This window comes from Lynx canadensis, chromosome E2 (assembly GCF_007474595.2).
Source record: "Lynx canadensis isolate LIC74 chromosome E2, mLynCan4.pri.v2, whole genome shotgun sequence".
NCBI lineage: Eukaryota > Metazoa > Chordata > Mammalia > Carnivora > Felidae > Lynx > Lynx canadensis.
Window position 1 is genome coordinate 42,319,619 of NC_044317.1, and position 111,948 is coordinate 42,431,566.

Genomic DNA, 111,948 nt, shown 5'->3' on the forward strand with positions numbered 1-111,948 from the left:
CCACCTCTGCGGAAGTGGGGGCCGGGGCCAGGGGAGGCTGGGAGATTTGGGGCCAGGGTCTTGTCTCTTCACCCTGCGGTGGGAGGATGGATGTTCGGATTCACCCACTTCACCCTGGGAGCCCTGGTCCCTGGCTGGAAGCTTCCTGGACTGAGGTGAGAGGTTATCACTCTTGGCCTGGGAAACCAGGAGCCCTGCCAGGTGCACTGTCACCTGGGTGCAGTCCGCCTCTCCCCCCAGCCCCAATTAACCATCTGCAGGAGCTGCTATCAGCATGGGGGAGGGCTACGGTCCCCACTTCTCCATGCAGACTGCTCAGCTAATGAGGGGGTTTGTGAAATTTTTAATTATGGCTTCCATGCCTGACTTAATTATTTGCATATGGCTTTTACAAGTGAGAAGAGGGCGCCTGCGTGCCGTGCTTCTCCTCAGCCCCACGTTTGACTTTAATTAAAGGCAGAACCTGAGGTCTTTCCATCACTAATGATCGTGGAAAATTAGCTTCCAATTCCCAGGGGTCGCCAGAGTGATGCACCCTGAGGCGGAGAGGGGACGGAGGGGGAAGTGGAGCGGGAGGTACAGATGGCAGATGGCCCTGCTGGGCTGCCACTTCTGAGCCCCTCTCGGCCCACCCTACCCCTGCCCTCGCCTGCCCTCCAGACCCCTATGGAAAGGGGGGCCTTGTTCTCCTCTGCCAGGAAGGAGGGCTCACCCCAGGCAGCAGCGGGGGGCGGGGGGAGCACTTCTGAGCTTCTCATGGTCATTGTCCTGGTGGCTACAAGGCAGAAGGATGAGAGCTTCTGAAATGCCCACATGCGTGCTTACACACACAAACACATGTCCCCTCACACACATGCTCACCCAGACACGCAGACCTGAGCCCTCACCCTCTCCATTCACAGGATGGCGTCACAAAGACACACGTGCATGCTCATCCACGCATGTGCACACACACACATTCACAGATGGGTTCACATGTGAGCCCAGGGCCCTCTCAAGGTCCTTCTTTGCTCTCACGGTCCCTCAAGGTCTCACTGAGGCCGGGGACCACTTGGGAGCCTGCGGGCCAGTGCTGCAGACAGGAGGTAGCTGTGTGGGGAGGGCAGGCCAACAGAGCCGGCTCAGAGAGGGCTTCTGAGAAGGATGGAGTGGCCCTCACCTCCTCCCTGCTGACAGACCAGGTCTGTGCTGACGTGGATCCAGAGTGTGCCTTCCTGGGTCACACGGGGCAGGGTTAGTCCTGGGACACAACACGGGGAACGGCAGACAGCACTTCCTTTGGACTTAGACCTGAATTCAAATGTGCCTCCACTGCTTCCTCATAGTGTGGCCTTGAGCAAGTCACTCAGCCTCTCTGAGCCCATTTCCTCATCTGTAAAATGGGGTTAGTTATTCATGCAGCTTTTGTACAGAGCAAAGGGAAGAATGCATAGGGGACTCAGTAGCCAATTCTATGTCACCCCTTCCCCTTGTCTCCTAGTCTTTGAGTTTGGGGGTGCTGACCTCTCAAGACCAGCTCCAAGAAGGGCAGCTTCATGCCACTGGTCCCAGGCCTGCACCTGCCAGCATGGGGCATTCCCAGCCCCTGGCATTGGGTCAGGGAGGTGCCGTCGGCTCAGGGTCCAGGAGTCTTATCTCATGGTGAGGGACGGGGCTCCCCCTCTCCTGCAGGATGTAGCAAGGATGCCTGTAGGCTGGACTGTGGCTGTAGCCATCAAGCAACCATGTAGAGGCCATCTGAGGATAAAACCTGCCCAAGGACAGAGGAGTGGAGCCTCAGGAAGGACCCGGGTCCCGATGACACTGTGGAGCTACAGGATTCCCACAGCACATCCTGCTTGTCACAAGTCCTGTGTCAAACGCTGGCCTGACATTGTCTACACACAGTTGATGACAAGCACTGAAGCAGGCAAAAGCTTGTCTCCTGGCAGCTTGCCAGGCATGCTCATCCCTCCCCCTGCCCCCCAGACACTGCTGCGTTGTGCATGCCAGGGCTGAGCCTTCTCTACAAGGGCTGTGTTACTTTGCTTGGGCTGCTGTAACAGAATACTACAGACGAGGGGGCTTCGGGAGCCGAAATGTGCTGCCTCTCAGTCCTGGAGGCTGGGAGTCTGACTTCAAGGTGTCAGCAGATTTGCCTCCTTCTGAGGGTGGTCACGGAGATGTGTTCCAGGCCTCTTTCCTGGATTCTGGGCATTTTCGGGTAATCTTTGGCATTCCTTGGCTTATAAATCTCTGTCTTTATCCTCACATGGCATTCTCTCTGTGTGCATGTCTGTCCAGATTTCCCCTTTTTATAAGAACAGTAGTCTTTTAGGCTAGGGGCTCATCCTAGTGCAGTGTGACCTTGTCTTAGCTAATTATCTCTGCAATGACCCTTTTTTCAAATTAGATCATATTCTGAGGTACTGGGGGTTAGGACTCCAACATGTGAATTTGGCAGGGGCAACACCATTCAACCCAAAACTGGTGCACATGAGTGTGTGTGTGTGTGTGTGTGTGTGTGTGTGTGCGCGTGCGCGCGTGCGCCATTGCTGGTGGATCCTGTGCCACTGCAGTGACTGTCCACCAGGCAGAGGCCAATGCCCTGTGCTGGAAGCCTGTGTTTCTGCATGAGTGCCATCCACTTACAGAGCGGTAGGACACAGCTTCTGACCAGCCAGGCTGCTGTAGCCTCTCTCCTCACCAGCTGACTCATAGGCTTTTTCTCCTCTCCGCTGATTTTGCACAAAACTCCTTGAATCATTTTTATCCAGAGGTCAGGTGCCTTTCCCCAATATGGACTATGTTTTTCATGGCCACGGTGGCAATGGGTGGACCCTAGGTCAAATACAGCTTGGACATGAGTGTTGATTGGCTCAAGTCAGTTTAAAAAATGTGTCTTGCTTGCCAATTTGAGAATCAAGAAATTTCTGATTAAAAATCTAGGTTTCCAAACTAGAAGATCTGAAGGCCTGGATCTGCTACCAAGGGTCATTGGCCATGTCATTCTAAAAATAACTTTCATTTTTATAAAGTGTCATATAGTTAGTATTAGAAATGGGCTTCTTCAAACAAGTGTTCACTGAAGAACAGTGATTGACCACTCTGGTTCTCATTATGAAAGTGTATATTTCCACTTGTATCTTTCTCCTTGCAAATGCAAGAAGTTAGGGCTTAAGTGCCCCTTCATTTGACACGCTGACACAAGGGCATGTGTGGGATCTCTGTGGGTGCCATCCTGCTATGGGATGCTCCCAGTCAGCTGACTGCTGCCTACATCCTTGCCCTAGCACTCCAGCCTGGCAAACATACCAAGGAATACCATGTCTAGGGATCATTAAAGACTTAGCACATTTTCTGCCTGTGTCCTTGAGGCCAAGAGATGAGAATGCATGGACATGCGACAGCAGAAAAGAGGCTGAAGGCTCAGGGAGAGAAAAACCAGACTCCCTTGTGTGTTGTTTTAAGGTAAGCAAACAAGTCCGCAAAGCCATTTGGAGACAAGGGCAAGACCACTGGGAGGAGCATGTGCCCTGCAGGGAGAGGACTACCCAGTGGCCTACCCCACCTGTCCTGAGCCTCTTCCCTCTACCCAAGGACAGTAGTATTCGTCACAAATAGCCCTGTGGTATCAGTCCACCAAACCAACTCACTGTTGGGGAAAACTGAAGCTCAGAAATGTAAGATGATACCCAAAGTCTTCTAGTGAGAGAATGTAGTGCTGAGTGGCAAACACTTGGAGCCCAGGTCTCTTTCCTCTACACTAGTCTCTCACTGTTACCTGTGTTAGAAGAAAGCCCAGGGGCTCCAAGAATCCATGGGCGAGTGTCACAGCTGACCTGGGGACCAACAGGGGATCGTGAGAAATGAGACTGAAGGCAGGAGAGCAGCAGACAGTGGATACTCAGTGGGCCTTGTGGGATATGCTAAGACATTCAAACTTGGACCACTGGGCAATGAGGGGACCTTAGACCCTTTTGAACAAGAGAGTGGCAGCTGCTGTCCTATGGCCACTCTTGTGGAGGTAGGGAGCTGTCCAGGCCCTCGGTGCTGAATCAGCCTCACTGAGGGCCTGAAAAAAAAAAAAAAGATGGACAGGACACATGTAGGAGGAGTGGGGAGAGTGGGAAGTGAGGGTTAGTGTGGACCCACATTTCTGACTTCCCAACACCCTGTGGTGAAAGAGGGAGAAACCATTGAGGATCAGTGGGGTAGAGGAGACCCGAAGCACAGGATGTCCCCTGGAGAGAGATATGAGGCAGAGACGCATGGAGGAGGCAGGCTCCCGTCTTATGCATAGCCACTCATTAGAAGCTCCAGGTTACTCACAGCCCTGGCCCCCTCCCAGTAGCCTGAGGGAGACCCAGTTCTCCACAGAACAACCAGGACAGGGCCAACAGACTTGATTGCTCTGCCGTATTCTTAGTCTTTGAGCCCCCAGGTTGGAAGACACCAGCTGTTCTGAGGAGAGCTCCAGGGTAAATCATGCTGGACTAGTGGGGATCAAGAATGTGATGATTAGCCATGGAGCCAGCTTAGAGAGGCCAGCCTCTCCCAAAGGGGATGGCTGTGCATGTGAACTGTGCAGACCCACAGGGTACACCTGCTGGACTCCACATGACCTCAGCCCAAAGGACCCAGCTGGTCCTAGTGTGCAAGGATTCCTCCCCCTTCTCCCTCCTCTTACTATCTCTCTCTTTGCTCACTGCACGTTGCCCAAGCACCTACTCTGTGCCAGGCATTATTAACAGCTGGGAATACAAAAGCAAGTCCTCTGGGGCCTCCCTGTGCCAGCCACAAGGAGAGGGATTCCCTGGAAGGAAGCCAAACCTCCTTGCCATTATCTCTTCTTCTGGAGTCTATGGATTGCCGTTTGCAGCTTGGAGGCAGCTGCACCCTGCCAGGGGCCAGGGCATTCTAGGTTTACTCATACACTCTTTTCTGTCCATATTATACCCCAACTTTCAATTTTGAGAAGTAAATATGCAATTTTTTCCCTCCCTATAATTTTCCCTGCTGTGGCTGTGGATGTCAGAGCAGCTGGAAAATGTGAATAGCTCAGTGCTTTCTAAAAGTAAAAGAAGGCCGTGCAACATCATACATTGTCTGCTGCTCTTGGCAAAATCCAGTGGCTCTGTTGTGGTGGTGGGGGGATGCTCTCCAGGCTGTACTGTCAGGGGAACTTTTAACCCAAATAATCCATGCCCCCACCTTCCATTAGCAATTAGATAATCACCAAGAACTAAGCATGTGTGTGCACACACACGTGCATGTTGCAGGGATGTTAGTAGAGGTGAGGTGAGGGTATCTGCTTACGCAGTCAGACTTTCTGCGTGTTCCCCTGGAGACTTTCAGACCTTCATGTCTCAGTAGCTGAAGGTCAGGACAGTCTGATCTATGCTTTTGTCTGGGAGAAGCGGTGAATGGGGAGTGGGAAAGCAAGATTTGAGTCAGGCAGATCTGGGATGGCTTATGGAGAGTGTAACCTTGGCCATGTTTAGTCTCTCTGGGTCTTAATTTCATCATCCGTAAATTGGTGGCAAAGTTGGGAGATGTGCTGTCCAGACCCCCTTCCAGAACACGCTGACCACCCATGAGATTTGTGGTCAGCAACCATCCCCCAGCTGTCAGCTCCTTTAGGATCTTCTTTGGCTGCAGCAGCAACTGTCTGATCTGGGGTCATGCCTTTCTCTGGGCATGCCACATCCAGGTACTGAGTAAGGTAAGGCATAAAGGTGCAGCCATTTCTGCCTGCTACAGGACACTCCCATGGGCTACACCTACTTCAGAGCTCCCTGCCCAGCCTGGGTTGGACCAACATCCCTGTCTGCCTTCTCCTGCTCACCTTGGCTTCCTCCCTTTTCCCTTCACAGGTGTGGATCCTTAATTAACATCTTGCACCCCAGACTCCATCTCTGCATCTCCTCACAGAGAACCAAACCTGTGTCAAGTAGGGAGAATGATTTTCACTTCAAGAGGTTATTGTTCAAGGGGCTCCTGGGTGGCTCCGTCAGCTAAGCATCCGACTCTTGATCTCAGCTCAGATCTTGATCTCAGGATCGTGAGTTCAAGCCCCACATTGGGTTCCATGCTGGGCATGAAGCCTACTTAAAAAAAAAAAAGTGGTTACTGTTCAAAAGTGAAATGGGATGTTTATATAGTATTCAGCATGGTACCTGGAAGGTTAACAAAGCATAATACACGTCTATTCCTTCTCCCTTTCTTTCCCTAAAAACTATGACACTAAATCCCATTCCAGACCTTGAGCAGTTGTTCATAGCCTGTGCTTTGTAATATTGGCTTGGAGAAAGTGGCCCTGAAAGTCTGTGCTGCCTGCTAAGTTTGAGGGCCTGGCGGAGGGCTCTGAAGCCAGTCTTGTCCCTGTGAAGTTCATTATCCATGGATCACATCAGCCCTCTTCAAGGTTCCTCACTGAAAAGAAATTGAGCATGCAAATGCTCTTTTATCATAATCACCACGTATCCACAGGGTAATTCATAAAAGAGCTGGAAATATATTGAAATTCAATATTGTTTGAGTCCAAATCAATATTAATAATTGTTTGCATTTTTAAAGTGCAATTTGCAATTGAAAAATGCACAAAGATCAACCAGTAGTTGCTAACACATCAAATTTTCCTATTAAAGGCATAGTCCCTTAACTTTAAAATGTTTCTTTACAACAAAAGGTGGCACTGATCCATGAAAATGGTTATCTATTATTTACATGCACAACATTAGAATTTGTTTCCATTATGCATGAGTTGAAAGGCCAGTTACTTTTACTTTTAAGTTCTTGTTTTTTAAGAAATTAGACGTTTCATTTTGAAATAATTTTAGATTCACATAACAGTTGTAGGAAATAACACAGAGAAATCTCATGTACCGTTTTTCCTGTTTCCCCCAGTCCATCTTATAAAATTATAGTACAATATCACAATGAGGATATTGACATTGATACAATCAAGATACAGGACATTTCCATCACCACAAGGGTCCCTCATGTTGCCCTTTTAAATTCTTTAAAAATTAAAGATTTTTAAATGACAAAGGTGATGATGGATACAGTGGGATCCCCATCATTAGCCTTGTGTCGATTTCTGCCTTGAAATGTATTCTATCACTAAGTGAGGCACTGTCTCAGCTGGGCTCAGTGTAGATGTTGAAACATGGAGAGCAGTGGTCATCTAGGGAGGGAGTGGCCTCAGCTGGGAATCACTTCAGCCAGGCAGACCTCAGGGGAGCAAGACTTTGTGGCTTAGAAAGAACCTGAGAACACAATTTCCAGATTAACACTTGCATCCGAGCCCTTTGCTCCCTCCAAAAGGTCAAAGTGGTCTTAAAGGGAAACAGCTTGGCAGCTTTGGTCCATCGGAGCCCAGCAGCTATCCAGATTTGTGGCAAGAGACGGGTGGCAAGTGTGGATAAGGGATGTCCTAGCCAAAGGATCTCCTGCTCTGCCTGAAAGAGGCCTCGTGTGAATGAAATTCACAGAAACGCCTTTCTGTTTTGACATTTGTCTCATACCAGAGCTGCAAGGAACTTGAGAACTCATCTACAATGGATATTTTGGATGCAGACTGACTCTGAGATTAGTGAATTAAGTCATGAGGGTCCCACAGCTGATTGGGGGGGAAGGGCAGCCAGACCTAGAACCTGGCTTGGGCTCCCCACTCTGAACCTGCTGTCCATCTCATGATATCTAGCTGCTTTGTTCAGGCTGCCCGAGCCACAACCCCAGCTCCCCCATGTCCTGGTCATGTTTCACATGACCATGAACTTGACCATTCTCTGGTCCTCAGCTCCTGGGCCCACATGCAGTCATCTGTGGCATGAGTGAAACTTAACAGGAAGAGGGTGATTTTGGCTCAGTATCAAGTTTTAGTTTGCTTTTGTTGATTTTTTTTATTGTGGTAAGGTACACATGATATAAAATTTACTATTTTAATCATTTTTAAGTCCAGAAGCATCAAATACATTCAAATTGTTGTACAGCCATCACCACCACCCATCTCCAGAATCTCTTTCAACTTCCCCAACTGAAACTGCCTATTAATTAACAACTCCCCATTCCTCTCTCCCTCACAGTCCCTGGTAAGCACTATTCTACTTTCTGCTTCTGAATTTGACTGCATGGAATCATACAGTGTTTGTCCTACTGCAAATGGCTAGTTTCACATAACATAATGTCCTCAACGTTCATCCATGTTGTAGCATGTTGTGTTCATTGACTTGTCATGTGTTTGTTTTGTCTTTAGATTCCATATATAAATGAGATCATATGGTATTTGTCTTTCTCAGTCTGAATTATTTCACTTAACATAACATCCTCTTGTTCCATCCCTGTTGTTGCAAATGGCAAGATCTTATTCTTTTTTATAGATGAATAACGTTCCATCATGTGCTTGTCTGTATGTGTGTATACACACACACACACACACACACACACACACACACACACATATATATATATATATATATATGTATGCACAACATCTGTTATCCATTCACCTATAGATGGACACTTGGGTTACTTCTATGTCTTGGCTATTACAAAAATGCTGTAGTGAATGTATATTACCTTTTCAAATTACTGTTTTTGTTTTCTTCAGGCAAATGCCCAGAAATGGAATTGCTGGATCATATATGGTAGTTTTATTTTTAATTTTTTGAGGCACCTCCGTACTGGTTTCCACAGTGGCTGCACCATCTGCATTCCTACCAACAGTGCAAGAGGGATCCGTTTGTCCATATCCTCCCCATATCCTCTCCTTGTTATATCTTTGTCTTCTTGATGCTAGCCTTTCTGGCTTATGTGAGGTGATATCTCATTGTGGTTTTGATATTCATTTCCCTGCTGATTAGTGATGATGAGCACCTTTTCCTGTGTTTTTTAGCCATCTGTATGTCTTTCTTTGGAAAAATGTCTATGCAGGTCCTTTGCCAATTTTTTAATTGGATTATTTGTGGGTTTTTGTATTGAGTTGTATGAGAGCTTTATATATTTTGGATATTAACCCCTTATCAGATACATCATTTACAAATATCCTCTGCCATTCAGTAGGTTGCCTTTTCATTTTGTTGATGGTTTCCTTCACTGTGCAAAAGCTTTTTTGTTTGATGTAGTCCCAGCTGTTTGTTTTTGCTTTTAATTTGCCTGGGGAAGCATATCCAGGAAAATAATGCTAAAGCCAATGTCCAAGAATTTACTGCCTACGTTTTCTTTTAGGAGTTTTAGGGTTTCAGGTCTTATGTTTTTTTTTGTTTTGTTTTTTTTTTTAATTTATTTTTTTAAAAAAAAATTTTTTTTTTCAACGTTTATTTATTTTTGGGACAGAGAGAGACAGAGCATGAACGGGGGAGGGGCAGAGAGAGAGGGAGACACAGAACCGGAAACAGGCTCCAGGCTCTGAGCCATCAGCCCAGAGCCCAACGCGGGGCTCGAACTCACGGACCGCGAGATCGTGACCTGGCTGAAGTCGGACGCTTAACCGACTGCGCCACCCAGGCGCCCCTCAGGTCTTATGTTTAAGTCTTTAAGCCATTTTGAGTTTATGGTTGTGTACAGTGAAAGAAAGTGGTCCAGTTTCATTCTTCTGCATGTAGCTGTCCAGTTTCCCTAGCACCATTTATTGAAAAGACTATTCCCTGTTGTTTATTTTTGCCTCTTTTGTTGAAGATTAATTTATTATATAATTGCGGGTTTATTTTTGGGCTCTTTATTTTGTTCTGTTTATCTATGTATCTATTTATGTGCCAGTCCCATACTGTTTTGATTACTATAGCTTTGTAGTTTAGTTTGAAATCTGGGCTTGTGATACCTCCAGCTTTGTTCTTTCTCAAGATGGCTTTGTCTCTTTGTGGTCTTTTGTGGTTCCATATAAATTTTAGGATTATTTGTTCTGGTTATATATAAAAAATAATATTGGTATTTTGATAGGGATTACATTGTATCTGTAGATTGCTTTGAGTAGTATGGACATTTTAACAATATTAATTCTTCCAATCCATAAGCATGGCATATCTTCCTATTTATTTGTGCCACCTTCAGTTTCTTTCATCAATGGCTTATAGTTTTCAGAATATAGGGTTTTCACCTTCTTAGTTAAATCTATTCCTAGGTATTCTATTCTTTTTGATGCAATTATAGATGGGATTGTTTTCTTGATTTTTCTTTCTGTTAGTTTGTTATTGATGTATAGAAACACAACAGATTTCTGTATATTGATTCCATATCCTACAACTGTACTGAATTACTTTATTAGATCTAAGTTTTTTGGTGCAGTCTATATATAGTATCATCTGCATGTCATCTGCAAAAGTGGCATGCTTCTTCCTCACCAATTTGAATGCTTTTTATTCCTTTTTCTTGTCTGATTGCTGTGGCTTGAACTTCCAATACTATGTTGAATAAAAGTGGTGAGAGTAGGCATCCTTGTCTTGTCCCTGGTCTTAGAAGAAAAGCTTTTAGCTTTTCATCGAGTATGATGTTAGCTATGGGTTTGTCATACATGACCTTTATTATGTTGAAGTGTGTTCTCTCTATACCCATTTTGTTGAGAGTTTATCATGAATGGATGTTGAATTTTGTCAAATTTTTCTGCATCTATTGAGATGATCATATAACTTTATCCTTCATTTTGTTAATGTTTTGTATCATGTTGATTGATTTGTGAGTGTTGAACTATACTTGCTTCCATGGAATAAATCCCACTTGATCGTGTTGAATTATTCTTTTAATGTATTTTTGAATTCAGTTTGCTGATAATTCATTGAAGATTTTTGAATCTGTGTTCATTAGGGATATTGGTCTATAATTTTTGTTTGTTGTAGTATCTTTATCTGGCCTGGGTATCAGGATAATGCTGACCTAATACAATTAATTTGGAAGCATTTTTTCCTCTTCTATTTCTGGGAATAGTTTCTGAAGGATAGATGTTAACTCTTCCTTAATTATTTGGTGTTGCCAAATTCACCTGTGAAGCCATCTGGTTCTGGACTTTTGCTTGTTGGGAGTTTTTTTGGTTACTCATTTAATTTCATTACTAGTAATTAGTCTGTTCAAATTTGCTATTTCTCCCCGATTCAGTTGTAGAAGATTATATGTGTCTAGCAATTTACGCATCTCTTCTAGGTTGGACAATCTCTTCTAGAATTGTTGTCCTTTTTTTAGTAGTCTCTTATAATCCTCTGTATTCCTATGCTACCAGTTGTAACTTCTCTTGTTTCCGATTTTATTTATGTTGGTACTCTCTTTTTCTTGATGAGTCTGGCTAAAGGTTTATCAATTTTGTTTATCTTTTCAAAGAAACAGCTAATAGTTTCATTGATCTTTTCTAATTTTTTTTCTAGTCTCTATTTCATTTATTACTGCTCTGATTGATCTTTATTATTTCCTTCCTTCTGCTGACTTTGGGCTTTGTTTGTTTGTTCTTTTTCTAGTTCCTTTAGGTGTAAGGTTAGATTATTTGAGATTCCTCTTGCTTCTTGAAGTAGGCATGTATCACTATAAACTTTCCTCTTAGAACTGTTTTGCTGTGTCCCAATGATTTTTAACCATTGTGTTTTCATTTTCATTTGTCTCCATGCATTTTTTTTTTTGCCTTCTCTTTGATTTCTTTGACCTCCTCTTTGATCCATTGGTTGTTTGGTAGCACATTGTTTAGCCTCCACATGTTTGTGTTTTTCCCAATTTTTTTTTGTAATTGATTTCTGGTTTTACACCATTGTGGTTGGAAAAGATGCTTGATATGATTTCAATCTTAAACTTGTTGAGAATTATTTTGTAACCTAACATATGATCTATCCTGGAAAAATGTTTTATGTGCACTTGAAAGGAATGTGTATTCTGCTGTTTTTAGATGCAATATTCTGTATATATCTGTTAAGCCCATCTGGTCTAATGTGTCATTCAAAACTGCTGTTTCCTTATTGATTTTCTGTCTAGATGATCTAGCCATTGATGTAAGTGGGATGTTAAAGTCCCCTACTATTATTGTATTACTGTCAATTTCTCTCTTTATGTCTGTTAGTGTTTGCTTTGTGTATTTAGGTGCTCCTGTGTTAGGTACATAGATATTTTCAATTGTTTTATCCTCTTGTTGGATTGATTCTCTTACCATTATATAATGCCCTTCTTTGTCTCTTGCTACAGTCTTTGTTTTAAAGTCTATTTTGTGTAAGTATTGCTAACCTAGCTTTTTTTCCTCTCCTTCCTTCCTTCCTTCCTTCCTTCCTTCCTTCCTTCCTTCTCCTTCCTTCCTCCCGTCCTTCTTGTTTCTTTCTTTCTTTCTTTCTTTCTTTTTCCTTCCTTCCTTCCTTCCTTCCTTCCTTCCTTCCTTCCTTCCTTCCTTCCATTTTCATGGAATATCTGTTTCAATCCCCTCAGTTTTCATCCCCTATGTGTCTTAGGTCTGAAATGAGTCTCTGGTAGGCAACATATAGATGAGTTTGCTTTTCTGTACATTCAATCACCCTGTGACTTTTGATTGCAGCATTTAATCCAGTTACATTTAAAGTAATTATTAATAGTACGTGCTTGTTGTCATTTGTTAATTATTTTTGTGATTGTTTTTGTAGTTCTCCGTTCCTTTCTTGTTCTCTTGCTGTCTTCCCTTGTGTTTGATGACTTGTAGTGTTATACTTGAATCCCTTTCTCTATTATAGGTTTTTGATTTGTGGTTACTATGAGGTTCATCTATAACATCCTATGTATATAGCAGTTTATATTAAATTGATGGTCATTTAAGTTTAAACACATTATAAAAGCACTATTTTTTTTACTCTCCCCTCCACATTTTATGTATATGATGTCATATTTTGCATCTTTTATGTATCCCTTGACTAATTTTTGTAGATATATAATTGATTTTACTACTTTTGTGTTTTAACCTTTATATTAGCTTTATAAGTGATTGATCCTTTGCTATATGTTTGTTTTTACCAGTGAATTTTTTTCTTTCATAATTTTCTTGCTTCTAGTTATGGTCTTTTCTTTCTTCTTTCTGAAGAATTCTCTTTAGCATTTCTTATAGGCCAGGTGAACAAACTTTTGTTTGCTGGGAAACACATGATCTCTCTTTCCATTCTGAATGATAACATTGCTGGGTAGAATATCCTTGGTATAGGTCTCTTCCTTCCAACACTTGGAATGTATCATGCCATTCGCTTCTGGCCTACAAAGTTTCTGCTGAAAATTCAGCTGATAGCCTTATGGGTCTTCTTTTGTGGGTATCTTGTTTTCGTTTGCTGCTTTTAAGATTCTCTCTTTATCTTTAATTTTTGCCATTTTAATTATTATGTATCTTGATGTGGACTTCCTTGGGTTCATCTTGTTTGGGGATTTCTGTGATTCCTGGACCTGGATGTGTGTTTCCTTCCCCAGCTTAAGGAAGTTTTCAGTTATTATTCCTTTGAATAAGTTTTGTGCCTCTTTTTCTTTCTCTTCTCCATCTGGGACCCCTGTCATGTGAATGTTATTATGCTTGATGTTGTCACAAAAGTACCTTACCCTATTTTAATTTTTTAAAAATCCTTTTTTCTTTGTACTGTTCAGTTTAGTTGTTTTTTTACTACCCTGAATTGTAGGTCACTGATCTGCTCTTCTGCATCCTCTGTTCTGCTGTTGAATCTTCTAGTTAATTTTTCATTTCACTTGTTGTATTCTTCAGCTCCGACGGGTTCTTTTTTATATTTTCTATCTCTTTGTTAAAGTTCTTACTGAGTTCTTCCACTCCTCTCTTAAGTCTGGGGAGTACCTATGGCCATTAATTTGAATTCTTTATCAGATAGATTCCTTATCTCTGTTCTGTTTAGCTTGCTTTCTAGGGTTTTGTCTTGTTCTTGTGTTTGGATCATATACCTCTGTCTCCTCACTTTGTCTGACTCTCTGTTTGTTACATATGGATATATGTGGTGCTCCCCTAAGTGGGCTGCGAGCACCCTCCTGTTGTGACTGGGCTGACTGCTGAGGGTGCAATGGTGGGTGGAGCTAGTTTTCAGTCTGTCTGCAGGCACATTGGTGGGCTGGGCTTGCTTCACATGCAGTGGGCTGAAAGAGCCAACTGAGCTACTGTGCACACTGGTTGGTAAGGCTCATTTCCCACTCCCTGGGTCAGGATTTGCTCTGGAGATGTGCCAGTTCTGACCAGAGCTGCCTGCTGGGTGTGGCAGGTGATAGTCACTCTGGAAGGGCACAGATCCTGGCTGGGGCTGCCCAGTGTGAGAGCCGCTTTGGAGGGGCACCTGCTGGTGGGTTGGGTTGAGTGGGGCTAGTCTGCAGGGAAATTTCGGGGCAGGGCAAGATGCTAGCAAGGTAGAGGGAGAATGTCAGAACTGGCTCCCACCAGAGCCTGCCAAAGCAGAAGGAGGACAAGAGAAAGAGTACCTGCCAGCACTTCCATTCCTGGAGAAAACTCCTACATATCCTGAACCCTCCAATATACATCCTAAAATTAGTCAATAAGTCCCCTTCATGAATACCCCAGGCACTTTTTAAACTGCTACTTCTGTACTGGGTCTTGGGCCCAATGATATAGTGCATTGGCCCTTTAAGACTAGAGACTCGGTTTGCCTATAACTCCCCAGCTCTTCTGAAGGCAGGCCCTGCTGATTTTCAAAGCCAGACATCATGGGGGCTCATCTTCCCTGTGCAGGTCCTCAGGGCCAGGGGTGCCTGGTGTGGGGCTGGGTCCTCTCACTCTGTGCCTGTGTTGTCCCTCCTGTTTATGGGTTGCCACACAGAGGGCTGGGTTCCCAACTTCATCTCTTTGGCCTTCTCTTTATGTCTTTAGCTCGGGAAGATCTGTTTGGCCAGTCTTCAGGTTTTCAGAGTGAGCTGTCACACACGTAGGTGTTGCCTTGGTGTGTCCACAGGTGGAGGTGAACTCAGGATCCTCCTTCTCCACTATCTTCCCCCACTCTCTTCATTGACTTTTGATCAACACATTCAAACTTTAATTTTGTGTAGGGAGTTTCCTAGTGTAATCCATTTTATGGCATCTAAATGACTTGTGTATTTGTTTGTACATATATAATGTGCATTAATACATGGGCATGTATAGTGATAGAGTCCACATTTACCTCCACGAGTGTATTAGTCTTCAAGCCCTGTGATTTGAAATCTGCCCTACCAAACTGAGGATACAAAAGTGGCATCCTGGTGTTGAGTGTGTGCTGGGTATGTGGGAGCTTCCAGGCTCCATCAGGCTCTCTAACGGAGCTCACTTCCTTGCCTCCTCTTTTCTCACAGGATTGGGCTACTCTTTGGACGTAATTCTAACCCAGACCTGATCAAAACAAACCCACAGCTCCCTAAAACATGCATGACATTTTAGAAATTCCAGGTTCGTGGAGTGCCTCTCTTCAGATGGCCCAGACACTTCCATCTGTTAATCCATGCTCATGTCACACGAGGCACATGTTATGTTGGTCCCATTCCCTGTGCCAGGCACTGTGCAGGGAATACAAAGATGAGAGACCTCGATGCTGCTCTCAGGGCTCTGAGGGTCTGAGATAGGTGTGTGAACACTCTCCACGTGGTAGGAGAAGGGCTGTAATTGAGGTACACATGCTCACAGGATTGGGGGTGCTGAATCCCCATCCCAGATTCTGCCAGGGTAGGACTCAGTTTCTCTACCTACTGAATTACTATCCCCTACCCTGCTTCATAAAACTCCCCGAAGTCCTGGGCAAGAGACTGCATCCATGGTGTGGTCCTACCCCTGAAAGTAGTCAAGGGCATTGTAGCTTATGGCACCTTGGCTGGGCTCTCAGGACCCCCTCGCTGCAGCTGCGTGTTTGCAGGCTTCCCTTCAGGCTCTTTGTGTAAGCAATGGTGGGAAGCCATGCCGTAGCATTCCTAGTGGGTCTGTGGGGACAAGGCTTCGGGGCTGTTTGAGCCCGACTTATGCCTTGGCCTCCACCTTAGGCCTCCCTTTCCTCTCCCCCTACCCCCAGAAGAAATCATGGGGGATTGGAGAGAATCCCTGCCTTGTAGTGGGGAGGATTCTGGCGGGTGAATTACCTCCCCCAGGAGTGGGGTACAGCCCTGTGCGCTGGGGTGTGCTGAGGCTGGTCCTAGGGCATTTCAGGACCTAGGTCAGCGCTCTCCCGTGTCCAGCAGGGCTGGAGTCGGCAGCCCCGCCCCAGAGTCTGAGCACTTGCAGCCATTCGTCACCCTCACAGAGCATTGCAACTTTATGCCTACGCATAAAAACTGGAGGGACTCATCCCAGAGTTTGCTGCCGCCGCTGCCGCCGCTGCTGTTAGAACAGTTTTAATTAGCTGCAGGATTTTAATGAGCTGAAATCAAGAAGAACCCCATCTCAGAAGCAAGCAGGAGCCGCACACACGGAAGAACTCGTCTGACAAAACAGATGGAGGTGGTGTTCTCAGGGGACTGGGCTGTGTGCTCCGTTTCGGTGAGGAGCAAATGAGTTACTGAGGCCAGGAGGCTGCGGAGGAGAGGCGGGAGGTCAGCCCCAGCGCAGGAGCCTCGGCAGGGGCAGAGCGGAGGCACAGCCCCCTCTGCCGCTCCGGTGGAATGCTTGGTGCCGGATTCAAGGTGACGGCAGTGCCTGGCTCCATTCTCCTCAAGTTGCCATAGCAGCCTCTCTCCCGATGAGCAGCTCCTCCTGGAGCCCTCAGCCGGGAGGGACGTCATTGTTCGCTCCTGCCCGTGCAAGGAGGAGACTGACTGGACAGAGAACTTTCTGGGGCCCGGGGTCCACACACCAAGTGGGTGCTCCCATGGGCACATGGCCGGATGCCTCCGGCCGTCTCCAGTGGGGCACGGGAGCGGGTCCTCACAGCCAGAGGGGGTCCTCTGGGTGAGTGGGGGAAGCATCCAGGCCTTGGAGCAGCCGCAGCCAAGCGTGTCCTTGGAGCCATCCGTCCATCCGCCTGCCGGCCTGTCGCCACTGGAGGTGCGTGTGTTTTGGCTGAATTCCCAAGTCCTTGCTTGTGCCCTAAAGTGAATTTTCCCAACAGACAAATTTTTAAATCAGATAAATAAGGAAATGGGAGGAATCCTTGGCCTTGACCTGTGTCCCAGGAGGTGTTTACAAGATTAATTGGATTTTTTTTTTCTTACAGTAAAAAATTGGCAATGCCATTCAGGCCTCAGGGAGAGAAAGCCACTGGGAAAACGAGGGATTGTGAGCACAGGACCTTCTGGAAACTGAGTGGGCTGTTTATTTTTCTTGCCTCACTCCTCCCTACTCCACCCCCAGTTATTTGAATTGTCTTATTGTCTGTTGGTCTTGGCAGAGAGGCAGGGAGGAAGGGGAGGGTCTTCCACTTGTCATTGGAGCCGAGTGCGATGCAGTGTGTCCCAGATGGGAGCAGAGGCCTGTGAATGTGTTTACGGGGCCCCGGGCAGCCTGGCCCCAGCCTGTGACGGATGGTAGGGTCCACTTCCGAGGCAGCAGCTGGACTCCCAGGAGAGGGAGATGAGCAGCCTTTGGACCAGCATCTTCCCATTGCCTTGAAAATAACGTGTGACTTTGAAGACAAGGACCCTCACAGGAACAGTAGGGGATCAGATGTGCACACTCTCTGAAGTGTCTGGTGATCTCCTAGCTCCCCTCCACCTGTAAAGGAAGGAGGTTCCTACAGATTCTGTGATGTTGGCCCCCTCCTGGGGCATTGAAGACCCAGCCAGACTGCAAACCAGCGACCCAGGAGGGGAGGCATGCTAACCTTTTGATTCCCATTTGCACAGAGCAAGGAGTTAGCTGGGTAGGTGGTCTCCAGTGAGAACAAACACCGAGAGGAAGGTCTCAAAGGGGAAGGCTGAGGTCTCATGCTTAGGGCTGGCCGGGGAAAGCGATGCGTGGCTCTAATACCAGCTTCCCTCCCTTCACAGAGAGGGTGCTGTGTTCTCGTGGAGGGGGGCGGGTGGAGAGGGGTCAACAAAAGGGAGGGTCTCTGAAATCAGACACTTGAGTCCCTGATGCTCTGTCCATGGTGAAGGTGCAGGTCCTGGGGCTGGTTTTCTTCCCCTCTCCCCAGATTTGGGGGCAGAGATGTGGTCCTCATCCTGGTTCCACGCACATGGGCTGCTGGGGCCTGGTTCCACGTGGTGGGTTTGGTTTGGGTAGGTTCAGGAACAAATGAGGACAGGTCGTTGCTGCGGGACAGGGGTAGTCAGTACTGGCTTGTATGGTGACAGTGTGACAATTAGGGAGAAGAGGGGGCTGGCCAGTTCTTTTGTAGTCACTTGTGCAGTGCTATTGACCATAAATAATGCAATGATGATCGCATGTGCTTCTGAGTCCCCCTCCCCTTTTTTTTCCATCAAATAGAGCCTTTGGGTTGAGATTGGGTGGCATTTTATTAACAGTTTTGCCAGGTAGCCCTGTGCCCTAGCCGTAAACTTGCCGTTCTTTTTCCCCTCCTTCCTCTCTTTCCCTCGCCCTAGGTCAGATTGGTCTCCTGACCACATCTGTCTGACTCAGGAGGCTGGTGTGGCTGCAGGCAGTGTGTCACCACCACGGCCAGGATAATCAGGGTTTTGCAGCAGTTTCTTTACAGCCGGGGCCTTGCTGGGGCCTGTTGATGGAGTGTGTGTGCCGTGGCGTGTGTGTGTGTGTGTGTGTGTGTGTGTGTGTGTGTGTTAGTGCGTGTGCCTCTGCTCCAGAAAGGTCTTGAGCTGCGCCCCTTGCTCCCTATCTGAGGGTCTTGTCCTTGATGAACCAGTGTGTGTGACATTGTTCCCATTCTTCTGACTCCTTCCTGTGACTGCATGGGCCCCCCCAGGGGTTAAGCCAACTTCTCTGGGGCAGGAGGGCTCAGAGTGAGGGCCAGAGAGAGCAGCTCCGTCTCCCCCCATCCTCTCCCACACCTTGGGGCTGGCCAGGGTGGTCCCGGCACACAGTGCCTATCATTATGAAGGGAAGAGCTTGGGAGATCTCAGGACACAGGGCATCCTATGGGCAGTGTTGAGAGTGACCTTGCCCTTCAGTGGGGCCTGGGCCTGCATGGCTGCACCTGTGTCTCTGCAGGACAATGAGCCAGGTCCCCAGGACCCATCCCGGGCAGCCGTAGAGGGAGAAACCACAGGCCCCCACGAGGGACTCCAGGGTCTGAACATTTGGGGACAGGTGGCTGCCTGTTTTTACCCTGTGTAAGCCCCGTGGGTGTCCCTGGCAATGGCAGCAAGCAGCAGTCTTTCTTGGGGTGGGGCGAGGGGGAGGCCATTGGAAGGGAAGTCAGGGCCAACTTCAAACCTGGAGCCAGCTCCAGAGACAAAACTGAGCCCTGCTCAGCGCTGCCTCCCAAACATCAAAGCTGGGAGGTCGTGGGAACCACCTGCTCAGCACAGCCCAGAGAGCCCGGCGTTCAGGCGCGTTCCCCATGCATTGAGGCCTGGGGCAGGTTAATTAAAGTTAACTGAGTGAAAACATAATTACAGTGACTGCAGAGGGGAGAAACCCAAACCTGCAATTTAACACTCTTCAGCACCAGAGCTTTGCTGAGGACAGTCTAGTCCTTGGGAATCTTTGTCTGGGCCTGGGAGGGAAGGGCTCCTCTTACCATTTCCTGCCTCCTGTCCCCCAGGAACATGAGGACACAGAGGGACCATAGCTGGGGCTTCCTCCCCCAACGCCTGGGTGCCTGGTCAGGAATGGGCTCCCTGACCAAATTACTGTGCCTGAGAAGACCCCCGGCAGGGAAATGACCCTGTGCCAAGGAGCACGTCTGGCCTGGGGTCCCCGCCACCCAACTATGATCTCAGAGGCTGCTGGAAGCTGTCCCCCGGCCTCTACCTCCCTGAGCACTGCCCTGTGCCAGGGCTGGGGAAGCTTCCTATAAGCCTGTTTTGGTAGAAAGAGGGTGGTATCTCTAAGCCCGAACTTAGGAAGGGGCAAAGACAAGGGCACAGAGCAACCTTCCACCACCAACAGGGGAAGTTCTGGAATGCCATGTAGCATGGCCTCCTGTGCAGATCCCTCTCTGGCCCCTATCCTGCTCCACCCATGCCTCCCCCTGCTGCAGGAACTTACATCCTTCCTATGAGCAGATGGCCTTGGGGTGCCCCCCCTCTTGACCCACAAGCTTGGCCCATTTGGAGTCACTGGTTGGTATTTCTGTGCCCTTCAGGAGGAACCAGGGGGAGGGGCAAGTCACCTGGGCATGCTCTGGGTCTGCAGTGGCCAGAGCAACAGGTGTCACAGGGATGTTGTCACCGGTCTCTGAGCCTGGGATCTGTCAAATGCAAGTGAGGCTGCCTCAGCTCCAGGCCAGAGGGCCTCATAGTGGGAGTAACCGTGATCGGGCCAAAGCTTCAGTTCCCACTGATGCGACAGACTATCCAGTGGGGTCTCCATCCTACCAGCCCATCCGTGGGTCGGGGCGGCACAGCTCTGGCTGATGAGGGGGGCAACCAGGAGGGGGAGTCTCTGTCCCTGGTAGCCTCTGGGCCTGGGAGGCTCCTTCTCAATGTATCTCGCTCTGTGGAGACACTTGTCCCCAGCATCCTGCAGGGAGGAGCCAGGGCAGAGAGATCCAAGAGCTCCTCTGTCCACCAGGACAGTTATAAGGGACAAAGGCCCAGATTGCTGCCTCTTCTAGGGGCGTAGACCCTTTCTAGGGAGCACACCTGCTCTGTTGGAAGCTCAGAGAGCCTGGACAGTGTAGGGCCCGTTACAGGCTCTGGGTCTCAGGGCTCCAGCCTGGGCTTCCCCAGGCAGAGGCCGGGGAGTGTCTCTCTCCATGATTTTTCTTGGGGTGCAGATACAGGGGACCCTGCTGGGAAGCTGGTGTCCCGGCAACAGGTAGTGACTGGACTTCCCTCAACCTCTTTGGGCTTGAAGGATGCAAGGGACATACCTGAATACATTCTAAGGGATGGAGGGATCCAGGGATTATGCTTGGTCATAGGCAGTGACTGGGGCCTCAGCCCACGTAGGATGCCCTGTGCCTCAGTGATGGACCATCTTTCTCCCCATCTGCCCTGTAGACTGTGGCCTGATGGACGCTTGGTGTGGATGATGAGGGAAGAACGCACCTCCCACACCCGAGAGGTGAGCCCGGAGCAAGCCCCGGATGACCCCACGAGCCGGAACGATGCGGCTGGCCTGCATGTTCTCATCCATCCTGCTGTTTGGAGCCGCAGGCCTCCTCCTCTTCATCAGCCTGCAGGACCCCACGGAGCTCTCCCCTCGGCAGGTGCCAGGTGAGCCCTTGCGCTCGGCCCCGCCGCCCACTTGCCCCAGCTTTCCTGTCCACAGTGCAGGCCTCCACGGCTGCCCTGGTGCCCAGTCTGTGCGGAAGGTCCCGGGCAGGCAAAGGAGGGGTCCTGGCCTTCTACTGGCAGGCATCAGCCTCTGGCCTCTGGCCTCTAGCCTGTGGTCGCTCCTCTTGAAGTGAGGGCCAGGCTGCCTGTCTCTCAGCCAGTTGTTGCTTTCGGTGAAGCTGAGGCTTAAAGAGGATTCTGCCATCTCTTGGGGCCTCTCCCACACTGTCTGGGACATCAGGGGGTGAATGGCTTCTTCTTGAGCCTGTGGCCCCCGTGGGACTCTGTTTCTCTGCCAGCCCTGGAACCCCTCGAATCCAGCCCCTTGGCCTGGGCCCCTCCTGCCTTTGTGAAGCTGAGATTACCCCACCTCCCACCTGCATCCCACACGTCCCTCGTGAGCCACTGAGGGGAGCACCCTTCATGACTTACAGAGGTCTGCTGAGGACAGGTGGGGTGCAGCGAGGAGACAAGGGGAAGGATGGTTCTGGAGCCTCAGGCAGGCAGAATGTGGAGAGGGGAGCTTAGGAGGGTGCCTGCTGCTCAGACACAGCCCTTACTCGTCTCTCAGCTGTGGGCCTGGGGGCCTTTAGCAGGGAGGTCTGTGAAGACACCCATGTGCTCCAGGACGAGGACAATATGGAAGAGTAGAGGCCGTGGATTTAGGCAGAGAGATTCCGGCACCACTCTTGCCTGCAGGGCTCACCCTATAAGAGAGCAGTGCCCAGCCCTTCCCCAGCCCCACGCTCAGCTCTGGCTGCCTCACCCCTCCTAAGCACAGATTGAAGGCCCATAGGCATCAGGTAGAAAATCAGAAAGGGCACAAGGAGACTAGAGCAGGGGCCCTGGGCCTGGCAGCTGTTACCAGAGGCCCCGGTTGGGGAGGCCAGTGAGTTCATTCTTTCATCAACTAGAGGCAGCCAGGGCACTGGGACCCCAGGAGACAGCAGGCAAGTCACAGGTACTGACTCACACCTGGGCTGGGGCCTCACAGAGGGTGGGGGAGTGGCTGTCAGAAGTGGTTCTGGCTCCTCCCCGGCTTCTGAAGCAGCAAGGACATGTGACCAGGCTGGCTCCTCTGTGGGGACCTCACAGCCTCACGTGAGCCTTAGAGTGGCTGATGGCCCTATGTCGGCAGAACCCAGCCCCATGGGTCAGGCAGGCTGAGATTGGCATCCCCAGTTGTATGTTATCTGTGCAGAAATGAGGTCCTGAACAGGGGTCCTCAAGTATGGCTTGGGGTAAATGGTGTATCCTTGGGGGTGACCCATGGATCTTTGGTGCCTGTCTTGGTGCGTGTGTGGTTGGGGCACACACATGGGCAGAGGGTCTTTGTGTTCGGGGTCTGTGCTCTGTGGGACAAGCCCGGGAGGGAAGGCGTGAGCGTGCCTTTGGGGCAGAGCCATGCCCCCGTCCATGGTACACTGCTGGGACAAATGCTATATTCCTGGGTAGAGTTGGGATCTGGTGGCCGGGATGTGTGTCCTGCCATGTTGCAGCCGGCCGTCAGACCAGAGTGCTTGATCTTTGTGTGTCCTGTGGGTGGCAGATTCTTGCCCCTCACACCAGCTGGCCTTGCCCTGCACAGCTGTCCCTGAGCATGTGGATCTTTTCCATCACCAGTGGGGCCAGGGCCCACAGGACGGCTAGGATCCAGGGTGGAGTGACGAGCCAGGAGAGAAACCGAGAGCCTCGGGCTGGCAGGGTGTGTGGGATGACACAAAGCTCAGAGGAGTGTCCCTCTACAGTGGGGATAGCGTGGGCCTGGCAGACCGTGCACAGAGCACACTTGGGGCTCGAGCCGTGTTCTTCTGGCTGTAAATGGAGCTGGACCACTTTCGCCACGTGGCGGGTGAGAGGCAACCTTGACGTTCTACGTAAATCACATCAAACGCAGTCATAAAACTTTAAGTAATGCTTATGTTACTTTCCCTGAGCAAAGTGTTCCTGACACAGGCTGTTTGTGTTGATTTGTTACTATTCATTTATTCTTTCCCTGTACTTCTCACAGCAGCCTAATTGTGATTCGGTACCAAGAAAGCAATATCAAAGTAATTTTCCACAACATTAGTTACAATTTTCTTCTGATCTTTCAAGTGAAACAATCCCATCCTGTTGGCTTCTCTGAGCATATAAACCTTGATTACATTTATCTGTTGGAAACCAGTGCTTACAAAGTGTATGTATCCAGTTGCATGGGTGGGTGGCCCCCAGAGCCTGGACAAGCCTTCTCCCTGTGGATTTCTGCCTATGGGAGGTACAAAGTCAGGAGGCTGCCCTGCCATCCGGATTGGGTAAGGCCATTGGGAATGCCATCTACAGAAGAAATTCCACACAGGCTATACTGGCTGTCATAGTGGCAGAAACTTCCCTGGGAATGCAGTGTCCGGGAGCCACTGTTGGTGGCGTTGACCAAGGCAGAGGACAGAGGGGTTGGGGCGGCAGGTGAAGATCCAGAAATACGCTTGAGAGTGGGAGAAGGAGCCTTTAGTTGCTTGTGGCCCCTCGGAGTCGGGCGTTGTTCAGATTTCTCCTGCAGAGTTATTAGGTATTAATAGCATCTGAAGCTCTCAGGGACCAGACAGCAAACCTCGCCTGACTCGTGCATTCGATGGAATCATATGGGCTTGCCAACTATTGTAAATCAAGCCATTTTTCCAAAATGTTTGCTATATTTTAAATCAATCAAACGTCTTGAAACGTGAATCGCTGCTGGTTAACCTGTTGGGTAAGATTAGATTTTGGTGTGCATCAGAGAATTCACCTATCCAAATGATTTTCCAGTCTCCAACATTGCCAGGCCACAAGGCCTCAGGAAACTCACTTCTTGACTCAAGAGACTAGACTTGCCCCTTCTGTAGGCGGAAGACTCAGAGAATAGGCCAGAACCTGGAATAACACATCCCAGCCTGCTGGCCCTGGAGAGGCAGAAGACAGGCTCCACATGTGTGGCTGGGCAGACTGAAGTTTTATGAGGGGCCCCTCTTTATGAGTTTTTTCTTACGGAGGGTTTAGAACCACCCAGAGTCGATGAGAATAGTACGATGGCTCCACGCACCCAGGACCAGCATGCTCCAAATGCAGTCAGGCTGCCTCACCTACGGCCACATCCTCATCTGTCCTGATTTTTTTTTAATTTTTTTTACACTTTATTTTTGAGAGAGAGAGAGAGAGAGACAGAGCACAAGTGGGGGAGGGACAGAAAGAATGAGAGAGAGAGAGAGGGAGAGAAAGAGGGAGGGAGGGAGACACAGAATCCAAAGCAGGCTCCAGGTTCTGAGCTGTCAGCACAGAGCCCGACGCGACATGGGGGGCTCGAACTCACAAACTGCGAGATCATGACCTGAGCCAAAGTCAGAGGCTTAACTGACTGATTTTTGAAGCCTGTGCCGGTACCATATCAATTCAGCCAGAAATGTTATGATATATTTCTCACTTTAAGAGATAAGAACTCTGTTTTAAAACTTTCAATAATTCTTTACTATCCCGCGTTCAAATTCCTAAGTTGAATCCCAACTCTTATAAATACTTTTATTTCCACTTTGTTCTATCCAGTATCCGGATACAGCCCGCACACTGCAGCTCAGAGGATGAGTCTTTCAAGTCTGTTTCAATCTGTAATATTCTGTCCTCATCTTGATTTTTCTCTTGCTATTTATTGGAGGAAACTGGGTCACAGGTCCTACAGAGTTTCCCACCGTTGGGATTTTTTTTTTTAATTTTTTTTAATGTTTATTTATTTTTGAGACAGAGAGAGACAGAGCATGAACGGGGGAGGGTCAGAGAGAGGGAGACACAGAATCCGAAACAGGCTCCAGGCTCCAAGCTGTCAGCACAGAGCCCGACGCGGGGCTCGAACTCACAGACCATGAGATATGACCTGAGCCGAAGTCGGCCGCTCCACCGACTGAGCAACCCAGGCGCCCCCCACCGTTGGGATTTTTGTTGGTTTTACTCATTTGGTGTCGTTGTCTTCTGTTCTTTGCATTTCCTGTAAATTAAGTAAACCTAGCAGCTTGAACAGATAGAGGTTTCTTTTCTTTTCTTTTCTATTCTTTCTTTTCTTTTCGGCAAGAATGTCCACGTGGTCATATGTGCTTTCATCAGGAGGCGCATATCTCCCTGGCTCTCTTTTGCAATGTCAACTAGCCACTGATGATGCACCTAGATGTATCCATTCTTCCAGGGCTACACGATGCACTGCTCTGATTTCATCATTCCTTCTTCATTCTTTTAAGTGGGATGGATTTTGTTTTCATGGGACGAGGGGAGTCGTTGGTAGTGACCCAGGAAGCCAGGGTGACGGTGGATTGATTGGTTTATTCATTGGTAAATTAAAAAAATTTTAAACTTGACCTTCTGATACAGATTCTGTGGTTAACACACTACGAGTTCTTTCATTTTTTTGATGTTTGGTTTCTAGAGTGAGTTTTCTTAAGGCAGGGCCACCCCATGTTTCAGGGAAGTAGCTCTTTGCTTTCCTGAAGCCGTGGAGGTGTGGGTGGTGGAGCTGGGGACTGGGCTGATGCTGGGGTGTCAAAGGGAGGCAGCTACAGTGACAGCAGGGGTCCCTTCCTGCTCAGGGGCCCCGAGTGCAGACAAAGGGACTGGACAGCCCCTGGTGACTTCCTGGTCTACAATAACCTGCTCCTGGGGCATTCCTTCCACAGCACAAGGGCATCCAAGGATGGTAATAATAACAAACATTGACCAGGCTTTTACCATGTGCCAGATCTTGTGTCAAGCACTTTACAGGTATTAATATGTATAATTCTCATAGCTGATTATTCCCATTGACAGGTGCAGTGCCGAGCGGTCGCTTGCGTGGACATACAACGGCACTGCTGCCACTCTCAGGCACCTTACGTGTGTTTAGTACTCACTGAATACTTTCAAAACCCCAGGAGTTAAGTACTATTACACCATCTGACAGATGAGACTACGGAGATAAGAGAGGTTGAGAGCCATGCCTGAGGCCACACAGCCTTGGGATTCAGAGCCAGGATTTGTCCTTAGACAGCAGGCTGTCGCCACTGCACCTGCTGCCGTCCTAACAGCTGTGATGCTCTATATTGTCTGCTCTGGGCCCAGAGCAGAGCCTGGGCGGAGAGAGAACCTGGATGAAGATTCGGAGGCATGAGGATTTGGCATGGGAGGAACTCCTGGTGGATTAGGGGCAGGAGTGTGACCCGGGGATCTAGACTAGTACTGCAGACATGGCCAGTCCCGGGGCCCATAAGCCCTTTTTTGGAGCATCTCAGAGGAGCGAGCCTTTGCTGCAGGCTGCGGGGAGCCCCGGGGATCCTGAAGTGGGGGCGGCTGTTAGAAGGCTCACTTTAATGGCTGCGTGTTTGGAGCTGTGGGCAGGAGCAGAGGAGGGGAAGAGAGTGCGAGGAACCACAGAGTGGTGTGGGAGAGAGGGCAGGGACTGGAGAGGGTAGATTCGGGGTGTTGGGGCAAGTACACAGGGGGGATGGTGATGAGGGTGAGGGGGGCTGTTGTCTCAGTTCAGGATGCCTCTGGCTCTGGCAGATCGAGACAGGGGTACCACTTACCGAGGCAGGACACGCCAGATGGGGAGCAGCTTGGCGGAGGGGGCCGGAGACCACGCGTTTTGTCTTGGGCAGGGGCATCTGAGTTGCTGGGCGGAGTTGCTCTGGATTCCAGACACACAGGCCACAGGGGACAAGAACCAGCAATCCATCCCCCCGCCAACCCCATCCCTCCTCCACCTGCATCTCTGCTCTCAGAACGCACACTTCGCTCCTTTGGTCTCAGACACCTGAGGGCAGTAGTGGCTGGAAGAGCCAGGAGGGCTGCCTGGAGGAGGGGAGCTGTGGTTGTTAAGAGGTGACCACGTGCTGACCTACGGCGGAAGCAGAGAGTAGTGAGACTGTCCTGGAGCCCGGGTCTCTCTGCAGAGCACACGGTGCTGAGCATCTTGCCTAGTCTCTTACCGCTAGAAATCAGCAGCGCCAGAATTCCCACGCCCATGGGCCCGACCGACTCCAGGGCTCCTGTTTTTGTTCCCTGGAGGCAGGGCTGTGTTGGCTGGAGAGAGTGTGGCCCTCACTCTTGGTCCCATGGTTACCAGGGACGTACAGCCCTGCCTGTGCCAGATACTTGTCTTGTTTGTCTTGTTTCTACAGCAACTCTTTGTCCAGGTATGTCCCCTCGGAGCCCTGAGAACACCCCGGGTGGGTCAAGGCCACAGGAGTAACTGCTGAGGGGCTCTCAGAAACTCCCCACTGTGAGGCTGATGGACCAAGCAGAGGTATGGTGGCTGCCCCTCCTCTGCCCTGGCACCTGGGCCAGGCTGGTCTCGGGGGAGGGGCAGCCTGCTGGAGCCAGGGTGTCTGAGCTATGCTCCTTCCGGGCCATGGGAGCCAGCAGCCCCTCCAGCTTCCTGGAACCATCTGCTTTCCCCGGGCAGGTGGGTTTTATTGGAATCCTCTCGAGTCTGTTTCCTGAAACCATTTTCTAACGGCATTGCGGAACATCATATATATTTTCCACAAACCTTGCGAGGCTGACACATCCTTGTTGTGACTGTGAATATCAGAAGTGACATGTAATTGCAGTGATCCATCCTGTTAAGTAGCTGGCAATATATCATTGCAAAATCAGCAGGGCTGGGACTCTCAGAACCCGGTGTTTCTGAACAATGCACCTGCAGCATGTTCAAACTCTCTTACCAAACACCGCCGAAGGCTCATGAGGGCCGCCTCGCCCTCCCTCACCTTGCTTTTCTGTGGCCACAGCAAAGAAAATTTTACTGTAGGTAAAACCACCCTCTGAGTTTCCCATTCTTCGGAGTGCCCTCTCCTCGGCACAGAACGCATTGGGGTCAAAGTCAAGGCTGGGGGTCAGGATCCTGGTAACAGTGCTCCTTACAAGCATCACCCTTGGACTTTTTGCCCCCCCCCTTTTCCTTGTAGCTCCAGGGCAGCTCTGTGGGGTTCCTTCTGGTGCCATGGGGTGGGCACTGAGCCGGGCAGCCCAGTCATCGCTGTGTCGGCAGGGGAAGGAAACCCATGGACTCAACAATTTCAGGATTGGAGACCCAAGTGGCCAGAAGCCCAAGGACGTGATGGCTGAGCCCACCTTGATGGGGCGGGTGCACTGAGGCAGAGTCTGCATATTTCGGGGGTACTACTCACACTTTGTTCTGTGCTAATTCTGGGGTAGTGCTGACTTAGACTCTGGGGTGAAGGGTGCCTTGTGGATGTGCAGAGGGCAATACTGATGGAGGGACAGACACAGGTCCTGCTGGAAAAGGGGGTATGGTATTAGGACACGCAGCCCTCAAGTGTGGCCACCTGGAGCCCACTGATTTGGTGGGCCCCGGGGTGCTGGCTTTGGAGCTGAGTCCGGAATCTGCTTTTGGAGGTGGGGCTTCATGACAGACCCTCCCTCCTGCCCTCCCTGGGAGGCCATGTAGGCCCAGTCTCTACAGGGAGACCTTCTCTGTCCCCACCCTCTCACACTGAGGCTGGGGCATCCCTAGTGGCACCCCCCGGCCCACAGCTCCCCAGCATCTGCTTCTCTGACTGGGCCTCAAACATCTCCTCCCCTCCCTGCAGAAGACACCCTGAGGGTCTCCAGCCAGAACCTAACTTTCCTTTGGTGCGTTAAAGTATGCTAAATGAAAAATAATGAGCCTGTAGGAACTAATAACAGGAATCACCTAATTAAATTAGGAAACAGACATCCTATCGCTGTAATCTGAAAATTGATATTAATAGAAAGTGGTCCCAGAATTGTTATGCTAAAGGTTCCTAGGGGTGGGGAAATTAAAAAGGAGAGCAGAACGGAAAATTGGGACAATCGTATCCAATAAGAGCAAGACTTAGGTTTTATAGGAACTAAAGGAAAACGCTAAAAATAGAAGACAGGATCATTGTGTGGATCTAATGAAGTAATGGACAAACATGGCTTTGAAAGCTACAGAGCTCCACGTGCGTGTATGATGATAATTTTTTAAATGAGACAATGTAATTAAGCTTCAGTGTGCATGAAACGTGGTGATAGTTACTGTTTATTGGCGCCTGGCACTGTCCCCAGTGCCTTTGCTTGTTCCTCCGCCTGTGAGGCAGGCATGATTGTCCTCAGCTCAGACTCAACAGAGGGTAAGGTGGTTGCCCAGAGTCCTGTGGCCAGAGTGGCCCAAGCCAGGATTCAAACCCAGATTTAGCTGGTTGCAAAGCCCCTCCCCAGCTCACTCTGCCTTCCTTGCCGGTTGCTACTAGTTGGTGTCATGGTCTGCATTTCTTGTCTCTTCTGATGTTTTTCTGCTGTTTCTTCAAAGTGCGTTTCTTGCTGACACCCAGCGGCAGCCCCAGCCCCAGGGCTCCTCTGGTGGCTTGGGTAACAAAGCCCACACAAAGCCACCTTCTGAAATTACAGTCCAGCTGGAAAACTGGGTCTCCTATTGTGTCTGGGCCTGGGCGGGAGCCGCGCGGGGCCGCCAGTTCCGATGCTCAAGCCGGCTCCCGGAAGCCCCGGTTTCAGGTTGCGTGTCCACAGCACCAGATTGTTCCCCTAGGCCCCCTACTTGGAGGGGTGAATCAGGCTCTGTTCACCTGCGATGTGAGTCATGGCTTGGCGGGCCCAGAGCGGGGCTCAGGTGTGGGGTGACCCTTTTCCCACTCTGCCCGGCCCAGAATGAATTGGAGGGACCCAGCGGGGAGGGGAGGAGGGGGTCAAGATCTGTATGTGATATGCCCCAGCATCACATTTGGTCTGGGATGCTGTGACTGCACCTGGGCCAACGTTGAGCCCCAGGAGGATTAAGCCAGGGTGTCAGCAGCGGGGGGGGGGGGGGGGGGGGGTTACTCCCAGGACTGAACTTCCTCTCCCTCCTTGTGTGCCCCACCCCCCCCCCACCCCTGACCCCATTCACCAACCAGGCATCTTCAGTGGGGGCCGCCTGACATCAGAGCGAAACCCCCCACTCAACTCAGGGGTTCTGCCAGGAGAGCAGAACTCCAATCCCGAGGGGTGGCGCCCTCTGCCTGGCTTGCCTCCCTCTCAGCCACATTTGGCCTGGGGGCTTGGGGCTGTGGCGGGAGAGGGGGTGCTCAGGACCCCGTCAGATTCAGATTCAGTGAATCTGAACGTTGCACTCCCTGCCAATGTGGGGAAGGGTCCAGTGGGGTCCTAATGTGTGCTTATGGAGTCCCTCTCACCTTTCTGAAGTCCTGCCTTGCTAGTGTGGGCAGCAGAGAAGTGATTCTGTGCCAGAGAAGGGTGCAAGGACAGGGCTGTTGCTATGGTTGCTGTCCTTCTCCATGGCCACTGGGTGGTTCTTGGCTTTTTAAACCCTGAAAAGGTCATGGTGGTAGTTATGACAACAGAAGCACCGGGGAGTTGGTTCTGAAGGCCGATGCGGGTCCACAGTGAAGTGAGCCTGTCAGGGACACTGTGGGTGTGGGCTGGGGCCCCGCATGCCTTGGGTCAGGCCTCGGTGGGGCTCTCACTGGGACGCCGCCTGCTGGCCCCTCCTGCTTATGGTGACACCTTCCTGGTGGCCTGAGGATCAACGTGTGTTTTTTCCCTCCTGAAGTATTTGCAGGAAGTCAGGAGCTCAGGCAGACCCCATCTAAGCCACAAGCTCACTGTTACCTCTCTGCTGATGTTTTCATGATAAAGCTTATTTCGGGGATTTGTGGCTCTGAAGTTTTAACTTGAATCATGGTGGAGCTCAATGGACAATTCTATTGAGGAGGGCACCTTTTGGGATGAGCACTGGGTGTTGTATGGAAACCAATTTGACAATAAATTTCATATTAAAATAAATAAATAATTAAATGAAATACTATACAATCATAAATAAAATAAAATAAAATAAAATGTTTTGTTTAGATGGGAAAACTAGCTTAATGAGTTCTTTTGCCCCCGATAGCTGAGGTCCTGGAGCCCCTGCACAGCCAATGGCTCCTAATGGAGGGGTAAGAAGCACCTGGGGTGGTCTTCCCATTCTCATGGTCTGGGGTCCAGATGGGACACTGAGGGCTGCTTCTCACCAAGCCCTCGGTCCTGGCCATGGCATTTTCCAGCCCTCCACAGACGTTCTGAAGACCATCTATAGAGTAGACTGGCCCCCATGCAAGCCCCGCTTCCCCCAGCTTGGTTGTACCCAGAGCAGGTCAAGCGTCCAGTCCCTGGACAGTGGTTCTCAGCCCAGGTGGTTCTCAACCTGGGTTGGACCGAGGGAGTGGTCAGTGTACCTTTCACCACATTTTGGTCGCATGTCCACGTGTGGCTCATCCTGGGAAGGAGAAACCTACAGACATTTGTGAATGCATTCAACCTTTGCCCTCAGGGTCTGGCCTGCCTCCCGAGAGAGGGAGATGGGGAGAGAAAGGATGAGGTGGGATGTCACTGAAAACTGTGTGGGGTCACTAGGTCCATCAGAAAATGCATCCAGGGAGAGGAGACTAGGGAACTGGGCCACCACTCGGCTCCAGCCGAGTTCTGGGCAGTGTGAGCCCAGAGTGCCCAGACCCTCTTATTTTATTTTTTCCAAAGAAGCTAGGAGCCTGTACCATATTTCTGTGAATTCTCCTGATTTTTAAGTGGCAGCTCAAAGTTTTGAAGTTTAGAAGACTGTTTCAGGGTCGGATAATAGTTCATGCTTGGTACCTCCTGTCGGCTGGATGGACGGGAAGGAGAGGGTCTGTTCCATATCCCATACTTCCCTTGGGCTGACAACTGCCCCCTCTTGCCCTCCCTGTGCAACCCCCGCCCCCCAGGACAGAGAGGCGGTGGGTCTTCCCGGTGGGGAGGGAATTGGTTAACTATTCCCTGCCCTGGGAGACTTACATGAAGCCAAACCCCAAGCAAGTCATGGACAGTTTCTCTGGGTACGTCCAAGGGCCCTTGTCTGGTTCAGGGGCCAGGAGCCCTGCCAGATAACTGTTCTTGACTTCAGCACGGGGACTGGGGGACGAGTCGGCAGAGGTGTGGGGGAGACAAGGGCCAGGGGTAGGGGCCTGGGGAGGCACACACTAAAAACCTTCCTTCATTCGCACACAATTACTCATATGCAGATATCTTTACCACTAACACCAGCAAATTCCTGTGAGTAAAGGATCTTTTATGGACAAATCTTCTTGCAAGGGTGGGCCTACCAAAGAGCTGGAGGCACAGAGAGGCACAGAGAGGTGGAATCATTGGCCCAAGGTTACATAGCCAGGAAATGGCTGTGCCTAAACTAGATCCCAAAGATGCAGGGTCTTATTGGTGACTCTGACAGCCACTCAGCTGAGACACAGTGTTGGAGGCCAGGCTGGGGGCCCGCACCACACTGCCATGTTTGGGGTGTGCACCATTCCTGTGTGTTGCAGACTTGTTCTGGTCTGTGCATACACGTGTGTGGGTGGAGGGATGGGACCTCTGTGAATGTTGTGTGGGCGTCTGGCTCTCGTCTACAATTGTGTGGATAACCGTGTGCATGCACAACCATGGGGTACAGGTGTGTGTGCTTTGGGCTGTCAGCTCTCATGGGAAACACTTTCATGTGGGGAAGGTTGGGGCTGGCTGCTTTGAGTGCACGCTGATGCTCACACCTGCCATGAGCAGGTGTGGGACGCGCGGTCAGGGCCCAGGCGGGGGCAGGTGACTTTGGCACCACAGGGCGAGTGGCCTGTGGGTTGTCAGTCACAGAAGTGGGTGAGAAATCGCCATTCCAGTAGGAACTCGGTTCTTGTAACCCCCTTGCCTGAGACCTGGGTAGACCAAATAATGAAATTATTCATAATGAAATTACATTCATAATATTTCAGGTCGAACGATCGCTGTTCGAATTAGTTCCTTCCCAGAACCAAGCCAGAAGTAGCAGTGGTAATTAAAGGATTTGTGGACTTAAACCAAGTCTGCTCGTCGGGCATGTACAATATACGGAGCTTGGAAGATCGGTGTGGGCCTTGCATCCCCCTGGGGAGTGGGAAGGACAGTCAGTGAGAACAAGAAGCCCACACGCCAGAAAGAGCTGGGTTCTCACTGCTGGGGGCACTTTTCCACTTTCATCCATTTATTTCAGAAATATTTACTGAACTGCAGCCTGGCTGGGCACTGTGATTCTGCAGAGAGGAGGACCATGGGTACCCTGCTCTAATGGAACTCACAGGGAGTAGGTGGTGGGGAATTCTCAGTGTCCACCCTGACTCCTTCCCCAGCTGGCCCTTCAGCAGTGTCCCGGGAGTGTTGTGATGTCTGATCCTCCTTCCACTTCAGGGCTTGCAAGTTAAGGTCTGAGCCTGGGACCCAGCTAGGACTTCCTGGTAATCAGAGAAAGAGCAGGACGGGCATTTGTGTGGCTTGGCCCCCACCTAACGCAAATTGTGTCCTAGAGGAGGGTCATGGGAGCTGGGCCCCACGGCAAAAGTCACACCCAAGGCCAGAACATCCCTCCACCCAGCCAGTTTTTTATTTCTTCCATTTGCTTCACTGAGGGGAATACACAGCCCCCTCCTTAGGGAGCAGAAAGTGCCAGAATCCCATGAAAGCAAATACCACAGTGTGGTCAGCCTCGGCAGTATGGCTGACTGAGCCGATGTGCCCACCCATCCTAGATAAAAAAAGGACCTAAAACCTCTTTAAAATCCAAGAAAGAAAGAGAAATCCCAGGAGCCAGAAAATGAGAGGGATTCAAGAGAAGCAGTGAGCTCTCGGGGATGCCTGCCACCAGTGCCCGGGGCTAGGGCTTTCAAAACAAAACAAAACAAAACAAAACAAAAAAACCCAGCTTCGTTCAGGTATAACTCACATGCTGTAACATTCACCTAGTCAAGTTGTACACTTCAGTGATTTTTAATAAACTTAGAGAGCTGTGCAACCATCACCACAATTCAATTTTACGGAATTTCCGTTGTCCCCCCCAGAAATCTCTCATGCCCATTTATAGTCACCCGCTGTTGTCCCACGCAACCACAAATCTGCCTCTGTCTTTATACGCTTGCCTTACGTGAACGTCTCACGTCAATGTGATCATACGATATGTAGTCTTTCACGTCCGGCTTCTTTCACTTAGCATGTTTGTGAGATTCATCATGTGGCAGCATCTATCAGTAGTCTGTTCCTTTTTATCCCTGAGTAATATTCCATTGCATGGCAATGTGGTTTGGCTATTCAGCAGTTGATGGACATTTGAATTGTTTGTATGTTTTTGGCTATAATGAATAAAACTGCTGTGAACATTTACGTCTTCATGCAGACCTATGTCTTTATTCTCTTGGGTGGATACATAGGAGTAGAATTGCTAGTCTGTGTAGTAAATTTATGATGAATTTTTTGTTTATTTTAACTTGACTTATTTTGAGAGAGAGAGAGCATGAGCAGGGGAGAGTAGAGAGAGAGGGAGAAAGAGAATCACAAACTGTGAGATCATGACCTGAGCCAAAACCAAGAGTCAGATGCTTAACCGACTGAGCCACCTAGGCACCCCAAATTTAAGTTGTTAAAGAAACTGCCAGACTGTTACCAAAATGTCTCCACCATCTCCTTTCCCCCTAGCAATGCACAAGGGCTCTGATTTCTTCACATCCTCATCAACACTTGTTATTATCTGTCTTTTTAATTACAGTCATTCTAGTGGGTGTGAAGGGATATCTCATTGTGGTTTTAATTTGCCTTCTCTAAAGACTAATGATATTGAGCATATTTTCGTGTGCTTATTAACCATTTGAATATCTTCTTCAGTGAAATATCTATTTGAATCTTTGCCTATATTTTAAATTGAGTTATTTGTCTTTTTATTGAGTTGTTATTCTTTATTTTACAGATCCAAGTACTTACTAAATTTGCAAGTGGTTTCTCCCATCTGTGGTTTGTCTTCTCAGTTTCTTAATGGTGTCTTTTGAAGTGCAAAAGTTTTTAAATTTGGAGAAGTTCATTCCATCAATTTGTTTTCTTTTTTGGATCATGATTTTGGTGCTGTATCTAAGAATCTTTGCTTAACCCTAAGGTCAATAAAGACTTTCTCCTATGATTTCCTCTAAAAGTTGTATAGTATATAGTTACATACCACTCATATAACTCTATATAGTATATATTATATATAGTTTTATCTCTTACATCTATGCCCATGATCCATTTTGAGTTAATTTTTATGTTTTGTGTGAGATAATGGTCTATCATTTTTGTCTGTGGATATCCACTTGTGCCAGCACAACTTATTGAAGACTGTCTTTTTCCCATTGTATTACCTTTGGTCAAAAATAAATTGCCCACAAATATAAGAGTTTCTCTCTGGAGTCTCAATTCCATTCTGTGGAGCTGTATGTCCATCCTTACACCAATAGGACAATGTCTTGATTACTGTAACTTTGTAAGTTTTGAAATCAGAAAATATAAGGCCTCCTGCTTTGTTCTTCTTTCTCAAGATCATTTTGGTTATTCTGGGTCTTTGTAAAGACCATGTAAATTTGTATGTGAATTTTACGATTTGCCCATTTCTGCCAAGAAAAAGCCTACTGTGATTTTGATAGGTGTTGCATCGAATCCAACAAGCAATAATATTGAGTCTTCCAATCCATGAACATGGAATGCCTCTCCATTTATTTAGGTCCTCTTTAGTTCCTATTAGCAATATTTTATAGCTTTCAGTATACAAGTCTCATCCTTCTTTTGTTAAATGTATTCCTAAGTATTTTATTCTTTTTGATGCCATAGTGAATGAAATAGTTACCTTAATCTTATTTCTGCGTTGTTCATTGCTAGAAATACAATAGAATTTTCTGTATTAGTCTTATACCCTGCAACCTGTTAAGTCTAGTAGTTTTATTGTATGTGAATTCCCCAGGATTCTTAAATACAGGGTCATGTTGTCTGCAAATAGTTTTACTTCATTTTCAATCTGAATGCCTTTTTTTTTTCTCTTACCTGTCTGCACTGGCTAGAACAGCTAGTACAACATGAAATAGAAGTGGTGAGAGTTGGGGCGCCTGGGTGGCTCAGTCGGTTAAGTGTCCGACATCGGCTCGGGTCATGATCTCACAGTTGGTGAGTTCGAGCCCCACGTCAGGCTCTGTGCTGACAGCTCAGAGATTGGATCCTGCTTCAGATTCTGTGTCTTCCTCTTTCTCTGCCCTTCCCACATTCACGCTCTCTCTGTGTCTCTCAAAAATGAATAAATGTTAAAAAAAAAAAAGTGGTGAGAGTGGACTTCCTTGCTTTGTTTCCAATCTTAGGAGGAGAGCTTTCAAGTTTTCACCATTATGGATAATGGTAGCTATAGGCTTTTTGTAAATGACCTTTACTAATGTGAGAAAGCTTTTTTCTACTGCTAGTTTGTTGAAAAAACATTTTTTTACCATGAATGTCAGGTTTTGTCAAATGCCTATTCTATATCTATTGAGATATTTATGTGGTTTCATCCTTTATTCTGTAAATATGGCATATTACAGTAATACATCAACCTTGCATTCTTGATATAAATCCCGCATGCTAATGGTGTATAATCCTTTTTATATGTTGCCAGACTCAGTTTACTAGGATCGTGTTGTGTAAATTTTTGAGGAATAGTTGTCTGTAGTTTTCTTGTGATGGCTTTGTCTGGCTTTGGTATCAGATTAATGTAGGTTTCAGCATGATTTGGGAGGTATTTCCTCCCCCTTTTCTATTTTTCTGCAAGAGTTTGTGTAGGGTTGACATTATTCTTTAAATGTTGGATAGAATTTGCCATTAAAGCCATCCAGAACTGAACTTTTCTTTGTGAAAATATTTTTAAATTACTAATTCAATTTCTTTACTATAGATCTATTCAAACTTTCTACTTCTTCTTATGTCAGCTTTAGTAATTTATGTCTATCTAAGGCTTTATTCATTTCATTCAAGTTGTCTCATTCATTAGCATAAAGATGTTGATAGTATTTCCCTGTATTCGTTAGTGACATCCCCTCTTTTGTTCTTGAGTTTAGTAATTTGTGTATTCTTTTTTGTTTGCAAGTCAAGCTAAAAGTTTATCAATTTTGTCAGTCTTTTCAAAGAACCAACTCTTAATATCATTGCTTTTGTCTTTTTTTCTGTTTTCTGTTTCATGGATTTCTATTCTAATATTTATTATTTTCGTCTTTTTGCTTACTTTGAGTTTAGTTTGTTCTTCTTTTTCTAGTTTCTTAAGGTGGAAGCTTAAGTAATTGATTTGAGATCCTTCTTTTCTAATAGTCATTGTAGCTATAAATTTCCCTCAAGCACTGCTTTATCCACTCTCATGATGTCCTGAGCCAGAGCTCTCTCGCAATATCTGTCTGGTCTGCAGGTCTGTTGCTCCCCACCCACCCCCCTGCAACTTGTATCACAACCTCAGGCTAGCTGAGATTTTGGAATTATTATTTTCAACAACATTCCCAGACATGGAATGTTTCAGACTTCATGGCCTACTCTACCTTGGGAAAACTTCAGTCACTAGGGAACTGGGTGGGGGTGATGGAAACAGACCCAGGCTAAAATGCCATAGACTCACACTCTTCTTCCTGAGGTTCAGTAGAATTTCTTGAATAAATGCTTCTTCTTATGTTTTATCTCTGGTTCATTTCTAGAAGTATTAAATGGTTAGGTTTTTTACGTTTTAATTTTTTCCCTGCTCTGTCATTTCTTTTGGGGAAAAGAATTTGCCAACCTCCTCACTCAGTCTTTCCAGAAGCAGTAACTTCAGGACTGGGATCATGATGTCTACACAGACAGGAGATGAGGTCTACGGCCTGACCAAGGTGCTACACTGGAGTACAACTGCTCTGTAAATAGCACCCTCAGAAGGCATCAGAATCCCTGCCCACTGGCTCAGTTTGCTTAAGACAGCCCCAGTTTACACCTGTGGACTGGTGTAATTATTAGCAGTGTCTCTCCCACACTTAGAGGTGACTTAATTTTGATGACAGATCATGGCATAGATGTCATTCTGTAAGACGAAAATGTAGCCAGAAAGCATGGGATGCAAGAAATAATGCTAATAAGTTGTCAGTATGTAGATAAAAATAATAATAAGCACTCATTTTGGGGGGCAGGGGTTGGGAACTGCAATGATGTGGAAGTTCAGATGGGGAACAGTAATTGGAGTTAAAAATCTAAGGGAGTCTAAGTCTGTTAGGGAGGAACACTGGGATCCTAATAAACTTTGGACTTTATTTTAAAATATGGCTAGGGGCGCCTGAGTAGCTCAGTTGGTTTAAGCATCCGATTCTTGATTTCAGCTCAGGTCATGATCTTAAGGTTTCTGAGATTGAGCCCCATGTCGGGCTCCAAACTGACAGCATGGAGCCTGCTTAGGATTCTCCCTTTCTGCCCCTCCCCTGCTTGCATGCACGCATGCTCTTTCTCCCTGTATCTCTCAGAATAAATAAATACTTTAATCACCTCCTGTTTGCCTCACCGGAAGGGGTGGATTCCCAGCCAGTGGTTATGAGGATGGCCAACACTCAGTACTGGACAGATGAGCTCAACAGCAGTTGATGAGTCACGTGTGCTCACAGCCTGAGGAGGACGCTGCATGCCATGCAGGGTCACAGGGAGACTGAACAGCAGGAATCAGCTTTGGGAGGCAGACCAGTAGTGTCAGGAGGGCAGGGTGCTCCCTGGTTCTCGCAGGAAGATGCCACTGGCTATTTGAATAATTCCATGAGCTGGTAGGGCATTGATACCTGTCCTCAGGTAAGCAGGAGCTGTGTCTGGTCCCCTTGATGAGGATGGTTGTTTGGCTGGGGGACCTCATCTGCAGGAGCAGAGTGGAGAGGGAACTTGCAATGATGCCTCCCATATTTTACCAGGTATCAAGGTAGCACATGACATTGAGCCTTACTTGTAGGCCTTACCCCGTGGTGGCAGAGTGTCCCACAGAACCGAGTAGAAGAAACATGTCATCCCGAGTGGGGGCTGCCTTGAGTCAAAGTGAGCTGGAGAGGAGGCTCTTTCCCCAGTCACAGGACTTCCCCAACCCCAGCTAGGGTGCCGGGACCCTGGTCATCCTCTGCCTCTCCACTCTGCCTGTCTGTATGTCCATCCCTATTGCCACCATCTGTCTATCTTTGTTTACAGGGACATAGTCCCAGGGTCTACCTTGTGCCTCCTTCAAAACCAGCATAGCTGGAGACTGGCCAACCATGTGACCTCACCCCGTGGACAGCCACCAAGCGTCAGCCATGAGGCCCTGAGCCCAGCATTGATGTTTCTGGCACTGATATCCCCTACCTGCCCTAGGTAACCCCAGTGCACCTGGCACAAGCCCACCATCCCTGACCCACACAGGGAGTCTGTAGCCTGGCAGTGCTTGCTGCCATTTCCAGAACCAGTATAGTCCAGTGGATGGGTGAAGGGCTGTGCGGAGGTCCATAGCTAGTGTCTGCTCCCCCAGTGTAGGAGTGATGACTGGTCACCCCTGGCAGGCACTGCTGCTTGGGACCAGCCCTGGCATACTGGTCAACAGCAAAGGAGAAACAGGTTCCCACCTCAGGCGTCTCTGAGGCACTGTCTCAGATGCGCCGTGCAGGTAGGGGCAGATGTGTGGGCAACACATTCCTCCCTACTCCCCACTCCCCACTCCCAACTTCCTGGGGTCTCTATTCCTCAAGGCATGTGGCTACCAGGCAAAACCCCGACATTTTGGGTTATTACTGCTGCACAGGCTGGGACTGGGGGTTTTGAACCTGCCGGTTATTTTGAGCCACAGATTCCCCACAGAGCCTGGCTGGGGAGTGCAGGGCTGGATGAGAACATTCGGCTTCCATCTACCTAGAACCAGGAGGGGCAGCTACTACTTAGATAACTGTTCTCAACCTGGTCTGCTTGTTAATCAGGCCTGTGGAGGTGTTAAAAACCTGATGCCCCAGCCGCCCCCTAGACCCAGAAAATCTGAATCTCTGAGAGAGTCCCTCAGGCAACTCCATTGTGCAAGCAAGTTGGAAAGCCATTGGATTCCGAAGGGCGTTTCTTGACTTTAACGTAACTACAAATCACTTGCATAACCTGTGAAATTGCAGATTCTGATTCTGTAGATCTGGGTGGGGCCCAAGATCCTGCATTTCTATCAGCAAGTGCTTATAATGCTGGTATATATACCAGCAAGCATATATACTGAGAGCTTCCTAAAAATGCAGGCTTTCAAGGCCTGACCCTAGATCTGCTGAATTACAATCTGCATTTGAACAAGATTCCCGGTGGTCTGAATGCACTTGAAGGCTGAGAAATGCTGGTTTAGACTTTAATGGCCCAGCAAGCCTAAGAGAGAGAGAATGCTTTCAGCTTCATCAGGGATCAAAGGCAAACATGTCTTCCTTACCAGATGACAAAGCCTCGGGTCCTTTCAGCTGCTGGCAACTCTTTCAGGAATTAGGACCCAGCTGAATGTGGCTGTCCCTTTGTCCTCCCCAAGCCCCCTGCTCCAGCCTCTTCCTTCTCTATCCCACCCTGGTATGAGATCCTGACTCTGGGCTTGCCCTAAGCCTCTGAACTTGGCTCAGCTTTGTGAATCAGCCCAGCCCATGGGAAGGACCGTGCAGCCTACTGAGCACATAGCACCCTCTCCAACACAGCTTACCGCCCCCAGTCCACCCTGGCAGACACCTGACCCCAACATCAAGGCCATAGTCACCTTTTCCCACACACCCACTTCTCTCTAGATGACTCATCCAGGATGCTTGCTCTGTTTTCATGTTTGCCCAGCTGCCATCTGAGCTGTAACCCCCTTCTCCAGCCAGTAAAAAGCTCCATCCTTGCTCTTGAACAAAGTCACTCCCTCTCCTTGCACCCCAGTCCTTCTCTTCCCCACTCACCCAGGGCTGCTGTTTGGTCAAGGCCAGGGGTGTGCTGTGAATGGCCTGAAGCTCCTGATCCACTGTCCAGCACTTGTCCCTGACCCACTGCCTTGTCCCTGATGTGGTCTGAGTCCCACAAGAGCCCAGACCCAGGCCTCTATTCCCTGGGGTGGATAACATGGGGATCTTGGTGTATTGCAGCTTCCCCTGGACCTGGGGTCAGGAAGGGAAAGTAGATCCAGAGGGCCAGTTTCTGAACTGATGGGGATAGGCCTTGAGGGAGCACTAGTAGGTCTGTGATTTAGTAAACAGAATACAATACTTTCTGGGACTGTCAGCTCTGCATCCCAGCTCACTTCTGGTTGCCTTGGCAACTCAACAGGTTCAACTTCTTTTTTGAGCATCAGTGTCTGCTCAGACAGGAGGTGACAGGACCCCTGGAGGTGTACAGATCTTCAGATGGCAGACAACTTGGCACTCAGGATGACCTTCACCTTCCTGCTGCATTATCTGGCCTTGGTTGTCTCCTAGCTACCTGCACGATCGTATGATCCTGCCCAACTACCTATCCATCCATTCATCTGTCTATCCAGAAGGTAGATGTTGAACACCTGCTATGTGCCTGGCCTCATGTTGGCTTCTTCAGGCAAGCGTATGAGTTCCTGGCCCTCCAGGTCAAACAGGAATGTCTCCATGGGTCCAGAGGTCCCTGGGCAAGCTTGGAGGTCAGGAAGTCCATGGGGACTTTTTACCAGCACATATGGGAGCCCATTTAGAAGATAATGTGCACTGCAAGCCTGCCTACCACCTTCTGCCAGACCCTTCTTATGTACGTGTAATTTGCATAAACACAATCACAGTCCACATACTATAATCTGTTTTCTCTCGCCTATCGCTACGTGGTAGCCCATTTTTCACATTGATCCATGTAGATTTTTTCTTTACGCCTTTAAGCAGCTTGATGGTATATCATTGGTTTGTTTAACCAGCTCCCTACTGATTGATTTATGCTTAGGCTGTTTGCAGTTTGGGGCTAGTTCATGAATCATTTCTATTTCCTCTGTTGTCATCTTTTTCTGTTTGCTTCTCTTGGTCTCTCTCATGTTGGAAGCTGTCCTCACATGCTTGGTGGCCTGTAGATATCTATTCATAGTTGAGAGCGGGGCAACAAGCACCTGATTGATGTGGTGTGGACGGCAGGGCTTCCTTCGTAGTGTGTGGTGAGAAGTCAGCCATCTTGCTGGAGATTTCCAAGGGTGAGAATGTTAGTTCCCTCTCACCACCACAAACCACCATAGACCGGAGGGCTCAAACAGGGGACGTTATTCTATCAGTCCTGGAGGCTAGGAATCCACGTTCAGAGTATCGGCAAGATTGCTTTCTTCTGAGGCCTCTCTCCTTGGCTTATAGATGGTGTCTTCTCTCTGTGTCTTGACATGGTCTGTCCCTGTCTGTGTCTGAATTTCCTCTTGTGAGGATATCAGTTCCTTTGGATTAGGACCCACACTAGTGACCTCATTTTAACTTCATTTCCTCTTTAAAGACCCTGTCTTCAGTTGCATTCAGCTATCTGTCCCCTTGACCCCGTGGATTCTGGTACCACCCTCCAACCACTTTCTGACTTCCAAAAATGTATCGGAATCTGTGCCATCCTCCTTCCAGTTCTCTTTGTTCCCATGGGCATCTGTTTTATTCCTTTGCTGTCATTACACTGGGACTTAGGAGGAAGATGAGACAGATGTACACATTCGGTCCACTCTGTCCCCCCGCAAGCCTCCTGGCTTCTCCCCAAGAAGAGGGATAAGCCGCAGCCTGCAGTGGGGGGCTCAGGATCCAGCGGGGAGGGCTTGCAGTTGCCTGGGGCTTGGTGCGCCTGTGGAGCTGCCCTTTGAATCCTGAAGCCCTGTTGCTACTCAGAGAGGGAAGGAGCCTCCCTGGGAGGCTCGGGTTCCCAGGGCCTGGCACCTGCCTTCCTGCCAGCCTTCTCTCCCCACCATCGGTGATGTCATAGGTGTGACACTCTCGAACCAGAGACAAGGTGGGTGTCTGACACCTCCAAAAGAATACGTGTTTTCCAAACTGTTGCTGAAGCTGCTAAAATGTTTTTTAAAGCCATTTACACTTCCCTTGGTATGAAGCAAATACCTTCTGTCAGCCGGGCACGGGTCGGGAGGGGGCGCGTAAGACTGGAGAAGCCAGATCAGAGCAGCCCTGGGCCTCAGTGCTCCCTGGAGCATAAGGGTGGGTATGGGGGAGACCCAGGCCTGGGGAGGGGGGAGGTGTCCGCCCTGTGTCTGTGAGGGAGGGGGCCTGCAGAGTGGGCAGAAGGGGCCACACGGCAGTTACAGGGTAATCCGTGGTGGTAGTGATCTGTGTTTGGTCCTGATGAAGTTTTCCCTTCCAAGGCCTCTCTGTGCCCTTGCAGGGGAGCAGGTTTGTATCTGAGGGTACACCCCCCACTTCTGGCTTCTGTTTTGGAAGGTCTGAGCTCATCGAGGCGTTGTTGTAAGGAAAAGGGACAGAGGGGGTATCTTTGAAAGACATGAGGCAGATTCAGTGACCAAAGCTGAGAGCAATGGAATTTGCCCAAGGCTAGGAGGCGAACGGTGTTTGGGGCTCCCTGGGTAGTGGGTGACAGGCCCAGGGAGGTGGACCTGGGGAGACTGGACAATGCCAGAGGGTTAAACCATGCACCTCCTTATAGTGATCAGGGGGACCAAAGCAGCAGAGGCCCTCCCTGGACACCCTGGACTGTCTAGGTCCAGTGGCCCAGCGGGGGTGGGGGTGGGGTTACTTCACAGGACCCCAGAGAGGGGGAGGGGCCATACATGGCTGAGCCTGGGGCTAAGCTGCCCTTAGCAGGATGGGGCCTGGAGCAATATATTTTGAGTTACAAGAGATAAAGAAACTTGTGCAGTGGGACCCAAACGGTTCACAACAGGCCCGGGCTTTACATGGTGTGTGGCCTCCTCCTGCAGGCAGCACTCCGGCCAGCCAGGGAGGTGACACCGTGTGCCAGGGAGGCTGGCTGGCCTGTGTTGTGACAGCGCCACTGATGCAGCCCCACGCACCCTCATATGTGTCGGCTGCTGGATGACTGCGGAAAGGCTTAGGGCCGCAAAGGGGACACTTCCCTTTCTGAGAGCTTCAGCACTATTTTCTCTGTGGGCAGCACTTTGGTAGGAGGGCAATCCTGTTGTCTGCCTCAGTGGCTCACTCCTGCAGAGGCTGGGAATTTACCCCCATGGGCCAGGCCTGGCCAACCAGAGCCCTCCAGTCAGGGGAGGGAGAAGACCCAGAGGTTTCTGGTATGTTGGGGAGTGGCAGGGACGGACTGTCTGGGCCCCGTGCCATGCACACCACACACCACACCACCATCCCGTGGGCGTCTGTTCCCCAGCCAAAGTCATGCCCAGCTGACTCTCCTCCTCCAAGCCTGGCGTGTGCTCACTGAAGAGGGGGCAGCCCTTTCCCCACCTTACCCCCTCAGGGGCTCCCTCGGGACAGAAGCACCTCGTGCTGGTAAGAACCGGGTAGCTTCTCCACCCCAAAGCCATGGGGAGGCAGGAGGTGGGGAGCAGCAAGGGTGTGCAGCCTAGGAGCTTCCAAGGGCAGGACCCTGCTCACTTACCCTGAATGCTACCCCTTCGTTCCTCTCCCCCTGCAGTGGTCAGCCTAGCCTGGGAGCTGGGGCCACAAGTGGGAGAGCCCCCATCAAGGATGACTATGGCCATTGTCGCGGAAAGCAGAGGTAGCCGGCCCTGTGCTCTGGCCTAACCTGGACACAGGGAGGAATGGTACTCGGACCCCAGCAGACCCAAGCCAGGGCAGCCGAAGCTTGGTCTGATCCGAGATGCTCTCTGCCTGTCCTTGGCCTATACCTATGGCCATTTCCAGGCTCAAGGCCATTTGGTCCAGATATGCCTGCTCTGTGGCAACAGGAAACCCAGAGTCCACACATCCACGAATGAGACCCCTGTGGGAAGTGATAGGGCCTGACAAGAAGGCTGCAGTCTCTGGAGACCTTTCCTGGGGTCCCCGTGGCCACTCCTTAGAAACCCACTTCCAAGGTCCCTAGAGTTCTGTTGGCATTAGAGGTGTGCACTTGGTGTGCCACCAGCAGAGGGTGCCCTGAGCCAGCTCATGACATTCTAGTCTGCCCTCAGTCCTCTGAGACTGGGCACCCCGAGGACAGGACTCGGGTCTGTTCCTGTCTCTGCCCACCTCCAGCCACCTACCCGCCTCCCATCACTGTAATGGATGCAGGACTAGCACATGCTTGGTGCTTAATAAATATCTGTTGAGTGGTTGCGGGGATGGATGGATGGACAGGTGGATGAAAAGGAAAGGAAGAAAGAGGGAGGGTGGGAAGGACAAATGGATGGATGGCTGCATGAATGGATATATGGATGGATAAACAGACGGATGGGTGGGTGAGTAGATGGACAGATGGATGGTGGGGTGGTTGGACAGATGGACAGAGTATGGACAGATGGCCGGGTGGTTGGGTAGATGGACAGAGGATGGACGGATGGCTGGGTGGATGGATCAGTGAGAACGTGGATGGGTGGACAGATAGCTGGGTGGACAGATGGATAGGTTAATGCATTCTAAGAAGGAACCGAAAGGTCAGTAAAGGTTTATTGCTGGACTGAAGCCATGGCCCCAGCTATGGATGAAACTCTCTTAGGAAACAGAGAACACTTAATAATACCTCCAGAAAAAGGACCCAGATGGTGATATTTTCTTGCAGGTCTCATGCCCAATATTCCTGTGTTCTTGTCATCAGGTTCTTGCTCTGTCCTCCCTGTTTCCTGGGTACAACCCTTCCTCCCCTCCACCCTGGACGGGGCATTCAGGACTGGAAACCGGAAGGGGCGTGACTGCAGAGATGAAGTTTCTGGGGAGAAACTACTGTTTCCCACCCGAGTGCAACCGCCGGCCCAGCCTTTGCTGGCAGCACTCCCTGCCCCTTACCCGGACACGGCCCTTCCTTCCCCTGCTTCCTGTGGTCTTTAGCAGGGGTTCTGGTATGAGTACACTAAGTGGATCAATCGCATGTCAGCCCTTTGCCAACAGCGAGCCGCATCAATCAAGTGCTGAGTGACAGCTAATCATTTTCCACCTGGTGTTCACCCTTGCAAAGATCCGAGGGCTCTGCTCCCAGACCTGCTGGAGACCAGGAGGCTGTCAGACTCTGCCCCACTCCCCTGCAGTCTGAGGGCACTCTCCCGGCTGCATTTCCAGCCCCAGCATGTGATCACGCGTGAGTGTAAGGCTTAGTGGGAATCTGTGCCCACCCAGGGCCTGTGAGCACACATGTGCCTGTGAGTGTGCGCAGATCTGCATGTGTGAGCATATCTGGAGGGTGAACACCCGGCCCTTGGGACATGACATGCCTGAGGGCCCATCCGCCAGTGTGTGCATATGGCTGTATTTGTTTGCAAATGTGCCCGTCTCTATGTGTGTGCGTGTCTGTGTGCACATCCGTGCACATCTGAGTATCTGTGTGAGTGTGTGCATGCACAGGCATATAGGAACACATGTCTATGTGAGCATGTGTCACTGTCTACATAAAGGGGAGTGCTAGGTGCCTGTGTTTGTCATCAGGGTGCCAGAGGCTACAGCCCCCTTGGGTACTCCTGAGTCCTCTCCTGCAGGATGCCCTCCTTGAACCATCTCAATGTCACTCCCACCCTAGCTGGTGCCTGGAAGGGAGGAGTGGTGGCCAGAGCCCTATGCTCACTCATTGTCCCTTTCCTGCTGGAGAAAGCAGGTGCCGGAGAGAGGAGGGCAGCTGGAAGGGAGGAGGGTCCTGGGTTGACAGGAACAATTGAAAGGGATGGCATCAGGTCAGGCTGTATTCAGGTGCCGTCTTGGTGTCATCAGAACTCAGCTTCTCCATTCCTCCCCTCTGCTTTCCGCTATGGGCTTCACTCCCAGACAACCTTGCGCCTAGAGGTGGCCCTTGCATCTCCCAGCCTCCATTGTCACCCTAACTTTGTCACCTGATGCTCCATGAGACAATTCCTATGGCTGGGGGATGGACTAAGCCACTGGTCCATCTAGATCACATGCCCCTCGTGGCGTGTGTGGTGTCACCCTGTCCAAACCACAGGGTCCGAGAGCACGGAGGGGAAAGCAGGTACGGTGGGCCAGGAATGGGAGATTTGGTGGGCAGAAGCTGTGGAGGGGCACTTTGCTCCCCGCCGTTGATCTCATGTCCCAGGCATTAACAGTGCATCCCAAAGGGCACCGGGCCTGCCTCCTTGGTGCCCCCAGCCCCACCTGGGGGCTCACAGCAGCTATTACACAGGCCCTGGGGGAGGCCAGCCATTCTGGCTTTAGGCTTTCAATGACCCTGGCCTCTGACCGCATGCCCTTGACCAGGCTCCAGTGGTTTCCAGCCACCCAGGCCCCGAGCTGCCTCCTGCCCCTGAAACCCAAACCCTGGCCGGGCCCCATCCACCTGCTCCACTGCTGCCTTACCTTCCCAACTGACCCTAACGCGCAGTCAATATCTGCCCTAAGCAGCTTCTCAGAAGAAGGGCAAGGGGCTGAGCCAGGCCCCCACCCCTGGGGCCAGGTACCGTGTGGGAGGGGTTCCCCCATCCTAGACGAGGACACCATGGCTCCTCTGGGTCACAGCCGTTCTGCAAAGCGCGACTGCAGGGTTGCTCACAGCAGGCAGGCAGCTCTTCCAAGTCTCCATGAATAATTGAAAACACCTTAAATGTGCGCCTGCAGCATGGAGGACGCCCCCTCCTCCACTGTGTGTAGGAGCAAGCCCAGCCAGTGCTGCCGGGTGGGCCCCATCTGCCTGGGATGGCGCTGGAGTTCGGGGCGGGGAGTGCCCTCTCTCCTTCCCCATTTCCCTCCCCTCTGAGCCCCCAGGGCAGGAAAGGGTCAGCTGGGAGGGCTTGCTGCGGAAGGCAGGCCTGGCGAGCCTCCCCGGGGGCTCAGGGTGCACCTAGAGGCCTGCTCTGGGGTGCGGGTGGAGGGTGGGACTGGGGAGGAGGACTCCGGGAGGACTGCCTCGGGGCCATCCCCGGGCAGCCCCTTCTCTGGCAGCTGCTCTAGGAACCCCAGATGGAGGTGCCACACCTGGGCAGACCCCAGCCAGGGGCCTGGCTAGAGCATAGCCAGCCTGCAGCTGTTCTAAGGCTTCTCTCTGGAGGAGGGACCTGGCAGGTGACAGGCAGAGGGGGCAGGTAGGTAGTGCTTGCCCTGAGCTCTAGGGAACTGTGTGTGTGTGTGTGTGTGTGTGTGTGTGTGTGTGTACACACATTGAGGGGGGCAGATGTCATGAGGGCCATGAGCGTGTATGTGTGTGTGCAAGTGTGTCACATGGTGTGGCTGGGCGTGGGGTTGAAGGAACACACCTGAGTCTGCACGTCTGTGGCTTTGCATGTCCAAGGTCCAATCAGGACTAAGAGGCCCCAGAAGGGCGTCTCCCTCTGGCTCCAGGCTGACCCCCGACAGCTCTGGGGCATCCTGCACCTGAGCTCTCTCTCCTGCTGCTCCCAGTGGCTCCTCCCAGCCCTGGAGTCCTAATCCCTCCAACCTGGGATTCCTGGTAATGACATTTATGGAAGGTGAAAATTGAAAACCAGCTGCCACATCCTTGGGGCACTGGGCCGGCCTGGCTCTCTGCTGGGCCCTGTGTGGAGTCTCGGGGGCCACACACGGCCCTTCTCCTGACTGTTCCTCCTTCCTCATTAGTAGACAGGGGTGACTCTTCCTCATTTGTTCCAAACGCCACACGAGCAGGAGACAGGATTTCGCCCCCGCCCCCAGCTCTCCCCTGTCCTTACCTGGGACCCCGGGGTCTCAGTAGAGGGCGTGCAGAGGGAAGGGGTCAAGGTATGAGCGGAGCCAGGAGAACCTGGCTGGGCAGTCCGCTGCAGGTCACCCCCACCTCTGGCCCCGACCTTCCCTGTCCGCTGTGTCCCCCTGTGTGCCATCATCCAGTAATGCTAGATGCTTTGGGAAGGCTCAGGCCAGAGTGGCCTAGGCTCTCTCCTGATCCTGTCCCAGTGAGGCCACAAAGCAGCCACCGGGATCGGCACAAATATAGGTGTCCTGCACTTTCTGTCCTTGTCCTCTTCCTCTTCGGACGTGGAGAGGGTGATCGGCTGGGGGTAGAGTAGCCCAGCTCTACCATGAGCCCTTTGTGGATGGGGCAGAGGGCCCTGGGACCACTGATCTCTTGAGGCGACCGTGCTGCCCACTGGGAGTGGAAGATGGGGTGTCGGGTAGGGCAGGGGACGAGGCGAGTTGCACAGCAGGTCACACAGACCTGGCCGTGCTGGGTAGGGGCACTGAGCCCCTTAAATAGGAAACATCTGGGTCCGCTTCCCTGGAGCAGAGAGAGCCACCAACTATGTGCCTCTCGACAACAGTGCCGAGCTCCAGACCTGGCAGCGGAAGGACTGGGTTTGCTTCTTCATCCCGACTGTCACAAAGGAGGGAGCTGCCTGGTAAGCAGCAAGGGAGACGAGACTGAGCGCTGTGAGCAAAGCCGGTGGGAGGAAAATATGACAACAGGCCTGGCCTTCGGGCCCCCCGCCTGCCCAGCCTCGGGGCCACGGCTCCCACCCTACGCACTCTAGCCTGTCCATGATTCCCAGTTGCTCCTGACCTGAGGTCCCCTTCCAGCACATGCTGAGATGATGCACTTTGTCCAGAATCACCTGGGGACCATTGACGGCCGCACGTCTGGCTCCCAGATGTATCTCACAAATCACGATCCCCCACCACCCCGTGTTTCCTTACTCCGAGGCTGTGTTCCCTGCAGGGGGAACACCGGGTATCTTGGGCATGCCCCCCTCCCCAGGAAGCCGTCCATCTGTAGAGCTTGGGTGCACAGGCTCCGGGAGGCTGGACCGGTTCCCATGGAAGCTCTCAGCACCATCCAAGAGGTCCCCGCCACGTGGGACCTGGGGACAGGAGTGGGGGATGGCGTGCGTGCATCTGTGTATACACTGTGTGTGCCTGGGCTTCTGCAAGCCTGTGGGCATGCGCATCCGCGCCCATGAGTGTCTGTGCACATGTGTGTGCCACACCGTCCCGGAGGGGGCCACAGCGGGGCCCAGAGTCTGTGGCTAGTCAGGCTCCTGCTTCCCACCCGAGGGGCGGGGCTGCTGCTGGCTGGGGGTTGTGCATCTTGTCGCGGCCGACTTCTTTATTAATCCCTTTTGTGAGCAGACTCAGGAGTTCATGTTGTGAATCTGGCCATTTGCTCCCGTTTTGTCTGTGCCCCCCGGGAGGAGGAACACATGTTAAATATTTGCGGTTTTGCTGCGTTAGGTTTTAAAGTTCAGCAGTAATTACCGTGACCAGGTGCCAAGTGGATCTGCTCCCCGGGGAAGGCTCCTGCCAGAGTGGGCTGGTGGCCGTTCGCCAGGCCAGCCTCTGTGTGCTGTTCCCGCAAACCTGTGCGCCTTCCCTTCCCAAGGCCCCTCTGCCTTCCCTTCCGGACCCCACCGCCTCACCTGAGCCCTGAACCCAGCCAGGCTGACCACCTGTGGGTGGGGCACATATGGACGCCCCACGGTGGGTGCTCTCGCCAGAGGGCCAAGGGCAGGGCTGTGGGCCGCCAGAACACCAGGGTGGGGGTGCCGTGAGCAGGGTCTGGGGGGCCGGCAAGCCCTTTATGCCCCGTAGCAGGTTCACAGCTGCACCTGTGACCATGGCAGGCAGAACTGCCTTTATTTCCAGAACAGAGTTTCATCGTTCAGCTCCAGACCCCCCGCCGGGCTTGTGTCGGACTTCCTGGCCATTCTGTCAGGTAAATTCAGTCCAACCCGTGATTTCTTGGGCAAATTCAGGGTAATGAAGACAGTGCCATCCACTTCAGAAATCGCTCTGGGCCCAGGGCTGGGTGGGGGGTGGGGGTCCGTGTCCTCCATCTGGGTATAGGTAGATGCTGCTTTTGGGGTGGCTCTGTTGGCAGAGGTGGGTCCCTTATGCTTTCTGGGTGGCAGCTGCTTCGCCCCTTGGCTTTTCCCAGGACTACATGTCATACCCCCTCAACAATGGATCCCTGAAGGGTAGCTGCCAGCTCCCAAAATGGGTGGGGGGATGTAGTGCCAACTGGTGCCAGGCAAAGAAGGGGGCAAGTTCAGGCCAAACCTCCCATAAAGACATCCCACGGGCCTCATGCAGTCCCAGGAGGGAGCTCCTTGCCCAGATGCCCTTCTGACCATCCTTGGGCCGACTGTAGGCATCCAGATGTGCACCTGCCCTCAACAGGCTCACAGCTCACTGGGGAGAGAGGTGTGGGAGAGCTCAGAGCGGGGGAGGGAGGCAGACCCCACCCCTGACAGCTCCCCGAGTGGCTGTGAGCTGGAGGCAAGCGGATTTGGGACGAGAATGCACCGTGAGGCAGGCTTGCCCCATTGAGGGAGCCTTGGGCCTCTGGGCAGAGGCCAGCTCACAGACCACATGGCATTGGCTGCACCAGTTCAACTTCTGGGCTTGCCCTCAGTGGACCATGTCCTAGTCCTGTGCGAGGGGCTGGGAACAGACAAGAAGGCGTCTCACCAAATGCCAACAAAGCATTCTGGCGCAGGGAGCCGCGGGAGTGGGAGGGAGGGGAGATGGGCCCACTTCCGTGCTGTACCAGAAGGCCCTGCCATTTGGACATCCCCAGAGCTCCAGGGGAACTTAGAGGGAAAGCCAGTGGAGGCCCAGAGGGCGACAGGCTTCAATCAAGGTGCCTCTGGGGCAGCAATCTCATCTGAAGGTCCAGCTGAGGGTGCATCTGTTTTTAAGCTCAGCCAAACGTCTGCTGGCAGGATTCATTCCCTTCAGGCTATTGGCCTGAGAACTCCCTCACTCAGTTCCTTGCCGTGCGAGCCTCTCCCTAGAACAGCTCACAACACAGGAGCTGGCTTCTTTCGTAGTGAGTTAGCAAGAGAGGGCAAACAAAACAGAAGGCTGGGCGTCTTTGTAAGTCGCTCTCAGAAGCCACATGCCGTCATGTTAGCTGTGGCCAGCCCACACTCACGGGGAGGGGGTAACAAGGGCAAGTTACCAGGCAGTGAGCTGAGAGGCTGCTACCCGAGGGGGGATGTGACTGAGGGGCTTTCGGGCGGGGGGGGGGGGGGAAATGGCATGTTCTGGTTTACAGTGCAGAAGGACCACTCTGGCTGCTGTGTGGAGAGACCTGAAGCCAGGGGACCATTTTGGAAAATCTTCACTGGGAGTCTCCCCATGTGTAAGGTGGGTGTAAGGCTAGTAATAGCGCCTTCCTCAGAGAGCAGCGTGAGAACCAGTGAGACAATAAGGGACCATGCCCAACAGGGGGCTGGGCAAACGCTTGGACGTGGTGTTGTCTCCCCTAGGGTCTGGCATTTGCCACTGCCCCCTTCAGGCCACTGGAGGTGTCTTTACGTGTCTTTAGGAGTACGAACAATGACTGGAGACTGCTTTCTTTTTCTTCTTTTTTTTTTTTAATTTTTTTAATGTTTATTTATTTTTGAGAGAGAGACAGAGTGTGAGCAGGGGAGGGGCAGAGAGAGAGGGAGACAGAATCCAAAGCAGGCTCCAGGCTCCGAGCTGTCAGCACAGAGCCCGACACGGGGCTCAAACTCACGGACCATGAGATCATGACCTGAGCCAAAGTCAGATGCTTAGCTGACTGAGTCACCCAGGCGCCCCGGGGTTCAGGTTCATTCTGGAGCACTCCAGGCCCTGTGTGGGGGGGGCATCCAGGTTCTCTGGTTTGCCTGACTTGGGCAGAGGAGAGGTTTGAAGCCCTGCTATTCTCCTCGAGGGCTGCCTAACACCCCATTTCCACCTGAAGCAACTCACGGCTCAGGGAAACAGGAGGGCCATCTCAGCACCTCCACTGTATGAGCAGAGATTGGGACACAGGCGGAGGGGGTCCCTTATCCACGTGCTGGGACGACAGGGCTTCCACCACACGGAGGGAGGGCCGAGGCCATGTGAGTTCGGCTGAGAGCCGAATGTGTTCTGTTGTGTTGCTGCCTCTTTCTTGAGTGCCTCTGAACACCAGCCCCCTGGGCTCCTGATTGCCCTTTAGGGACGAGGTCAAGCACATCCACCCGTCCTCTGGTCCTCAAGCCAAGAATCCTCGTTCTGCACGGGCTCTTGGGAAGCTCCCGCTCGACGTGTGAACCCTTGTTCTATTTCTCCCCGAGCTGGGGTGTTACTGCAATACAATTCTGCTGCTAACACCCAGAGTTAGCATCACACCCCACACACCTTACTGTGGACACCAGCCACAATGGGGTCTCCAGGCCACCCACACTGCTGACCAACAGGCCACAAATGGAGGGGTTTCCGTGACCTCCTCCAGTTGGATAATTCCCTACAATGGCTCACAGACCCTGTGAAGTGCTCTGTTTACAAATTAGTCTTCTTATGAAGGATACACATAGGGCAAGGTCTTGGGAGGGTCCTGAACGCAGACTTTCCGTGCCCTGCCTCCATGGAGTCGGGGCACATCCCTCTCCCAGCACGTCAGCGTGCTCAACTCAGGGGAGCCTCACTGTCAGGAGTTTCTATGGAGGTTTCAGTAGGTAGGCATGATTGATGAATCATTGACCGCATAATGGAACTCAGTCTCCAGCCCCTCACCCCTCCTCAGTCAGGCGCTGAAAGTTCCAAGCCTCTAATCAAGTGGTTGACCTTTCTGGTAACCAGCCCCCATCCTGAAACTGTCTGGGCGCCCCCACCCCCAGTCACCTCATTAGCATAACAAAGACAGTGTCACTCAAGAAATTCCAAGGGTTTGGAAGCTCAGTGTCAGGAGTCTGGAGACAAAGACGGGTTATATTCTTTATTATACCACAGCCCGTTCCCAAGTGAACGCGTCGTTGTGAAATGCAACGTTAGCCTTCTTTCCGAATCCATTTATAATCCCCTTGTTTTTCCCTCTCCCATCAGTCCCGCTTTTAATTTATGCTATCATTTCTTGTATGGCAAGATGGAGTGGAACAGGTAAATTATTACTGGGTCTAGCTTCAGCTCCAAAAGAACATGTAACCTAAGAGCAGAGACTTCCTCTGTGTGTCACATTTAACATGTAGGAGCACTGTGCTCGAGGGCCCCCTTCCACATCTGCAGCAGACACTTTCGTCCCTGAGCTTGTGCATTTTCCAAGTCAAGCCTCCTCTTTCTGGGAGCAGACAGCAGGGACCCACTGGGCACAGGGGTAGAGATGAAGGGACTGCGTGGTGGCTAGCTGGGCCAGACCCCGGGTTCCTAACTATCAAGAGAATGCCCTTCCCTTGTCCCCCCAGCTGCAGGAGCTCTGTGAGGGGACAAGGGAGAGGTAGAGCACTTACTCAGAGCTCAGGCCAGGAAGGCACCAGCTGTGGAGTCCGCTGGGAGTGGGGACCCACATTCCTGACCCAGAGCTGCCCCTAGCTGGGCCTCTCCTGCCCCCTTCTGCCATGCCCAGAGCACCACCCTGGGAGCTCAGGCTTACCTAGAACACCTTCCCTGCCTGGTAGGGCACGGGAGTGGGTGAAGACCCTGTAGGGTGAGTTGGGGTGAGGTCACAACGACAACTATGAATGATCGGAGGTAGGTTCCCCAAACATCCCCCGCCCCCAGCATCAAGCCGAGCAGCCGGTGAGTGGGCGGTCTCTGTCTCTGTCCCAGAGTCCTCGATGCTGTCCCAGGCAAGGCCAGAGACTGTAGCAAACATCAAGGCAGGGAAATCCTGGGCCCAGGGGAGAAGGAGGCATCCTTTAAAGGCATGAGCTTGCTGGCAGCCAGCAGTGCTAAACCTGGCTTTGGATCAGAAAATCCCAGCTGTTGGCAGAAGCCAGACAATCCCTGGAAACAGCCTGGCTGGGGAAAGATGGAAGAAGAGAGGGGCGGGGAGAACTCCAGGCACCCTCCCCCGCTGGCACACAGCCTCCCGCCATGGTGGCCACCATGGCCGCCTTGCTTCTCAGCGGGGAGTGAGGGACACATCCAGGAGAGGCTTAAAGTGCCTCAGACACAGAGCAAGCAATTGAGCCGGAGAAGAGAACTCACAGATTGATGGGGAAAGGCATCAGATGTGCCCCACAGCAGCAGGAGGACGTGGACCTGAGAGGGGGTGATGCCTGCCTCCAGCCTGGTGCTTCCCCTCCTGACTCCCCAGCCTGTGGGCAGCCTGAGGGTTTGCTCTAGTGCATTCTCTCCTGCCCCACCCCCCATGCACTCGAGCTTGCACACACACACACACACACACACACACACACACTTTGCTTTCTACATCAGCCATAGGAAACCATCCTCTCTCCCTGCGGCCAGAAGGATTGCTCACGCCTGTAAATGGAATAGAGCGTCCCCTCTCTGTTTCTAATTGAAGATAGTGTTTTCTCAAGTACCATCCCACCTCCTACAAAGAGGACTGCTCCCTGCTGAGAGGCCACGAGTGGCCTCAGCCCAACAAAGCCAAGAACTTGTGACCAAGACAGACATGGGGAGGTGGGGGAGGGGGGCACGCCTGCTAGGATTGTGGGCCCAGCTGTCTCTTGGGAGAGCCTCTTGCCGCACTCCCCTGCATGGACCCTCCTCTGGGACCTTCTTGGAGGCTGTCTCTAAAATTCTTGCCTGAGCCTGTGCTCCACTGAGTTTGGGGAGTCTAGCAGCACCCCAGGCTCTACTCTTGGGCTGTATGATTTGCATTCGTTGTTGTCACTCTCAGTGGTGCTCACTAAACTGAGCCTGGGCCCCTGGGAGGCCAGAAAGGAGGCTGGAGGATGGCTAGGGAGTTGCTTCAAAGTCCAGATGTGCTTTGGAAGTCGGCAGTGAAGAATTAGCCAGGAACTCAGCACTGACCTGGGGTCCCGCGTGCCTTCCCCGGTGCCCTCTGGGACCCCATCCCTGTCTTCCCCACCCCACGCCAACTCCTGAGGGCCCTGTATTTATTCACAAGTGTGAGCATGGAGGGAGTGGGGGAGGGGCCACACCAAACTCACACGGGACTCTCCCAGATCCTGCCAATCATAACGGAGTGCTGGGGCTGGGTGGCGATTCCTAGCTGGTACTGATCTCAGTGCTCCCCGGCCTGCTTCCCCCTGCCCTGCCTGTGATTTGCACCTGGCTGCTTCTTTATTCTGGGACTGCCATCTCCAGAGAGTGAGACCTCACCTTTACAAAGAAGGTCCCTCTGAGGGCCCTTCTGGGGCGCTGTGGGATGTCTGCTTGAGTTCAGACTGCATACACAGTCCAACGCCTCCCAGTCCAGCTGGGGTGACCACTTACCTGGCAGATGAGTGTGCAGGGGCAGCTTTGGGGACATGATGCACTACAGGGCATCCCATGCCCTTGGGGCTGTGGGAACGTCCTATCCAGACTTCCTTCCTGTTCTTTAAGAGATTGACGAGTGCCAGCAGACACATCGGCCCCCACCCCATGCTCCCAACCCCATACCATGGAAGTTATGGGACTGTGGCCACGCAAGATACAACCCACAACGCTGTCCCCAACACACGTGAAAGAAAGAACATGTGCTGTGTCATTGTCATTCCACACCCAAGTGCAGGGCCAGTGGGACGTGCGTTCAGAGCTGTCCCCAGAAGTGGGGATTGGCTGGGGTAGGATTCGTCATGGCCACGATTAGAGCTGAGACGAATGGAGGAGACAGTTTGCCTCCCCATGCTATCGGGCTTCATGGTCAGCTTTTCAAAACCCAGGAAATAGCCTTAGGACAAAACTCTGGGGAGCGAGGGCTTGGGCTTGTCACACTCTCCTCTGAAGGCTGGCCGTTCTCCCAGGATGGACACCTTAGTGGACCCTTCACTTGGGCGTCCCCTGGGCCTTCTGCAGTTTGCTCCCTGCCCAGCTCAGTCCCCTTGCCTGATCCGAGCATCTCACTGTCCCCGTGACCGCTCGTTATGTTGCTTCTGCGGTTGATAGCCATCTACCTGGCCCTGGGCTGTGACTCGGTGCTTATCTCCAAGTTCTGGAGAATTTTCTCCTGTCATCCTCAGCAACAAGTAGGTGCAGTTTTCATTATCATAACACCAAAAAAAAAAAATGTAGCTGAGAAAATAGATATGTGCCTTCTACCCTACACTGGGAACATCTTGACATTTAAATCCAATTACCCTTTTCCCATTCTTGATGAGGATATGACATGCAGCTAGAGAACAGTGTGCTAGATAAATACATCATATTCTCTGATTGCTTAAAACTTCCCAGGACTGATGTGGGGACTGTGTGTCCCCCACCCCCACCCCCGGTCACCATCAGCCTGTGGGAGAGGCCAAGGTCATGGACCGGCCAAGTGAAGAGCCTTGGCCATGGAAATGTTTGAAAAATTTGGGCGGCATTTGACCCCTGCCCTTCCCCGAACCATTAATTGGGGAAATGGAACGGCAGAAGCAGGACTCCCGGCAGCCTTTGTAAAGAGCCCGTGGTCATTCCGAGCTCCCCATCCCTGGGCTTTCAGCAAAACGCCACCAACCAGTCGGTGGGATTAATTAAACACATTCCCATATTTCTTCAGAGCTTGAGTTGTCTCAGAAGCAAAGAGTAATTGACTCCAGATGAATCAGGAAGCCAGTAAGGAGCCCTTGTGCTATTATTCGGATGTAAATACTGGTTCTCTTTGACATCCGAAGAGAGGGGAGGCAAAGCTCCTTACCAAGTGCACAGACCCGTCCCTGGCTGGAGAGAGACAGCGGGAGGAGAGGAAATTGCCAGGATTAATTAAGGCCGAAAGAATCCCGCCTCCTCTGCCTTCCAGAAGGGCTCCCTGGTATGGGCTGTGTCTGAGGAGACCAGGCAAAGCTCTCCACCCCAACCCTGCCCCCCTGCAGAAATCCATTTACAGCTAAAGTTATAGGATTTGCCTTGACTCTCCTCGCTCGCTCCATTTCCATCTCCGAGAGACAGACAGACTCATTTCAACTTGGTTCCAACCACCTGATCTCTTCCCCAGTCTTGACTCAGCAGCTAGAGCTGACGCTTGTCTCCACCCACACGAGGCAGAGGGACCGTCAAGCAGAGAAAGGTTACCCCACCTGACTTCACCCATCCCCCAGAAGTCATCCAAGCAGAAAACCTTCCCTCCCTCCCCTCCCATCAGGGCTGGGTGACCAGCTCTTTCTTCCCCAGAGGAGTAGATCATCCTCAGACACCCCACACAGCTGTGTCCCAAATCAACACGGTTGTGGTGGGCTCTGTGCTCAGCACTGGTTCCTAAATAGAAATTAAGTCCTTCATTTACTTTTTGCTGCAAATCACAGTGTGAGACTCGAGTGGCACTTAGGTTTGTAAATGCATGGGTGTGATACTGTTCATCTGCTTGTGTGCTAAATGGAATTCAAGACTCACTCCATCAGCCCTAAAACACCTATTCCCAAGGGTTCACATGTGTTTATGGATTCTTACAAAAGCACGTTTTTGTCTCTTGTAATATTGCCTAGGTAAGAGTTGAAAATGAGATCTCTCTTCTCTGACATCCAGGCTCTAGGCATCTCTCAGAAAGAGACGGTCAAAGGATCTGATGAGGTCTTGGCTGACAGACAAGCCCACATTCTGGCAAGTGGCACCTCACACTCAAGGCTTTGGTCTGGTGTCGTCTGGTTAGAAGTCAACCCTCAGAAGCAGGGGTGATGATGGAGACCCTGTTATTTTCTGTATAAGTCCTTACACACTGCTTTTGAAAAGAAAGTATGTGTTCTAATATGTTTTCTAAGTCAGTTTGTGATCGATTCCTGTAACTTGTCCTGGAATTCGATGCCAGTAGGAGGCTGTGCTCGAACCATCCAGCAAGCCAGAGAACCCCTGAGTGGAGAAACTCAAACTGGCTCATAGGAGCAGCTCCCTCCAAGAGTTGCCTCACAATAGGTGGTGGGATTCCTTGGTAGGTATCCCCAATCCCTGAGGCCAAGGGGAACCCCTCCAATGACCCGCTTTCTTAAGGCTCTTGTATATTTGTGGAACTGTCTCACAGAAACCCCATGCCATACTAAGTTCAAAGTCTGAGCACCTGCCAGGCTGGGAATACTCGGGTTTCCCTGTGGACTTTCAGCCTGTGTGGCCATGTGCCATGGGAAGTTGGGTCTGGGACAAAGACAAGCTGCTGGACTGAGTCACTTCAGAGAATTGGTGGAACAGTCTTCCCAGGGAGCAGAAAATCACACTGAAACTGATCAAGCTGATCAAGACTGGCCGGTTAAGGCATATCCTTAGACTCCTGTGGTTAAGCCACAGTGTGGAGCTTCAGCCAAAGGTCCAGACCAGTGGATCTTAGCATTTTGGGGGACCCCCTCTTTCTCCTCCCCACCCCTCTCTCTACACACACACGCGCGCACACACACACACACACACACACTTTGTTCACCATTTGAAGAGAGTCCAGGACCCCTAAAGGCCATTACATGTTCACCTCCTTGCACAGTGAGCCCCTCTGGAGATAAATTATTTATTTTGGTATCAGCTCCCAGACCTGGTATCTTCTGCATGTGCAGATCTTGGCTTCTGAGCTTAGATTTGGACCTTGAGGAACTGTCTGTAATGTTAAAACTCACTTGTGACCATTTCGGTGAATCATGATGATGGCCACAACCTCACATAGGCTCTCCAGGGTATCGACAGACTTCACATCTTCCATTTACAAGGGCCCCTGGGAACCGGAGAACAGAGCGTGGGGTTAAACCCCCACCTAAACGTTAGGTGCTGCCCATTGTCCTGAAAGCAGCCTTGCTCCTTTCAGCTGGCCGAGCTGCCTCCACAGGGTCCCATTCTCAGAGAATTCTGCGTGCCAGGACTCCGTCTGGTTTTGATCACTTAATCGCTAATTGCTCTGTTTCTTGGTCCGGCTTAGATCCCAGCCAGAATATGGTCTTTTGAGCTCCTCAATCTGACATGGTCCTGCCTAAGTCCTCACTGTGACCTCAGTGCTGCCAGCCCCTGAACTAGGGTTGGCCTCAGACCACAAAGCTATATTTCTATTTTAGCCTATCGCCTGTTGGGTTCCTTGGGAAAGCAGACTCTGAGACAGAGATTGTGTGCAGGAAGTTTATTGGGACAATATTACAGCAGAGGAGAGTTAAATTAGCCTCGGAGCAAATTATAAATGTCTTACTGTTGTCCATTCCAAGTCAGTGTGAACTGTTTCTGGGACTCCTTTTTTTTTTTTTTTTTTTTTTTTTTTTTTTAATTTTTTTTTTTTTCAACATTTATTTATTTTTGGGACAGAGAGAGACAGAGCATGAACGGGGGAGGGGCAGAGAGAGAGGGAGACACAGAATCGGAAACAGGCTCCAGGCTCTGAGCCATCAGCCCAGAGCCCGACGCGGGGCTCGAACTCACGGACCGCGAGATCGTGACCTGGCTGAAGTCGGACGCTTAACCGACTGCGCCACCCAGGCGCCCCTGGGACTCCTTTTTGACGGGGATGGAAAAGAACCTATTTGTTAGAGCAGTGGTCGCATACCTGAGGCCACATAATCTTCTCTAGCTAAGATACCACACCTGCCACGGTGGTTAGGATTAGAGCTAAAGCTTGATAGAGTTCATGGTCATCTGTCTTCTTCCAGAACCCATTCATCTTATGTAGGGACAAGACTGGTGAATTTTATTTTATTTTATTTATTTATTTATTTATTTATTTATTTATTTTGAGAGAGAGAGCACACAAGCAGGGGAGGGGCAAAGAGAGAGAAAGAGAGAGAATCTTAAGTAGGCTCCATGCCCAGTGTGGAGCCCAACTCGGGGCTTAATCTCACAACCGTGAGATCATGACCTGAGCCAAAATCAAGAGTCGGTGCTTAACCAACTGAGCCACCCAGGTGCCCCTGAACTTTTAGGTCTTTAGAGGTAGTACTAATCTCTGCCATTCCTCTAGTAATACTGCCTTTGATTCAATATCCTGGTTCAGGGGATGAGTAAATTTCCAAGGCTTCCACTAGGCATTCCTGACTATGATAACTCTTGTCCCAGGGGTCACGGACATGGGTGTTTTGCCAATTATACATCCAGGGACTGGGGGAAAATGATCACTTGGTAGGGAAGTTTGTGAACCCAACTTGGGCCATTTTTTACCTGACCTCTGTATGCTCTCACTCTACCAGGAGGCTACAGTGACCCTACAGATTCCCAAGGATCAAATCCCCATGTGTAAATGTCAATTCTAGAAATGTTTGGGTGTACCCCTTCCCCCACAGTGTATACTTAACCAAATAAATGGCTACATGTCACTTTGGGGAAGGACTGGGGAAACTTGACTTTTTACACTTGCCATGATGTTATAGACTTCTTCTTGGGGACCTAACCTCTCCTTCAGTCATTTGGTTCTGGATCTGAAAACTGACCAAGGGATCATACATACCCTTTTATTAGGACAGCTGCCCTTAGCCTCCTGATTCTTCATCCCTGACTTCTTTTGGTTGTATGTGCAGATCAATACCTTTAAGGGCATCTGGGTGCCTCAGTGAGCAACTGACTCTTGACTTCGACTCAGGTCATGATCCCAAGGTTGTGGGATTGAGCCCTGCATCGGGCTCTATGCTGAGTGTGGAACCTGCTTAAGATTCTCTCTCTCTCTCCCTCTCTCTCTCTCTCTCTTTCTCCCTCTCCCTACCTCTCTCTCTATATATAATAATAATAATAATAATAATAATAATGATAATGATAATAAATTCCTTTGTTGACCACACATCTTTCCTGCCCTTAGGGTGGTCATGTTTTAGTAACTATCTTCATAGCTCACTGCAGGTCAGTTCCTCTTAGCTGCCACACCGACAGTGCTGCTCACTAAGATTCATTTATGTTGGCCAAGTACTGCCATGTGGCTTCTATCGTTTCAAGATCCTATCGTCCCCCCCTTGTTATCTGGGAATCCAGGTCTGCGATGGCATCTCCCACATTCAGCCCCGTCCTACAGAGGAGAGCCGCCTCTGAGCTTCTCATCGATGCTGGTGTCGCTCTCACCAGTGAATTCTCTATTGCTTTAGCCAAGGGGGTAGCCTCCAGGACCTCCCACAGAACATCATCACTTGGTGGGTTGACCAGCTTTTCACGGATCACCTCTGAGAGTGCTTTGATCTCCTCATCCAGTGTCTGCCCCTGCAGCTCTGTCATTTCTGCTTCATTCGGTGTGCGCCATGGTCTTCTCTGTGTTTCCAAGAGCATCCTAGCAGTGTGTTACCAACATCATCTGGGGTCCTTGCCATGCTGTTAAATCCTGTATGCCAGGAGAATGCTCCCCTATGAAGTATTCCTCCTTATCCAACTTTATGTTCTGCTAGCTTATCTGACACCCTCAGAATCAAGTTTGGTGAACACTCCTGGCTCCTGCCAGCACCTGTTTTCCAGGTCCTTCACCTCTTTCTGGGTGTGGTCCCGTTCCTCTTCACATACAACAATCTAGGTGTCTCCACCCCATTTCTCAGGGTCCCAGTCCTTCTTAATCAGGCACCTGACACTGCTGAGAATTCACCTTCTCTGCAGCTCAGCCACTCTTACCATTAAGCCCCGCAACTGTCCTCTTGCTGCAGAGGACAAGTCTCTTGATAGCTTGCCAAAGAGGCAATAGCCAACCAATACCATTGTCCCTCAATTACCATTTGCCCCATATTTCTCAACATTTTGATACATTTGGGACACACCAGTGCACTTCCGCTGGCATGCCGTCCTAGTTCACCCGCAGGAAAAATTTTGACAATCACATTCCTGCGTCTTGCCAGGGGCTGCCTGTACTCCACCTACAGTCAGGTCTGGGGTCCTCATTGGTGGCTGGTTGCCAGGCGATTCTAGTCTAACCTTAAATCTTAGCATCTGCGTTTTCAGACCACTGGCACCAAGTGCCACATTCCTGGGGAGGAAGGCTCAGAGGAGGTGCAGGGAGTGTATAGGAGGGGGTTTCCGATGGAATTGACACCTGTGGGGGGAGAGAAGGAAGCAATCGGGCAGGCGAAGAAGCTGGACTGTGACGTAGCCAGCCAGGCCCACATGGAGCTCTGGAGGTGGGTGGGCCAGAAGAGTTGTCCTGAATTGATGCAAGAGGTCCGAGCCTTTTTACTCCACATCAACCCATTGTTGGTTACAGGCAGCCCCCAGGATAAAGATACAGCCTCAGTTGAGGTGACTGACCTCTGGAGGGAAATGTGGCTGTGCACCCCATCATCCCCCCCAGTTTCGTGACTGCAACCTTCACCTCCGGCTCCCAGCCCCCACTCACCTGGCTGCTCTGTCCCACCTTTGGCAAGGATTGCCCAAGGCGTCGGTTGCGGAGGGGGAGGGGGGGGTATTTTTTCCACATTGCTTTGCTTACTCAAGGATCATTGAAAGTTAACTGCAGCTGATGTTATTGAATTCGGTTCTTTTTTCAGTTCTATAAAAGCTTTTTCCTTCCAGGTATTGCCGTTTGGTTTCTGAGATACAAGCACGACGTCTGCAAAACTGAAATAGCTTTTTTTTTTTCACACGGCACTTTAGAGTTCTAAAATCCGCTCATACAATTTTTTAGCAATTTAATTGAGGTATAATTTATATACAGGGAAACACCTTCATTGTGAGCTTTGACAAATGTATACCATCACCCCACTCAAGATATACAACATTTCCCTCACCCCAGAACCTTCCCTCGTGCTCCTGCTCACCCCTTTCTGTCCCCGTCCCCCGCGGCACCAATGCGCCACCTGTCTTATTCTCTCGCTAGGGATCAGTTTTGCTTGTTGTAGAACTTTGTGGGTGAGACCCTACAGTGTGGACAGTGTGGCTTCTTTTGTTCCGCATGTTTGTGAGCATCGTCCACATTGTCACATGTGTATATTGGTAGTCTGTTTCTTCTTTATGGACAGGAGCATTCCATTGTACGGAAACGCCATACTTTTTATCCATTCCCCTGCTGGTGGGCATGTTCTTAGAGTTCACTGTCACAGCACACCTGGACACAGGCATCGCTGTCCTTATTGAAGTGGTGCTGGGACCTGCACACAGGTATGTGGCCAGGCGTGGCCAGGACCCCAAGAGCCAGGAGGCCAACGGCTACCCTGCACTCCAGCATCACTTTACGAAGGAACCCTAGACAGCAGCGATCTGACCAAAGCCCTGGTGCATTTCGTAATTTCTTCCAAGCCATGTATTTTTCCAGAAGATGCTCTAGGCATTTTCTTTGGATGCTACTTGAGCTAGCATCCTGCCACGCAGTATTAATTCTCCTTTTTAATTCGGGGTAATTTGTAATTGAGGGGCAGACCTACAGAGCCATCGTTTTTGGCACATGCACATCAAAGGGACGATATATCATGACATCAGACATTTTGAGAAAATTGCTTTTCCTCCCTGAATGCCGAGTCATAAATAATTTCAGGTTGGGAATACCTCTGGTAAAAGCAGAGGTGATTGACTCCAGGGAGTGGCCTGTAAATACTGAGCCCCAGAATAAAAAATGAGTGGACTGATTTGTGGGGTCACTTCAAGTTTGGACCTTGGTATCACTCATAATAGATGCTGGGGGTGCCCTGCCCGTATCTGCTTTCCTGGTGAGTGTGCCTGTCCCCCGCTGCTGTGCAGGCTGCTAATGGCTCACAGCTGTGCCCTTAATCAGGGACTTGACCTCCGCCGACAGGAGCTGCTTCTGGAAGGCGATGCCTTCCTCCTGGAGGTGGTCTACAACCAGCCACGTGGTGGTTAATGTGCTTTGGAGGCAAGGGACAAGCAAATGATGGCATTCGCTCATTTCTGTGGTGTAAATACTCCCACTGTAGCCAGTTCTAAGCTATGTTGCAAAAATAAATGATAGGGGCACCTGGGCGGCTCAGTTGGTTAAGGATCTGACTTCGGCTCAGGTCATGATCTCAACGGTTCGTGAGTTCAAGCCCCACATCGGGCTCACTGCTGTCAGCTCAGAGCCCACTTCGGATCATCTGTCTCCCCCTCTCCACCCCTCCCCCATTCGTTTTCTCTCCCTCTCTCTCTCTATCTCTCTCTCTCTCGTTCTCGCTCTCTCAAAAATAAACATTTAAAAAATGTAATAAATAAGTAAATGATAAGTTGCTTAGGGGTACAAGCACATGCAAGTAATACTGTTTAATAAGTCAAGAGAATGATTAACACAGAATTCAGTGAGTACCCCCGTTTGGAGAGGGATGGGATGTCTGAGAGGGGCACAGAGGGGTCCTCCGTGGTATGATAAAGCTCTGTTTCTTAAACTGGGTGACTAAGACCTGGGTGTTTCTGTTCTTATTCTTTTTACTTTATATGTATATTCCTTTATGTGTATATTTTGTACACTATGTATTTTTTTTGCATGAATGAAATGTTTCGTGAAAAAACAATTCTAAGGAAACCCTTTAAGCCTTGAACTTGATTTCCCCTACACATCTATGGGGCATGGCTCTTTGGTGGAGACGCAGAAGCCAGTGAAGGCTGGGCTGGGCTGGCCGCACTTCCAAGTTCACGCTGCTGACGAGCTCTGGGCTGGGGGAGCGGTGTGGCCGTGGATGGAGCCCGCCATTTTTCCTCAGGGTGGGCAGCAGGGAGAAGTGAATGAGGGGCCGTGGATTGTCTGGTGTCCCCTCCCACCCTGGCAAAGGGGAGAGCAGCCCTCTGGCCTGAGCCCAGGCCTCCCTTCCCACCCCCCGCCCCCGACCCCCACATCCATGCAATTCTTCTTTGGACCTGGTGGGGCTGTTAAACCCAGGCCATCGATACATTTGGACCTTGAAAAATCCGCAGTCTCAATTGCCCCAGGCACTCTGCTTCCCACCTGCTGTGGGTGAGGAGAAGCTCTCTCCAGTCTTCATTGCCATCAGTCTGTCTTCCACATGCACGTCGGGTATGGCCCCACAGCCAGCGGGAAGCGGATCCACAACTTGGGGCAGGACGGCTTGCGGCTCTGTCCCTCCCAGCAGCCCCGGTGCCCCTTCAGCAGAACGTTCCTTCCTCAAGGTTCCACTTCTGCTGGCAGCCTGGGCTGGGGTCCCAGCTGAGGAGGGGGAGACAGAGCGTCTGGCCCACATCGGGACACCCGGGGGCTCTTACTGTGTGAACACACCGGGGGGTTCCTGTGTGTTCCTTCACCAAGCCCGTGCGTGGGCCAGGTGGTTCACATCGTCCTATCCTCTGGGAGACACATTTGTCTTTGGGAACAAAGCCACTGATTTCCCATTATAGAGACGGTGAGACTGAGGCCGCAGACAGAAAACTTGCTGCTGGCCACCTGCTCTATGAGGATGCTCGGGGCTCAGGCCACCTTCATTAACTGGGGGCTGGTGCAGGGAGGGAGGAGGGGCCGCAGTCAGAAGGCAGCCAGGACCGAAAGCAGAGAACAAAGAGAGTCTAAAGAAAGAAGTCAGGCTGGGAAGCTCATGTCCCACAGGTACGCACAGACACCTGAGGGCATCAGAGAAATTCCGGAAGCTGTTTCTGTTAAGGCCTGGGCTGAAACTGGAGGGAGAGCCACAAGGAGAATCCCACCCCAAGGGGAGCACTCGAGAGGCCCCTGTGGGGAGGAGGGGTGCTGAGCACTGAGGCGAGGAGGCGAGGGCAGCCCACGTCCCGCGCTCAGCAGGGCCCCACCTTGCTGCCACCAGCCCAGCACCATGAGAAAGCGGCAGGTGGCAAGCACAGACCCTGGGGCCAAAGACAACTGGGTTCAAATCCGGGCTCAGCCATCTACCAGCTGTGCACCCTTGGGTGGCTTAACATGTGTGCATCTCGGTTTCTTCACGTGTCCCATTGGGTCAAAATCACACTGACCTCATGAGCTTCTGTAAGAGCCCAGGGCTACCAGGATCTTTTCGGCTACTGGGGCTTGGAATCAAAGCCCTCCACGCTGACCAGGACGGCTGGGTGGGTGTGAGAGCAGAGAGCGGTGGGGCTGGTCACTCGGGCAGGTGCTGCAGCCTCTCCTCCGTGGACAAGCAGGCTGGTGTCCTGCCACATCTCACCTCTGAGGCACCGTGGGTGTGGTGAGTGGGTGCACCTCCCGGAGGCCCCGGGCTGCGGAGACAGGAGACCAGCCTTCTAGGCCAGGCTTACACTCCTGGAAAGGGAGGCAGGAGCCTTTGTGGAGGGCACTGTGCCTGGGCTCACACAGTGCCAGGGTCACAAAAGGGCCGGGGTCATTGCACAGGTCAGGCAAGGCGCCGTGGCAGGCACTCTGGATCTCTGAGTGGTTCTTGCCCTCTGTGTGTTCACGAGCTGCATCGCATGAGTCCCGTAGGGCCTGAGCGCCTCCGTGAAGCCTGGAGCCGATGCTCATGGTGACCCCAGGTCCCAGGTTCCCTGATGTGACTGAGGGACCGCATTGCTCAGAGACACGCCAGTGGGGTGAGTCCTGGAAGGACCCAGCCCCTGCGTCAGGGGGCTCGGCATCAGGCCTGCCCAAGAAATGGGGACCCTCCCCGAGAAGGAGAGGCAAACAGGTCTGGAACCTGAGAGAGAAATGGGACCCAAGCAGGGTGTGCTGAGGGGGATGGTGACAGCATGGGTCACTGAGGAGACCCTCTAGGAGTCAGTGATTGGGATCGTAGGGGTCACAGTGAGGGTTGGGAGGATGCAAAACTAGATGCCTTCGTCAGGGGCTCTGGCCCCAGCGAAGTCACCAAGGGGGACAGACCGCTGCCTCCTCGGAGTCTGTTGCTCGTTGCCCTCTGGGATTACCTGGGCCTGAGGGCCTGTCCCTGAGGAGAGGCCAGAGTTACCGGCCGCCTGTGTCTTAGACCACTCCCCCCTCTGGGCCCCCACCCCCAGGCAGTCCACAGAGGCTACCCAGAGGGAGAGAGAGCCGCACCCCCCCACCCCCCCGCACCAGCAGCCAGGCTCCGGGAGGCCCACCTTCTCAGTCTCCCTGTCAGGGGTCCAGAGCTATTCATCCTCTTAATTGGTTGCTCAGAGGAGACCAAAGGAAAAAAATAGGCGAAGCAAAATAAAACCTCCTTTGTAGTTTTCCACAAGTCTGGACACCAAAACCTCATGGTTCTCCCATGAGACGCTGGACACCAGGCACCCACCCCCCAGAGAGAGGAGAGGCAGTAGTGGGCGGTGGGCCGAAGCCCCTCACCCTGAGCCTCCCTTCCAGAATAGCACCCGTCCCTCAGCAGGCAAGTGCACCCCCACCAACCCCTGCAACCCTTCTAGCCGTGCCAGGGAGGGCCCGAGGATTTCATTATGAGCTCAGATTATTATCAAGTACAAGGGGGAGCGAAGGGGACGTTATAAGCTCTCCTTTTAATAATGAATCCCATTTCCTCTTGCATTTGGTTTTCTTGCAACAGATGCTGTTGCAGAAAATGGAACAAAATGGAAAAGATAAAAAGGCGAGTCATTAACTCGGCCCGAAAGCCTTCCCACCAGATGTCAGGGACAGTGGGGCAGGGTGCCCAAGGCCCGCCCACCGCACCCTCGCCTGGCACGGCCGCCCGGCGGCTGCTTCGGGGACCCATATGTTCGGATGATTCTCGGCTCGGCTTGGTGTTGGGGAAGCATGGAGCCGCCCCCCTGCTGTTCAATAACTGATGACCATTTTTCTCCAATTATACTGAAATTGAAGGATCCTCAGACTTAGACACCCAAGTAAAATAATTAGTGCTTAAAATGTTAATTGTGCTCAGATGTGCCTTTGCCTGTGGAGGCTGTCTGCAAGTGAGGGTGCTGGGAAGCAAGCCCTGCAGAGAGGACGCTGCCTTTGCACCTCCGCCTCCCCCTACCTGGCTGGCCTCCTGAGGAACCCCAGGAGGAACCCCAGGTGCCCGTTCGGACCTGTGATGGCTGTGTTGAGACCTCTGTGACCTCCTCCCTGGCCAGCCCACTGTCCCCCGAGCTACCCGATGGTTAGAACGAGGGCACAGAGTCAGGTATGGCCCCGACCCCAGCTCTGCCACCCACCCAGCCAACCAGCGGTGTGGACAAGGGTGGGACACCTGACCTCCCTGAGACTCATTGCCCTCATGCAGAACAGGGATAGTAAAACCAAGCCTGCTGAAATGCCTAAGAGCACAGAGTATTCCTTTAGCTGCCCTTCTGTCCTCAAGCACCACCAGGCCCCAAATGAACAAATACAAAAGCAACACTTCCCCTCCACCAGGGCCAGGTGGGTTGGGGGTCAGGGCAGAGTTGTCCCCTTGTGGATAGTCCGGGGGCCACTTCTGTGCAGCCTGCTGGTCCCCGGGGAAGGTCCTGCAGATCGCGCCCCACGCAGAAGGGCTGTGGGAGCCTCCCACACCCGCCACCATCCCCCCAACCTGCTCACCCACTGGGGAGAAACACCTCCCTGCCCCTCGGAGAGGAATTCACTTTCCCTGCTTGTGACTTTGCCCATGCGTGCACCCCAGGTCCATTCTCTGCGGAGACGACATGCCTAAGAGGCTTAGGCTCCTTTATGCTGTGCATCCCAAGGAAGTACGCTTAGATATTCCGTGTTCCCTGATCCACCACATAATAAGATTCCTTTATCTCTCGTTGTCATGGGAAGTGTATATGAGCTGATTAATATTAATGTGTTGGCCGATTAATATTAATATCGGAACCGATTCATACTTCACAAGGCAGTGATGTTGATGAGCACCGAGAAGCCCGGGCAGCTGTCGGGTTTGGCAGTTCCCAGGGGAGATGGCAGAATCAGTGGTGACCCCATCCGCCGTGCCTCGTTATGGCCACCGTCATTAGCAGTGTCTGTCAGAGCTGGCGTGGAAGTGTGTGTGGACTCTGATCGTGGCAATTAAAACCCTTGCCATCCGAGACAGCATATTTTATCATTTAAATAGCATTTTACATTCTCCTAACATATTTTCCCAGTAACATTGTTAAATTAGGTGATAAAAGGTTATTTCTTGCTTCTGAAGTTGAAATAACGTTACCATTATTCCTTATCTGCCTGGAATTAGAAAGGTTTCGGTATTATACGTTCTAAGGGTTTCATTATCGAAATTTGCCAGACTTCAGAAAACAAACAGCATTTTATTTTTGCCCTTGTTTTAATCAAAGATGGACAGAGCTTTGTCTTCTGCCGTCAGAGATGGCTTCTGGTGTTTGGTGGAAAGGGAAGAGTCATTTTTCGCAACAGCGAGACACGTACCCTCAGGGCCCAAGGGGGTCACTGGGGACCCTGGCTTACCTTCGATTTGGAGCTGTCCCTCTTGACTCCAGGGAAGGCACAACCAGAGGCTGTGCCTTTAGCCAGCGGGGCTGGACTGGAGCCTGTCTGTGGCCCTGTGGCTTCCCCATCCCTGTCTCCTCTCCAGCTACCCACCTGTCCAGCCCTAGTGCTTGCCTGGCCTCTGTCTCAAATCCTTTCCTCTGGATCTCGAACCATCTACCCACCACCCAACATCCACCCACCCACACGCCCAGCTGCCACCAGTGTGCCACCCACGTGCCGTCTTCCCATCACCTGTGCTCCATCACATCTGACGTGGAAGACACCCCTTGTACAACACACGAGACTCCCCCCACCCCCACTTGCCAGTCAAATGTGCCGTGAGCAGGGGCTGGGGCCACACACCTGGTAGTGGATCACTTTCTCCCAGTGCCCAGCATTCCTGAGTCACCCTGTAACACGACTTCTTATAGGCAGTGTCTCTGATGTGGCATTTTAGGCCGTGGGCTCTTCTGAGGACACATCTCTGCCTTGAAGAGACGTGCTGTGTTCCCCTGGGATGAATAGACCCTCCCTGACACTTGATCCCAGTTCTACCTCCTCCCATCCTCTTTCCCAGGGCTTAGATGCCAGGGACAGGATTAATTTCACCGAGGAGGAGGCTCCTGCTCTCACAGACTTCTGGCCAGAACAGAGCGGTAGCTGGTTGGCAGGAATGGTCCTGTTGCACTGTGCCCCGCCCCCCCGTGCCTTCCCCAGCCCCTGCCCTGCCTCACAAGGTCAGCCTATCCCAGATGTTGGGGGCATGGGTGACAGCGTCTCTGACAGAATACTTCAGCCAAGGACGGGAGCTGCCAGTTTCTTCCTGAACCTTGAGGCTGACGTCAGTGTTCCTCTGAGCTCTTCTTGGCAGGGTGAGGTCTCAGTGGGAAGCGATCACTCTCTACTGATTGAGTGAGAGATGCCAGCCCAGGGGCGCCTGTCTCCAGCCAGATTGGTCCTCACTCTCCTGAGGAGCTCAGCCCTACAGAGCGGCTCTAGCCTGACCCATCCTGCTCTCTCCCCGCCCAAGACGGGGCTGCAGACTAGAAGATGGCCCCGGTGTATTCCAGAAGCTGTCCTGAGCGCAGAGGAAAGGTGTCATCCTTGGGAGGATCCGTTGCCCTGACCTCAGCTAGCTCACGCTCTTCGCTAGGGATGCAGCCGGGCAGACAGCGGTTGAAAGCTGGAAATGACATTCTCAGGAGGTCCGCCACCCATGACTGCCCCCAGCACCCAGGGTAGTGCCCTTCCTGTACACGTCCCGCTCTTCCAAAATCCCCGCCGTCTCCCGCAAATTCTCACAAAGCCTCGGGTATTCAAAGCCTGCTGCACCCCGTTCACGCTGCCCACTGCCCCCACACCCCATGTGTCCTGTGCTCTCCCTGTGCTCCTACACAGCACCCCCTCGCTCTGTAACCACCTCCCGAACAAACAGAAAACATGCTCGTTGCCGTTTGTAAGCAGCCCCGGTGTGATTTATTGCCATCATCACAATATTTTGTTTGGAGCTGTAAACCTCCAGACATAAATCAAGTCATTAGAAGGAATGACGTTTAATCCTGCAGAAGACGCCTCGGTGGGCTGCACAACTCTCGCCCAGCTCGCGAATCATTAATTCTAGAGTGGACGGCCCATACACACACCTCCACCAGCAGCGCCTCATACGCACCACACACAGGCGTGGAAAGCCGAAGGCACAAGCCGGGTTCCTTTTGTTTCTTGGAATAGCATATTCACAACTGCAAAGAGGTGCCCAAAACACACGCCGGGTCGTCTGGAAGACGGGAGAGTCTTAATTCCGCAGGAAAAACACGCAGCCGGGTGGGGCCGTCTCTGTGCCTGCGATGGCTCACGTCGTCCTGAGAGCTGCCGCCGGTCGGACTTCAAAGGAAGCCAGAAAACAGCTCAGGACCGTCGCCAGCTCCTTCTTTCACAGAGACCCCCACCACCTTCGAGCAGCCATTACGCGGGACCAGGCTCCATCTGCAAGGCCGGCGGCTCTCATTTCCTGAAGACACCTGCTGAGCTTGAAGGGAAGGTTCAGAGACCTCAGACAGTGCCTTCCAGAAGCCCGGCAGCCCCTCCCCACCCTGGCAAAGGGCATTGGGCTCCCAGCAGATGGGGCCTCTCATAGTTAAGGAGGCGTCCCCCAAAACGCTGGAGACGGGAGGGGACCCAGAGTCTCGGCCGAGAGGTTGCCTTAAAGACTTCGGCAAGTTCTCAGTGCACATCACAGTTGTGAAAATTCTGGATGACATTTGCAGGGTTTGGTTCTACTTAATATTCCTGTGCTCAGAGCTAACGAGGGTGTTGTTATGCGGCGTTATGTTGGCTGTGCTCTCAAGAATGCTGGAAGGCGCAGGGCTGGGCTGCATGGTTTGTGTCTGGACAGTTTTTACCCACGCTCTGCACTGTTGCCAGCTGAGAGCTTCTGTCTGCGAGCCTTACTCAATCTCGTGTCTCTGCATCGATATGGCCTACCTCGGGGTCGGGTCTTCTCCCCTATCGGCCCTCTGTCCCCCTGGACCTCCCTGTGACAGTGTGTGGGGGGACGGACATTTTCCTACCCTCCCCCTCACACACCGGCTCACCGAGCCCTGCAGCCCTCCCTCCTCTTCCCATCTCCCCACACTGCCTGAGCTCAGGCACCCCATTTCTCACCTGTGTTAGGATGTAAGAATCCTAACCAGTTTTGCCCTTCCTTTAGGCCTTACTCTTCTCTGGGCCGTTCCCCAGTTGCCTCTAGAAAGACCTTTGAATATGCAGCTGGCAGGGCCCTCCGTCTTATCTCAGCCATGCTGTCAGTGCCCCAGAACTGGTCACCTTCCCTGAGCCGGGGGCTGTGAGTCTTTGTGTGAGTGTGTGATGTGGGTGTGGAGCCCAGCCCACCACACAGTGGTGAGAGGATAGGATGGCCTGGGATTGGCTGCGGTCAGGCCACAGCCAGCCCAGTGTGGCCCTCGTCTGGCCGGACCCCAGGGCACCGGGCTGGGCAGAAGCAAGGGCTGGCCCGCCAGAAGGGAAAGGAGGTGGGTCTTGGCTGGATGTCCAGCGACGGTGGTGTCCCCTACAGTCAGCATCCACCAAGGCCAAGGTTACTGCTATACTCCAGGCCTTGCCCCTCAGAGAAGCTGGCCAGAGGCTCCCTGAGCTGCTCGGGGCCCAGTTCCTTGGTTGGATGTGACTCGACATTCAAGGCCGCGCCTCGGAAGTCACATCTCCTCTCAGATATGGACTGCAGCTATCCAGGCGCATGGCAGGGATCAGCTGGACTGACTGCCAGCTCCTGCCCGCAAGTGCTCCAAGCAACTCCAGGCTTACCCTGGTGACCTGTGAGTCGCCAGAGGCTCTGTTCTGCTCAGGGGCACACGGGACGATCCCTGAAATGCAGCTGGCGTTCCACGGTCTCTGTGGTACCGGAGAGCCTAAAGCTGCAGCTGCCGGAGTCTGGCTGGGAGGGAGGGCTTGCTGCCCAGGCTCGGGGCCCCTCTGGGTGCAATGGCTGGGCAGTAGGGGTGACCACGTGTGCACGGCCTCTGGGGCGCCTCCGTCCCTGAGCCCCCTAGGCAGCCCCTTTGTGGGCCCGCCTCCAGGAGCCTGACTCCCCCCCCCCACCCCTGGGGGGCCTGGAGTGCGTCCCTCAGGACAGAGCGGCTCTTGCAGCAGGCCCAGGGTGGCTGGGGAGTGGGGAGCTCCAAGGAAGCATCGGCTAGAACGGATTTACTTTTGCGGCTCTCAGGGTATCGCAGGCAGCGGCTGTGACGGGTCTGACAGCCACAGGCCAGCTCAGTAATTGACGCCGCAGCCGGAACGACACATCCTGAAGCCAGCCAGAGCTGGACCGATCATTATCTTGTGACGGGGCCACCACAGGAATGAGGCTGCCCCGCCGGCGGCCTCTGATGGCCCAACTGGGTTCCAGTGAAGAAGCGCCCGTCACGGGGCTGGGCCAGTTGGTGTCGCGGGCACTTCCCCTGCAAACAGGCAGCCTCAGGCTCCAGCATGACTCACTCATTTTTATTTCTTGGAAACCTCTGGTGGGAATTCATCGATACTTACACCAAATTAGGCCCCTGACAGCCAAGCAGGAGGAGTGCCATTTGACCTGGCCACAGTCGCCCAGAACCTGAGTCTGTGGCTCCCTGTGGGCTCTGGACAAAAGGCAGACTCTGATTGGCTGCCGCAGCCCGGCTTGCCCCTCCTCTCACGCACCCTCACCAGGCCCCGGACAACCCCAGGCCGGGACGTGCTCCTGCACGCATACGTCCGCCCAGCTCATCCCCTTCTCCCGCATCCTCCGTCTGCCCTCTGGACGTCTACACTTGGGAGACCCCGTAGACCTCTCAAACTCAATGTGGATCTGCACCCCCTGCCCAGGAAATGGCATCAGGGTCCCACTGCTCAAGCCAGAAACCAGAATCTCCCTTATTCTGCTCCCAGTCAGTCCCCAGGTGGTACTGACCCAGAGCTGGCTTGCACCAGCAGCCCACAAGGGCCCAACCCCCTGTTCACATCACCAGCTTGAAATCGGCCATGGAGAAGTGTTTACACCACAGGAATCCGCAAGCACTACAGAGTTGGTCCTCCCCACCACGCAGGGAGCCAGGGTTAAGCATTCACCGTGCATCGCCCTGCTCATTCCTTCCGAAATACTCGCCACGTCTTCCTCCGCCTTCTGCCATGAGCGCCGGCATTCAGGCCTCACACGTGTCCTCGCTGGACGGTGGCAACAACCGCGGACCACCCTTTCTGCTTCTGTCTTCCGCTCTTCATCTCAGAATGGTCCTTAAGTTCCAAATAGCTGCCAGCTTAAAGCCTTTGTAGACTCCCCTTGGGCCTCAGGAGATAAGACGAGGGGTCTTTGCCAGGACGATAGGGCCCCCAGGTTGCTGCCCCCTGCCAGCCACATTTCTCGACACCCTTCGGTCTCTCTGTCCTTTCATCCGGTAAGCCCTGGTCTCATGGTGCAAGGCGATCTCCTACAGGAAGGCCCTCGTTACCCCCAGGCGCCGATGACTTGTCACTACCTTAGGGAGACCTCACCTGATACCCCTCCCCTGTCACATGCCACCTGCTGACGCGCCCCTGCAACCATCACACGTGAACTGCTCCGTGCCTCATTTCTTGGCTAGACCGTAAACTCCACAAGGGCAAGGGCCATGACTGTCCCATTCATGGCCAGGACACGGTCACCGGTGTGTAAGACTCTGACTGGCACGCGCAGGTGCTCGGTCCGTGTGTAGAGAATGGACAAACGGTGCTGGCCAGCATGCTGTGTTCTGTCGCCTGCAGGGGAGGCAGAGACGGGCCGCCAGGGGGCACTGGGGCTTAGCCGGCCAGTGTCAGGAACTTCATTCTCTCTCCCCTGCAGCAGCATTCACAGGCTCCTGCTAATCCTTCCAGGCTCATGTGTTGAAAGAACACACGAAGGCAGGAAAGGCATGACCTGTTCTAAGCCATGCGCCACGGACTCTCTGAAGCTGTGCACGGACGTGAACACACACGCTCCCCACCCAGAGCACGCTGCGTCACACGGCAGGATGCATGCACGGAAAAGCAGTGTGATGCACCCCCTCAGTGTGCATGCTGTCCCTCGTTGGTTCCATGTGACATGCACATGTGGAGGTACAGTGCAGTGCGTGGCCCCTGTGTGGGGGGGGGGTGCACGACCCCCCCCCCAACATGGTAGGAATTGCCCCCAGGCTCTGACAGAGGAGAGCTTTGGAGCAGGAGCTGGGGACCCCTTCCTTGTGGATAGGCAGGCATACTGGAGTGGGGGGAGATGCTCAGGGACTTCCCTTCAAGTGATGGGCAGATGGGTGAGTGTGGAAAAGCAGAACAGCTGTTGGGTTTGCAGACCGGCTAACTGGCTGGCTGGTTGACTGACAGGCAGCTCCAGTGCCCCGCTCTGACAGCCGTAAGGGAATTCGCCGCCCAGGCTGAGCTGACAGAGAACCACCCAGTTGAATCGTGGATCCTAATCACGGAGGCGAGGGAATGGAATCGCTAAACAAAACAAGTAGTGGTCAGAGCCGTCAGGTGCCCATCAGCCCGAGACGGGAAGATTCCTGCTTCCCTCCTCTGCAGACAGGTCCCAGAGTCCCCACGCTGGTGCAGGAGCTGGGCTCAGAGGAACTCAGCTGCTGTGAAGGTGACCCGGCGATAGGAGCCCCAGGCTCTGGCGGCCTCCCTCCCATGGGCTCTCCGTGCCAGGCACCGTGCATGTTTCATTTGCACATTTATGGACCTGCAAGATGGGTGTTTTTATCCCATCTTACAGATGAGGAAACTAAGGTTCGGTGAGGTCGAGGGATCTGTCCAGGGTCACACAGCTGTGCTCTTGCTCTCTTTTCTTTTAAAATACATGACCCTTGTTGAAAGCTATGACTCCGAGTGGAGTCTCCAGGAGAAGGGAGGGGAAGCCCCTCCTCTGGTCTGGGCCAAGGGTCAGGGGTTACTGTGTCGCCTCACCATGAGGTTGGTGGTCTTCGAACAACTGGAAGAAGCCCACCCACAGAGGCTGAGGCAAGAGGAGAGGGTCCTGCGGCACCACCCACCGCCCTGCCGGGGTGGGAGGCGGGGCGCTCCTGGCCTGGCTCCTGGCTCTCCCTGAGGTCCACACTCTGACCGCAGAGCAGCCGGGAACCCTGTCTCCCTGCCCTGGGCCTGGGGCAGCAGAGGCGGGCACGGCTGTGCATGGAGCCCGAGCAGAGAATTTAATGAGTCGGATTTTCCTGTGATCACAAGTGAGAATTTAAGACCCTTCTGTGAGGCTTCTTCCATCTGAATTCTGTGCCTTGAGTCCAGGCTGCCCTCTAATTGCTGAGTGTGTTTAAACTTCAGTTTTGCATCTCATCTGCATAAATTAACAACCTGCCCAGAGGAAGGGAGCGGCTCACAATGAGGCATCAGAGGCCGATGAGGGGTTTGCCCCTCAAAAGGGCAGAGCCTGAGCTGGTGGGAGAAGAGCCAGAGGAGGTGTGGCCACACTGGGGCCACAGGCCTGGCCTGGTGCCCCACAGATGGCAAGGGGAGGCCGCCAATTGGGTGCGTCGTAGATCTAACCACCCCTCCTGGGTGGCGTGGACAGGCTGCTAGACCGAGCTGGAGAAGCTCCTCCAGAGGCGGCTCTCAGTCCAAGCAGCACCAGCCTTTCCACGAGCATTTATTGAGCTCCTGCTGTGTGCTAGGCATTTTGCCAGACTGTCCGACACAGAAAAGACATGGTCCTTGCCCAAGAACATGGAGAACTAACACAATCTACTGATCAGCTGGGGACATGTTTTCTCACCTCCTCCAGACTCTTCCTGCCCTGCCTCTAGAGTGCTCTTAAAGCCCCCTGAGGTCACATTACGCCCTGCTAGGGGTTGAACTGTGTCGCCTCCCCCAAATTATGTTGAAGTCCCAAACCCTGGGACCAGTGAATATGACCTTATAGAGCCCTTGCAGATGTGATCAAGTTAAGATGAGGTCATTAGGGTGGGTTCTAATTCAAAATGACTGGTGTCCTTTGAAGAAGAAGAAAAGTGACAGGCACACACAACGGAAGATGGGGGCAGAGGCTGGTTTTCAGTGGCCACAAGCCAGGGAGCGTCTGGGGCTGCCAAGAGCTAGAAGAGGCTGTGGAGGGAACACGGCCCGCTGACACTTTCATTTCAGACATATAGCCTCCAGAACTGTGAGAGAATTGTGTTTGTTATTTTAAGCCACCCAGTTTGGTGGTGCTCTGTTACCGCAAGCCCTAAGAAATTATTATACCCCTTGTGACAGTTAATTTTGTGTCAACTTGACCAGGCTGCCGTGCCCCGATGTTTGGTCAAACACCAGTCTAGATGTTACTGTGAAGCTATGTTTTTAGATGTAGTGGATATTTAAGTCGGTAGACTTAGAGTAAAGCAGGTTACCCATAATGTGGGTGGGCCTCGTCTAATCAGTTGAAGGCCTTAAGAGAAAAGACTGAGGGCCTCCAAGGAGGAGAGAATTCTGCCTCCAGGGGACCCTCAGACTCGTCCTACGACATTGACTCTTCCCTGCCTCTCCAGCCTGCAGATTTTGGTCTTGCCAGCCCCCACAATTGCATGAGCCAATTCCTTAAAATAACCCCCCCCGCATATATATGGCCTGGTCACGGAGGACGAATTGAGCCCCCATTCAGAGCCCTTCTGTACTTCCTGCGGAGCGGGGCCTGGCAGTTCCCTCAGGGCTTTCTCCCCTGATCCCAATGAGCAGCACACCCTCCTGGCTCAGTTTCTCCTGCCAGCATCCCTGCCTCACTCCTTGTGGCTCATCACCACTGCGTGAGGACCCGAACGCTGCCGGGCCCTGCCGGCTGCCCCACGGCACAGAGACCTTTCTCACGGCACATGTGTTCAGTGCGGGAGCTTCTGTGAACAGCAGAGCTGGGCAACACTGTTCATCCGGCAGACACGCCTGCCAGGAGTCTGGGGTGGGACCGAAGCATGGACTCTGTATCTCATACATGGGGGAAAGCAAGATGCAGTGAGGGTCTCGTTCCCAGTGTCTTCCCTGGCTCAGGCCAGCCTGAAAGCCCTGGGAGTTTCCTGGCCTGTTGGGCAGCAGAAGTGGACCTGTGGGTGGACAGAACGGATGATGGTGGCCACGCAGGCACAGCCACCAGAAGATCCAGGGTACATAGTGCGATGTAGCTCTGAGGATCCAAGGACCACAGGTCTGAGACTGCACAGAGCAGGGACTGTGGACTCACACCCATGCCCCAGGGCCCCGCCGGCCCCTTCCGTTCTCCCATCTGTTTCCCTTTGCAGGTCTGACTCCTCTGGGGCAGCCCTGTCTGCCCCCAGGCTGCAGCGTTCAGGGTAGCAGGACCCTCTCCCCACTTATCAGGACCTGGGACTGAGATTGAGCAGCCAGGATAGCAGTCGCTGTCCTCAGATGTGGTCAACCAAGGGTTCACGTGGCACTTCCAGGCCTTTCCAGGGACTCGGATCCTGTTTTAACTCACATCAGTGTCGCCGGTCTACACAGCCCGACCCTCTGTGGGTCCTGGGCAGCAGAGGTTAGGGCTTTAGAATTGAACCCAGCAGGTCTCTCTCCTGTGACTCGGACAGAAGGAGGCAGCAGCCCATGTGACCATGAAGCCCCCTCCGCAGCTCTGCCCCAGACCCAGGCTTCACAGCCTAATTATGAGAAACTGGGCACATACACCATCATCAGCCTCTGCCTCCCCTTGGCAGGTAACCAGCAAGCTTTCAGCCAAACACTCAGAGGAAAACCCTCAGCCAATGAAGAGTTCACAGTGTGGAGCCCACTTGGCAGTCTCAATAACTCACGCCTTGTTTATTCTCACCAATGCTCACTCTTACCGTACAGCCTGTGTTTCAACCGCTCTGCAAATGTCATCTGTCCAGAAAGAGAAAGTGGTTGTTTTTTTCTCACCGTGCAGGGGATGAAGCTCCCTTACAGATTGTTAACATTATGTTGAAAGGAGAAGACAGGTAACTCAGACGCTGAAGGTGGAGCATGTACATGACCGGCCTTGGGATTCCTCTGCCGCAGGGTGGGGGTGAGGGAGACTGCGGAGGTATGCGGCAGCATTGGTGACATCAAATGGAAAAGGAGGCTAGGGGTTGTGGCTTGTGTTGCTCAGCAAGCCCACTGTTTTTATCTGATTGCATGTCCATCCGAGGGCTTGGGAGGGGCTGGTGGTGGTTATATTGAAGCCAAGTGCCGCCGCCCCCCCCCCCACCCCAGCATAAGTCCCCCCACGGCACTGAGTCTGGTGGCTCCTGGTGGCAATACCTTCTTCGTGGGTGCAGCAGACGTAGGACCCTTAGCTGCCCTTCCCTGGTCACTCCACAGAGCTGTCCAGTGTCCTGAATGCAGCCCACTGTGGGGTATGCAGACCCCAGCCTCAAGGCACCCAAGGCCTTCACTTGCTCAGAGCTAGGGGTGATCTTTGTTTTGGCTTTTATCCAAGCAGTGCATGGAAGAGTGGCTTCTTCCACAGGAAAAGTAGGGCCAGTGGGCCCCTGGCAGGGGGGAGAGCCTGTTACATTTCCTTCATTAACTTCCTGTCTTTCTTCCAAAATGGCATATGGGAGAGGGTCAGTCTTTGCCAAGTGAGCTGCGGTAAGTTGAAAGGTTGAGAACATACAGCTTGTGGCAAACTCGGGCTCCACATAAGATCTGTTGTTGGGTTTTCCACAAGACAGTTATTCTTTTCAAAGGGGACAGTTGCAGCCGAGTTGACTTTATTGGGTAAAAGTGGCCAAGAGGTCAGGAACTCCCCCAGACCGGGGCTCCGTCCAGCAGGAATGTTCTCTCCAGCCTTCAAGTGGGCCAACCTCGAAAACCCCCTTGAGGCTCAGCACCCTTCTGTCCAGTCTGCACAGATAAAATGGGACAGGTCCCACAGCCCACCGCCCTCCAGGCTGTGAGGACAGGGCCAGCGGGAGATCACAGCTGTGAGGGCTGACATCTCCATAAGCACATCCTTGTCCAGCTCCACCGGCTGGCAGGGTGCCTTTTGAGAGCGGCTTTTGAGTCCCACTCTTGGCCAAATCTGGCATGACTCATTTGCTCTAGAAAAGGAATATAAATAAGTGCCACCATACCTTGACGAGTTGACAGGATTGACAAGCAGAGTAAATTCCCGTATCTGAGACTCTGAGGAGGAGAGGTGATTTAGCAGAGCCAGCTGCCGTCACCAGAAGAAAATAATTAAGGAAACCCAGCAGTGTGGAGGAAAACTGAACGTGCAGTGAGTCCCTTTTGGTGACGAGCCCTGTGATCACTGGCTGCAGGAGGAAACCCGCGTGTGTCAGAAAGAAAGGAGCTGGAGAAGCTCAGGCTGGAATGAGGCAGAGAAGGGTAGGGGCGGGGGGAGGGGGGCTGGCAGGAGGGAAGTACGCTCTGGGATGAGAAGGGGACCCTGGTGAGGGACTCAATGTGAAAAGACTCCTGTCTCAGGGTCAAATACCCACTGCGTGCATCCCATGCCCCAAGGGGTGCAGCCAGTTCTATGTGGAGCTCCCCCTCAGCCTCCGTGGAAGAGTCTGGAAGCCCTGTTTCAGGGCTCCCCCACCTGTACACGCATATTGCCCATAAGCTTGGGGATGCCCAGGAAGGTACGGACACTCTGTCCTCTGCCCAGGGAAGGGCACACCCCTGTTCCCAGCCCAAAGGGATCAAAGAAAAGAATTGCAACAAAAGAAACATGCAGCGTGCCCACGTTCCACCTTTGTGCCACGTTTGGAACTTGAAGAAGTTCCCAGTAGGCCCCGGGAATGTCGGCTTTCCAGCCCAGGGGTGACCTCGTGTCCCCACCTCCTCCGGTAGCTGGCGAATGAAGGAGACGTGTAGGCACATCCTCAGACTGACCAGTATGAGGTCAGGGTCATAGCAGTGGCTGAACCTGTAAGACTGGACCTCGTGGAGAAATCGGCAGAGTCCCTAGGTCAGGGACAGAGGACCTGGATGTCCTCTCAGCAACTGGGCTCCAGCCACTGGACCTATACCATGTATACAGAGGTGGCAGGACCCCCGTGGGGCCCCATGCTGGGCGCCCAGGACATCTCGTACACACAGCCCAGCAGCAGCCGGAACTCGGTCAGGTGTGCCCCATCGTGCCAACTGGAAGTTCAAGTCTTCGCTTGTTTAAAGGGTGGCTGGTTCTGATTGTGACTGTGGCCTTTGGCAAAGCCTCAGAGTAGAAACTGCCGCTTCCGTGGCACCAGAGCTGGAAAAGCCCTGATGCCTCGGTGGCCAGGCAGGGATGGGGGAAGGAGGCCGAGACTCTGAAATAAGTTCCCCCAAAGGAAATCCTCTTGTTTCCCTAGGCCCTCCTCCAAAACAAACCAGAGTGTGAGGCAGAATCATCTTCTCTGACCAAAGGTTCACTTCCCCAGAGCCTGTTATCCCGGTGACTTTGGCCTCAGCGAAGCTCAAGGGAAGGGGGGGGGGGGGACATTGCGGGGTGTGGTCAGCAATGCACTGATCTGTCTTCATCTTCCTCCAGTGCCAAGTGCTTGCCGGACAATCACTCCACGCCTGGGCTCTGCTCAGCCCTTTGGGGGAGACCAGCGTGAGCAGGAGGTGGCCAGCTCACGCCAGAGCCCCAGGGCCAGCCGAGTTGGCCAAAATCTCGAAGTAGATGCCTAGGTTAGAGGACTCCCCAGAGCCGGTGGGGAGGCACACCCAAGGGAAGGCATGTGTTCCACTCCCAGGCCTGCGTGTGCAAAGGTGTGGGTGTATGTGGGATTCCGAGTACAGAAGCTCCACATGGACTAGATCGAGGGCTGGCCAACGCATAGAGAGGATGGGCAGAGCTTTCTGAAGGGTCCTCTCCCCATGGCTTAATGATAGCGTGAGGTTGTGTGGGGGTGCGGGGCAGTGCTATGAGATTCCTGGCTGTTCCACTGAGCAGATGTGTGGACACACCTGGGCAGGGCACCTTTCGAGACCTTCCAGGTCACATTGGGAGGTAAGATACTGAGAAGTCATCAGCTTGGGAGCCTGTGGGACCACATCTTTCTGCACCCTCATTTTCCATGTGGGTAGAGGAGTTGAGGGACACTCACATTGAGCCATGCCTGCTCCTCTCTGCCCCCCTGAACTGCCTTTTCGCAGAGCCCGCCCCCAGTGCCCTGCAGCCCGCGTGTCCAGCATCAAGAGCCCATGAGCAGGTCCTTGGGAGCCACGTGGTACTTCTGCTGCTAATACTGTCCTCTCTGCTTTTCAGGAATAAAGTTCAGCATCAGGCCACAGCAGCCCTACAACGTGAGTTCTGAGAGTCAGATAAATCTCAGCACCGGCAGCCTGGGGAAAGTTGGGGAGGGCAGGGGAGAACACTGGGAGCTCATGTTGAATTCATTCTTGGAAAGAAAAATGCGTCCGGTCCTTCCCAGGGGCCTTGGGAACAAAGCCCACGGCTTTGGCCCCATGAATTTCCCTTTCCTGTCGGATGGCAGCTTTGGACTTGTGCTAATAGAGGCAGTAAATTTGCGCCAGCCTCCTCAGGCCTCCGGCTCCCGCCGGCTCGCCTCGCCAGGTGCAGGTTCCTGGGAGGCCTGCGCCATCTCGTGGCTGAAAATATACCTACACCTCTGCCTCAAGACCATGGCCAGCTAGGGGTGGGGGTCTTTGGGGACCGGACCTAGGCTCAGACCAGAGGGGTCAAATCCCACAGGGTCAGCTAGTCTCTTCCTTCACCCGGAATAAACTCAGGCCACAGAGGGGGCAGGGACCCCGGCCACTGTGAGCGTCTGACCTGTGTGACCCGCAGCGCCCAGCTGCCGTGTCCACCCTGATAACTATTTCTCTTCTTGACTCAGGATCTCCCACCAGGCAGTTCCCGGGATGGTGACTTGAAGGCCCCTACGGAGAAGGTCACCCGAGACTTGTCCAGCCGGGCCCCAAGGGGCCTCAACCTGCTGGTACCCGACCGGCCTCGAGCCCCCCGAAACATGGGGGCCCGTCTGCGACCCCGGCAGCGCCGCCGGCGGCTGCTCATCAAGAAGACGCCCGCTGCTGCAGCAGCCGTCCCGGCCAACGGCTCGGCCGGTGCCTTTGTGCGGCCGGCGCCCTGGGCCGCGGCCGGCCACTGGGTCACCCTGCAGCGGAGCCAGCAGGAGCGCAAGCGGGTGATGCGCGAGGCGTGCGCCAAGTACCGGGCGAGCAGCAGCCGCAGGGCGGTCACGCCCCGTCACGTGTCCCGCCTGTTCGTGGAGGACCGCCACCGGGTGCTGTACTGCGAGGTGCCCAAGGCGGGCTGCTCCAACTGGAAGCGGGTGCTCATGGTGATGGCCGGGCTGGCCTCGTCCACCGCGGACATCCAGCACAACACCGTGCACTACGGCGGCGCCCTCCGGCGGCTGGACACCTTCGACCGCCAGGGCATCCTGCACCGCCTCAGCACCTACACCAAGATGCTCTTTGTCCGCGAGCCCTTCGAGAGGCTGGTCTCCGCCTTCCGCGACAAGTTCGAGCACCCCAATAGCTACTACCACCCTGTCTTCGGCAAGGCCATCCTGGCCCGGTACCGGGCCAACGCCTCTCGCGAGGCGCTGCGGACGGGCTCCGGCGTGCGCTTCCCCGAGTTCGTCCAGTACCTGCTGGACGTGCACCGGCCCGTGGGCATGGACATCCACTGGGACCACGTCAGCCGGCTCTGCAGCCCCTGCCTCATCGACTATGACTTCGTGGGCAAGTTTGAGAGCATGGAGGAGGATGCCAACTTCTTCCTGAGCCTCATCCGGGCGCCGCGGAACCTGACCTTCCCCCAGTTCAAAGACCGGCACTCGCAGGAGGCCCGGACCACGGCCCAGATCACCCACCAGTACTTCACCCAGCTCTCGGCCCTGCAGAGACAGCGCACCTACGACTTCTATTACATGGACTACCTGATGTTCAACTACTCCAAGCCCTTTGCAGACCTGTACTGATGGGCGGGGCCCGCGGCCACTGACCTGTCCGCGCGGGCATCCCACTCTCCGTGGTCCCTCACCCGAGAGCTGACACGTACCCGGAGCAACAGGGCTCTGCGGATGTGAGGAGCCGTGGCTGCTCCGTGCCGCTGGCCCGAGGTGGAGGACAGAGGCCCGGGCCTCGGGTGGGGACTCTGGCCCTTGTTCCATACCCACTTTCTCACTCCTCGGCTGAGGAAGATGCCGGGGGCTGAGCAGGACCCCAGGAGTCCTAGCTGCATAGGCCTAGCTCGGCCAAGAGTCAGGATGACCAGGGAATTCTGAGGCCCTGAGGACGAGGGCCCCAGCGGTAAGGGATTTCCTGCAGTCCCTTAGCCATTGCCTTGTACCAAACCACGTGGTTTGCAGCTTTTCTATGACCCAGGGGGGAGGTTCCCTCAGAATGAGGTTCCAAATAAAGCACATGGTTTCCAAAGTAGCGGTGTCTACACTTTGTGTTGGCATGGGAACACACGGACCCTTCCCCAAGCTGTGGGGGATCTGTCTCCCTCCCCAGGACAGCCTGAGCCGGGCACCCGCAAGCCCCGCCCAGGGGAGCCCAGGGTGGGAGTGGCCTGTGCGAGAGGGGAGCTCCCGTTCACCTCCCACTCAGGCTCCTGAGGCCAAGACAGGGTTCTCTGTTGTCAGTACCAGCACATTCATCCTGCAAGGAGAAAATAGACCTATCCCTGTGGAGGCCCACTGGGGTCCCTTCTTGTTACTTTGTGGGGGCCCCCTGAGGACGGCCAGAGCTCTCTGGGCAAACCACTGGGGTCAGCCGGGCGCTGCACAGGGGTCTCGGGGGGTGTGGCATTTCCGGTGGGGATCGATGCTATCCCTCTCCCTAAGCAGGGCTTTATCTCTGTCATCTGCAGACCCTCATGACCTTGGCCTTGGCCCCTGGCTCCACTCACCTGACCAGGCCACCTTAGAGATTTCAGGACTGCCCACCCCTAGGGGACCACATTCTGGGGGAGGAGCAGAAGCCCCGGGGGGAGGGGGAGACGTCTCCCAAAGTATATATTTTCATACACAGAAGTGGCTCTGAGGTGGTCAAAAGCCAGGGTGATTCTTGAAAGGTCTCAAAGTGTGTTGGAGCTTTGAGTGCGGCTGTGGCCGTTCCTGTTGGGGGTCTCGTCTGTAAAGGAAACTGCTGCCTATTTGTAAAGGTCTGTCTGTCTGCTTCCAGGTCCCATCTCTCTGTCAGCCACACGCCCTTCTGACTCTCTCTGTGGGTCTCTTTGCGGATCTCCCCAGGAGAGTGCTCTCAATCGGTTCCCATTTGCTGGGGGAGAGGCTGCTGGGGCCCAGGAGGAGGGGACATGCTGGTGCCTGCTGCTCCCACCTTTGTGCCTCCACCATGGGCTCCGGAAACTTAAAAAAGTAGGACAAGGAACTGAGGCTGCCTCCCACCTGCTTGGGGTCACATGCCTGCAGGAACCCTGAGCAGGGTGAGTGCCCCCTACCAGGTTCCAGCAGGAGGGGCTGGCCATCTGGCGGGAGGAACTCACAGAGGTGAGAAGGAGGCTGTGGTCAGGGCCCGAGGGGCTCTTGGGTATGGAAGTGGGGAGACGGATGCCTAGGGGCTCAGAGAGCCAGAGAGGCTAACCTGTACCTCTGCCAAGGCCAGGTCAGCACAAGAGGAGGCAGGGAAGGAAAAGGGAGATGGAAGTCACCACGCGAAGCTAGTGTCTCTGGTCGTGGACGCATCTGGTGAAGCCTGAGGCAGTGTCACCATGTCATCTGATCAGCAAAGGGAACTTCTGGGAGCCTGAAGGACACTTCACTCATGGCTGCTGCTTGGAGACTATTCGGGTTGTCATGGGACCATCCCCCCATGGTGTGTGTGCGTGTGTGTGTGTGTGTGAGAGAGAGAGAGAGAGAGAGAGAAAGAGAGGGAGGGAGGGAGGGAGGGAGGGAAGGAGGAATGTGTGTGGGAAATGGAAGCAAAAAAAGACGTCTTGACTCCTGAAGAGTCAGAGACAACCAGGCCTGAGTTCGGCAGATGTACACACACAACACATCCATCCAAGAGGGGCTTTCCTTCTGGGTGGTGACAAAGAAGCCAGCCAATGATCATGACCACTTGGCCCCCAGCATGACCTCCAACTGTAGGCCAGAGGCCTGAGCCCCGAGACCTCCCCTACCTCCACCGAGGTGGTGCTGAACCTCAACGCCTCCGGCCCCCAACCCCAGACTCAAGCCTCATGTAGCCTGAGGACTTGAGGACAACACATGAATAAGTGTGGGTGTGAGTGTGTGTGGGTGGGTGGGTGGGCAGTGGAGTAGAATGCTTCCCCCCCCGGGGCCTGTGAGCCGCAGAAACCCTGGAGTCCCCTGGAAGGGGGATGTGATGTCCAGCCAGGGGGTCAGGTGGGAGATTCGGGCACCACCGGCCTCTGCGATGTGGCCAAACCTTCCCCCCTGCCCACAACCCCACAGGCTTGGCTACACACACAGGGGCCCGGGACAGACATGGTCAGGCGTAGATGGAGAGTCTCCCAGCACCCACGTCCCCTCCCAGGCCTTTGCCAACTTCATCCTCTGGGTTGAGCCCATTGGTGGGGCCGGGAGCCCCAGGAGAAACCCAGGGCCAGGAGGTGGCCTGCCCTCACTCCCCCATCTCCTCCTCGGCCTTTTTTCTCTGGGGATCACCCATGGCTGATCACGGGGATTTCCTCCCGGTGTCTCCCCACCACCCCAGAACTGGGCACCAGGGGCTGAGGGAGACCATGGGCCCCAGAATGGACCCCGTAATCTCCAGGAGCTGGGGGCAGGTGGTGTGGGGCTGAACAGGGCTGGAATAACGCTGCCCCCATCTCTGGGGGCCCATGCTGATGGTACAGTGATGCTGAAGAATGAACACACACCCTGGAGTAGACTCGCAGAAGCCTCGCCTGGGGAGGGGAGAGGATGAAAGGTGTTAGCCTGGCTGCTCTGGCTGGAGGGATCCACTGCTCAGGCTTGTGGGGGGAGGGGTCGGTTGACGGCAGAGGCAGGGGGGAGGGGAAGAGAGCATGGAGAGTCCTGAGCTCTGCTCCATCCCGTTGGCCTGGCCCGGCCTGGAAGTGAGGCCTGCTTGCTGCGCCCCGACTTGACGGGGCCCAGAAGGGCCTTTTTGCACCGGAGTCCCCGCTGTGAGGCGGCAGCAGAGGGTACCCAGGAGTCTGGCTGGGCTGGGGCCGCTTGCGAACAGATGCTTCTGTCCTCGCCCTGGCCTGTGGGCCTGCCTCCTGAAGCAAAGGGGGAGACAGTAGGCTGCAGGGCTGCTCCCCAAAGCACATGAAACCTAGGGCAAGTGGCAAGGGTCACAGGTCAGAAGTGAGTCGTTCCAACCCAGGGGCGCCTAGGGCCTGCCAGCCTGACTCAAGCGCCATGGTGGGCCAGGCTGTGCTGGCCTCTCCCATAACTGCCCGATATACCCCTCCCAGCACCCCTGACAATATGCGCGCCTCGCCCTACTTTATAGGTAAGGAGCTGAAGCACAGAGAGGTTGTCAGAACTGCAGAGCGCCAGGACCCGGAGCTGGGATCCCACCCACGCGGTGGGGCTGGGACCCCCCTCTTGTGCCATCACCGCGCCCCCAGCTCCCACGACTGTGCGGTATCGGGTTGGGCGCTGGGATGTCGCCGGTGTCCGCCGGCAAGGCAGCACTCGGCCACAAGGGGACGCTAAGTCCTCGCTCTTGAGCAGCGGCCCGGGCTTCCCCAGCCCGCCCACGAGGTGGCAGCAAAGCTCCGACCGCGCAGCTCTGGGCGCGGTGGCGAATCCCTCACCGCCGCAGGAGACACGGTCCCCGGCCTGCCCCCGGATTGGCCCGTCTTCTGCCCTTTCTCCTTCCATGGAGTCATGGGGGTCCTGCCTCCCCAGATATCTCTGGGCAGACCCCAAAGGCCACTTCCAGAGGACCCACCGGCCCTAACTCCAAGTCCGTAAACAGGCCCAGTCCCCCCACCCCGCACCCAGCCCACCTCACATGGGCCTAATGGGGCTGGAAGGTCCCGGGACTCTCTAGAAAAGACAGACACAGGGAGGACGCAGATCATGGAAGGGCCACGTGTCACCAGGGGTGAGGAGGGAGCTTCCACTGACCTTGCTGGCTCCACTCTTGTCTCTGGCGACAGGCTTAGACTGGGAGTGGATCCTGACCTGCCTCAGGACCTGTAACACTGCCTCACTCCCCCCCCGCAAACCCCACCCCAGCCAGCGCCCCCCTCCAACCTGACCACCACACTGCAGGAGGACATGACAACAGTCAGGAGCACAAACGACACGGGCCGTTAGCAACCTGCTGTGTTCGTTCTCCCATTTTCCTCAAGGGTGACCTCAGCACGCATATGTGACACACTCATGCAGGCACGTCCCTGCACACACACAAACCCATCCTCGTGAATACACACCCACACAGAGATACGGAGATGCAGATGTACACATGCTCGTGAACTCACCTACACACACAGAGAGACCCGGGTGCACCTGGACACAGACACACGTCCACACACTGACACAGACACACAGAGAAAGGTGCACAGCTAATGGCGTGCCTCTCGCGTGCCTCTCATTCCTGAAAGGAACAGGAGGGACCAGAAAGGCCCTCACTGTCCTCCGTTGTATTTTTGCTCCCTCTGTCCGGCTCTCCTTCCCGCCCTGTCGGAGCCCCCACTCACTCTTGCATCCGAGCCCTTTGTCTCTCCTTCAAAGACGTTGCTCACACACTCACCCCTCCTTCCCTATCAACAACCCATCTTTAAAAAAGAAAAAGCCAGGGGTGCCTGGGTGGCTCCATGGGTTAAGCATCGGACTCTTGATTTCAGCTCATGTCATGATCTCATGGTTCGTGAGTTCAAGCCCCCACATCAGCCTCTGTGCTGATGGTGCTGAGCCTGCTTGGGATTCTCTCTCCTTCTCTTTCTGCCTCTCCCCAACTTGTGCTCTCTCTCAAAATAAATAAATAAACTTTAAAAAACATTTTAAAAAGAAAGGAAAAAGCCACAGCCCTACATCCCCTCCAGCTCTTGCCCTGTTTCTGTTACCTCCTGCCCTGCAAAATGTATCCGGCTGCCCCATGCCTCCACTGGCCTTTTGCTCTTGAACCTCCTGCGGTCTACCTTCTGGTCCCACCACCCGTGGAAAGAAACGGCCCACTTCCGCGTCTTCAATTCTCCCACCTTCTGAATTCGACATTCTGTCTACACACGCCCTGGATGAGCTCAGCAGTCTCACACTCGTATGATCCCTGACCTCCAGACCCCCATGGCCAACAGCCCGACCCTCGCCTCTGTTGGCAAGTGTAAGGGCACATCCCTCCGAGCCCCGAATTTCTCCCCTGCAGGCCTCCCCAGCCCCAGGCTTCCTGTCTCAGCCCTCCACCCTTGCATCAGCCTGGACTCTCCCCTTCACACTCGTTCTCTCTGCCCCCAGTCCTGAGTCCACGGGTTGCCTTCCCCCTCCAGTGCCGTCATCTTAACCCAAGCCACTGACATCTCCTTCCTAGGCTCCTGAAGCAGAAATAAACAATTATGGTATTCACTGGTTTACGAGGAGCTGCTCTAAGCATTATATACCTATTAGTTTACTTAATCCTTACTACAACCCTGTAAGGTAGATGCAATCATTATCCTTCTCCATTTCTACAGATGAGGAAACTGAGACACAGAGAGGTTGAGGCACTTGCCCAAGCCCACACAGCTATTAAGAGGATGTTCCAGGATTCGAACCCTGGCAGTTTGGCCCTGGTGTCCACCAATGTGCAATCCTGCTTTTTGTGCAGCGTGGAGGTCAGAGCTCGGCTCTCCTAGAACTATGTGGTGGGTGGAGGGAGGCGGACAGAGATGGTGGCCCAAGGGATCTAGACTGGACAAAGAGGAAGGGCTGCTGGGCACAGGGAAGGTGGGAGTTGGGAATCTGTGAAATTGGAGATGATGCGGCTTCCTGTGGCAACGAGGGCAGACCGTGGCCAGGGATGGGGGTCGGTGGCTGGCCAGGATGGGCAGGGGGCAAGGTTACTGGACAGAGATGACCTCAGTTCCGGAACTGGCAGACAAGTCATGTCCCACAGACATACTTGGCCTCCTCGGGGGTCCGAAGATGCCATCATCCTACACCCGTGTTGCCACCCAACTCGCTCAGATCACGCCTGTCGCCTGGAGCAGACTGTGTCTGCCCGACTGTGCTCCAGGACTGTCTGTATCTACCTGTCTGGCTCAGCCCATCTGTCTGAGGACGTGGTGATGCCGGGGCCACAAGTCAGGCCTCCCCTTGGGGTACAGAGCCTGGGAGCCGGGGATGAGGGGGTGGAAACCCGGGCTGCTGATGCTGGAAGTTGTTCGCGGGGAGACCTGGGTGCGCAAAGGGCAGGTCCCACAGACCCAGGGGAAGGAGAGAACCCAGGGGTGCAGGGTAGGCAGGGAGGGCCAGTGCAGGCCAGCAGGGAAAGCTACATTCTTACTCTGCAAGCCCATGTGCTGAATTTTACTTTTCCTTTTATTTATTTCTTCTTCTTAAATCCTGTTTCTCTCCCTGAGGCACCTAATCTATTATTTAACATTGGATTGTACGATTGAAACTCCCAGGCAAATTGAAAATTATTTGTGTTTGAGGTTTCAGGCATGAGGCGGAGGCAACCATTTCTGGGAGATCCTGGGCACCGAGGTGAAGGAGAAGAACCCGCAGCCCTGCTCCTTCAAGGGGCTGGGTGGAGCAGGGGGTCCGCAAGGCCCTGCGTCCACAAGGCCCTTCCCGGGGGCTCTCAGCCCTTGCGCACCCAGACCCCGAAGCTCAGGGGTCATTAATCTCCACGCGGCATTTCACTTGGGAAATGCTGTCGACACCTCCCACTGGCCAAAGTCCTCATAGGCCAAGCAGGTGCAATCAGTCACCCCAGCCCCGTGCCCACCCTGGGGGAAAGGCCTCGGTCACAAGAGAATTAATGACACGGGGACAAGGGCTCACCAGCATTTTTCAGGGGTTAGGCTCTCCCGGAATTGCAGCCAGCGTTGCTGGCCTAATGGGGTGCCCAGGGGTGAACTGAGGTGGGTGGGAACCAAGGGGCGGGGCTCAGGGTGGGGCTGAAGCTGACAGGCTTTGAGAAGGGGAGAGGTGTGGTCGCATTTGCATAGCAGGAAGGACCATTAACGAGGCCGGGAGGCCATCAGCATGCATCCATTCCACATTTTCTGAGCGATCACCGGTGTCAGATGCTGTGTGAGGCACTGTGACCACCTGATGATGGCACACATACTCTCCCAGCCCAGAACCAGGGCCCAGCATCGGGGATAACGGTGAGGCTGAGCCCGGTGAGGTTTCCCCACATGGCCCTTGGCCACTCAGGTCACTGGAGCCTCCATTGCCCCTCCAGGAACACTGGGAGAGGCAGGGGGTCACAAAGGATCGCCCTGGACCAGCCTGCTGCCAGCCCCTTCCACAGATGCTGCCAGGACTCTGAAGTTGTGCCCCCTCAGTCCCTCACTCCTTTGTGCAGCGACACCCACCCTCCACCCACCCCATTATGTCCACAGACATCTCAACTCCTGGGCAGTGTCTGGCACCAGGACTGAGCCGCTACGTACGCTTATCCATTTTGCCTCCTGTCCTCCCTTCTGTGACCCAGAGCCAGGCCTGGGGGGACCCAGCCTGGCCCCCACCAGGGCCAACAAGGGGCTCGCGCTAATATGCGTGTATTTAGAATGAATATAACTTTGCAACCCGCAGAGGGTGCATCATCTTTGCAGAGGCTTGTGGAATATATGCAAAAGCTTATATCACACGCATATGCACACACACACGCACACGCACACACACCCCTCGGTTTTCAAGGAGGGAATGTAAAAGCCACATGTTTAGACAACAGCTACAAGGACTGGAACTTGTAACAGCCAGGCCCTTTTGGTAGCAAGTATAACGAATCAGTAGCTCCAGCTTCCGATGAAGGAGGCCCTTCTGAGGCTCCGATACTGCGTGGGCACACAGCTGAGCCGCAGGACCTCAGAGCCTGGGACCCTGAGTGCCACAAAGTCTTTCCATATCAGGCTCAACCCTCCCCCCCCTCCCTCTGCGGGATGTTTCATGCTTCTCTGTCCCATTAGGACCCACTTCCTCTGCTGTTTCTATGCCCACGGCAAAAACACAGGCGGAGAGCTCGCTGTGGGCCCCGCTGCCCTGGGTGGCCCCTCCATGCCCAGTCCTGACCCCAGGAGACATCGACGGCCCCGCAGAAATCTGTCCTGCAGAAATATCAGGCAGGGGTACAAGAAGGTGTGTGGACGATGTTCACTGAAGCACGATGTGAACTATCAAAGCTCTGCAAGCAGCCTAAATATCCATGAGCAGGGGAATGGATGGACAAAGCGAGATCCGGCTCTGGCTACCCGATACAATGTGTCCATTAAGACAAATGTTTTAGTGTTTATTTATTTATTTTTAATGTTCGTTTATTTTTGAGAGAGGGAGACACAGACTCCGAAGCAGGTTCCAGGTTCTGAGCTGTCAGCACAGAGCCCGACGCGAGGCTCGAACTCATGACCGTGAGATCATGACCTGGGTGGAAGTTGGACGCTCAACCGACTGAGCCACCCAGGCGCCCCAATGTTTATTTATCTTTGAGAGCAGGGGGGAGGGGCAGAGAGCAAGGGAGACACAGAATCAGAAGCAGGCTCCAGGCTCTGAGCTGTCAGCGCCGTAGTCCCTCTCATTCATGCAGCAGACACCTTCTGAGTACCTGTTGTGAGAGACCCACCATGCTCAGTGGAGGGGACACGACAGTGAGCGAGAACAAACCCCAGCACAGTCTATCTGGGGAGTCGGACTCTAATGAAATAGTAGCACCCAAAGGTGCAGCGTCAGGACCCTCAAAGAGCTCTGAAGACAACCCAGACAGAGAAATCAGGGAAGGCTTCCCAGAGGAAGTGGCAGTGGAGCCAAGATGAGGACAAGTGGGAGAGGATGGGAAGAATATGTGCAAATGTCCCGCAGCGAAAGATTCTACGGCCGGGCACAGGACAGAAGGAGGTTGCTGGGGCTGGGGCTGGGACAGAGAGGCTGGGGTAGATGTCATGATGTGCCACCCAGGTCCCCTTCAGGGAAAAAAGATTTCCAGTCTCTAGATTGTTGCTGGCAGACGGTCCACCACTGCCAGGTCTTTTAAGGGATCACCCAGGCTAAAGACAACTGTCTGCCCAAGGTCACATCACGCCCAATGACAAGTCAATATGGGAATAGAAAGGCCCTGTGTCCTCACGACAATTCTGAAAAGTTATCCAATTCCAAAGCTCCACATGTGTAGACAGAACAATGGTCCCCCGAAGATGTCCGTGTCTTAATCCCCAAAACTGGTGAACGTGTTGGCTTGTACATCAAAAGAAATTTTGACATGGGTGGATGCATGGATGCTTGCTGATGGCCTCCCAGCCTCATTAATGGTCCTTCCTGCTATGCAAATGTGACTACACCTCTCCTCTTCTCAAAGCCTGTCAGACTTCAGCCCCACCCTGAGCCCCGCCCCTTGCCACCCACCTCAGTTCACCCTTGGGCACCCCATTAGGCCAGCAACGCTGGCTGCAATTCTGGGAGAGCCTAACCCCTGAAAAATGTTGGTGAGCCCTTGTCCCCGTGTCATTAATTCTCTTGTGACCGAGGCCTTTCCCCCAGGGTGGGCACGGGGCTGGGGTGACTGATTGCACCTGCTTGGCCTATGAGGACTTTGGCCAGTGGGAGGTGTCGACACATTTCCTATGATTAAGGATTGTGGAGAGATGACCCTGGATTACCCAGGTGGGCACAATGTAACTCCCTTAGAAAAAGGAGACAGTAAGGGTCAGGGTCAGGGAGGGGACGGGAAAATGGAAGCTGAGGTCAGAGTGATGGCAAAAAGCAGCCGTGAACCAAGAATTCAGGAAGCCTTTAGAAATTGGAAAAGGCAAGGAAACACATTTTTCCAGAGCCTCCAGAAGGAAGACAGCCCCGCTGACCCATTTCAGACTTCTCAACTCCAGAGGTGTAAGATATTAAATACGTGTTGTTTCAAGCCACTAAATCTGTGACAAAGTGTTACAGCCACCAGAGAAAACTAACACAGCATCTTCTCCAACTTCTCTCTCTGCCCAGTCCCGCTTTCTTCCCCTCCACTCCACGCAGGTTGATCCTGGGAACCTTCCCTAACCAGTCTCTTGCATGCTAATGAGATCTGGTTCCTGGGAAACCCCCCCTACGGCACTGAGCACCCAGTGTTCTGAGAAAGCTGAGGTTGGGTGGGAATTCAGAGCAGATTCGCCCCTCCTGACCGTCTAGCAACAGGAGCAGGTGGGGCTCAGGCTGTCATAAGGTGACCAGGTAATTGTCAAAACTTTCACCCTTGGCGAATTGGGGTTGTTTTGCCCCTGGAAGGAAATGCAGTGGTACTTGAGAAATATCAGGGAAAAGTGAAATCAGTGGAATTCAGTGGCTATGGCTAAATTCGGCTAACACTCTGATAAGAGATAAAAGGCTGAGAACCGTTAAGAGCTAAGTGTGCCAGCCGGAAGACCTCTGTAGACCAGAAGGGGGCCCTCCGTCCCCCTGCAGCGAAAGGGCGGAGGACGCAGGGGACCGCAGAGCAGCCAAGTTCCAAAGAAGATTGGGCGACCTAAGCAGGTCTGCTGTGCCAAGGCCATGCTCTGGGTGGGACAGAATGGCACGGTGACATGTCAGATGGGACATCTGAACTGATGCACACCAAAATCTGAGATCTCAAGATTGCCTTGAACCCTCTGAGCCTGCAGAAAGCGGGGCCAGTGTTCCCTGTCAAGGACTAATGCTCCCCTATTCTTTGAAGAAGAGCAGAGGCCTCTGCTCTGCAAGACAGGGTGCAGCTCCTCCAGGATCTGCCCCATCTCTCCTCCTGGCCGCTAGCCTTGTAGTCAGGGATCAAGTCACAACATAACTAAGCCAGAGAAGTGCTGGGTTTGATAAGGAAGGAAAATAACTACAGCCCAAAGGAGTTCCAGGGCCTGTAGCCCACGGGTACTGGCAGGAGCCAGAGAGTCCAGGGGGGACTGGTTTCTGAAGGAGCATGGGCCGAGATCACGTGGCAGGGAGGGGTGGAGGGGCAGGGGCATAGACTAAAATAGGGTTGCTGAGCTTATCAATACAGAATTCAGTCTCCTAGCAAGGGCTACAGGAGATGGGGCGGACTGTGGCAGAAGCGTGAACAAAGAAATGCCCGAATTTCCGTGTTAGATGATGGCAGAGGGTCCAGCTAATGCTGGAGTGAATGGAAGACCCAGAAAACAGTCGAGACCATGCCCTTTGGGGGCCCGGTGGCACACTGTTTGCCAAAGCAACAGGGGATGGGCTGGCTAGAGTAGCACCAGGGTCACCAAGGGCAGGAGACAGCTCGCCTCTGCAGGCCAGGGCTGCTGGTAGGAGAGGCTCTCATAGCAGCAATGAGGACAAGAGGACCCCGACCACAGAGGGCTAGTGGTGGTACTTCCCCATCACAAGCACGGTGGCTACGGTTATTGCAGTGAATGGTCAGGTCAGCGTGGCAGCTGAAGTGGCCTGGCCTGTGGAGACACAGGGAGCCAGTCGGTAGAACAAGGTGCTCCCTGGGGGCAAAAATAGATGGGAAGCCAACAACAGTGCTACTCGGTCGTTACAAAGAAACCAAGAATGGATGATCAGGAGCCTGAGGGTAATCTTCCCAATAAAAAACAAAAACAAAAACAAAAAACAACAAACCTCAACGATCCTTTGCCCGGTTCTGGATGTAAGCCAGTTTTCAGGCTAGGAACCCGGCGACTGAAAGAGAGGTTGAGCCCCCAAGATAAGCCTATAACAGCAGAGCAACTACATCTAGTAATTATAGTCCTACTTCTTCCCCCAAAACGTACACTGGAGAAATAGGACATCCAAACAAATCTAGGACTTGATATTGATATGGTTGAGGTCTGGTAGGTCATGGTGGCCTTCCTTTACAGCGGGGACATATAGGGCCAGATAATAAATGGAATGCTGGCCCAGGTCTGGCTTACAGTGGACCCAACAGATCCATGAATTCACCCAGTGGTCATTTCCCTACTCCCCAAACGTGTAATTAGAATAGACATACTTAGTTGTTGTCTCAACTCCCTCGTTGACTCTTTGGCCTGTAGTGGGGCAGGCCAAGAGGAGGCCTCTGAAACTGCCCTCTGCCCACTTCCAAGATAGTAAATAAAAAAAACACATTGTAGGGGCACTTGGGTGGCTCAGTCGGTTAAGCATCCAACTTCGGCTCAGGTCATGATCTCACGGCCAGGGGGTTCAAGCCCCACGTCGGGCTCAGAGCTGGAGCCTGCTTCGGGTTCTGTGACTCCCTCTCTCTCTGCCCCTCCCCTGCTCACACTCTGCCTTTCTCTCTCTCTCAAAAATAAATAAACATTAAAAAATTAAAAAAAAAACATATTGCATCGGCGGCGGGGGGGATGGCAGATATTGGAGTTACCCCTCAGAACTTAAAGGATCCAAGGGTAATGGTCTTCAGTATAGCTCCATGGAATTGACCAGTTTAGCCCCTGCAAAAACAAGAGAGATCCTGGAGGACAGACAAGGGATTATTGCAAACTCAGCCAAGTAGTGGTCAAAATTACAGTTGCCATGCCAAACATGATATCTTTGCTGGTGCAAATTATCATGACCTCAGTACATGGTCTTTGGCCATTGATCCGGAAAATGCATTATTTTCTATCCTTATCAGAAAAGAGGATCAAAACCAGCATCCCTTCAGTTGGAATGGGTAACAGTATTCATTTACAGTCTTGCCCCAGAAATGTAACTCTCCAGCCCTCCGCCCAAGCATAGGCCCAAAAGATCGGGACTGGCTAGACAGTCGAGAATATCACATCGGTCTGCCAGATCAATAACCTCATGCCAGTCAGAATGAATGGGCAAGAAGCACCTAGTACATTGTGGCCTTAGTGAGACCCATGCACTCCGGTGGGTGAGAGGATAGCCCAGTGGCGTTTCCGGGGCCTCTCATATCAGTAACAATTTTAGGAGCTGCAGGGGTCTGGGGCATTCCAGGACAATCAGGGCAGAGCACAAATAACGGCATCTTGTACCTTACCTCAAAGAAGGATGCACAATGCTTGGTAGGTCTCTTTGGGTTCTGAAAACATAGTTCACATGTAGGAATATCCCAAACCACATACCAGGAGACATGAAAAGCTGTCAGCTTTACGTTAGCCCAGAGTAGGAAAGGGCTTTGCAGCAGGTGCAGGCTGTGTGACAAGAGGTGCTGGCTTGGGCTCTCTGACAGAGAAGACCCTATGGTACTGGAGTATCAGTATGGAGTATCAGTAGTAGAAAAAGACACCATGTAGAGTTGTGGGCAAACCCCAAGGAGAGAATTCTAATGCAGAACTTAATGTTCCGTCCCCAGGCCGTGCCACGTGGAAATTTACACATCTTTTGAAAATCGCTTCCTGGCCTGCTGTGGACTTTGGTATAGACAGAGTACCTGAATGGCCATGAGACACTGTGGCTGTGCAGCCGTAATCACCTGTCTTGGTCCACTCAGGCTGCTATAACAAAATAGCATAAACAGGGTAGTTTAGAAACAAAAAAAATCTCCCTCACAGTTCTAGAGGCCGGGAAGTCCAGTTCAAGATCATGGCACCAGCAAGGTTGATGAGGGCCCTCTTTCTAGTTTATAGTTCACACCCTCTCACTGTGTCCCCACATGGGGAAGGAGCTAGGGATCTCTCTGGAGCCTCTTTTATAAAGCACTGGTCTCTTGAATGAGGACTTAAGGACTTCCTAAAGGCCCCACCTCCCAGTACCATGTTTGGGGGTTAGGATATCAATATATGAGGTGGGGGAGGGGCGCCTGGGTGGCTCAGTCAGTTAAGCGCCCCGCTTCGGCTCAGGTCATCATCTCCCAGTTTGTGAGTTTGAGCCCCGCGTCGTACTCTGTGCTGACAGCTCACAGCCTGGAGCCTGCTTCGGATTCTGTGTCTCCCTCTCTCTCTCTCTCTGCCCCTCTCCTACTCATGTTCTGTCTCTCTCTGTCTCTCAAAAATAAACTTAAAAAAATTTTTTTTGATGAAGTGGGGGAAGCACAAACATCAGAACACGGCACTGCCCATGATAAACTGGGCTCTGTCCGACCCACCAAGTCACAAGGTCAAGTGAACCCAGCAGCATCCAGTATAAGACAGAAGTGGTGCCTCCAGGACCAAGCGTGAGCGGGACAAGAAGCCACACTCAACACGTGTGAGCATATAACCCAGGCTCTCTTTTTCTTCACCACTATTGCAACAACGCCTCTCTTTTCTCACACCTATAGCCACACGGCAGGGGATATGATCTGCTAATGAAACAGGGAATAGCCAGAGCTTGGTTCAGAGGGGTATCGGCTTGTGGAAGCAAGTTAAAAAATGTATGATGTCTGCACTGCCGCCCCACTCAGGGGTGGTCTTGCTAGATGGTGGTGAAGTGAAATCCCCCCAGTGGGTACAGCTCCGGGAAATGCCCCTGGTCATCCCCTTTGGTAGAAAGAGAAGCACTCGTGGGCCCAGAAGGAGACCAATTAGAAGAAAGGACAGGGCTGCGGGGCAGTCATGGTGATGGGACGTGGCTCAAAGTGTAAAGCTTGCTCTCTCACATGTGAACATTCACTGGAGAGCACCCATCATGGGAAGGGCACTAAACAACTAAAGCAACAGAATGACTTGGCCAAGTGACATCACCCAACTGCTGGCACAAAGAATACAAGAAAGGAGTGGCCGTGGGGGCAGGGATGAAGGGTATGAGAAGTCTAACACGTGGGATCTTGCTCACAAGGCTGATGTAGCTGTTGTGCTGGCTACAATCCTCCAGCGACAGAGCCCAACAGTAAGTCCCAAACCCAGCATCATTCCTTGAGGACACCAACTGGTCACCTGGTGGCAAACTGACCACACTGGATCCCTTTCATTTTGGAAGGAGCAGTGATTCATTTTATTAGGAATAAACACATATTCTGGGTACAGGTTTGCTTTTCCTACCCACGAAGTCTGAGCCAGGCTCCCATCCAAGGACTTATAGATGCACCAACACAGGACCCCACAAAACATGTGTTAGATAAAGGGTTACAGAAAAGGAGGTGGGGAATGGGCACACGACCATAGGCTACACTGGTCATATCACTTACTGTAGCACCCTGCATCTGTCAGTCAGATAAAGCAATGGAAGGGGCTGTTACAAGCACAGCTAAAGTACCAGCTCAGATGTGATATTTTGCAAAGATGTGGTCCCATTCTTGAGAGCAAAGTGTACACTTTGGGTTTTTTTTTTTTAATGTTTATTTATTCTGAGAGAGAGTTGGGGGTGGGGAGGGGTAGAAAGAAAGGAGAGAGAATCCCAACCAAGCAGGCTCCATGCCATCAGCACAGAGCCGGACGCAGGACTTGATCTTGCAAACCGCGAGATCAAGATCTGAGCCAAGATCAAGAGTTGGACACTTAGCCAGCCGAGCCACCCAGGCTCCCCAAGAGCAAAGTGCACACTTTAAAGCAACAATAGCTTGACATGGGTCTACTCCTATGTGATATGCAGAATAATGACCCTTTCCCCCAAAGATATCCATGCCCTAATTCTAGGAACCTATAAATATGTTCCCTCACATGGCAGATGTAAGGATGTTGACTTTAAGGTAAGGATATTATCTTGTATTACTAAATGAAAGAGGGAGGCAGGAGAGTGTCAGAGAGATCCAGTATGGGAAACACTCAACCAACCATTGCTAGCTTTGAAGATGAAGGGGAGTCACCAGACAAGGAAAGCAGCCAGCCTCTAGGAGCTGGAAAAGGCAAGGAAATGGATTCTCCCCTAGAGCTTCCAGAAGAAATGCAGACCTGCCTGCACCTTGATTTTTAGCCCAGCGAGACCTATTTCAGACATCTGACATCCTGAACTATATATCAAATGACAAATTAGGTTGTTCTAACTCACAGAGTTTCTGATAATTTGCTATGGTAGCATTAGGAAACAAATACACTAGATCATAGACAAGATGTGCCTGGGAGCCAAGGAGCAGAAGGCTGTCCTGCTTACCAGCCATCTACCTGGGAAATTTGGGATTCCCATTCCCACACCCCTGGCTTCTAAGGGTCTAGAGATTGGCTTCTTCCAATGAGCACAGCAAGAGTTTCATGAGCTATAAGCTATGGATGTTGCCTGGGCACTTTAGGCAACTTGTGCCAAGGGACCAGCAAATAAGAGTCACCATCTTGGCAGGGGTAAAGGACCCTGATCATCAGAAAGAGGTAGTTGTGAGACACACACACACACACACACACACACACACACACACACACACAGTAGGGGCAGGAAGAAATGTATTTGGTGTTTGGTGAATCCACTTGGGTCCTTCTTTGTACCTTCCCCGAGTTTGACGCTAAATGGACAAGTGCAGCAACTCTGGACTGAGGTCATGTTGGTCAGGGTTTCAGAGCTCAGGGCTGAGGGTCTGGTTGCTCTGCCAGGTAAGCCATGGAGGCCAGGACAGTCATCAGCTGAGGATGGGGGGGGCGGTGGCGGGGGAAGAGGAGAATTCCGAAAAGATCACCGAGGTGAGGGAACATGAGTACAGCTGTAGCCTCAGACCACACGCAGCAGTGGGGGTTGTTGTTAGTCCCACTAAGCTTCCTCTTCTCTCCCCCAGGGACAGGCACACCAGGACCCTTGAGAGGCTACTCCCCGAACGTGTATGAAGAAGTAGGGCCTGGTCGTGCAGGAGATGGACCGTGTTGGACACTGTGGTCCAGGACCCAGATCCCCCTTCAGTAATGAAGGACTTACCTCCCCAGCTGGTGGGGTCTGCAGAGAGCCTTCCGCCAGGAGCTCCCTTCAGAGAAGGCTCCAGGTGAGGAGTGCTGCCTGGCCCAAGGTCCCACCCCCATCCATGACACATCCGGTGATCAATATGGTGACACAGAGGCCCAGCATGCTCGCCCCAAATGAGAGACAATCCTGTGCTCCTTGTGAGGTCAAATGTGGCCACCGTTGGGACTGTATGACAGTTCAGCTTCTCCCCCGGCTCACTCCTCCCTTGCTCTCCCTTTTACAAATGTCAGTGTGAAAAAGCACCCCCTGATAAACCTGCAATAACCTCCCCCCGAGTCTGCTTCCCAGGTTGCTGTGAGAGGGGGCTGGAGAAGAGGTGGGCCCGTCCTCACACACCACACGGGATGGTGTTATCCTCAGATGGAGGGAAGCCTTTGCAAAGTTTGAAGCAACAGATACATGATCTTTTGAAAAGATCTCTTTGGCCACCAAGGAGAAAACAGATTGTGAGGGCAAAATTGACAGCCGTGAGGCCAGAAGGGTGGCCGCAACAGACATCCAGATGAGAGGTGATGATGTCTGGACGTGGCGTGGCGACAGAACCGTGGGAGGGGCCGAGGAGTAACTGGATAGGCCGTGGTGATGATAAGAATGGACGAGGGGGTACAGAAGGGGGCGGATCCTGGGTGACTGACTCCCCGGCTGTCAGCTCACACAACTGAGTGGTGGGGGAGATGGGGACACTGAGGAGGGGGCCAGGCTTGGAGAGGGCAAGATCATGAGCTGGAGTCAGGACATGTTGAGTCTGGGAAGCCTCTGAGACACCCTGGGTGAGGCATCAGGCAGGTGGTGGGATGTAAGTCTGAGTGATGCAGCAGAGATGCAGGAGATCATGCAGGGAGGAAGTGAGGGAAGGGGAGGGAAGGGGAGGGAAGGGAAGTGGAGGGGAGGGGAGAGAAGGGAAGGGGAGGAAAGGGAAGAGGAGGGGAGGGGAGAGAAGGGGAGAGGGGAATGAATCAGCAAAGCAAATTGAAAAGCAGTGAGCTGAGTAGGAGGAAAGGGGATAGGTGTGATTTCTGCTCTGCAGAGGTCAAGTGCAACAGGCAGTGCAAGCAAAGTTATGCTGCAGACACGCATGTCCCTAACATCTCAAAGACCTAAAAAGGCAAAAGTCTATTTCTCCCTTGCCATGCAGGTCCTGCGTGGGTCAGCAGGGACTCAGCTCATCATGGTCAATCAGGCACCAGGTTGATGGAGACTCCATCTCTCAACCAGCTTCCACGATTGCCCAGGCAGAGAAGGGGCGTGGGAAAGGCACACTGGCTCCTCGGGTCTCTGCCTCACATTTTGCATGGCTTCACCTAACTTCCAAGGAAAAGGAAGCAAGAGGAAGACAGGGTCAGCACTAGGGTAAGAGGGCATATATGTCTATGTGTACCAGTGCACCTGAGACCCTGGAGTTTCCTGAGCTTCCTGCCAGGGCCTGCTGGGCATATGCCTCGGGTCCTTGTCCTGAGGGTGGACAGCACCCACCAGTGTGTGCATCCCAAGGCCCAAGGGGTGGCCAAGGGGCTGCCATTTGTGGGGGATGTGCACACAGTATGGATGAGGCCCCCGACAGTGTGGGACAGAGCCTAGCCAGGTGAGACGGGGTAGACTCAGGCCAGCTCTTCCCAGGCCACCAGATTCCAGCACAGTACTCCAAGGGATCCAAGAATTCCAACTGAACCCAACGTGCCAGTTGGGTTCACAGTAGGCCCCCCAACAGTTAAAAATCTACGTGTAACTTTAGCTTCTCCAAAAACTTAACTACCAATAGCCTACTGTTCACCAGGTGCCTTACCGATAACGTAAACAGTCAATACATATTGTGTATGTTATATGTATTAATAACTATATTTTTAAGTAGGCTTCATGCTTAGCAGGGAGCCCAATGGGGGGACTTGAACTCACGACCCTGAGATCAAGACCTGAGCTGAGATCAAGAGTCGGATGCTTAACCAACTGAACCACCCGGGTGCCCCAATATACTGTATTCTTACAATAAAGTCGGCTGGTAAAAAAGGAAATTCAGACTATCATAAGGAAGAGAAGATACACTTGCTGTACTACACTGTAAAAAAAATATGCTATCAGTGGACCCATGCAGTTCAGACCCACGCTGTTCGAGCTGTTCAAGGATCAGCCCTATATACATTCCCACACAAATTAGATTGGGAGCGCACACGCACACACACACACACACACACACCCAGAAGCATACGGTTTGTATCAGTCAGCTTTTGCTGTGTGACAAAGAAACACGAAATCTCAGTGGCATACAAAAAGGCATTGGTTTCTCATGCATCTGGGGTAGCTGGTGCGGTCCCCCCACGTGTCTCATTCTGGGGCTCGGCCTCGAGGATCAGCATTTCTTTCTACCGCATTGGCAGGAGTCCAAGAGGCAAGCTCGGCCACAGGACTATATTTCAAGTCCCTGCTCCCGCCATGTCCGCTAACTCCCCTTCGGTGAAGCCCAGTATCAGAGAGCAGAAAAGTACATTCTGACAAGCATAAAGCCACAGCAAGGGCAGAGATGTCTAAAGCTACTACGGGGCAGGGAAACATTGGAATCAATAATTTAACCTATCGCATTCCAAACTGAGGCTCCCCTAGGAGGAAAATGAGATAGCTGGAGGGAGGGGGGTAACTTGTAATTAATTCTAACTACTAAAAGAATAGGTGTTTTAATTTTTTACAACATACATGCGTTCTGATATCTCTTCTGCAATGAAGCAAAAATAAGGAGACCTTGATTCTCTCCAGTTCCAAACAAAATCCTAATAGAAATTTTTTACTAGTTGATTCACCTAGAAGACTGGCTAGCCGTCTTCAAACAACAGATTCTGTTTTAGATCCTGACCTCACACTATAAGCAAAAGTTAATTATAAAAGGATAAGGGACCGAAATGTAAAAATAGAATTGTAAAACATCCTAGGGAGATCATATTTTGAAATATATCAAGATGTCTTTTCTTTTTGCACTTCCTTGGGTGACCTTCCAGCTTTTCAGCCAGAGGCTTGCATTGCCTAGAGGTGGAGGAGGATGGAAGAAGGGAGGGGAGGAGGGAGGGAAGGAGGGGAGAGAGGGAGGAAAGGGCGGAAGAAGCTGGGGAGAGGGAGAAGAAGAGGGGGGAGAGGAGGTGGAGAGAAGGAGAAGGAGGAGGAGAGGAGTGGGAAGAAAGGAGAGAGGGCAGCAAGCAGGCAAGAGGTGGAAGGGAGGAGGGAAAGAGTGGACATCACCTGCCAGGCAATGCCCTCTTCCAAAAGCAGTCTGGTGGGAGGTGGGAGGTGGGAGGTGGGAGGTGGGAGGTGGGAGGTAGTCTTTCCTTCCCTCTGACACTGAGAACCCACCAGTTTCAGTAAATGCATTAAAGACCCAATTCAGGCAGGAGAGGCTCTTTGGGGGCCTTGGCACAGGAGACACAGAAAAGCTGGCTGAGGGAGGGGTGAGGAAGGAGGCAGAGGCCAGGCGTGCATCAAAGAAGGGGCAAGGGAGGGCACCCACCATGCCCAGTCACGTGGGGAAGTGAGTGGCAAAAACAAAATGCAAGAAGATACACATGTTGACTATCACTTATGTAAAAGCTTAAAGCTAACACAGATGTTATCACTGTTTATAAATACATTCATGTGTTGCAAAAAGTATAAAAATGTGCTCAGGAGTGTTGCAACTAAGGGAGGGGAGAAGGGAAGGATTTTAAACTGGTCTGTATCATTTCATTTGATTTTGATTCTGAAGGAATCAGAAGGAGAGAGGAAGAGAAGAGAAGAGGAGGGGAGGGGAGGGGAGGGGAGGGGAGGGAGGGGAGGGGAGAGGAGAGGAGAGGAGAGGAGAGGAGAGGAGAGGAGAGAAGAGAAGAGAAGAGAAGAGAAGAGAAGAGAAGAGAAGAGAAGAGAAGAGAAGAGAAGAGAAGAGGAAGAGAAGAGAAGAGAAGAGAAGAAGAGAATCTTAAGCAAGCTCCATGCGTTGGGTGGAGCCCAACGTGGGGCTTGTTCCCACAGCCCTGGGATCATGACTTGAGCTGAAATCAAGAGTGTGACGCTTAACTGACTAAGCCACCCAGGCTTATTGGATTTTCAAAAGAGGAATCTGAAGTAAATATTCAAAAGTGTAACATTTGTTATATCTGGGTAGTGGGTATAGGGGTGTTTTCCATATTTTCTATACTTTGAGATATACAGTAGGGGAAAGACAGGCTGTCGATTAGTATGAATGGTTTGATGCCATAGTTTAAAAACCATGTGTACCTGTGTCTTTGTGCCTGTGGTTCTATGTGACTCTATCCGTGTACATTACATGTGTGTGCCGTGTGTCCCTTTGTGTGTGCCACTTGTGTGAGCATGTGTGTATCTGTGTATCTATGTGCATGTATCTGTGCAACTGTGTGTGTTTCTGTGGCTGTATATGTCTGTGCGATTGTGTGTCTCGTTGTGTCTGTGACTCTGAGTGTACATATGTGTGCGTATCTGTGTGAGTCTGTGTAATTGTGTGTCTGTGCATGCTTGTGCATCTGTGTGTATGAGCGGGAAGAAGGATGGCTGGACAAACACCAAATCATTGACACGTTTCTCTCTGGGAAAAGGGAACAGGATTTTGGTTTCCCCTTCATACATTTTACGCTGTGTGTGTGTGTGTGTGTGTGTGTGTGTGTGTGTGGCTTTTTTTTTTACAATGATAATGTATTCTTTATTAAAATTTCAAAATACTTTGAAAAAGACAGTGAAGACTTTCACAGTTTGAAAAATGAAAAGAATTTACCAGCAGATCGTTGATGCCTTCCAGGGTTCCTCTTTGCTCCCTGGGCCCCAGCCTGGTGGGGTGGATTCCATCTATCCCCCAGGGCCCTGAGGACACTTCCTAGCTCCACCCCATGGGCATGGCCCAAAGCAAGCATGAAATTTCTCTGAAGTCTTGTGTCTTATCTTTAAACGTTAGGCAACTTTTACGTTCTCCTCTTTAATGTATACATGTTTATCTTAATTATACAATCACGAGGTTTTAACCCCCAAGTCTTGGAGCCAGGGGGCCATTCAAGGGGGCTCCCTCTCCTGCACGTTCCGCGGCTCCCATGCATCTCCTGTTGGAGGGAGGGGGGTACGTGCCTAGCCAACTGCAACTCGAGTCGGTGGGGGGGTGGGGGGGTGGAGGGGGTGTAACAACAGTCTGCTGGCGGCTCTTGGAAGGTCAGCTGGAAGAGGCGGCTAACCATCATCGTTTCAAGAGCACTTACACTCTTGCAAGTTCTTTGCACCTGCTGTCACACTGAATTCTCCCGGCGTCAACTTGGTATTGTTATAGCTCTCTTGTTCTACAGGAGGATACTGAGACTCCGAGAGATGAGGCCCAAGGTCACCCAGTTGGACTCAGACTTCCAAGTTCACGCAGTGGACTGACTGTCTCCCTACAGGATAGGCCCAAAGAGAAGGGATTGCCTGTGCCAAGGAAGAGCGTACTGAGCTTTGGCCAGAGGAGGGGGGGCCCAGGGCAGGGTTTCTGACTGACCAAAGGCTGCTTTCTTCACTGTCTCAACTCTTTTTTACCCTTGGACCCGTGCAAATCCACCTGTAGTAAGTGCCCTTTGTGCCATGAGTCCAGGGTCACTTCAGTGGTCACCTGGAGCCAGAGTGGCAGCCACACAAAGTCATTTGGGGGCAGGACTTGGCATTTAAGGCCACAGACTAGGCTGACACGGACTGAGTGACCTGGAGAACCCCAGAGAGGGCCTCACAGGTCTCCAGAGGCTCCAGAGGCTGCAACAGCTTCGTCTTTCCGGCCATCTTTTTTGCACCGGGAGAGCAGTCCTGGGCGCTGCTTCTGCACCTCTCCCCAGTGTCGGAGGCCAGGCCTCTGTGGAGATCCACTGCCCTACTGAGCAGATGCTGCTCAGGGAACAGGGAACAGCCTCATCCCCCACGTCCTCCTGCTGGGAGGACCTGGCACTTTACTAATGCAGCTGGAAAGAAGGATGAGACCTTGGAGGAACCTCAAGGGGAGGTGGGCTGGGGGCCTGGGGCCGGCCACCCGGTTTGGCTGCCTCCACGTTTGGGTCTGGTGTCTCCGGGGGCCACAGAAGGGCATGGATTGGCATCGCTATTTCAAGCTTCCCTGGAGGTGCCTTTGGGCTTTGGGGCTTCCCTTCCGCCTTCCTTCCAGCTCAGCGTTTGGCAGGCCCCAGCCCCCAGAAGCAAGCCCATTCCCTCCCCCTTCCCCCAGGCAGAGGCCGGCTGTGCCCAGCGTGCACCTTCCTCCCCAGGGCTCAGGACAGACTAAGCCCCAGGCAGGACAAGGGCTAAACCTGATTGGTCCGAGCTAATGCTTTTCCCAGGGATTGGCTTGTAAATTGGCCAATGGGATCATTTCCCTGCTCTCCAAGAGTGCCCAAGTAGGGGTGAAAAGGGGAGCTACAAGAATCTTGAGACCAGAGAGGAGTGGCCTGAGGGCAGGCCAATCAATGTGCGGGGGACGGCAGACAAGTGGAGAGAGCGTGGGTCCTTGAGTACTCTGCTAAGGCCCCTGGATCTACACCGGGGCCCCTCAGCCTCCACTTGCCCTTATGTGAGAGAATCAACTTCTCCCATCTTGAAGCCATTCGGAGGTAGCTTTGGTTTTGTTTTTTTGTTTTTTTGCACCCACATTCACACAGACCCTTCGAGAATCTGGTGAAAACACTAAAACTTCCCTTGGAAAAAACGCTCAAATGCAAAGTGGTGAGCCATTTGCGGGTTTGGGGGGGAGGTGGTTTCTGGTCCCCCACAGGCCATCCACAGGCCACCACTACATAAGAATGCCTGGTCAGGAGAGCTCAGTCTTGTGTCATTCCTGTCACCCGGATCCCGGCGCACAGGGAAAGAAGGCTGATTTGGCTCTGAGCAGAGTGCCAGGGCTACAGGAGGAAGGCAAGAAGGGTGGGGTGGTCTGCAACATCCGGAGGCAATCCCTGCTCTCTGTTCCCCCAGAAGCTGTAAGTGCCCACTGAGCATAGTGCTGGGGACTGGGCAGAGTTCTGTGACAGCTGGCTGGTCTTGTTTTATCCCCTTCAAGGACAGGCAGGGGCAATCTGCACCCCCCCACACACAAACACACACACACACTGCCACCCCTCAGACACGTCTGGACGTCTGCTCTCCCAGGAGTGGGTCTCCAGCTGACAGGAGACCCAGTTTGGAGTGGGGACGTGTGTGTGGCAGCAGTAAGTCACATGACTCAGCTTTCTGTTCGGTCTCCAGGTTCTCTGAGATCCTAACCAGGAGGGTTTCTGGGATGCAAGCCACGTGGATGTCAGACTAATCTCTGGGCCAAGCCAGTTTCCATCCTATCCTGGTCAGGGGGCATCTCTGGGCCTCGAGGTGGGCACAGACCTAGGAGGGCCAGGCTTTCAGCCCAGGGGGGGTCTGGAGTTAGGGGAAGAGCTCTGCCTTAAAACCCCAGCACCTCCCCCGACCCCTCATTTTGAGCTCATTTTACTTTCCTTATTGAGGTCCTTGTTTCTAAACATTGTCTGCAAACAGCAACAACTTAAATCACACTGGAAGCCACTAAGAAGCATCTGGAGACTGAGGTCTTGTCCGCAGCACCTGGACGCAGGGCCTGACCTACATAGTGCTTCACATGAGCACCCGTGGAGGAACCCCGAAGCAAGCACAGGTTTGAACCCACTTTTAAAAATATGAACTGTAATGGTTTAAGCTCTAGTCAAATCTACTGATAGGGCAAGTGACATTCTGATTAGACTCACATCCAATTTCGCCTCTTGGACCACAGTAATGAAACAAGATGCATTTTACAACATGTTTCAGTGTTTTCGGTCCTAATTATACCTCTTCAATTAAAAAAAAAAAAAGCCTCACCCTTGCGTTATATACCACAGATCGTTAAATGCCTATCACAGTCCATGCCCAAGTCTCTCAATGTAAAAGATGGTTGACATTTAGCCAGGAACTTTTAAAACACTTGAGAATAAATTATGACCCAAACTTACTCTTCTTAATGACACGTATAAAGTTCAGCTCTTTAATAAAAGGATTCAGGAATATGAAAACAAAGTTCCCAGCAATATTAAGGAAATAAAGGTCCTACAAAATGGTCAGTTCTCGTTTCGATTAAATTGTGCATTTTTAATATAGTTGGTATAAAGTGAAACTCTTAAAAAAACATGGAGGAATTTAAAATAAAGTGGAACATCCTATTTTCAGGGTCACCAGTACCACAGTGAGATTTGTCTCTTAAACAATGACACTTAGTATCTCTGTAGTTCCATGAATACTTTTGAAGTGTCATATTAAAACCAATCTCATGGCCTCGAGGCAAAGAGAAGCAATTAGTCTTGGAGTTGTGAATAAATAAAAATCCATTTATACACCCGTCCTTGACATGTACCTTGCAAATCTTAGAAACTTCATCTAGTGGGAAAAGAAATGTTAAATCATGAATACCAATACTAATCACATCGCCATGTGGCTTCCTAAAACAGTTTGGTTTATACCAACCTTTCAAGTATGAATTTATATGTATATATTTATCCACATTGAACAAAAAACAAAGACACTGTAGCAGACACCTTAGGAGAGAGTGGGAGAAGAGTGAGGGACACTAGGGGCCACGAGGGCCATGACAAGCAGGTTTTCAGTGGGTCTGCCCCTCAAACACCAACTTCACCAGTGCATTTTTCCTCATGCTCCCCTTCGCCCCAAGCACTCAAAAGCTTGGAAAGGGGGTAATTTCTGCCCCTGCAGAAGTCTGGGGAAACCCACACCCTACGCCATTTGTGGTCCCAGCCAGTATTTAAGGGAGGACACAGGAGATCAAAATATTTGGATACTTGCTTCGTTTTTTCTTTGGGTCCATTCCTTCAGGGCCGGGTGGGGTTAGCGTTGATGGGGGCTTTGCTGTTCCGTGCCCCTGCGCAGCCCTGGAGAGATTGGGGCCTCCGCTCCGTAGCAGAGCAGACCTCCCGGGCCTGGCTTGGCCACAGCTGGGAGAGCAAAGAGTGCTGCTGTCAGGCCAGAGCTGGGAGCCAGAAGCCCGCAGGCGCCAGGGCGTGGGGAGCTGAGTGGGCAGCCCGTGGGCCGCGCTGGAGCTGTTGCACAGATCCCTGACCTACTTCCAGGCCCCCTTTCTGTTCTAGGAGCAGCTAAAAATCCATAAATTAAGGAAATTAACTGATGGGGCCTGCGGCATCTTTGTAAGCTATTTAAATCTATAAATTTACAACATCTTCTGCATATATCAAGTAATTGAACTAACTGCAGGGATGTAACTTTAATGAGAAAATTTCCCCCTTCTCCTGTAGTTCCAGCTCTAAAATAAATAAATAAATAAAACCTTCCCTTAGGAGGAAAGTTTCTGCTTATTCCCGCGTGGAGAAGTTACAGAAGCGCGGTCCGGGCGCTCTTTCCACGCGCCAGGTGCCCTAGTGAAGGGAAGCAGGCCCTGACTCGGTCCTCCTGCCACCCGCGCCGCCCCCCCCTCCGCCCCCGCCCCGAGCGCCCCGGGTGAGCGAGGCCGCTAGAGGGCGTCTAGGTCCGGCTGGAGCTCGAAGTGGGGGCCTCCGAGCCGCTCCCGGCCGGAGCGCACCCGCCCTCCAGCGGGAGCCAGGCTCCGGCCCGGGCGTCCCCGGAGCCGGACGGGGGCGCAGTGCAGGCCAGGCGCACTAGAGACTCGGCGCACCGTTTCCTAGGAGTCGGGAAATGGGAGTTGGGTGGGGGGGGGCGGGGGATCGGGCGGGGCGCAAGGGAAAAAGCGGAGCGAGAGGAAGGTGGGGGTTGGAGGTAGGAGCGGAGGAGGAAGGGGCAACCGACCCCGGAGCCCGGGAGGGAAGCCCCGGGCGCTGGCCGCGGCGCCGCGGGGAGTCTTGGCCGCAGACCTCTCCACCGCGCCGCGCGCGGAAAGGAAATGGCGCATCTGGCCGCGGGCTGCGGGCCGGGCGCCCCCCGCGCGCCCCTCCCCCGCGGTGGCCGACCGCGTGTCCGCAGACGTCACGGGCGGCGCTGCTCCCCGGCAGAGGGGCAGTCGGGGCCGAGACCCGGAGAGGGAGGCCGTGGAGGGGGAGGGGCGGCCCTGGCCCCCGGCTCCGCTCCAGCACCGGCCGACTCGCAGCCCAGTTTCTTCCCAAGTCCCGCCCCCTACCCCCGGGCGCCGCGGCGGCGGCTGCTCTCCTCTTTGTAACCGAAGAGTCAAGAAATGTGAGAAACGTGCCCTGTGTTACTTATTTGGGAGCCGAAAATTTATGCCCAGCTGAAAGCGCCCGGGGAAATATTACATCAGATGAAATGACAATGATTAAAATCAGCTTCTCCCCCGCCCCCTCCCGAGCCCGGAGGAGGCCCGGGCGCCGCGTGGCCGGCCGGCGGGGGGCGGGGGGCTGGGCGGCGGAGGGCGCGGGGGCCCGGGCGCACCGCTCCCGGGAGGGTCCTGGCGGAGGCCCCGGCGGGAAGGCTCGGGCTCCGGGAGAGGCGGGTGGGGATCGCCCGGCGAAAGGAGGGGAACCAGCGCATTTTTGTCGCCGAGCGCGGCAGGCGCGGGCGCGCGGAGCTAATTGCGACTCTAATCCTCTGCCCCGCGGCGCAGCCGAGCCCCGAGCCAGGAGTCGCCGCGCGCTCCCGCTCGCGCTCGCCGCGCTGGGTAATTTGGAGCCGGATCGCTGCCCTTTGCGTC

General features: G+C 52.6%; 1 protein-coding gene across 1 annotated transcript; it reads left to right on the forward strand.

The window, feature by feature from the left end:
* The first annotated feature begins 20,955 nt into the window (after positions 1-20,955).
* Positions 20,956-84,915, forward strand: CHST8 (carbohydrate sulfotransferase 8). Its single transcript, XM_032591370.1, has 3 exons — positions 20,956-21,159; positions 82,754-82,791; positions 83,346-84,915. The coding sequence occupies exons 1-3, from the start codon at positions 21,030-21,032 to the stop codon at positions 84,453-84,455; spliced, it is 1,278 nt and encodes a 425-aa protein (XP_032447261.1). The 5' UTR covers positions 20,956-21,029; the 3' UTR covers positions 84,456-84,915.
* The last annotated feature ends 27,033 nt before the right edge of the window (positions 84,916-111,948 follow it).

Coding starts and splice junctions, on each gene's coding strand:
- CHST8 (XM_032591370.1), top strand. CDS start 21,030: ATGACCCCACGAGCCGGAACGATGCGGCTGGCCTGCATGTTCTCATCC. Junction 21,160..82,753: donor CTCCCCTCGGCAGGTGCCAG/GTGAGCCCTTGC, acceptor TCTGCTTTTCAG/GAATAAAGTTCAGCATCAGG. Junction 82,792..83,345: donor GGCCACAGCAGCCCTACAAC/GTGAGTTCTGAG, acceptor TTCTTGACTCAG/GATCTCCCACCAGGCAGTTC.